Below are 144,179 nucleotides of genomic sequence, written 5' to 3' on the forward strand. Positions count from 1 at the left end.
CCCTGTGCCTATATGGGATACTGTCATCACAGGCAGCAGATTAGTCTGTGTGACACAACAATGCCAGCTCCAAGGGGGTTTATTACTTAAAATGAAAACACAATAATAGATATAATTCAGCATCAGAGAATATACATGAACAAGGTAAAATTGGCATACTTACAAGACATTAGAGCTGTCCAATTTGAGTACAATTTTTTTTTTTTCCTTTTTGACAGGCCGAGTTAGTGAGAGAGAGAGAGAGAGACAGAAAGGTCTTCCTTCCGTTGGCTCACCCCCTAAATGGCTGCCACAGCCAGCACTGCGCCGATCCGAAGCCAGGAGCCAGGTGCTTTCTCCTGGTCTCCCATGCAGGTACAGGGGCCCAAGCACCTGGGTCATCCTCCACTGCTTTCCCGGTTCACAGCAGAGAGCTGGACTGGAAGAGGAGCAACCAGGACTAGAACTCGGCACCCATATGGGATGCCGGCACTGCAGGCAGAGGATTAACCAAGTGAGCCGCGGTGCCAGCCTACAAATTGGTTTTTATTCTTTCTGATACCACATGAAAAAGATATATGTTATATGATTCAAATTGAAACTTAGACGAAAATAAGCTAAATTCTTGTAGAACATGAAGTCTGAAATGGAACTCTTATCAGTCATATTTATGATAGTACAGATACTTGCTTTCTACTTGTCTCATCTTTCTATCTCTTTTTTCTTTATTACCTTACTTTTGCCTCATCTAATATTTTTTAATTATTTAAATGTTTTAAATTTATTTCAAAGACAGAGAGTGCTTCCATCCACTCATTTACTCTGCAGATGCCTGCAATAGCTGGAACTGGGCTAGGCTGAAGTCAAGTGCTAGGAATTCAATTTAGGTCTCCCATATGCGTGTCTGGAACTCAATTACTCAAACCATCATTACTGCCTAGAATTTATTCATCCTGGAATCTGGAGTCAGAAGGCAGAACCAGATATCAAGCCCAGGGACCCCTGTGTAGTGTGAAGGCATTTGAACCGATCTCTTAGCCTAAGTCCTTCAAATAGGCAATTAAGGTTAACTGAAGACTATGGGTGGATCTTAATCCAATCCAACTTGTGACTTTGTAAGATACATGAGGGAAGAGAGCACACAGGAAAGACCAGATGAGGTTATAGTGAGAATTTGGTCACCTTCAAACCAAAGAGAAAGGCATCAGTAGGAAAGTAGAAACCAACCCTGGAGGCAGCTTGTTCTTTGAACTTGATCCTCCAGAACTATGACAAAATGATGTTATGTTGCTTATGCCACCAGTCTATAGTATGCATTGTGGCAGTGCTACCAAACACATACACTGCTTTGTTTCATTAACTTTCTGATTGTGCATGAATTTGCTGTTAATTGCTCCAAAGATTTAAACTATGAGGAACTTATCACAATATTCTTATAATTATACTGTACTGCTTCATATACAATATAGGAACTGTTGAATAGATAAGTTCCTTTTTTAAAAAAAAAAATTATTTATTTATTTGAAAGGCAAAGTTCCAGAGAGGCAGAGGCAGAGAGAGAGAGAAAGGTCTTCTACCCATGAGTTCACTCCCCAAATGGCCACAACAGCTGGAGCTGCACTGATCTGAAGCCAGGAGCCAAGAGCTTCTTCCAGGTTTGCCAGGTGGGTGCAGGTGCCTGAGAACTTGGGTCATCTTCCACTGCTTTCCCAGGCCACAGCAGAAAGCTGGATCAGCAGTGGAGCAGCTGGGACTTGAACTGATGCCTAGGTGAGATGACAAAACTGCAGGCAGCGGCTTTACCTGCTACTCCACAGCGTCAGCCCCTGTAAGTTCTATTTTTGACACCTGTACATTTTACTACTTTTTATACTTTTAGCTTTTCTTCAAATAATCATACCTGTTTTGACAAAATTAAGTAAACAAGTATATAGCTTTCTATCTTTCCCACACAATTTATTATTATTATTTTTATTTGAAAGAGTTACAGAGATAGGGAGGAAGAGGTAACAACAACCGGGGCTGGGCTTGGCATGGCCAAAGCCTGGAGCCTAGAATTTCATCCAGGTCTTCCCCATGGGTGGTAGTGGCCCAGGTACTCAGGACATCTTCTGTTGCTTTTCCCAGGTGCGTTAACACAGACCTGGATCAGACATAGAGCAGCCAGGACTTGAACCCGTACTCATAGGGGATGCTGGCATTTTAGGGGGTGGTTTATACTGGTGCAACACAATGCTTGCTCAACTCCCACATGTTTACCATTTTTAGTGATCTTGATTCTTTCCTGTAAATCCGTATTAGAACCTTGTACTTTTTCCTTTCATTCTGGAGAACTTCCATTAGCAGGTTTTGAAAGCCTTCTTCGGCCGGTGCCACGGCTCACTAGGCTAATCCTCCGCCTTGCGGCGCCGGCACACCGGGTTCTAGTCCCCTCTTCCAGGCCAGCTCTCTGCTGTAGCCCGGGAGTGCAGTGGAGGATGGCCCAAGTCCTTGGGCCCTGCACCCCATGGGAGACCAGAAGTACCTGGCTCCTGCCATCGGATCAGCGCGGTGTGCCGGCCGCAGCGCACCAGCTGCGGTGGCCATTGGAGGGTGAACCAACGGCAAAGGAAGACCTTTCTCTCTGTCTCTCTGTCTCACTGTCCACTCTGCCTGTCAAAAAAAAAAAAAAGAAAAGAAAAAGAAAAAAAGAAAAAAAGAAAGCCTTCTTCATTTTCCTTCTCTCTTTCACAGATGTTAGAAAATATTAGGGCCTGTGAGGCACAGTAGGTTTAACCATCAACTGCAATGCTGGCATTTCATATCAGAGTGCTGGCTTAAGTGCTGGTCTAAATCTGGATCCTCCTCTTCCCATCCATCTTCCTGCTGACGCACTTGGAAGCAGCAGATGAGTGCCCACATGCTTGGGCCCCTGTCATCCATGTTTGGAAGACCTAGGTGGAGTTTTAGGCTCCTAGTTTGCCTACATCAGCCCTGGCCATTGTGGCTGTTTAGGGAGTGAACCAATTGATGAAAGATCTCTCTCTATCACTCTGCCTTTTAAAATAAATAATTAACTCATTTTTTAAAATATTAGAAAAGGGGCTGGTGCTGTGGCATAGCACGTAAAGCTGCTGCCTGTGGTGCCAGCATCCCATATGGGTGCTGGTTCTAGTTCTGGCTCCTCCTCTTTTGATCCAGCTCTCTGCTGTGGCCCAGGAAAGCTTTGGTAGATGACCCAAGTGCTTGGGCCCCTGCACCCATGTGGGAGACATGGAAGAAGCTCCTGACTCCTGGCTTCAGATTGGCTCAGCTCTGGCCATTGGAGCCATTTGGGGAGTGAGCCAGTGGATGGAAGACCTTTTTCTCTGTCTTTCCCTCTCTCTATAATGCTACCTCTCCAATAAACAAATAAAATCTTCAAAAAATTAGAAAATATGTATTAATCTATTTTATTTATTTTATGTTGTTATAAAAATGTCATAAAATGGATAGGATATAAATAAAATTTTTTTAAAATTATCTCTTGCAGTCTGAAGGCTGGGAAGTTCAAGGCCAAGAATCCCCATCTGGAGAGGGCCATGTCCTGCATCCCAGCATGACAGAAGTCATTACATGGTGAGAGAGTAAGAGATAAATCTCATAGCCTCAGACCCTTTTAAAATTGGTGTTTTAGTTCCTAAGAACTGAAATTATTGTCTTGGGGATTTTAAGTTTCCAACACATGCTCTTGGGGGACACATCAAAGCCAGACCATATTTCAGATTCTATTGTGTGTGTGTGTGTGTTTCTTAAAGATTTATTTATTGTATTTGAAAACCACAGTTACAGAGAGAGAGAGAGAGAGAGAGAGAGAGATAGAGAGAGAGAGAGAGTTCTTTTATCACATCCACTGGTTCACTCCTCAACTGGCCGCAATGACCAGAGCTGGGCCAGGCTGAAACCAGGAGCCAGGAGCTTCTTCCAGGTCTCACATTTGAGTTCAGGGTCCCAATGAGTTGAACCGTCCTCCTCTACTTTCCCAGGTGCGTTATCAGGGAGCTGGACTGGAAGGGGAGCAGCTAAGACTTGAACTGGCGCCCATATGGGATGCCAGCACTGCAGTTGGTGGCTTAACCCACTGCACCACAGCACTGGCCCCTCCATTATGTTTTTTGTTCCTTTTCCAAACTGTTTAGCCTATAAGTAGATTTTTATTATTGTTACTCTATTTTATAGCTATAGAAATTAAATTGCAGTTTTTCCTAGTCTTCTCTTGGTAATCTTGTCTATCATCCTTTATATTATTTTTATATCCTCCTTTAAATACTGAAAGCTATTTAGAGATACTTCAGGTGTTTTGTTAGCTGCTTGCAATATCTGACTAAATCTGAGTTTCTTTCTAAAGACTTTTCTCTTGTGAGTATGAGTCACCACATGTGTAGTGATTCTGAATTTTATCCTCAATATTGTAAGTCATGTGATGCAGAATTTGCAGATACTATTAAGTCTTTAGGAGAATGATTTCTGTTCTCCAAAGCTGTTAACTAGCTTCATTCCAATCCCATGCTTTTTATTTTTGCAGTGATTAGTAACTATTTCTTTTAGCTTTCATTGGCTGCTTTTTATTGATTCCTCTGAAATTTTTACAAGTAGCATAGTAGTCAGCCAGTAATTTTGGTCAATTACGCTTACAAATTTAGACACTTAACTTCTTTAGCTTTCTTTACAGGACTTAATTTTCTCTTCTCCTATTTTTGATTGTCCGCTAAGCCCTGAAATTTTCTCTATTACATCCTGAGCAAGTAAAACGGCAGCTTTTACTTCCATAATTTGTATGTAAGCAGCAGAATGTCCTCTGGTCAAATACACAAAATGTATGAGTTTCCCCTTTATTGGTTCCCTCAATCTAATTTCTGCCTTTTATTTTGATTGCTCTCCAGTTCCCTTAACAGTTGTGCTACAATTTTTTTCCAAAGCTTTTCCAAAAGTGTGTGGGCCCCTGCTACCTACATGGGAGACCTGGAAGAAACTCTTGGTTTCTGGCTTTGGCCTGGGGCTGTTATGGCCATCTGGAGAATAAACGAGCAGAGGGAAGATCTCTCTCTAAGCCTACCTTTCAAATAAATAAAAATCCAAAAAAAAAAAGTTGCCATCTGTGATGCTGTTTTCCCATATGGGCACTGGTTCATGTCCTGGCTGCTACACTTCTGATCCAGGTCTGTGTCAATGGCCTGGGCAAAGAGCAGTAGAAGGTGACTCTGAAGTGTTTGGGTCCCTGCCACCCATGTGGGAGTCTTGGATGAAGCTCTTGCCTTTGGCTTGGCTCATCCCTGACCATCGTGGCCATCTGGGGAGTGAAGCAGTAGATGCAAGATATTTCTCTCTGTCTCTTCCTCTCCATAACTCTTTCAAATACAAATAAATAAAATTTTTAAAAAATCTATTGATGGGGCTGGTATTATGGTACAGCTGGTTTACCCACCGCATGCACTGCTGGCGTTCCCATATCCGAGCACCAGCTCAAATGCCAGTTACTCTGCTTCTGATCTAGCTGCCTGTTGATGCACCTGGGAAAGCAGCAGAAGACAGCCTAAGTGGTTACACTCCTGCTACCCATGTGGGAGACTTGGATGGAGTTCTTGGCTCCTGACTGCAGCTTGACCCAGCCCTGGCCATTGTAGTCCTTTAGGGAGTGAAACAGTGTGTGGAAAATCTCTCTCTAACTGCCTTTCAAATAAGTAATCTTTAAAATGTTTGTTTATTTTCTTTTTTAGATATTAAAAGAAGACAGAAAGAGCTGCTATCAGCTGATTCACTCCCAAAATGCCTGCAGAGGTTGGGACTTTGCTGGAACAGCCTGGAGCTGGAAAGTTGGTCTGTAGCACCTCTGCTTGGCCATCACTGGCGTCATCAGCCCTGCCTGCATCAGCAGCAGGAAGCTGGGGTCAGGGCCCCTGTGTGGGAATAAAACCCTGGGCACTTTAATGTGCAGTATGGGCATTTTAGTTGCTGTGCTAAATGCCCACTCCTATCTGATCACTTTTATGTTATTTTTATATTCTATCAGTTTGCTAAATCATCATAATCAGAGTCGTTTTCAGTAGATCGTCTGGGTCATGTAGGTATAATTTATAAGCAAATCATACTCATTTTCATCTACTTTTCTCTTGAATTGACTAGCACCTCTTATCCAGTGTTGAATAATTGTGATGATGGAGCATCCTTATCTTCCAGTGTTTGCCCTTTAACTCTGTTTCTGCCTTTAGGCTAAAATGTATATAGTTTATAATGCTACGAAGAATGTATTAGGGGCAGTCATTGTGGTGCAATGGGTTAAACTGGTGCTTGGGATTCCCACATCTATTAGCAGACTGCCTGGCTTGAACCCTAGCTACTGTGCTTCTGATCCAGTGCCCTCCCAATGCATCCTGGGAAGTGTCAGACGATGGTTCAAATGTTTGGATTCCTGGCTTTCGCCTAGCATAGAACCTTGCTGTTGCAGCCATCTGGGGAGTGAACCAGTGTATGTAAAATCTCTTTCTTTCTTTCTCCCTGCTATTCTGACTTAGAAATAGTTAAAAATGAATTTAATTGTAAGAAGAATATACTGATATCTCTAACTGAGGATCTGTTTTATAATTGCAAATATTTTAAAATATACTTTTGCAACGTCTGTGGATTATCACAGAATTTTCTTTCCATTGTCCCGTGACTCTGATGAAATATACTAAAGTAATTTAAAAAAGGTTGTGGGGGATAGAATTAAAATATAAGTTCTTTTTGGTGCTGGAAATTTTGAACTCATAGATACTTATATTAATAGGTTTTGTAATTTTGAGCTTTTTCTTATTCCTGGAATACTTTGAAATTCATTCTGCTTTGTCTGGTTCTAGTAGGCTTTCCTTCCCTTCCTCTAGCAGTAAATGTTAGTGTTTCCTCGGATTCTGCACTCATTCCTTTCTGCCTTCTTCTCTTAGCTCTTCTTATTACATTCACTCTGTTGGCTTAAGGCTTAACGCAAGTTCTGCTACTTCCAAAATCTTTATCTGCAGTTTACAGCTCTCTCTGAGCTCTAGTTTATATGACTGGACATAGCCAGATATTTGAAATTTCAAACACATTGTGTCCACGATCAGTCTCGCTTCATCTCATCATACTCTTTTTCCTTTTTTTCAGTTACAGTTATGGTGCCTGTGTCTACCTACACCTCATGCACATAGTATCAAATTAAATTCCATTCTCTACCCTGCACACAACAAATTAGAAATGAATTTTGTTCTTGCTTTTTCTTTTTCTTTTACTTTTACTTTTTTCTTTTTCACAATGAATTTCTTCATCAGTATTATTGCTCTGTGTCCTGATGGTCAGTGGTCATGTCCTGCTCTAACTTCTTCCCCTCTGTCCCTCTGGTTCCTTCTCATGCTCCCTCTGGGGTGTAACTTAAAAATGCAAATTGCTAAATAGCTTCTAGTTTTTATTGATTTATCATACTTTATGCCTTGGGTTTTATGAAGCAGGCAGTCGTTTTCATGGGAACATTAGCAATTGTGTTGGTTTTGAAGGCAATATATGGGTGCTTAAGAACACTGTATAAGCAGTTTTCACAGTTACTTAGCAGAGCACATTTTATTGTTGGAATCAGGCCAACTCTATAAGTAAAGAATCACTAAGTTGTCAGCTCCTGGAGTGTGTTTCCTGCCTTCATCTCCTTACAGCCAGGAGCACTCACTAGAGGTGATGTTTGTAGTTCCATTTCACCTGGTCTCTGTTCTTGTGCTTTTGCAATGTGACTTCTGCATTTTCACATTCATGAGAACACACTGATAACCATCTTCAGCTTTTCAGTAAAGTGTGACCTGATGAAACACTTTGCGTTTAAATCTAGGATGAGTTTGTCTCAATAGATCCAATATGTGATTTCAGTTATGTGTGAATACTGATGTGTACAGACTACACTGTGATCTTACAGAATCGGAAGTCCATCCTTCCTAACCTTACCGGGAAGGGATGGTTGTGGATATATAAGGGAAACTGTCATGGTAGTTTTCTAAATGGCTAAAGAAGCAAGGAATTTTCCTTGTAATTCTTTGTTGTTGTTGACATATGGAGTACGAAATAAGCTTCATCTTCTGTAAGAGACATATGAGACACACAGAGATTGCACACCCTGTCCTCCTGTTTTGTGACCAGAGCTGATATGGTGAGGAGAAATGTGATGTTACACATGTTGGTGTCATTTGAAGACCTGGCTGCGGACTTCTCCCAGGAGGACTGATACGACTTGGACAGTGCTCAGAGGGTGCTATACAGGGATGTGATGCGGGAGACCTACCGCAGCCTACTGTCCTTAGGTGAGTGAAACTCCCCAGTGAAGCTTTCTTCCCATTTGTTAAACAAGTGGATACTTTATAAGGTATAATTCTGTTTAGGCATAGGATTTGAGTCCATGCAGAATGTGAGTAATCCACCCTCCAGCAAAGGGCTCACACTTGTTGTTTTGTTGCACAGTTCCTGAAGCCAAACTATTGTCTTTCTAGAACTGGACTTAGGGATTTGAAAAATACTACATTCTCTGTTTTTTAAAAAACTATTTTATCTGAAAACCAGCGTTACAGAGAGATCGAGATCTTCCATCCTCTGGTTCACTCCCTAAGTGGCTGCAATGACTGGGGCTGGGCCAAGTCAAAGCCAGGAGCCAGAAACTTCATTAGGGTCTCTCACACGGGTGCAGAAGCAGAAGGGCTTGGGCCATCCTCCACTGCTTTCAGGTGCATTGGCAAGAAGCTGTACTGGAAGTGGAGCAGCTGAGACTCGAGGTAGTGCCCATATGGGATGGCAGCATTGCAGATGCTAGCTTAACTCATTATGCTGCAATGCCAGCCCACACATTATTTCTTCTTAACAGGTTCCTGCATTACTAACCTTGAGGTAATCTTTAAGTTGGAGCAAGAAGCAGAGCTGTGGTTGGTAGAAGAATCCTAAACCAGAGACTCTGAGGTCAGTCAGCCCATTGTAAACAGTAAGGCTGGAACAAGGAGAGATCAGCAGATGTATTAAGCTCTTCTTACCATTTCTTTCTTTTTTTGAAAGTTTTTTTTTTTTAATTTATTTGAAAGTCAGAGTTACACAGAGAAAGGAGAGGCAGAGAGAGAAAGAGAGAGAGAGATCTTCCATCCACTGGTTCACTCTCCAATTGGACACAATGGGCGGAGCTTAGCCAATCCAAAGCCAGGAGCCAGAAGCTTCCTCCAGGTCTCCCGTGCAGGTTCAGGAGCCCAAGGACTTGGGCCATCTTGTACTGCTTTCCCAGGTATAGCAGAGAGGTGGATTGGAAGAGGAGCAGCTGGGACTTGAACCAGAACCCATATGGGATGCTGGCACTGCAGGTGGTGGTTTTACCCACTATGCCTACAGCGCTGGTCCCCCATTTATTTCTGAGGTCCCAGTCCTGAGAACATGCACCAGACACAGCTATTCTATAGTCTCCATGATAGGCTGTCATGTATACATCCAACTTTATTGTTTTTCTTAATTTATTCTATGTGTTTTTTTTTTCTTTCTTTTTTTTTTTTTTTTTAATACCTTCTGATTGCCTTGTGTACACTCTCTTGAGGTAGATTACTGCTGTCTGTCATTGAATCCTGACTTGATTGAATTCTTATGCTCTATGTCTGACCTATTTTTACTTTTGTTGCACTATTTGGAAACCCTTCTACATAAATATAATAGTGTCTAAAATTCTAATAGCTTCACATTACTTTTAATATTTTTGGCTTCATTCTCCCCCTTCATTTTGGTCATCAGGTTTGTTTAAAATCTCTTTGACATTCTATTTCCCATCCACAAAGCTCTTTTTAAATTCTGGTTGGATTTGAATTTAGCTCATATCTCAGCACATTCCCACTCATGATGGACAGGTCACCCAAGTGTCATGGCCTTTCCCTGGTGACCAGGCTACAGATGTGGTGAAAGACGCTCTAGCTGCAGTCATTCTTCCTACTTCCCATCCTGAGGACAGGCCTGGAAATCACCCCCCCACCTCTACTGCTACCCATCAGGGAAAGCCCATTAGCCTAGTCATGCACCCTGGAGATCTCTCAAATATTAATCATGAGATGCAGACCTCAAATACAACAAAGAACACAGATTATAGGGTAAATAAATGCTTATGTACATTTTACATAAAATTAAATAACAGGTAAAGTTGCTATTCTTTTTAAGAGCAAAAGTTTTAGAGAATGAGAAAAATCTGAAGCAGTAAAATATTTAATTACTCCAGTTGATCAAGCAGTTCTAAATTTCTATGTTTCTTCCAACTCAGCCTTAGCATATATAAAGTGAAAATTAATCACTGTAAGGGAGTAGACACATCATACTTGGAGACTTTGTCACCTCTCTCCATTGGGTTCAGAAGTGGAATATGGCAAGCAAATAGAGGAAAGGCACATAGGAAATAAAAGTGGAGATGGACTTGGAAATCTTAGTTATTAACTTACTAGCATTCAAGCCAGAATGTCCCAAATATTGCCTCTCATTGATGCGTTCCACCCAGCCAGGAAAATGTGATTCTAAAGCAGAACAAATGACAGAGTACAAACTTCTGAGCTGAAGTAGCACATGAGAGCTTTTCAGAGCCCAGGATCTGCAGGGCCCATCCATCCTGCAGACCTATTCCTGGTCTCATCCCAGAGCTCCTTTCCAACAGATAAGTGCCTTGCAAGCTACGGTAACTCTTCACTTCCCCTAGAGTTTCTTTCAGGCAGTTGGGAAAAGACCTGGGCTCCAAGGGGGACCAGCAGTGGGTTGGAGGGAGGTAGACATTTGGGCACAGCTGGAGCCAGGCTTACAGCTGAGGTGGTGACTGTGTAGCCTCCTCCCTGGGCCTGCAGGCCTCAAAAATTAGGTCAGGGAGATAGAGGGAGTGACATGATATGACCCACTCACTATACATGCAGTCTGGCTTACAGATTTGAGCTTAGATCAGGCTTCACACATCCTGTCCACGTTGCAGTCTTGCCTGTCTCCTGGCATGGAGCAGTTTCATTTCCTGGTTACCTGAGCATCCCAACAGACACAGGGACCACCACTGGTGGTTGGAAAAGACCTTACTTAGTGCTGCTGCTGCTTTCTGAGGTCATGGGATTAGACTGAGTTTCTGGGTTTCTTGTCTCCCTTGCCCACCACCTCATATAGTGTCCATCTAGCTACCCTGGGTCTCCAGAGAAGAGGTAGGGATCATTTGGTTGATGAAGAAATTGTGTGTTTAGCAGTGAACAGCATAGCCCTTTGTCTGATCTAGGTCTCATATATACTACTAGCATCCAGAGGATCCACACATACTCTCTGCTTACAAGTGCACTTGGTCTAAATGGTGTCCATTTCTTTATGCTGCAAGCCAAACAGGTCTGGCAAGAGGTGGGTAGACAAAAGCAAGCGGGTGAATCTGGTCTGGGCCTTCTTTGCATTTGGCATAAAGTTTGTATTCACAACACATAGTGTGGCTGTCTCAGAGAAATCAGAAAAATCTAGAAATGGGGCAGGAATGAATAGGAAAGACTCAAGTAAAGAGAGAACCTGTCAGGGGGCCAGCGCTGTGGCATAGTGGGTAAAGCCGCCACCTGCAGTGCCAACATCCCATATGCCAGTTCAAGTCTGGGCTGCTCCACTTCCAAGCTAGCTCTCTGCTATGGCCTGGGAAAGCAGCAGAAGATGGCCCAAGTCCTTGGACCCCTGCACCCATATGGGAGACCCAGAAGAAGCTCCTGGCACCTGGCATTGGATCAGCCTGCTCTGGCCATTGTGGCCATTTGGGGAGTGAACCAGCAGATAGAAGACCTGTCTCTCTGCCTCTGCTTCTCTATAACTCTGCTTTTCAAATAAATAAATAAATCTAAAAAAAAAAAAAGCCTGTGGGGTGTGGCTGGATTGAGAGACTTTAGGATCTTGGTGGTCATAGGGATCCCTTGACGTGAGCCATCATCTCCCCCATGCAAGTTGGGAGCCATACACCATTATTTCCTTTTCCTTTCTCACTCTATCTTTAATTTCTCTGATTTTTCTAGTTTCTTAAGGTGGAAAGGTAGCTTATTGATTTCATATATTGTTTTTAAAATTTAAACCTCTACTGCCATTCATTCTGCCTTAAACCCTATTTTAATTACATCCTGTGAGTTTATGTATGCTTTATTTTAATTTTCAATAATTTCATAATATTTTCTAAATTCCTGTTTTCTTCTATGGCTCATTAGACATTTGAGATTATGATGCTTAATTTCCACAGGTGTGTGATATTCAATACCCATCTGTATTTGGTTTCCAGATTTTATTTTTTTTCAAAGATTTACATATTTATTTGAAAGTCTGAATTAAAGAGAGAGAAATCTCCCATCCACTAGTACATTCCCTAGATGGCTGCAATGGCTAATCCCAGGTCAGGCTGAAACCAGGATGTAGGACCTTCATCCAAGCCTCCCACATGTATGGCCAAGGCCCAAACACTTGGGCCATCTTCTGCTACATTTCCCAGGCCATTAGCAGGGAGCTGGATGGGAAATGGAGCAGCTGAGACATGAACCAGTGCTCATAGAGGATGGCAGCATTGCAGGCAGTGGCTTTATCCTCTAAGTATCAATGTTGGCCCCAGTTTCCAGGTTTAAAAAAAATATTTTTTTTTCATTTGAGAATGTGAGAGATACATAAGCAGAGAAATCTCCCATTCATTGGCTTACTCCCCATTGCACACAACTATCAGGGCTGGATCAGGGTGAGGCCTAGAGCCTAGAACTGCATCCAGGTTTTTTAGGTATTTGTGGAATTGCTTGTTGATCTTTTTCCTCTGGTGGCTTTTACCTTTGAACTAACCTCTGTGGCTTAGTGGAATGTCTGCACTTTCAGTGAATACCAAGAAGTGTGTGCTTTGTGTGGCCAGGTTGCTCTGGTCAGTGCTCCGTCATTGGGCAAGTATCCAGGGTAATACCCATGTTGGGCCTGATAGATCTCTTGTTAACAGAAGAAGAGGAATGTTCACTTCTGTTGGTGTGATCACCCCCTCACCTCCTCTCATCCAAGCTGAGCAATGCCTGGTGTTAACCCCCAGTGGGTTTAGCACTCATCCATGTCACCGTATGAACCGCACAAATGATCTGCACAGTGGTCACCCTGAGTACGGTTCCAGCTGCAATACCCACCCCAGGCAACCAAGGAGCTCTGAGTGTGTGGAACCACATCCAGTGATTGCCCAAAGACCCAGCTACACTCTGCACCATCTCATGAAGCCACCAAGTCCCCATGATCTCATCACACAAGGCTCCCACAGTTGCTGGGTGTAGAGGCTCGGCTCTCCAGTCAACAGAGGCAGATGTTCCCTGAGCCAGCTCCGCCTAGGTAGCTTGAGCCTGTGGTGTGTGGGAATAATGGGGGCTCCTCGCAGTCCTACATGGGTGCCCAGCCACACATCCTGCCAGCCAGGCTCAGTCAGTGGGGTCTGTGGATTTTTCCCTCTGCTGGAATCTCTGGGAACATGCTCAGACAAGAGCCCCTGGCCGAATGTTTCCCTCTCCCCACACTGCCACTCGTGCTGCTGAGAAGACGGCATCCTGTTTCAGCCAGGGGCAGTGCGTATGGCTTCTGCAGCTGCCGCCCCAGCCCAGGATGTTGCCCGCCGGTCTCAGCCTTGCCGCGGGCACCGTTATGGGGAGGATTGGATGAGATAAACGTGCCCCTTTTACTCCTACTGGGTCCACAGGTAACGGTTAGTAACTGGTTGCCCCTAGGGCTCCAGTCTGGACTCATGCCACGTGCTCCCGCTAGCTGTGTCACCACTGGTTGCTGTAGTCTGGCCTCACGTCCATGCTCCAGCTCTGGGCTGCTGCAGATGTGTGTGTGTCTGTATTTGTGCTGCATGTCCACCTTCCACACAGGTCCATGGTGTTCCTTTTCCTTTTGTAGAATTTCCAGTGTGGTTTTCTCTTTAATTCTCCCCTGAGAGAGCACTTCCTACCATTTTTTTTTTTAGTATTTATCCCTAGCCGAGTGCAGTACATTGTTCCCTAATCTGCCATCTTGCATCTCCCAAATTAAATTCTCATAGATTCAATTCTAAGAAGTTAACCACACTCCCTTCCCTCCTTCTCCCCTCCCCCTCCAATTGACTTGGTTTCCTCATGTGCACAGTTTATTGTGTGATGTTACTTTTTACTGTAATCTGACAATCTTTGCACTCTTTATAATTTCATTTTAAACTGAAAAATACTTGTATATATTTGTGGGGCACAATGTAATGATTTGATAAATGTGCACAATCTAAAATTACCAAATAAGGCAAAAAACACATATCTGTAACCTCATGTAGTTGTTTCTTTGAGTACATTTAAGGGCCAATCCTAGCAATTTTGAAATATAAAATGAAATATTAAAGTTTCTATTCTGAGAAATACAGCAATTAATTTATCTCTTCTGTGTATTAGCGAATTTTGTAACCTGTGGCCAATGCCTCCCCTTTCTTCTGACACCCCACCTTCTATTGCTTATAACCTGGTAACCACTGTTCTACCATCCTGTTATTATTATTACTATTATTATTATTATCATTATTATTTTGGCATGCAGAGTTAGACAGTGAGAGAGAGAGAGAGAGACAGAGAGAAAGGTCTTCCTTCTGTTGGTTTACCCGCCCCCATGAGGCTGCTATGGCCAGCGTGCTCCACCGATCCGAAGCCAGGAGCCAGGTGCTTCTCCTGGTCTCCCATGCGGGTGCAGGGCCCAAGGACCTGGGCCATCCTCCATTGCCTTCCTGGGCCATAGCAGAGAGCTAGACTGGAAGAGGAGCAACCGGGACAGAATCTGGCGCCCCAACCAGGACTAGAACCCAGGGTACCGGCACCACAGGCAGAGGATTAGCCGCAGTGCCAGCCAATCATTCTATTATTTTAAAAGCAGATGAGTTCATCAGAAAGACCAGAAACATCACATAATGATTTAATCTCAATTTCTGCTATACTTACAAATGCACTGAGAGAGTCATTGGGGCATAGACTCCCAGGAGTACTTCCCCATCTGGCCTTGTGCTGGGCATCCACTCTGCCATCTCTTTCCCATACATGTCTGCTCCTCCTGACCCTCTCCCCAAAACTTACAGTAGCTTCATTAGGATGCACCATGTGAATACTGGAGTAAATGTCCCTTATCTTTATACTGTTGCAGGAAAATTGGTGAGTCTGGGTTTGTGTCCTGAGACCAAACACAATGGTAAGAGTAGAAGTTTTATTTAAGTGAGAAGAAAGTCTCCTAACAAACGGAAAGGCTGGTAGCAAGAAAGACCAAGTCACTGAGGTCTCACAGTCTAGGAGTATTTGTGTGTCTTTAACCTGTCATCTCCAAAGAGCAAATACAGTGGTTATACATTAGCTACTGTGAAAGCAGGGGCAGTTTTAATGGAACCTTTTCTAACTGTTTCTGTTGAAACTTAAATCTTGTCCTTTGGCAAGTGTTTGTTACAACGGGCTTCCATCTTGTTCTGTTTAATTTGTACATGCCGGGAAGGAGCTGCAGGATGCATTTCCACAGTGAGAGGGAAGGACCAAAGAGACTGCCCCACAGTAAAGCACTTTAGGCTGATCACTGATAGATAACGTGGGTGAGTGCAGTGCTGGCAGAAGCTTCCCACGGGGTGAATGGGAAGACGTTAGTTAAGAGGCATCCAGAGTTCTAGAGGGAGGAGATACTTCGGATCTTTCCATAGTGCTAAGACCAAGGTGCCTGGGACCACCCGGCAGTCTAGGGTGCTGCTCAAATAATTGGCTCACTGCTACCAATGTGGGAGACCTGGGTTCGTTTCCCAGCACAGGACTCTTGCCACATACAGCTCTGACTACTGCAGGCATTTGGCAAGTGTACCAGTGAGCTCTCAGGATCTATTTTCATTCCTTCTCTGTCTCCCTCTCCCTCTCTTCTCTTTGCCTATCTAAAATGCCTTTATAAACTCAGTGTAATCAAAGAAATTCCTCTGAAAAAATGTTTAAATATATTGATTTGTAAAACTTAAAAATTTGCTTATATAAATGATCACATGCCAGCACCGCGGCTCAATAGGCTAATCCTCCACCTAGTGGCGCCGGCACACCGGGTTCTAGTCCTGGTCGGGGCGCCAGATTCTGTCCCGGTTGCCCCTCTTCCAGGCCAGCTCTCTGCTGTGGCCCGGGAAGGCAGTGGAGGATGGCCCAAGTGCTTGGGCCCTGCACCCCATGGGAGACCAGAAGAAACACCTGGCTCGTGCCTTCGGATCAGCGTGGTGCGCTGGCCGCAGCGCGCCAGCCGTGGTGGCCATTGGAGGGTGAACCAACGGAAAAAGGAAGACCTTTCTCTCTGTCTCTCTCTCACTATCCACTCTGCCTGTCAAAAAAAAAAAAAAAAAAAAAAAAGATCACATATGATATTTCATCCTGTAAGTATTTTCCCTGCAGTCTCATTGTAGTTTTGTATCATTCAAAATCATTTTACCACAATGATTGCTTATTTTCAGTGTGACGCCAGCCTGAAAATATCCCAAATCATTCCTGAGCCTTCCACTCACCTCTTTTCAATTGAACCCTGTGATTTATCTCATTCTTCTTATTTTTTTATTTTTTTAATTTTTATTTTTTTGGCAGGCAGAGTGGACAGTGAGAGAGAGAGAGAGAGACAGAGAGAAAGGTCTTCCTTTTGCTGTTGGTTCACCCTCCAATGGCTGCCGCGCCCGGTGCGCTGCGGCCGTCGCATCGCGCTGATCCGAAGCCAGGAGCCAGGTGCTTTTCCTGGTCTCCCATGGGGTGCAGGGCCCAAGGACTTGGGCCATCCTCCACTGCACTCCCTGGCCACAGCAGAGAGATGGCCTGGAAGAGGGGCAACCGGGACAGAATCCGGCGCCCTGACCGGGACTAGAACCTGGTGTGCCGGCGCCGCAAGGCGGAGCATTAGCCTATTGAGCCACGGCACCGGCATTCTCATTCTTCTTAAAGGCAGCAATCCGGATTTAGGTATTGAGAAGTAAAGATGGTTTTAAAAGTTTATTTTATTTGAAATATAAAATGACAAAGACAGAGGGAGAGAGAGATAGAGGCCTTCATGAGCTTGTTCACTCCCCAAATGAGTGCAGCAGCCAGGGCTTGGCCCAAGTGGAAAGTAGGAGCCAGAATCTTTATCTGGGGCTCCCATGTGGATGACAGAGTCTCAAGATCTTGGGCCATCAACAGCTGCATTCCTAGGCACATTAGCAGGAAGCTGAATCAGAAACAAAGCAGTCAGGGCTTGAATCAGCACCCTGATATGGTCCGCCGGCATAACCAGTGGCTGCTTAACCTGTCACACCACAGTGTCGGCTATCCCAAAGTCAAGTCTGGAAATGAATCACTCATAGTTATGTTACATTTGCATGATGTTGTTTGTGATTCTAAGAGAAAAGTTCCATGACAGAGACTTGTATATATTAATCAAAATTGATAATGCTTAAAATATAAAGAAAACAAGGTCCCTCATCATGTCCGAGCCAGTTATCTGCTGCTTGTGACAGGCATCCTACATCAGGACAGTGGTTCAAGTTATGGCTGCTGTACTTCTGATCCAGCTCTCTGCTAACGCATCTGGGAAAGCAGTAGAAGATGGCCCACATGCTTGGGCCCCTGCACCCATGTGGGAGACCCAGATGGAGTTCTAGGCTCTTGGCTTTGAACTGACCCTGCCCCAGCTATTGGGATCATTTGGGGAGTGAGCTAGCAGATGAAAGATCTCTTGCTTGGTCTCTGTCATTCTGTCTTTCAGAAACAACATTAAAGAAGGAACTGTTTTAAATCAAAGTCATAGTACAATAAATGTTTAACATTTATTCATATCCTAAGTGATATTGTATCTGGTTTATGATTCCTGGTGTGGTCAAAAGACTACAAGGATTTAGAAAAAATCATGAGGAGTTTAGTAATTTGAGCTTTATATAATTACTGAACATGAGGTTAAATACAATATTTCTGATTTTACCAGGTGTCAACATTATCTAATTGCATTTTGTTTATATTTCCAAAAAGATACAAAGACAACATTCTTAAATAACCTATTTTATAGCATTAGTCTTCTCTTTCATAAAATTATTAATTTTAAGTGTTTAAAAATTAAGCATTTGAGGGAACAGTAGCATGGTGTAGCAGGTAAAGCTGCCGCTTGCAGTGCTGGCATCCCCTATGGGCACTGGTTTGAGTCTTTGCTACTCCACTTCCAATCCAGTTCTCTGGTATAGCCTGTGAAAGCAGCAGAAGATAGCCCAAGTCCTTGAGCCCCTACACCCTTGTGGGAGACCTGGGTAAAGCTGGCTTCTGGCTTTGGATTGGCCCAGGTCCGGCCATTGCAGCCATTTGGGGAGTGAACCAGCAGATGGAGACTTCTCTCTCTCTGCCTCTCTCTAATTCTGCCTTTGAAATAAATAAATTAAATTTTTTTAAAAAAAAAATTAAGCATTTGAGAAGAAATTACAGTAGGTCTGTGATCCCAGATGTAAAAATAGCAGCTCAACTCAGCACATCTTACTTGTTAATATTCTCACATAATATCTCAATAAATTAGAAGTTCATATCAGGAAAACTTTGCAAAGATGTTTCTTTGCCAAGAGACCTAATTCATTTTAGGGCATTTATAATAAATCACAAATTAACATTATTTAAGAGAAAATGATTTTTAAAGTTACTCATCTTAGCAGTATTCAGTGTCAGAGTTAGTATTGTACTGAATAAAGGACATCTGTCACCTATTGTCTATTGAGCCAAAATTAGAGACAGCAACTTTTGCAAAAAGAATTTATTTGTGTGGCCAGCATAGGAGGTAGGGGCTAGTGTTCCAAATCACCTCTCTCCCTCCAGCTCACAAAGGGCTTACCATAGGTACATAAACAGAAGCTGGGATAAATTCAGGCGAGAGCTTGGGCTTTGGGGAATGGCCTTGGTGCACCTCTGTTCTTGCTGTGCCTCTGCCTCTGCCAGTTCTCAGGTGATCTGGTCTTGTGATCTTCAGTATCACATATCTTTCCATTGGCAGGTCTTGCATGCATCTGTCCTGAGGAATTACCTTTTGAAAGAAACAGCAACTTTCTTCTCAATAAACAATTTGCAAGTGGTTACTGATTACAACAGGGTTGAAGAAATTAGTTCCTTTTTCAGCAAGGGAAGGGTCCCTTAATGGGAGAACTGTACTTCTGTATTTTGGAGGACCCTCTTATAAGAATTCTTTGAAAAGCATTATTTAGAAGGCTGGCAATGTGGTGTAGTAGGCTAAGCAGCACCAGCATCCATATGGGCACTGGTTCATGTCCTGGCTGTTCCTCTTTCCAGCTAGCTCTTTGCCATTACTTGAGAAAGCCGTGGAAGATCGCCCAAGTGCTTGGGGCCCTGTACCTGGGTGGGAAACATGGAAAAAGCTCCTGGCTCCTGGCTCCTGGCTCTGGCTCAGCCCAGCTCCAGCCATTGTGACCATCTGGGGAGTGAACCACTAAATGGAAGACCTTTCTCTCTCTTTCTCTCCCTGTCTCTGTAACTCTACCTCTCAAATAAATAAAATAAATCTTAAAAAGGAAAGCATTATTTATTTGTAAGTTCATTGATTCAATAGTTTTTTTTAAAGAATTATTTATTTGAAAGGCAAAGTTACAGAAAGAGGGAGAGGGAGAGAGAGAGAGAGAGTCTTCCATCCTCTGATTCATTCCCCAAATGGCCACAACAGCCAGAGCTGAGCCAAGCCAAAGCCAGGAGCCAGGAGCCTCCGCTTGGTCTCTCATGCGTGTGCAGGGGCCCAAGCACTTAGCCATCTTCCATGGCTTTCCCATGCCATCAGCAAGGAGCTGGATCAGAAGTGGAGCAGCTGGGAATCAAACTGGCGCCTGTATAGGATGCAGGTGGGACAAATGGAGGCTTAATCTACTACACCACAGCACCAGCCCCAAAGCATCTGTCTAGTGTTTTTTCCTGTGCTGAAGCCTTCTGAGGCCTGTACAGGTGAACAAGACAGATTCTCTCATCAACCTGAGAGAGCCCTTTCATACAGAGTGGTAAATAAAGAGGACTGTTTCTGGCAACAAGCACTTCAGGTTCTTGAATGAGGGTAAAGTAACTGAATAACTGGATGACTACTTTACAGTAACTGTAGATAGCACTGGCTACGGAAATGATTTTGAGCAGCCACTTCTGCAAACCGAACTTAAGTGTTGCCATTTATGCAGAGTGGTTGAAAAATAAGCCAGGAGTTTTTAAAAGACATCTGGGCTTTGGTTATTGGAGTCGCATAACAGTCGGCATTTGGAGCAGCACTTGCCACTGCTCATCTCCAACAGAAGTTTAAAGGAAGTGGTGGGAAGGTGTTGTACCGTGGACCTCATTGCTCTGCAGGTCACAACAATATTTAACAATCAAAAATAACAGCAAAATAAGTGGATGGCTGTCGCTCCCCCTCTTCGTGGAGGAACGACACTAAACCCTGCCTAGGCTTCATATCCGAGTCACAGCACCATTATGTCGCTCCCCCTCTTCGTGGAGGAGCAACACAGGACCCTGCGCTGTTCTTTCGTCTGCTCGGCCCTCCCCGGGTTTGCTGCTGGTTCTTCCCGGGTTGGCTACTATCCCTTCCACCTCCGTGGAAGGGCAGTTCCCCCTGGCCACATTCCCCACTTCCGCAGGGGAGCGGCACACCGCCGGCCGGCTCTCTGGGGGCTGCACAGGTGTTCCTTCAGCTAGATGCTCCCCTTAGATGTTCCTGGTGCATGCCGTCTCTCTCCTCCTTTATAGTCCTCCTCCGCCAATCCCAACTCGGCTGCCCACACGCCGAGTACGCTGCTCTCCAATCAGGAGCAAGTCCTACAGTTTATTGGTTGAACTGGAGGCAGCTGTGCGGGAGCTGTTTACTTCTCTCCCAGCGCCATATTGTGGGAGAGCAGATGCATAGAATAAGTCTTAATTCCAGTAACTCAGTCCAGTCCGGATTGCTCCCCACAGATGGCTATCGGTCCAGTGACTGATGAGGCCCAGTTTCTCTGGGTTCACTCCACAGACATGCGTGCTTAGGATTTACATTGCATTTCAAGATTAACTGTTTGGAGTAACGTAGGCTGTGAAACAGGTTATTTTGAAGAAGCTGGATGGAATCCCAGGCTGTGAGATCAGCCCAGTCCAGATTGGTAAATGTACAGAGTGCTAAAGAGATAGCCTGGCACAGAGATAAAATAAGAAGAGTCTATTAGAAACCAGGCCTGGCGATGACGGTTCCCATTGGAATCTGGGAGACTGCCATGCTGCTGAGAGGAGGGGAAGGGTTTTTAAGCTCTCAAATCACATGCTGCACGGCTTATTTCCATGGCCCATGTCCTGGACCTGCTAGCCAATCAGGTTCCAAATCCTACCCTCCCTTTCCCCATCCAATGCAGCTGTAAGCATTTTACAGAAATGAGAAATAAAGGTTGCTTAAGGTCCAGAACTGTATCCTGTTTAATACAATGTCTTCAGCTGTTATCTTCAGCAAGTGGCAGGCAGGTTTGCTGAAGACATGTCCTGGAACAGACCCAAACAAAAACACTTTCTGGAGCCTAAGCCAAAGCTCACAACGTGGGGCTTGGCCCACAACTGGAGGAACTTTGGTGAAGCCCAGGTTACGTTGCAGTAATGGGGTGATTTGATTTTTCTGAGCCTTATCACAAGAGAAGTATCTTTGCTACATGAAAAGACATTTTGATAACCTTTTTTGCAAAACGGAGCAGCTGTTTTTGCAGCTGATTTTGTGTATTCCCTAAACATCTTACTGCCTGAAGATAAGTTTCAGGAGATGCATCCTTTTAGTGAGAAAGAAATCCAGCTTCTAGGGGCCAGGGCTGTGGCATAGTGGGTAAAGCCACCGCCTGTGGTGCTGCGGCATCCCATATGGGTGCCAGTTGGAGTCCTGGCTGCAGCACTTCTGACCCAGCTCTCTGCTGTGGCCTGGGAAAGCAGTGGAAGATGGTCCAAGTGCTTGGGCCCCTGCACCCGCGTGGGAGACCCAGAGGAAGCTCCTGGCTCCTGGCTTCAGAGTGGCCCAGCTCCAGCCGTTGTGGCTAACTCGGGAAATGAACCAGTGGATGGAAGACCTCTCTCTTTCTCTCTGCCTCTCCTCTCTCTGTGTAACTCTGACTTTCAAATAAGTAAAAAAAATCCAGCTTCTCCAACAAGAAACTGAAAAGTTACAGGAAAAGTATAAGAATGAGTTATGTACTAAGGAGGCCCTTCTCGCAGAATTAGAAGAGCAAAACATTGTTCAGGCCAAACTCAGACATTGACTCTGATGAACTTGAAAATGTTGGCAGAGATGGAACTATGATTTTAGGGAGGCTTTGGTATTCCTGGTCCAGAATGCCAGAAAGGTACGGAACGTTACAGATAGTGTGGAAAAGGAAAGCAGAAGAGTGAAGCTAGCTTAAGTTCTCGTGCTGATTAGTTAAAAACCAAGAACCTGTCAAAAAGTGTGGTAAAGAACTTACCCCAATGATTGTTCAAACCAATCATATATCTTATTAGATTTTGCTCACCTAATTATATTCCACATCTTTTTTGATGCAGTCTCCTGAGAGATCTCTGTACTACCTTGAAGATCTTTTCCTTAGAGGCCTCTTACAGGTGGGAAGGGATTCTTGGTTCAATAATAGCACATAAATGAGTATGTGAACTTATGACCAGTCAAAAACACTTGTGAAGTTGTATGTTGGTCATGAGTTCTTTTTTGTGACCTTGATCCTTTTGGCCTATTCTGTAGCTGAGACAGGGTTGTTAAGCAGGTGACTCCTTTGCTAACCACTTGCTACACTGTGCGTCAGCCATCAGCGCTTCCTCTTGCCTGGTGAGGAAATTGATAACTTTTGAAAAAGCAGATAGTGGGGCTGGTCTGTGGTGTAGTGGGGAAAGCACTGCCTACAGGTGAGCGCCGGCTACACCAGGATTTGGTGTAATTAACCATTTATTGGTCCCTGGGAAATGACTGTATGACAGATGTTTTCCAAGATTAAATTTATGTAGGCAACTTTATAAGTAACTCTTCTCCAATTCAAGCTAGTAGAAAAAACAAGCTATTTTAAATTTTTATACCCCTTGAGATTTTCCTTTCTTTTTTAAGATTTATTTTATGTTTTTACTTTGAGAGAGTTACACAGAGAAAGGAGAGGCAGAGAGAGAGAGAGGTCTTCCATCCCATGGTTTACTTCCCAATTGGCTGCAACAGCTGGAACTGTGCCGATCCAAAGCCAGGAGCCAGGAGCTTCTTCTGGGTCTCCCACGCTGGTGCTGGGACTCAAGAGCTAGGGCCATCTTCTGCAATCCCAGGCCATAGCAGAGAGCTGGATCAGAAGTGGAGCAGCCGAGACTCGAACCATTGTCCCTGTGGGATGCTGGTGCTTCAGGCCAGGGCGTTAACCTGCTGCACCAAAGCACCAGCCCCTCCTCTCTTTCTTCACTTCCCCAATTAACTGTTAACTGTCTCCTGTTTCAAGACCTCGGGCCCAGGTTCTCTGTCTCATGCTGTTTCCTACCTGCACATTCAGTTAGTGTAGTACCACAATAACAAATGCAAATAAGGAAACCAAAACTTTCAGATAACTAGAACGACCAACCAGCAGGGCCAAACAAGCCCCAAAGTGTTACTGTTTGTTGATTGCTTCTTTGGCAGTGTTCAGAAGTGATTATCCTGTCTCACTGTCATTCTCTGTCAAAGCTTTATAGAGCTCTTTAAAGTCTCACTATTTGCAAAACCATACAAATCACATGAACATAACATTAGGTTTAAGATACTGCTCTGAAGAAGGCTTGGAGATTTCCCGTTAAGGCAGTAAAGACTTTTATTTTAGAAAATAGCGTCCTGAGGTCTGAAGTAACACTTCAGTCAGCCTGGACAGTGGAGCAGGGCAATTTTAAGCTGATGGCCTGTTTGGATGCACCCATACAACGAAATTGGAAAGCCCTATCTGTAACTGTTGACCCAGATTAGGGGAAATTGCTCATTAAACTACTCACTTAAAATACATTGTTCTGATGGTTTGGAATGTCCCAGGTGGGGTGCTTGTAAAGATTATTGCCAGGGCAATAAAAATTATGCCAGTTTTGTGGTTAGCCATTTGCTTAAAGGATCCTGACACGTAAGTTAACATATAATTATACTATGCAAATACATTAACATAAGTTCACTTTCCATAAAAAAATTTATGGAAATATGCATTTTTGAAAAACTTTTGAAGGCCCTATTTATATTGTATCACTTGATAGGTTTAAAGATATTATGCAATTTTTTTTTAAGATTTATTTATTTGAAAGGCAGAGTTAGAAGGAGACACAAAGACTTTTTTTTTTTTTTTTGACAGGCAGAGTGGACAGTGAGAGAGAGAGAGACAGAGAGAAAGGTCTTCCTTTTTCCGTTGGTTCACCCTCCAACGGCCGCTGTGGCTGGCGCGCTGCGGCCAGCACACCACGCTGATCCGAAGCCAGGAGCCAGGTGCTTCTCCTGGTCTCCCATGCAGGTGCAGGGCCCAAGCACTTGGGCCATCGTCCACTGCACTCCTGGGCCATAGTAGAGAGCTGGACTGGAAGAGGAGCAACCAGGACAGAATCCAGCACCCCGATCGGGACTAGAACCTGGTGTGCCGGCGCCGCAGGTGGAGGATTAGCCTATTGAGACGTGGAGCCAGCCAATTTTTTTCAATTAAAAAAAAAAAATTCAGCCGGCGCCGTGGCTCAATAGGCTAATCCTCCACCTTGCGGCGCCGGCACACCGGGTTCTAGTCCCGGTTGGGGCGCCGGATTCTGTCCCGGTTGCCCCTCTTCCAGGCCAGCTCTCTGCTGTGGCCAGGGAGTGCAGTGGAGGATGGCCCAGGTGCTTGGGCCCTGCACCCCATGGGAGACCAGGAAAAGCACCTGGCTCCTGGCTCCTGCCAGGATCAGCGCGGTGCGCCGGCTGCAGCGGCGGCCATTGGAGGGTGAACCAACGGCAAAGGAAGACCTTTCTCTCTGTCTCTCTCTCTCACTGTCCACTCTGCCTGTCAAAAAAAAAAAAAAAAAAAAATATTACTTATGTATTTGAAAGGCATTTGGGCCGGGGGAGACAGAAATCTTCCATCCTCTGGTTTACACTCCAAATGACCAAAATAGCCAAGGCTGGGCCAAGCTGAAGCTAGGAGCCAGGAACTTCATCTTGGTCTCTCACATGGGTTCAGGGGACCAAGAACTTGGGCCGCCCTCTGCTGCTTTCCCAGGTACATCAGCAGGAGCTGGATTGAAAGTGAAACAGCCAGGATTTGAACAGGTACCCATATGGGATCCCAGCTCTGCAGCACAGCTTAACCCCCCTATTCCACAACACCGGCCCCTCATATCTGAAAATTAAGAATTGCCAGCCGGCGCCATGGCTCACTTGGCTAATCCTCCACCTGTGGCACCGGTACCCCAGGTTCTAGTCCCGGTGGGGCACCAGATTCTGTCCCAGCTGCTCCTCTTCCAGTCCAGCTCTCTGCTGTGGCCTGGGAAGGCAGTGGAGGATGGTCCTAATGCTTGGGCCCTGCACCTGCATGGGAGACCAGGAGGAAGCACCTGGCTCCTGGCTTTGGATCGGTGCAGCGCGTCAGCCGTGGCGGCCATTTGGGGGGTGAACCAACGGAAGGAAGACCTTTCTCTCTGTCTCTCTCACTGTCTCTGTCAAATAAAAAATTTAAAAAAAAGAATTACCACACTATTGAGCTGTTAATTATGAAGTTAAACATGGTGAATTTATTTTTAGATAATCTTAAATTGGTATTTATATTTCCTTTGTAAAATAGTTTATTTATTTTCATCTCCTTGAAAGGCAGAGTGAGCGAAAAGAAATTTTCCAACTACGTGTTCAGTCTCCAAAGCCTGCAACTGCTGTGGCTGAGTCAGGCCATAGCTGGGACCTTGGAATTCCATCTGTGTTTCACATGGCTGAGAAGGGAACAAGAACTTCAGCCAGCATCTGTCATCTCTAAAGTGCATCAGCAGAAATCTGGATCAGAAGCGGAGAAGCTGAGACTGGGGCCACCACACCAGTGTGGGAGACAGGTGTCCCATGTGGTGGTTTAACCTGCTGTACCACTTTTTCTATTTATTTACAATGAAAAATATATCTCACCCTGTTTTGTCCTGCATTAAATTCCCTTCTAATGATAAGTTATGAATGGATGCCCTGGTAAAGAAACTGGTTTTGTTGGGACTGGCGCTGTGGCATAGCAGGTTAAGCCACCGCCTGCAGCGCCATATCCCATATGGGCTCTGGTTTGATCCCCAGCTGTTCTCCTTCCGATTCTGCTTCCTACTAATCTGCCTGGGAAAGCAGCAGAGGATGACCCAAGTGCTTGGGCTCCTGCACCCACATTCAAGACCTGGAGGAGGCTCCTGGTTCCTGGCTTTGATCTAGCTCAGCTCTGGCCATTGCTGTCATTTGGAGAGTAAACCAGTGATGGAAGATCTCTCTGACTCTTCCTCTCTATCTGTAACTCTGACTTTTAATAAAATAAATAATTTTTTAAAAAAGAAATTGATACTATTGAGAAAGTTAGAAATAAAATTGCTTGCCCTACAGTTTTCATTAAAAAGATGTAAATTATATCATGTGAAATTATTATTATTTAGATTCACTTATTTGAGAGGCAGAATTACAGACAGAGAGAGGGAGACAGAGATCTTCTATCCACTGGTTCACTCCCTAAATGGCCACAATGGCCAGAGATGGGCTGATCTAAAGCCAGGAGCCTGGAGCTTCTTCCAAGTCTCCCATGTGGGTGCAGGGGCCCAAGCACCTGGGCCATCCTCCACTGCTTTCCCAGGCAATTAGCAGGGAGTTGGGTCAATAGTGGAGCAGCCAGGACTCAAATCCGCACCCATATGGGATGCCAATGCTACACATGGAGGTTTAACCTACTATGCCACAGTGCCCGGCCCCATGTGAAATTATTTTGACTTGCAATTTTATTTGTGATTTAAATAAATAAATAAGGCCTGCAAATGTATCAAAGGTGCTTTTTAAAAAGATTTATTTATTTAACAGGCAGAATTACAAAGAGAGAAAGATCTTCTATCCATTGGTTTACTATAAGTGGCCACAACAGCTGGGCCTGGCCAGGCAGAAATTAGCAGCCTGGAGCTCCATCTGATCTCCCATGTGGGTGGCAGGGGTCAAAGTAGGTGGGCATCTGTTGCTTTCCCAAGCACATTACCAGGGAGGTGGGTTGAATGTGGAGCACCTGAGGCTTGAACTAGTGCTCGTTGGATGTTGGTTTTACAGGTGAGAGCTGAACCCAGTGTGCCACGACACCGGTCCCTCAAAGATGCTTTTTAATGAGAGTCAAAATACTTTAATTTCTTTCTTAAAGTCTGATGACTTAATTTTCAGTTTTCTGACAAGTCACTGTTCATGAATGTTGAGTCTCAGCTGGGGTTGGTGTTGTACCACCTTGAGGGCACTGCAAATCTGAAGGGCCTTGTCAGTTACGGCTGTAACTGGGGTGCACGCCTGGCACTAGTGCTCATTACAAATAGTGCTCAGGAGAGTCCTGCCTTGCATGAGTTTCTTATTGCTGCTGTCGCCAATTACTGCAAACTGAGTACCTCAAAACAACATATTTATTTCCTATGGTTATATAGGAGCCCAATAGATCTAGATACCATGTGTTTAAAATCAGGATGTGAGCCGGCGCCGCGGCTCACTAGGCTAATCCTCCGCCTAGCGGCGCCGGCACACCGGGTTCTAGTCCCGGTCGGGGCGCCGGATTCTGTCCCGGTTGCCCCTCTTCCAGGCCAGCCCTCTGCTGTGGCCAGGGAGTGCAGTGGAGGATGGCCCAGGTGCTTGGGCCCTGCACCCCATGGGAGACCAGGAAAAGCACCTGGCTCCTGGCTCCTGCCATCGGATCAGCGCGGTGCGCCGGCCACAGCGCGCCGGCCGCGGCGGCCATTGGAGGGTGAACCAACGGCAAAAGGAAGACCTTTCTCTCTGTCTCTCTCTCTCACTGTCCACTCTGCCTGTCAAAAAAATATATATATATATATATAAAAAATAAATCAGGATGTGAGCATGGCCACATTTCATCCTAGAGATTCTACAGGGGAATCTATTCCCTTCCTTAGCCAGCTTCAAAAAGATAGTGAACTTTTTCTTCCTGCCAAGGACCCTTTGTGTGTGTGTGTGTGACAGGCAGAGTTAGACAGTGAGAGTGAGAGAGTGAGACAGAGAGAAAGGTCTTCCTTTTTCCGTTGGTTCATCCCCCAAATGGCTGCCACGGCCAATGCGCTGCGCCGATCCAAAGCCAGGAGCCAGGTGCTTCCTCCTGGTCTCCCATGCGGGTGCAGGGCCCAAGCATTTGAGCCATCCTCCACTGCCTTCCCAGGCCACAGCAGAGAGCTGCACTGGAAGAGGCGCAACCAGGACAGAATCCGGCGCCCCGACCAGGACTAGAACCCGGGTTGCCGGTGCTGCAGGCGGAGGATTAGCCTAGTGAGCTGCGGCGCCACCCCCTTTGGTTATTTTTATTTATTTATTATTTTTTTATTTTTATTTTTTTGACAGGCAGAGTGGACAGTGAGACAGAGAGACAGAGAGAAATGTCTTCCTTTGCCTTTGGTTCACCCTCCAATGGCCGCCGCGGCTGGTGTGCTGCGGCCGGTGCACCGCGCTGATCCGAAGGCAGGAGCCAGGTACTCATCCTGGTCTCCCATGAGGTGCAGGGCCCAAGGACTTGGGCCATCCTCCACTGCACTCCCTAGCCACAGCAGAGAGCTGGCCTGGAAGAGGGGCAACCCGGACAGAATCTGGCGCCCCGACCGGGACTAGAACCTGGTGTGCCGGCGCCGCAAGGCGGAGGATTAGCCTAGTGAGCTGTGGCACCGGCTCCTTTGGTTATTTATAGCATCATTTTTGGACCATACAAAGTTATCAACTTAAAAATTAGCTTGCTACAGATGTATTGAACTTGAAGTCCTGCTCTGTATTTGGGGAGTGAGCCAGCAGATGCAAGATCTGTCTCTCTCCCTCTCTCCCCTTTCAGATAAACAAATTATTTTTTTTTTAAAAAAGATTTGTTTATTTGAAAGGCAGAGTTACAGAGAGAGAGAGACAGACAGATAGATCTTTGATCTGCTGGCTTACTCCCCAAATGGCCCCATTGGCCAGAGCTGGACCAATCCAAAGAGCTTCTCCTGGGTGTCTCACATCGGTGCAGGGGCCCAAGCACTTGGACCATCTTCTGCTACTTTCCCAGGTGCAATAGCAGGGAGCTGGATCAGAGGAGGAGCAGTTGGGCTTCGACCTGCTGCTCATATGGGATGCCAGTGCTGCAGGCGGCAGCTATGCCACAGCACTAGCCCCAGTTCAGTTTTTAACTCAATGTCATTTTTTATCATACTCAGGATTACCTCACTTCATCCACCTATTTTTTAGTTTCTTCCTCAAAGAAAATAAAGTGGCAACATTAAATAGTGAATCAGCTTGACACTGGAGATGCAAACAAGTCAGAGTTACACAGAAAGAGAAGAGGCAGAGGGAGAGATAGAGAGAGGTCTTCCATCCGATGGTTCACTCCCCAATTGGCCACAACTGCTGGAGGTGTGCCAATCCGAAACCAGGAGCCAGGAGCTTCCTCCAGGTCTCCCACGTGGGTGCAGGGGCCAAAGGACTTGGGCCATCTTCCACTGCTTTCCCAGGCCACAACAGAGAGCTGGATTGGAAGTGGAGCAGCCAGGACTCGAACTGGCACACATATGGGATGCCGGCGCTTCAGACCAGGGCATTAACTAGCTGCACCACAGCTCCCTCAAGTATCAGCTATTCTTGTTTCTGATCCAGCTTTGAAAGATGGCCCAAGTGTGTGGGAGAGCTGGATGGAGTTCCTGGTTCCTGGCTTTGGCCCAGCCCTGACCATGCTGTTGTTGCCATTTCTTGTCCATTTTAAATTTCTTCACTGCTGCTGATTAGAAGCCTCTATGTTTCCCAAAGGCGCCATGAGAAGGGATGACAGATATCATACTTAGACACTGTATATATTGTTTTTGTTTTTCCTCTTTCCTATTCTTAAGCTCCACTTAATGCAGTTTTTCTGCTTTTTGAGATAGGGTGCGTTTTGTGAATCCCTTGGCCTCTATAGTAGAATGCAGGATACTACTGCCTAATGTGCTCTTCAGTGTCCAGTATACCATCCCAAAACATATTCTTGGCATTGTGTAACAGTAAACTCAAGATGTTCCTGTACCTTTGGTCAATCACCTCTTGGAACACATAAGTAATGCACCCATTGAATTCAGGCAGGACTCCCCTGGGAGGAGTCTATCAGCATGGCCGGCCTTTGTAATCCTCATGCTGGAATAGTCATCAATAATCTGTTAATCTCTAGTGGACTGGAAATGTGGTGGAGGATCGTTATCTTCTTAAATTGCCCATAGTCAGCTTCTCTGCTATAAGATATAAGTGACAAACATGAAGGCCATGCATTTGCCCTGTAGTCTTGACTGCTTTAGGAAGGAGGACACCACTCTTTTTAGAGGCCCCAACATTTGCTTTAATACCCGTGCAGCCATTTCTTTGTTTCTCACACATGTAAAAATCAAACAGTTTATTGAACTCCAGTAATGCTAATACAAGTGCTCCAAAAACAGGCTTTTAAGAATATCAAGGGACCAGCATTGTTGCATAGCAGTTTAAGTCACTGCTTGCAATGATGGCATCCACATGGGTGCCCATTCGAGTCCCAGCTGATCCAGCTCCTTGCTAAAGCACCTGGGAAAGCAGCAGAAGATCACCCAAGTTCTTGTGCCCCTATATCCACATGAGAAACCTGGATGAAGCTCCTGGCTTCGGATCGGCCCAGCTCCGGCCATTGCAGCCATTTGGGGATGGAAGAATCTCTCTCTCTCTCTCTCTCTCTCTCTCACTCTGCCTTTCAAATAAATAAAATGAATCTTAAAAAATACAGAATATTGAAGAACCACCATTGTGTTCCAGTCCTGCAGCACGGGCCTCCACCTGGGCACCAGTTCTAGTCCCAAATGCTCCACTTCTGATCCAGCTCTCTGCTAATGTGCCCGGGATGGCAACAGAGGAAAGTCCAAGTGCTTGGGGCCCTGTACCTATGTGTGAAACCTGGATGAAGCGCCTAGCTCCTGGCTTTGGCCTGGCTCAGCCCCAGCCATGCAGCCATTTGGGTAATAAATCAGCAGATGGAAGACCTCTCTCTATCTCTCCCTCTCTCTCCTTGTAACACTGCCTTTCAAATAAATAAAATAAATCTAAAAAAAAAATAGAAGACTGAATGCTTGATCATTCAGCCTATTCAATTGAAAAGCATCCATTTTTCGGCACTGTAGTTTACCATACTCAGGTTTAACAAGACCAGATTAGGGATCTAAATTTAGCAAAAGACAGCCATCCTCAAGAATCCTCAGTTCAGGAGCCAGGTGCCTCCTCCGGGTCTCTGTCACAGGTTCAGGAGCTCATGGACTTGGGCTATCTTCTACTGCTTTCCCAGGCCACAACAGAGAGCTAGATTGGAAATGGAGCAGCCGGGACTTGAACCAGCGCCCATATGGGATGCCAACACTGCAGACCAGGGCTTTAACCCTCTGCACTATAGCAGAGGCCCTTCTAGTGGATTTTTGAAATAGCAACTTAGCATTTTTTTCCTAGTAAAAAAGGCTGTATTGTCCACAAAAAAATAAATCCTGGGACTGGCATTGTGGAACAGTGGGTTAAGCTACTACTGCCTGTGACACTGAGATCCTATATGAGTGCTTTTTGAGTCCCAGCTACTCCATTTCTGACCCAGCTCCCTGCTAATGCACCAGGGAAAGCAGCAGAAGGTGACTGAGTACTTGTGCCCCTGCATCCATGTGTGTGACCCAGACGAAGCGCCTGGCTTCTCTTCAGCCTGGCCCAGCCCCGGCACTTTGCCCATTTGAAAAGTGAACCAGCACAAGAATCTCTTTGTCTTTCTCTTTATATACATAACTCTGCTTTTTAAATGAATGAATAAGTCTTTGAAATGTTTTAAAATAAACTCAATACATTATAGTTTCTCTAGATATGTGTGCCATTTCTTTAGACAATTTATATTCTTACTGGCTCTGAAGTTGCACATGACTATAGTGTTCCCATCAGGGATTTCCTCAGTAGGTGCAGCGATCAGGGTATTATCTGCATACTGCAATATGGTTCTGTACACTTCAATTCCTTTGAATACCAACCCTGGGTTTCCTTGAAGATAGGAGAATTTTCAAACCAGCAATCCAGCAGTATTATTACTTCTGGTGAGAGAATGGTTCCTCCCATTCAAAAGCAAGTGTCTTGGGATTCAGAAAGAAAAAGGAAGCAGAGAAGTTATCTTAAATCCAGCACTGTATAAAACTTGCTGTCCATGGGTGGGCTAGCCAGTAGGGTGTAAGGATTAGATATGTTAGGGTGTATGTAGGATGTATGCCTGGACTGTATTACTGAAAGTACCAAGATCATGAACACATCTACAGTCTTTCATTTTTGAATGACTTTTAAAAACAGGTTTTACTTATTTTTCTTTGAAAGGCATACAAAGAGACAGAGTTAGTTCTTCCATTTGCTGGCTCACTCCCCAAATGTCCACAGCAGCTGGGCCTAGGAACTAGAAATTCAGTCTTCATCTCCCATGTGAGTGGCAGGTACCTACTTGAAACATGGTGCCTCCCAGGGTGCACAGGAGTAGGAATCTGGAGTCAGAGGCAGAACTGGAACACGAACCAAGGCACTCCCATGTGGAATGCAGGCTTCCAAACTGCATCATTTTTCTTTAAAGATTTTATATATTTATTTGAGAGGTAGAGTTACAGACAGAGAGAGGGAGAGACAGAGAGAAAGGTCTTCCATCCATTGGTTCACTCCCCGGACGGCCGCAATGGCCAGAGCTGAGCTGATCCAAAGCCAGGAGCTTCTTCCAGCTCTCCCACATGGGTGCAGGGTGTAAGCACTTGGGCAATTTTTCACTGCTGTCCCAGGCCGTAGCAGAGAGCTGGATCAGAAGAGAGCAGCCGGGACACGAACCAGCGCCCATATGGGATTCTGGAGACTCAAAGGCTTAGGTCCCTGTGCCACAGCGCCTGCCCACCCCAAGCAGCATCTTAGTCACTATGCCAAAGGCCCATCTGTTGTCTTGGCTTTTTAACAGGTAGAATGGGAGTATTGCATGGGAATATTGATTACAGCAAGGATTCCTTTTATAGATTCTGCTGTCAAGGGACACTGGTTTACCCAGGACCAGTGATTCACCTCTTTAATTCTACTCTTACTGGACTGGCAGTGGTCACTGATCCCCCTGAGTCTTGTGCCCACTTGTACAGATTAATTCAGCTTAGAACCTTTGCAGGAATTTGTTCTTGTTCAGGCACTGGTGTATTTGCAGTAAGTTTGAGCAGAAACCCTCAACTTTCAGGAACTTGGATCTAAATGTTCACTTATTCCCAGTTTATGAGGCTCCTAATTTAGATAGTGTCTCTTCCTAAAGGGGAACAGGACATTCTGATATAGGTATAAGGGAGTGCATTAACAGTTTTTACCCCTACTTCATAGACCGAGGGCTCTAGAAATCTTAGTCTTTTTCCTGATATTCTTTTATTGCTATATATTTTAAGAAAAATATTTATTTGAAAGTCAGCATTACACACACACACACACACACACACACACACTCAGATCTTCTATCTGCTGGTTCATTCCCTAAGTAGCCACAATGGCCAGGGCTGGGCCAGGCTGAAGCCAGGAGCCAGTAGCTTCATCCAAGTCTCACACATGGGTGTCAAGGGCCCAAGCACTTAGGCCATATTCTATTGATTTCTCAGGCACATTAGCAAGGAACTGTATCAGAACTGGAGCAGCCAGGACACAAACCAGTGTCTATATGGAATGCTGGCATTGTAGGAAGCAGCTTAAGCTGCTGTATCACAACATCAACCCCTATATTACATCTTTTATCAGATGCCGAGCATCCGTGACAACTTTCCAAACCAGAGGTGATAAGTGATGATAAGATGACAACTTTCCAAACCAGAGATAATAAGATGATAAGTATCTTGGTGACTTTGTTTTGTTTTCTGTTAAGATTTTTTTAAAATTTATTTGAGGAGCACAGTTACAGAGAGGGAGAGAGACCTTCCATTTGCTGATGCACTTCCCAAATGGCCGCAATGACTAGGGCCCAGTTACTGGGCCAAGCTGAAGCCAGGAGCCAGGAACTGTTCTGGTTCCCCATGTAGGTGCAGGGGCCCAAGGATTTGAGCCATCTTTGGCTGCTTTCCCAGGCACATTAGTAGGGAGCTAGATTGGAAGTGGAGTAGTCAGGACTCAAATTGGTGCCCATATGGGATGCCAGCGTCACAGGCAGCAGCTTTACCCTCTGTGCTACAACACCAGCCCCTGGCGTATCTTGGTGACTTTGGAGCTATTCAAACCCTTGCTTTGTCACTGGTTAAATGTGTTAAAGGGACTCTAACCTGCTCTATGAGGGCACCCCTTTACCTAGTTTGTGGGATCTTCAGGGTTCAGAAGCCAGGGGTTACACAGATAATGCTAGACTACTCAAAGATATAACCCTTATCACCATACAATGGGAGTCTGCTGAGACTTCCTCCAAGCAAAAATGCTCAGTGCAGCCCATGGGCATCCTGAGGGGCACTGATGCTGGAGCACACGCACAAGCTCTGTGGAGAGAACCAACACATGGGGCCTGATCCCCAAGTTCCAATAGCATGAACAAGCTAGCCTCGTGCTCTGCCCTGTCTTCTGCTCTGTTCATTAGAAACTGGGGAGTTAGAAGGCCAACAGCACTGAGGGGTGGGGTCCCATCTGGGCCACTCAAAATTTGGTCCTATTTCCTAGTGAGTTCTTAGCAGTGCACTGGGAGTTGTCATGCAAAGTAACTTGTTGCAAATAAGACCATGGTAAGTAATTTCTGAAGTCATGATTCCATGAGCCAGGAAAATTGGTATCATTAATTCTTGGGGGCAGGGGATGAATATATTAGTGGGGAAGCTTTGGCATCGCACAGGTGTGTACAAGAACATGCAGATGCAGCTCAGCAGCATGTCCCAGCGTATATGGTGTGTTAGAGCAGGAAGGCATAGTTTTTCTGGAATGGAGACCTTAGCATTAACATGAAGCAAAAGGTGACCTTTGGATACTTTGTGACTGTCTGCAGTCTTTTCTTTTGCAGTAGGATCTGATCCATTCCCAGGCGCTGTGGATTTCGTATCTTCCTGCAATGTGACTGAAAAGTTGAAGACAGCTTTGGAGAGCATCAGGTGCTTTTAGGAGCCACGGTCAAATCTTGGTCCAGCTGGGGCATCAGCCAGTGAAAGCACCCTGGTGCCATCTGCCCTTCTGTGTATCTACAACTTTTTCAGGGGGTTCTAAGAACTCAGAATTGGCCGGAGTTTTCTTCAGGGTAGAGTCTTAGCTCCAGCCAAATTGGCACTTTCAGACGAAATCCCCAATTCTATTGGTTGTTCAGAAGATATATTCTTGTGCTGATGTAAATAAACCTCAGGGAAGCCATCATCTCACTGAGAATGTTGTACCTCTGGCTGGGCAGAGGTACAGGAGGCCAAGCTGTAGCGTTTCCTTGCAGATGGGAGCCAGCTAGAACTCCAAGTGAATGGTCTCCCTGGGTATTTTCCCCTGCTGGCTGCCAGGAAAGATCAAGAGAGCCCCACTGGTCCATCTCTTTAATGAATGAACGTGTGTGTGTGTGTGTTTCCTATGTTGTGAGTCCCTTTGGGCAATGCTTCTGTTGTATATTTATGGTGTATGGATTTAATATGGTAAAACATTTACGTCTCATATATGTAACTAAATGCTTGTACTCCTAAGGATTAAAATTCATGGGACTTCACCATAGGGAATATAGAAAGGCCATAAATATATATGTGTATGTTAGTTTATACCTGCATAAACACATACATTATATGGATATAAAGAAACTGTAACTCAGGATTTCAGTGTTGGTGAAGGATCTTTATGGGTTTCTCCCTCAAAAATTTCCTCTCGGGTAAATGAACTCACACACAAGCAACTTTAAATTAATAAGTAACAGCAATTCTTTCTAAGCATAAGAATAGAAAGAAAATAGACGTCAAATCTACAGAATGGACAATCAGTATACAAAGAAAAAGAAACCTAGTACAAAGAAACAAACAAAATTTGAATCAAACATGTTTTTTATTTCAGAGAGGCCAGGGAGCCCTCTTTTCCTCTATTGGTAAAATCTTCTTTTTTTAAAGATTTATTTATTTCTTTAAAAGTCATAGTTACACAGAGAGAGGAAAAGCAGAGAGAGAGAGAGAGGTCTTCCATCCGCTGGTTCATTCCCCAGTTGGCCGCAACGGCCGGAGCTGAGCCACTCCGAAGCCAGGAGCCAGGAGCTTCTTCTGGGTCTCCCACGTGGGTACAGGGGTCCAAGGACTTGGGCCATCTTCTACTGCTTTCCCAGGCCATAGCAGAGAGCTAGATCAGAAGAGGAGAAGCCAAGTTTTGAACCGACGCTCATATGGGATGCCAGCGCTTCAGGCCAGGGCTTTAACACACTGTACCACAGTGCCAGCTCCTGTTGGTAAAATCTTTGTCAAAGAACATTCCAGGAGAATTTGTTGATCATTCCAGCTGACCTCTGGCTGACATAAACACTTGGGGCCCGGCCCTTCAACCAGACCTAGCTAAAATTAAAACATTCCCAATATGATGCTGGCTTCCTTCACACATAGCTGCACGAGGATAAGAAGCCATATTTTGAACAGGTGATAGGATTTGCAGTGTAGCCTCACAATGCTGAGGATGGAGCTCAGGGTCTACCTTGAGGAGAACTTGCTGTGAGGCACTGGGAATACATAGGAAGGAAGAGGGCTTCAAGTAAGCGCACAAGCTTTCCAGGGTTTCAGATATCTATGGAACTTTGGAAATATCCCAGAGCCAGGGTAAGAGTTGCTATCTCTGGAGACTTAACATTGTCCAGTAATTTCTTTCCATGTCCACATGGATGCAGACATGGTCCCCCACAGTCCCCACTACCCCAGGTGGGAGGTTGCCTGCTCATTATCTAGACTGGACAAAGCTGGGAATCAAGGTGCCTTGAGGACTCCTTTTCCAGGTACCCTACAGACCCAAGGATAGATCAGATGTCTGTTTAGAGAGACTTGGGAGGGAGCAACATCAATGGGTTTAAATCAGAATATTAGGCCTCCCCATTCAAAAGTAGATGGATGAGGAGTATAGGTAACAGGGGTTTCCATTTCAGGCCAAGAGGTTCAGGCCCAGGTATTTACAGGTGTGGTGCTGGGATGATGATGTGCGTCCTAAAGGCAAAGAGTTGGGCATAGAGGACTCAGGCCGTTCAGAGAACCTTTGGGCTCTCAGCCCTAGGAAGCTTTCAGATAACACTCAGGGCTTCAGTGTTGGTGAAGGATCTTAACGGGTTTCTCCCTCAAAAATTTCCTCTTGGGTAAATAAACTCACACACAAGCAACTGTAAATTAATAAGTAACAACAACACAAATATGTATGTGTTCACATGTTAGTATGTATAAATGAAGGTAACATGTAAACATTACAATGAAAATATATGGAGGATCTATGAAATGCATACAGTTTATTCAAAAACATGTTTCTCAATCTGTGGGTGATTTGTTGTACCATGTAGGATACCACAGTGCAGATTATTTTATATAGGTACACTTACATGTGTAGAGCTATACCTTACAACTAAATTATATGGATAAATACAGCTTTTAAATCTCCCAAACAGGAGTATATAAATGAATGTATAATAAGTGTGCAACAGATGTGTAAAAGCATTACCCAAGGAAGCGCTACAAACACAAACACTCTGGTTCGTTTAAACAAGAATGAGGGCCAGCATTATGTCATAGAGTTAAGCCCCTACCTGCAGCATTGGCATCCGTATGAGCACCAGTTCAAATCCCAGCTGTTTCACTTGCAATCCAACTCCTAATGGCCTGGGAAAGTAATGGAAGATGGCCAAGTCCTTGGGCCCCTGCACCCATATGAGAGACCTTCAGCTTGGCCCAGCTTCAGCCATTGCAGTCGTCTGGGGAGTGAACAAGTGAACAAGTGGATAGAAGACCTCTCTCTCTCTCTCTCATGCTTCCTTTCAAATAAATAAAATAAGTCTTAAAAAAAGTAAACAGGGGCCATTAAGGTGCTAATGGAAACCTTGTCTTCTGAAAACTGAATTGAAAGACATCCAGAATCTTTTAGTGCCTATTCCAGCTGCTGTAAACGAACAAGGAGCTCTGGACCAGGCACAAAGTAAGCTCTCCAGAATAAGAAAAATCTGAAAAGCATAGTTTTAGTTTTTAGTGTTTATTTGCTTATTTTCATCTATTTGAAAGGCAGAAAGAGAGGGCTAGATCCTCCATCTGCTAGTTCACTCTACAGATGATTGCAACAGCCATAGCTGGGCCAGGTTCAAGCCAGAAGCCAGGGATGCCTTGTGGGTCTCCCACGTGTATAGCAAGTACCAAGCACTTGGGCCTTTACCTGGTGCCCTACCAGGCGTATTAGCAGGAAGCTGGCTCTCAAACTGGCACTCCAATATGGGATGGTGGCATCCCAAGTATTGTCTACTTTTGTTAAGATGGTAGAGGATAACGAAGCAGTGTCCAGCGTTCTGCAGGTTGAGCAGTGTAAATATAGAACACAGGGAGCAGCCGATCCAGCTCCCTTCATTTCTACACCACCCAGGTAATACTAAACAAGGTACATTTCAGAAGAGAGACCTGGACCCCAGAGACTGGTTTAGAAATGCTGAGGCCTCCCATTCTTATCCATCCCTGTGGTTCCAAATATGTTATCTTTATTCCCCTTATACCTTAATCTATCTGCTAAATGGGTTATAGAGAGCTGTCGATGTCACCTCACTAATCATTCAACTATTGTCATGTAACCCCAGTTTTTGTTCCATTACTTCTTAAATGCCCATCCACAACTAAGAAACACTATTTTCCATAAACTGCATGCTTTTTTTTTTAATGATTTATTTTAGCAGCAGAGTTACAGAGAGAGGAGAGACAGAGTGAGATCTTCCATCTGCTAGTTCACTCCCCAAATGGCCACAACAGCTGGAGCTGGAGCAGTCCAAAGTCAGGAGCAAGGAGCCTTTCTGGGTCTCCCGTGTGGGTACAGGAGCCCAAGCACTGGGGCCTTCTTCCGCTGCCCTCCCAGGTGCATCAGCAGAGAGCAGGATCGGAAGTGGAATGGCCAGAACCTGAACTAGCACCAGCCCCCTTGCATGTATTTTAAAAAAATTGCATAACGCGGGGCAAACATTTGATCTAGTAGTCAAGATTCCTTAATCCTTTACCAGAGTGCCTGGAGTTGATACCTGCCTACAGCCCCTGACTTCAGCTTCCTGCTAATGCATATTCCAGCAGGCAGACATTATGGCTCCAATAACTGGGATCTTGCCGCCCATGTGAGTTCCTGGCTCCCAGTTTCAGTATTGGCTCAGTCTTGGTGATTACAGACATCTGGGGAGTGAACTAGTGAATTATGGGAGCTCCTTCTCTCTGCCTCTCAAATGAGTAAAATGAATTAAAATTGTAACAAACGTTAATTAGTAAGAGGGTATTTGGTTTGTTGAGTACAAGGGAGATAATGTAAATTTGTTTTTCTAAGAATTTAAAAAAATGTTCCATTATATCCCTTACAAAGTGTTTACAATTTTAAAATCAGTGGACATAAATATGTGATTTCTTGTTCCTTAGTTTAACCCTCTCATTTCTCTGTATTCAGTTCTGCCCAGCCTTCTCCCCACACCTCCAACACTGGGTTGATTTAACTCACTGAAGAGCACCCACCTCCCCACTGCATAATGAACTGCTCTCACTCAGCTCTCTCTGTGCTGTTCACCATATACTACACCCACTGAAGTCACTGCCATGGTCACTGAGGGGATTATTTCCTTACCAATGCCATGAGATAGAGGGAAAGAATCATAGTCTCTCATGTTCCTTCTCTGCAAGAACATCCTTAATGGAGAATGAAATGTTAGTATAAATGTGGGGAAATATATCAATTTTTTAAAGATTGATTTTATTTATTTGAAAGAACTACACAGAGAGAGGTAGAGACAGAAAGAGAGAGGGCTTCCATCCAGTGGTTCACTCCACAAGTGGCTGCAATGGCCAGAGTGGGACCGATCTGAAACCAGGAGCCAGGAGCCAGGAGCTTCTTTCGGGTTTCCATCATAGGTGAAGCGGCCCAAGAACTTGGGCCATCCTCAGCTGCTTTCCCAGGAGCATTAGCAAGGAGGTGGATTGGAAGTAGAGCAGCCGGGACTTCAACTGGTGCCCATATGGGATGCCAGCTCTGCAGGGCTTTAACCTGCTGCACCACAGTTTCAGATCCAGTATATTACTTTTTAAAAAAAACACTTAATTATTTATTTGAAAAGCACAGTATTAGAGAGAGGGAAAGACAGAGAGGTCTTCCATCCTGTGATTCATTCTCCAAAAGCCAACAGCCTGGAACTTGCCATTATTCACTGCATACCCAGGCTGTGGGAGCTGGATTAGAAGTGGGACCGCCAACCTGAGCTCATATAGGATGCTAGCATCACAGGCAGAGGCTTAACCCACTGATCGGCCACACTGGCCAGGATATCATTTCTTGATTATTCCCTGGCCTGCTCTATATCTACCAGAGCCTTAGTGACATAGAACCAGAACTAGTACTCCTGGGTGCACTTAGAAGTTCTAGTTAAGGAAATTTCCCTTCCTTCTTTCCTTCCTTCCTTCCTTCCTTCCTTCCTTCCTTCCTTCCTTCCTTCCTCCCTCCCTCCCTTCCTTCCTTCCTTCCTTCCATCCTTCCAGATTTTATTTGTTTACTTGAAACTCAGAGTTACAGAGAAGCAGAGGCAGAGAGGTCTTCCATCCACTGGTCATTTCCCAGATGGTCGCAACGGCCGGAGCTGCACTGATCCAAAGCCAGGGGCCAGGAGCCTCCTCCAGGTCACCCACGTGGGTGCAGCCATCTTGTGCTGCTTTCCCAGGACATAGCGGAGAGCTGGATTAGAAGTGGTGCAACTGGGACTCGAACTGGCACCCATATGTGATGCCGGCACTGCAGTTGGCAGCTTTACCGGTTACACCACAGCGCCGGCCCCTCCCATTTACTTTCAATGGGTCCCGTTTGTTAAAGCAAGTCCTACTCCACTGCTGCTGCTTTGCTAAGAACTCAGCAGACACCACTCTGTCTTCCTGGATCCTCACCAAAGGAGAATTTGATAAATAAATAGAGGAAAGCTGGGAAATCAACAGGAGAAATGGAATCAGAGTCTTTCCCAGTATTCCTACATAAACCAGTGATGAATCTGCAAGTATTCACCTGGGAGTGACCTGTGGCCAGCCATACCTACGTGTACTTGTAGAGTAACTTAAGAGCACAAGGGGAGTCATTTCTTCTAGGGTCAGGTAGAAGAGAACGCAGATACTGCATCTCACAAGGAAAACCATGCCTTTATTATGGAAAAAGCACATGGTATTAACTTTACATCCATAACATCTACATGTACAGTTCAGGAGTTATAAACACACAGATAAACACTGCAGTGCAACGGATCCCTAGAGCCTCTTCATCCCCTCCTGCCATCAGTAACCACCTTTCTATTTCTGGGTGTCAATTTCTTAAAAAAAAATATATATATATATATATATACATATATATATATATATAACAGAGAGGGAGAGACAGCTTTCATCCACTAGTTCACTCCCCAGATGGCTGCAATGGCCAGGACTGGGCCAGGCCAAAGCCAGGAGCCAGGAGATTCATCTGGATCTGCCATATGGGTGGCAGAAGCCCAAGAATGTGGACCATTCTCCACTACTTTGCCCAGGCCATGAGCAGGGAGCTGGATCAGAAGTGGAGAAGCTGGTGCCAACCAGTGCCCACATGGGATGCTAGTGTCACAGATAGCAGTTTTACCTGCTATACCACAATGCTGTTCCCTACTTTCTAGGATTTTGACTGCTTTAAATACTTTATATTGGTGGAATATTATAGAATTTTTGTTTGATTGGCTTATTTGCATATCATGATGTCCTCAAAGTTTGTGTCACAGGAATTCCCTATTTTCTGTGGCTATATAACATCCCACTATGTGTACAGACTTCATTTTCTTTCTTTCTTTCTTTCTTTTTTTTTTTTTTTTTTTTTTTTTTTTTGACAGGCAGAGTAGACAGTGAGAGAGAAAAAGAGAGAAAGGTCTTCCTTTGCCGTTAGTTCACCCTCCAATGGCCGCCGCGGCCGGCGCACTGCGCTGATCAGAAGGCACGAGCCAGGTGCTTCTCCTGGTCTCCCATGGTGTGCAGGGCCCAAGCACTTGGGCCATCTTCCACTGCACTTCCGGGCCATAGCAGAGAGCTGGCCTGGAAGAGGGGCAACCGGGACAGAATCTGGCGCCCCTACCGGGACTAGAACCCGGTGTGCCAGCACCGCTAGGTGGAGGATCAGCCTATTGAGCCACGGCGCTGGCCCAGACTTCATTTTCTATACAAATTCATCTTTAGAGACATTCCTTCTGAACCTCAGCTATAGTGAACTAGGCCGTTTGAAAAATACTCGATGAGAATATTCACACACAAGAAAGGCAATCAGACAGCAGTGGATTAAGTAGCAGGAACTGTCAAAAACTCACCTCCCAGAAAAGAGAATATTCAATGGGGCTGGTGCTGTGGAGAAGTGGATAAAGCCTCCTCATGCAGTAATGGCATCCTATATGGGCACCGGTTCAGGTCCTGGCTGCTCTACTTCTGATCCAGCTCTCTGCTATGATCTGGGAAAGCAGTGGAAGATGGCCCAAGTCCTTGGGCCCCTGCATCCACGTGGATGACCCAGAAGAAGATCTTGGCTCCTGGCTTTGTATCATCCCAGCTCTGGCCATTGCAGCCACTTTGGGAGTGAACCAGCCAATGGAAAACTTCTCTCTCTCTCTCTCTCTCTCTCTCTCTCTCTCTCTTTCTCTCTCTGCCTCTGTATAACTCCACCTTTCATATAAGTAAATAAATCTTAACAAAAAAGAAAAGAGACTATCCATACAAAAAATCAGTAAGATAGCAGATTTGACACATTAGGTCATTCAGAGAGCATTCCACATAACAGCAGCACAATACTCTTCCTTGCTATTCTCCAGTGGGATCACCTGTTCAGAAATTAAATGTTCACAAATTTAAGAAAATTAGACTCATACAGAGTATCTTTCCTAAATGTAATGAAATAGAAATAGAAATCAATACCTTGAGAAAAAAATCACATATGTAGATGTTAATCTACCCATTGTCAAATTTTTGCTTAAGGAAGAAAGCAAAAAGAAAACTCGAGCATAACCCAGTACAACCGTTTTGATTTTTGAGCTGGAAACTATATCCCTCAGGTCCAGGGATGGATACAGGATAAAACAGGTGTAGTGGAAGGCCACTAACAGAGAATCTGTGAGCGCTGAGAACAGTAGGGTTCTTTAAACAGGGCAGAAAGAACTCTTATTATTCTTCACAGCACAGAAAGGAACTCTGGCTGCTGATGCTCATGTACAATTGAAAGGCAGACTGTAGGATCGTCAGTGTTTCACTGTAATGTAAGTGCTTCCCAGGTGGTTGAACTTTATTTTGAAAACTGAGCAATTAAGCTCCACAAAAGTATTTGCTGAACAACTTGTTTTATTCATTCAACAAATGTTCATTGCCCATCAAGCTCTGTTCTTAGTGTAAGGGGTAAGTCACCAGGAGTCACAAGGTCATGATCCAGAGGCTGCATCTTAATGGGTCTCACACCAGAAATGAGAGAGATCTGCTGGTTCATTCCTCAATGGCCACAACAGAAAGGGCTGGGCCAGGCCAAAGCCAGGAGCCAGGAGCTTCAACTGGGTCTCCTACATGGGTGCAGGGGCCCAAGTACTTGAGCCAATCCTTTACTGCTTTCCTTGACACATTAGCAGAGAGCTAGATCAGAAGTGGAGTAGCTGGGACTTGAACCAGCACCCATATGGGATGCTGTCACTGCAGGTGGTGGCTTCACTCATTATGCCACAGCGCCAGCTCCAGACATGAGTGCCTGAATGAAAACTCACAGGGAGGCAGTTGTAAGTGCTATAAAAATACGAATCTGGACAGAGAATGAACTGGATATAGACAGGCTGCTTTGGGTACTATTCAGACAAATCAATCCGTGTTAACAAGCTCACCCACCAACACAAAGATGACTGATGATGTCCCGCATCACAGTAGTGTGCACACATTACCCTGGGATGCGAATTGTAAGGCCCATTCTTCTTAGGTGAAGTCTATGGCCATATACATAAAGGTCATTGATTTCTGAAACATCAGACATTCTGCTTTGAACAGAACCTTACCTACCAATACACAGAAGATTTCAGTAGACCTGCCAGCACTGGAGATGGTAGAGTTTGTGTTGAAATCTGCCCCTGTGTCTGAGATTCCAGACAACTGTTTGTCTCTTGCCTTAGACACTGCCTTTCATACATGTTAACACTCTTGCACATACTCTGAACACAAAGTAGCTCCAGTTACAGAGGAAATCTCATGAGGGATGGTTTGATTTTACCTGGTCCTAATCTATTAAAATATCTGATTTCCTGAGAGGTGGTTTTAAAATTTTTTACTTGGGATTTATTTCATAACTAAAATCTCCCATGAATTTCCAAAAACTCATCAATAGGCAAACAAAATCAATAGGCAAACAATAACCATTACCTGCTTTTTAGCAAGTGTGACAATTAATAAATATTAATTTGCCTCAACTTCACTTTTCTCATTTGTAAAATAATTTTTTAATTTTGTAGAATATTATAGGATTCAATAAATACAAGTGATAGATGTAGTCGTCATCAAATGTCATCACCTTGAAGCACTGTTCACCACTATCCAGGCCTGAACAGCTTCCTCCACATTTGGGATCATAAGTGAGGCTTCTCATCTCCAAAGAACTTGGATGTGGTAACAGCACAAGCCAGTGGCTCCAGAACTGCTATAGAGAGGGGAGGTGATCGCCACACTGTTCTTATACTATTGGACTGCCTTTTCCTCTTGTTTTCTGTGGGACCTCACAATATCATTTCTTGTCATCTCTTCAGGATCTTTATCCTATGTCTCTGTTAACACTTTAACTGAAAGCTCTTGATGGGTTCAGATTTTCTAGTGTTTCAAAAATGACCTCTGTACCCTACAGTTCACATGTGTAGACACATTCTCCAGAAGGCATTCTCAAATTTTTCTGGTGTCTAATTAGAATAAATTTTAGTACAAGACTTTGTTCATGACATTAGTGCAAAGGCTAATTTATCATTATGGTGTTTTTAGAAAATCAAAACTTACTATATTTAAAATGGGAAAAATAATTGGACATACAGAAGTATAGGTGTCCATCTTTGATCCTCTGAATCCTGCAGAGTCACATTCTTCAGCCTATTACAGTCACTAACTAGATCATTTGTTTAGGTATCCTCCCCCTCTAAAATGGATCTAGAGGAGAAAAAGACAAATGCTATATTCTGTGTTCAAGAAAATTTATATTACTTAGGATGAATCAGTGTCAATGTTGAGATTTTGAGTGTGACTCCGTCTGTGACTCACTAAGTATCACAGATTCCTGAGAAAATGAACGGGAACTCGTATCTTTGAACATGTCTTGAGTGCACTACAAGCTTCCTGCCAAGATTAGAAACATGCCGTCTTTCAGCAAACGTAGGAAATGAACAGGTCTCTAATTTCTGATGTTTCATAGCCAAGAACTCAGCGACCTCCTCTTCCTCACTCTCTCTCAGAGACAGCCTGAGCATTCAGCAGGCAGAGCTGAGCAAGGAGGTAAATGACCTGAGGCCCTGTCTTTCCATGGTTCCCATGCGTACCAGGCATGAATCCCCAAACTGTCTCTTAAGTGGGGCCCCCAACCCAATCCGCATGCACGTGCAGAGTGCTCCAAGGAATAAACGGAGGAAACCCTCAACCTCCTCTATGTCAAAACTCAGAAGGGCTTTTTTTTTTACTACTACTTATAAAGAATACATTCATATCCCCAGTTTACATAATAAAAACTATAATTTTCTATGTAAATTATCTTACTTTTCAAAGATATTATTAACCACATCCCTTTAACCCCAACCTAGAACAATCTGAAAAATGTCACATGTGGACAGTGATCCAAGAAATTACTCTGTTTTTAGATTTCATTATTCTTGGGTTCGTGTACTGTCATTTTCCCTCCATCATCCATCTTAGAACTGCAGCCTTAGATCTATCACACACTGATTTGTGTTCTTACCTTTTGAAGAATGTTGATCTCAGTAACCCTGGTTTTCCATACTGGGGGTTTGGATGTTAGTTCCTCAATCTGACCCCAACCTTCTTCCCACCACCTTGTATTTGAATTTCTGCCTGGGCAACTATGGAATCTGGTTTGTATTTAGGTAGAATATGTTGGAAGATTCACAGATTCATTTTTTAAGATTTACTGATTTATTTCAAGGACAGAGTGTTAGAGAGACAGAGAAAGAGGTTTTCTAACTGATAGTTCACTTCCCAGATGGATGCAACAGCTGGGGCCAGGCTAAAACCAGGAGCCTGGAATCCCGTCCAGGTGTTCCACTTGGGTGACAGTGGTCCAAGCACTTGGGCCATCTTCTGCATTTACAGGTAGCTGAATAAGAAGCAAAACAGCTGGGACTCAAGCCAGTGCTCAAAATGGCACTCTAATATGGAATGCCAGCATCTCAAGGGGCAGCATAACCCACTGCATCACAACCCAAATATCAATTCAGAGATCTTATCAAGCAAGTCTAACCTCTAAATTCTCTGGCACATGAAAATGGAGGGTACATCCAGGTCTCAAAGCTTATATTTTGTCTTACTGCCCTTGCATGGCAGCAAATATAAAATGCAATGTGAAGAAGTCTAGGGAAATGTGTTTGGCTCTATAAGCTGTTCCAGAGAAGTCGCAGCTGAAACTGCCCTTTATCAGTATTCAGTGTGAGCAGCAATATTTTGCATTTCACGTCAGTGTGTCTGAAGCATTGTTAACTAAAGTTCTGCCAAACACATTGCTACTAATTATGTGTGCTCATGACCAATGATGGCCATGTGTCAAAATAAGGAGTAAGATGATCTTTACCCTTTGATGCTGACATACCACAAAGAAAAAGCAAACTATGCTCAGGGACTTCACATACATGGGCTTACTCAATCCTTAAAGTAAACCTGCTATTTAAGGATTAGTTACCCATTTCAAATGATAACAGCAGTTAACAAAATGATTTTGTACTCTAACAAAGCTACATACCTACAATATGAAATGGCAAGAATCGGAATTTAGGTCTCCTTTCAAAACTGATTACAGTTCAGTTTGAAAGATGTGTAGCAGACCTGAGTCTTATATGGAATGTCACTTAGTAGATTGTTCACCCAATTCTTCCTCATGACTCATTTTTCTCATCACCAACATGCACCCATACCCCTATCTATGTCAATTTTCCTTCCATCAGCCCTAACTTTCCTAATTTTATTTGCCATTTTAATCCAGTCACTTATTTTAACCATATGTTTACCAACATTGCATATTCTCATTCACCACATCTGATTATCAACCTGAGCTTCATGACTACAAATATATCTGCCTACCCCATGGCTGCACATGACAGAGTACCTTATTAGTTATCAATCTTGATCTAATTTGATTTAATATTCTCTAAGTGATATTAATAAATATTATATTTAGATAGCCACAACAATTATATATGCTACATAAATATTTCAAACCTTTCCCTACATATTTTGGTTTCATCATATTGCTTCCCTTTTACTAAACAGAAAGAATGAAGCCAGGAACTTCCTCTGGATCTCTCATGAGGGTGGCAGGGTCCCAAACACTTGGTTCATTCTCTTCTGCCTTTCCAGGCATGTTAGCAGGGAGCTGGATCAGAAATGGACCAGTCAGTACCCAAACCCATGCCCAATATGGGATGCTGGCTTCGCAGGCAGTGGCTTAATCTGCTACACCAAAATGCTGGCACCCCATCTCAGTTCTTTAATTAATCTAGCCACCACTTCCTAGTGTCTTTGGTAAGGTCCCCTCAATCAATATTACTGCCATAGGACAAGAGTCATCCCAGCTCTGGTTCTCTTTGATTGTATGTCATCTTGGCATTCTCAGGTACTGACTCAATTGCTTCAGTTTTGTCTCTTAGTATCTCTATGGTGCCAATGCCTAAAAATTCATTTGAGATTTCCACTATAAGGTCTAATCTCAACTTGTGTATATCAGAGGCCCCCAAAATGACGTATGATGGCACTTTGAAAAGTTAATGCAAAATGGAAATAAACGACAATTTTAGGGTAGGCCGTTGGCCTAGCAGTTAAGACACCATTTTGGAAAGCTGCATCCAGTATCAGAATACCTGGTCCAAATCTTGGCTCTGCTCTCCATTTTAGCTTCTGGATGGGAGCCTAGGAGGTAATAGGTGGTAGCTCAAGTTCTACTTTGCTCAGACTTAACCCCAGATACTGTGTTTTTTTGTGAAGTGAACAAGCAATTGAGAGATCTTTTTCTCTTTCAAAAAATAAATATTTCAAAGACATGTAAGCTTATGTGGGGGTAAAAAATTTTAAAATCCACGAATAGTTGTGTCTTAATGTGCAATTTTTCATGGACTTTTTGAACACTTATGTTAGACCACAATAAAACTATTATTTTGGTTATTTGAAAAACAGAGAGGAATAGGAAGAAATCTCTCACCCACTAGCTCAATTTCCAAATACCCAAATATATTCAGGGCTGTGAAAGATCAAGTAAGGTTCCTAGAATCCCATCTAATCCACATTTGTTACATGGGTAGCAGGAGCCCAAGCAGCCATCAATTACTGCCTTTCAGGACGCATTAGCAGGAAATGAATCAGAAGCAGAGTAGCTGGAGTTGAATTGTCACTCTGACATGGGATGCAAGCATTTCAAGTGATGTTTAAACCTGCTGCATCACAATGCCACCTCCCACCCCACACATGTTTTGAAGAACTTGGACATTTTGTCAAAATATATACCTCATGTCACAAGAAGGCATATGAAAATGCTTTTCTGTATATCTCTAAACAGACTTCATGAGCTCAATCTCAATAATACAATCTAACACATTCACATTGTCAAGTCCATGTATTCAAAATCCCGTTAACTGCTTCTCTAAAAACACGCTCTTTGGATCCAACAATAAATCTGATCCTTTCCAATAATCCCTCTACACTCCAGTGTCCAGAAAACATACATTCATAATCCTGTTTCATGAATCCATGCAGTCACCCTGCATGCCTTAACTACAAACACCTATGACGAAAAATAGCTTTTAAAGTATTCACTACCAAATACAATCACCACTAACCCACAGCATCAGGGTACACCTAGCCTATTATTATGTCTTCATCATGTGCATGAGCCTGTGAGTACGTTTGTTAAAGTGAGCATGTGTGGCAGTATATGTGTGCATTATTTGTGCCACGATTCTCTTAGATTTGATTTCCCTTTATTGAGAAGACAATTTTCCACAAAGCAACCTTCTAGAAATTTCCCTATATAATTGTCAGTATTTGCATAGTGGCAAAAAGAAAAAAAAAAGAAAGATGACAGTCTTGAAATCTTTCTTCTACCATTCTTGACCCTCTATTTTATTCTTCAACAATATGTATATGAAGATCATGATAAGTTAATTTACATACCTAGGTGTATGTGTAAAACTTAACTACAAAAATCCCATGTTCGTCAGTAAACTCTTCCAACATAAATCACACCATAATGTGATTTTTAAACTCAAGTATTCTAATTTGTTGTATTACAAATACTTGTTCTGCACAGTTGTGCCACTCAATAACTACAGATTTAGGTTTCTATATTTTAGGGAATGTATTCTTCATTTTTGTACAATATTAAGTTTTATTTTGGAAATCTGAAAGGAGACTGCATCTACATTTAAACTGGAATTCTGAGTGGCTTTTACAGATCAGTGTCCGCCAACCAAGTATCAGACTGGATTGTCACTCTCAAAATGTTTGCATGTAGGAGATAATTATTGCAAACAAGGTGCAATCTTTAGTCCACTTTACAGGAATTCAGCAGCAACTAGGTGAGTGATCAAAACCAAATTCATATAGACCTGCCATACTAGGCGGAAAAACAGACAAGCACACCCTCTGCTAGATAGGAGGCACAGTATTAGACAATAAGAGGCTTAGTTTAAGTGGTAGTCATGGCTTCTCATTCCATGCCATCTCACTAAATCACTAAAATTAAAATAATTCAATGTCATTTTTGAGATTCAAGCAGAATTAGAGCCCATAGTCCTAATCGTGATAAGACATGACGGAAATCATAGGAAACTGAGTAAAATGCTTACTATTGTAAATGGTAGACATAAACAATTGTAATTTGAAAGAACAGAGTATCATTAGTAATACAAAAACAGAGAAAGTTGTGATAGATATATAGAGATATAGATATTGTGAGAGAGAAACAAGATGATGGTGAAGAATTAAATAAGATATAATTAAGTAGAACTCTTAAAAATGTATAAACATATTTAAGGCAAAAATTATGAAAAACTATCAAAAGGAAGAAAATCTAACTTAGTGGAATATATGCCTTGTTAATGATTGAAAGACACAATATTATTAAGATATCCATTCTCCCCATCTGGACCAATAAGTTCAGTACAATCCAATAAAAATGAGCAAGGTGTTCTGCAGACAATGATAAATACCTCTCCAAACTTTAGAAGTCTAGGAAATAATGAATAAGGGCAACATGAGAAATCTATAATTCCTGATATCAAGTTTTATTATAAACCTACAATAATCAAGCAACCATGATGTTGGACAAGGAATAGAGATATGCGGGTAAGTAGAATGGCATAAATAGACTTAGGTAACTATTTATACTTAAACTTATCTTGGTCAAAAGATCAGAGGCAGTCCCTTCAAAATATGGAGTCTTTCCAATAAATTATGATGGTGCCAATGTATGATCATGTAGAAAATGGCATAAAGACAAATGCTTTGTACCTAACCTATAAACTCAATCAACATAGTGAAAATATTTTGGGGACTGGTGCTGTGGTGCAGTGTGTTAAAGCCCTGGCCTGCAGGGCTTTAACCTGTAACCATGTGGGAGGCCCAGGGAAAGCTCCTGGCTCCTGGCTTCAGATCAGCGCAGCTCTGGCCATTGCCTCCAATTGGGGAGTGAACCATTGGATGCAAGACCTCTCTCTCTGCCTCTGTGTAACTCTGACTTTCAAATAAAATAAATACATCTTGTTTTAAAGAAAAGATGGGCTGGCACCACACCTCACTAGGCTAATCCTCTGCCTGCGACGCCGGCACTCTGGGTTCTAGTCTCGGTTGGGGCACTGGTCCTGTCCCGGTTGCTCCTCTTCCAGTCCAGCTCTCTGCTTGGGCCAGTGGAGGATGGCCCAAGTGCTTGGACCCTGTATCCGCATAGGACACCAGGAGGAAGCACCTGGCTCCTGGCTTGGGATCGGCACATCGTGCCGGCCGCAGCAGCCATTTGGGGGGTGAACCAATGGAGGGAAGACCTTTCTCTCTCTCTCTCTCTCTCTCTCTCTCTCTCTCTCTAACTCTGCCTGTTTAAAAAAAAAAAAAAGATGTGTAGTTGTCTAACTGTTATTTCTAACTTTCTAACTTGCATTCTCTTAATAAAAAATTTGTTCCATTATCTCATAATTGTTTAAAGTTCAGCATATTATGTTCTTGTTTCTAACATGTATATATTACATGTAAAGATAACTCTTCATTCATTTGCTCAATTTGATAGGAGAATTATCATCATATTGTTGAGTTTTTTTTTTTTTTTGACTGTCCTAAATGGTTTATTAGGTATGAATTTTACAAACATTACTTGAGTTAGCGGTAACGGTGCAGCTGGAGGGTATTGCGCCTTCTCCAGGCTGCACGGCGAGAACCACCAATAGTGTGGTGGAACTTGTGACCCTTTCCAAGGCCACGACTCTTGCGGCCTGCAGATGTCAGCCCACGCATTTCCCTGTGCTTGTGGACTGGCTTGGTGATCCACTGGGTGTCAGGATTTCTTCTGATGGCTTTATGGAATGGATTAATGAGGATAACCTCAAAGAATTTGTACGTGGAATCTTCACCAACCCAGTAAGAATTCAGGACTCTCAGAGCTCCACAGTGGCGCCCAGCTCGTTCCTCGGCAACAGACTGAAGGCTTCGTGCAAACTTGAGCTGGTTAACGCCATGATGGACAGGCTTGCCGTAGGTTGCACCCTTGGGAACCGGGCGCTTGCGGCCACCACGGCGCACACGAATCCTATAGATGACATAACCTTGTTTGGCCTTGTAGCCCAGCCTGTGCGCCTTGTCGGGCCGCGTGGGGCGCGGCGCCCTGTGCAGCGCCGAGAGCTGGCGGTACTGCCAGCAGCGGACCCGCAGGAGAAAGCGCATCATGTCCGACTGCTTCTTTCTCCACAGCTCCTGGATGTACTTGTACGCGCCCATCCTGGCTTACCTGATGGCTGCCGGCAGACCATATTGTTGAGTTTTAAAAGTTCTTTATGCATTGTGCTTTCAATCCTTAAAGATATACATTTTGCAAATATTATCTTCCAGCATATGATGTATCTTCCATTGTTTGAACAGGGTCTTTTGAACAGAAGGCATTTTTAATTTACCGCAGTCCACATTATTTTTTTTTTATGGTTCAGCATTTATTGTTGTAGGTAAAGCTAATCACTAAACTGAATTCTTAGTAATTTTCTCCTATGGTTTCTATTGGAATTCATTATTTTTTCATTGAACATAAAATTTTTTTTAAAAAGATTTATTTTGTTTAGTTGAAAGAGTTACAGAGAGAGGTAGAAACAGAGAGAGAGGTCTTCCATCCACTGGTTCACTCCTCAGATTGCTGCATTGTTGGAGCTGTGATGATCCAAAGCCAGGAGCCAGGAACTTCTTCCTGGTCTCCCACGTGGGTGCAGGGGCCCAAGGACTTGGGCCATCTTCTACTGCTTTCCCAGGCCATAGCAGAGATTGGATTGGAAGTGGAGCAGCCGGGTCTTGAACCAGCGCCCATATGGGATGCCGGCACTGCAGGCAGCGGCTTTATCCACTACACCACAGTCTAGCCCCGACAACTACACATCTTTAGGATGGTATAATAAACAGATAAACATGGCAGTGTCAAAAATTGGCAAGGATACAGAATAGCCAAAAATCTCATTCACTATTGGTCAGAGTGCATAGTGGTACTTACAAGGCATGTGGAGATGTTATTGCAAACACTACAACAGTATCACCATAAAATGCAGAAAAGATGTCTATATCTATTTACATAGCTGATGTGAAAACATATACCTACACACCATTCAGCATGAAGATATATATGTGCAGCAATTTTATTCATAATGGCTTTCACTTGTTTGAAACCAAGATGTCCTTGGTGAACAGAAAACCAAACTGTCACAAAGTGGGGACGCTTAGGCTCAACAGGGATAACACATAAGCCCCTTAGGGTGTAGACTGTGGACATCAGGATACAAGAGAAAAGGGAGGGGCTGGATCATACAGTTTCCAGAGACAAAGGAAGACACTGCCTATAGGTAAATGGCTTAGAGGCACCTGAAGGAAGCCACAGCTTTAGGCAAAGGGCACAGTGGCACTCAAAGGCTTCCAAAAGCTAGAAACCGGTTATTAAGTTAATCCAGGGTAGGACCAAAGTCACTCTGTAAACAGAAGGATTGGTAACACAGAAGTCCTGACATATACTGTATGGACCAGGGAGGCAGACACTCAGCAAAGATCACGGCTACATGCAGAGGGTCTGGAGATACATGAGGATTGGCATGGGATGTAGGCACCTGAGAAAGAGGCAATTTATTTGTTATTTATTTATTTATTTATTTTTTTTGACAGGCAGAGTGGACAGTGGGAGAGACAGAGAGAAAGGTCTTCCTTTGCCGTTGGTTCACCCTCCCAATGGCCACTGCAGCCGGCGCGCTGCGGCCGGCGCACCACACTGATCTGATGGCAGGAGCCAGGTACTTATCCTGGTCTCCCATGGGGTGCAGGGCCCAAGCACTTGGGCCATCCTCCACTGTACTCCCTGGCCACATCAGAGAGCTGGCCTGGAAGAGGGGCAACCGGGACAGAATCCGGCGCCCCGACCTGGACTAGAACCCGGTGTGCCGGCGCCGCAAGGCGGAGGATTAGCCTAGTGAGCCGAGGCGCTGGCCGAAAAAGGCCCTTTAGGAAAGAAGTGCTGCAGATAAAATGGATGGAGACTCATGCAGCTGGTACAAGCTGCTGGAACAAGGAATAGTGGCTTTTAAGTGTTAGCCTGATGAAAAAGACTTTTAACATGAAAATCATACAAACATGGGTCCCAGCCTCATGAGACGTTGAAACTACAGATAACATGAGTTCCAAGAACAAGATTAGAAACACGCAAAGCCACGCATAGCTACTGGAATGTGGGACTGTGGACACTGGGAATCAGACAAGGCCTGCAGGTACAGGATTTGGAAATAGGAGATGTTATATAAATCAATTCTTAGAGGAAATTCATAGTCTTAAGGGAATATGTTAGAAGACTGAAAAACAATCATTCTGGCTCCCTCCTTAAGAACGAAAATGTGCTATCCAGTAAAACATTCAATAATGGCAAGGAAAAATAGAGACAGGCATTAAGAAAATATCTGTCGTAAGGTTGTAGTAGTAAAATCTTCAACAGAAATAAATAAGGAAAAAAGTTATTTAAAAATTTAATAAAAAAATAAAAAAATCCTTTAAAGAAAAATGTAACACCAATTACCATTTCAGAAGTCAAAAATAATTACTTTTTCACAGATAGTAAGATTTTCTGGGGCCGGTGCTATAGTGTGGCACGTTAATGCCCTGGCCTGAAGTGTCGGCATCCCATATGGGCACTGGTTTGAGACTTGGCTGCTCCACTTCCGATACAGCTCTCTGCTATGGCCTGGGAAACCAGTAGAAGATGGCCCAAGTCCTTGGGCCCCTGCACCCACGTGGGAGACCTGGAAGAAGCTCCTGGCTCTTGGCTTCAAATCGGTGCTGCTCCAGCCATTGTGGCCAGTTGGGAAGTGAACCATTGGATGGAAGACCTCTCTCTCTCTCTCTCTCTCTCTCCCCTTCTCCTCGCTCTGTGTAACTCTGACTTTCAAATAAATAATCTTTTTTTTTTAAATAAGATTTTCTGAAATACCTAAGGGTAAGATTTCAAAAAAAGAGACCAAAAGCCACCAAATTTTGGAAATCCATTTTTGAAACCCACATACTGCATGATAGGAAACTTCTATATGAACTAAATAAGCTGAATCAATGTTTTTTTAAAAGATAATTCACTGTATACATTTTATTTATAGTTTTGTATACTGTCTTAACATGAATGGAACGACTTTTATACTTGAGCCATTTTTTTCCTAGCAAAATAATCTAAGTACTACAAAGTGTTAAAATACAGCATAAAGATATAAAAACAGACATACTAATTCTAGTTAGGAATGTAATTATGATGCTACTTTTTAAATAATCCACAGTTATGTTCAGGAAATCATATATAGATCATTGATTTGAATGAAATTCATAAATTTATAGCAAAGCTTTATAGTTACAAAAGCCAAAAAAACCAGAAATAACACACAAAATTAATGTTTAATCCGCCTTTGTGTCATATTCCTGAATCCTTCACTAATGTTACATGAGGAAAAAACAAAAGCAAAACAAATGAAAAGCTGAAATCAGAATCACTAATGTTATCAAATAGGAAGCAAATAAATTAAAATCTAGCAGTCATCAGCAAAAGTACAGCAAAGATGATGCTGTAAAAAGAAACAAGAAAAACTGCTAGAAAACTGTGTACATCATACTACTTCAAACCAGAAAAATATGCTCCCTCATATAATGGAACATAAACATTTTTTCTATAAGGTATAGAAATGCAAGCTCTTTTTTTGAATATTGTGGATGGGTAAAATGTGTTTGTATAATTCTACTAAACCATTATAAAGTGTGCAAATAATAAGTCAATGTTTGCATTAAAATAAGAAATAAGCAGTGAAATTCCACAAGCAAAATTTCAGGTCCAGACTTATAGAACCTTCCAAACTTTCGGGAAAAAAAATCTTTCTCAATTCCCCAGATTTACTCACAGTGACAATAAGCAGGAAATATGTTGACTTTAATTTCTGAATTCAGCATTCCATAGATGACATGGTCAGATCAGGACATGGAATACAAAGGAACATAAAAAAATCTCTTTTTATATAGACACAAATATTTTAAGCAAAATAGTTTTGTTTAGCCATATATATATAATCTACATATACAACAAGCAGCATATACTAAAAGATGCAAAAATTACTTAAATCATGTAAATCATTCATGTGGGTGAAAACCACAAGAAAATCACATGATAATGTTTGATTAAGTGTTACAATACATTTAATAAAATTCGGCATTTAGCATCAATTTAGTTTTTTTGCAGAATAATAAAAAAGAGAAATTTCATTATTATGATTAAAGTCACCTGCAATAAACTCATAACAGCATAATAAACACAGAACATTTAAATACATATTTCCCTGGGAATAGACCTGGACAAGGTTCCCTCTTCTCACTCTCTCTTCAAAATCGTTCTGGAGGTGTAGTCAGGAAAACTAAACAGGAAATAGGTAATATCAGGGAGAAGGCTCAATTTTTAAGCCAGAAAACTGCCGATATATGTGGATGACACTGTCATATGTGATTGTATATAAACATAAAAACAAATACAGACTCACAGGAGGATTAAGCAAGATTACTGGGTACAAGAGTAATCTATATAATTAAGGGTGTTAGTGTGTAGTACCAAGAAATGGAATAATTTTAAAGCATAAAATATCAACTAAGAAATGAATATCAATGAGAGAAATGAGACAAAGAAACGTTAATGAACTCCTGAAATCAGTATTAAAAAAACTCAGATAACCCAAGAGAAAAATAATCCACGCGGGTAAAGAAAAGGCGTGGACTCCAGGAAACTCTGGGAAACTCTAACTCGGGTGCGTGCGCTGGAATGAGAGGGCCTTGCCAAGACAGCCACTGGCAAGCAAGTCAGTTACTCAGAATGGCTTCCGAAACCCCCTGGGAAACCACCAGGCAACGGAGCCTCAGGAATGGCTTCGGAAACCACCTGGCAAGGGAGCCTGCCTGGCAACAGGCGGTGATTGGTTACGGCGTAAACCGCCCCTTGACTGGATTGGCTGCCTCGGCTCTAGTAGCTGTTGTACCAACTGAAATAAAGGAGTCTGTGGGCTGCTCGCCTCTGGCGCGCTTTCACCGGACTCCCGGGGTCTATGTGGTGACTCCGTGCCTCTTGCCCCCACCGTGCTCCTCCTTTAAGAACGAAACCACAGCAACAGGTGAGGACGTGATCCCAGCAGGATGAGTGGCAGGGAAGCAGGACGTCATCAGAGAGGGTCCTCACCCGGGGTGGGGGGTGGGGGGTCCCAGGAAGATGACGCAGCTGCAGCGCTGAGCCCCAGCCCAGCCCTCCTCCCGGCCGTTCTGATTGGCTGAGTCTCCGCCACCTCGCGTGCTCACTGGCTGTGTGCAGGCTCCTGGCAACTCCGCGCCAACGGCTCTTCTCTCCGTGGCAGCCATTCTCTGCTTCCCACCCCCTACCCGGGAGCGGCCCGGGAGCCTCAGTCCTTGCTGCTCTGTGGACTTCCCTCTCTTCACGATCCTCAGGAGGACGCCCGCAGGCCTCAGAAACGGAGAATGGTGAGTGTGGGCCCCGTGCCTGAGGCCGCCAGGGTGTGGGCGGGGCCGGCGGCGGGACGCTGGCGTCTTGTCGGTTCCTGCCGCAGCGAGCTGGGCTCCGTGCCCGAGCCTCGGGTCTTCCCGAATTGTGCGGTGAGCCCGGGAGGGCCCTCAGCCAGATTCTGGGGTTGCTGTGTGGGATTCGTGCGGGGAGAAGCTGGGAGCGGTGGAGGCCTCCGTCCCACCTCTCCCAGGAGTGACGCGATCCCCGGGTTGGGAAACAGGATCTGATGTCTGCAACACAGTACTCTCAGAGTGCTCTCCCTAGGGTCTTTCTGTCTTTATTACAAATGTAACAGACTGGGTGAGACATACAAAAATCGGTGTGATTTGGCTCAATATTTTTGTCCCAGGTGAGGCAGCATCTGGTGATGGCTTTCTTGTTGGCAGAGGCCCAGGATGGCTCAGAGATCACGTGGCCAAAGACAGGGCGTGCTGGAGACTGATGCAGAGTGGGTTCTACACAGACCCCCTGGAGATTACCACATTAATCCTATGAATGGACTAATATGGACGATTCCTTGCAAAATCTCACTTCTTAATTTAATTGGCATTAAATATCCCCATGAGTTTCAGAGGGGGATAGACCATGTAATAAAGCACGGTAAGTCTGGAAAAAGCTCTCTCAATGTTCAGATCTCCTCCCCCATTGCCGAATACCACTGCCCCCTGAAGTTCATAACACTATCAGCTGTTTGCTCCGGGACACATTTTTTTTAGTTGGTTAAAATGCTGTTTTTAAAACAATATTGTCTTTTTTTTCCACAGAAAAATCAGTAACCCTTCAAAGTGTTTCTCTATGAACATTTCACATAAGAGAAACAAAGAATGCCTACCTGACACTCCAGTGTAAACAATCTTTGTTCCAAACTGGGTGTTTGCAGCAGTGACTAAATTGCTACCTGGGACTCCCATATCCCTATCAGAATTTCCTGATTTGATTCCCTGTGCTTCCAATCCAATTTGTAGCTAATGCACACTTTAAGAGGAAGCAGAGTATGGCTCAAGTACTTGGGTCCTAGCCACCCACGTGAGAGAAAGGGATTAATTCCAGCCTCCTGGCTTCAGCCTTGTCCAGCCCTGGGTGTTGCAGGCTTGTGGGAGTGAGCCATTGGATGGAAGATCTCTCTCTATAACTCTACATTTTAAATAAATAGAACTAGATTAACTTTTAAAAATCTTTATACATCTTTCATGTGTGTAAAGTGTAGATATCTTGAGATTTCCCCTTGGAAACTCCCTTTTCTCTTTCCTTGTCTTGTGTTGTGGATGATGACTAAAGATGGCCCAGTGGGCAGGTACCTAGCAGTGTGATGTGTCAGCCCCTGATTCTTCCTAAAAGAAGCAGTAGGAAGGGGAGCATTCAAGGGCCCTCAGCCCAAGTGGCCTGGGGATCTGGTTAACCTGAGTGTGGGGTCCCTTGTGAGCTGTGGGGTAGGGAGGCTCTTTCCCAGAGCTGGTTCTCCTTCACGACCTTTGTGGAAACTTGCTGCCTTTTATGTACACTTTGTCCACTTAGGTAGAAAGTATGTGCCATGACTTGAGTGTTGGATTTTTATTTTGTTATATTGAACCTCTGTTTATTAAATAATATCTGAAAAAAGAAATTGAATTCTTTACATATGAATGCAAACATCCACAGTGATTACTCAGGTGAAGAAGGAGTGGGCCTTGGTCAGTTCCGATGTCTTCCTAATCTATTCTTCCTCTGTCCACGGAGGTGACCAAGTCCTGATTCTTTTTGGTATTTATTTCTTAAAACTTCTATATCCCCCCACAGAGTTTTGCAAATTCAGAATGTTCAAGAGATTGCTATTGGGTATTGTATTATGCTTAAATCATTTTTTCCATCCTTTTCCCTGGTCTTGTATATACATGCTTCTATCTGAGGCTGTGATTCAGCTAATATACTCACTGCTTCTACCACTTATGGGACTTTTCTTCATGTTTATTTTTTGATGTTGGAGATACTATGCTTCTTGTTTTTTCTTCCTCATGTGCTAATTCAGAGTAGATTTTTTGCATAATGAGAAAATATGGTTAAGTTGTAGGGTTGTGGATAAATTCAAATTTATCAGAAAGTGTTGGCACAGCAGATGAATTAACTGTGTACCATTTATTCATGTGTATTTATTTATTTTGTGATTTACCAACACTTGGAATGGCCTTGTTTATTTTTCCCAGGTAGCATTCATATGATTATATATTGTTAACTACTAATTACCATTGTTTGAGTATTTTTCTCTTGTATTTATTTTTACTGATTACCACTGGTAGATCTGTACTTTTCCTTATGGTTCTATATATTTTTTTTCCTTACATAGGAAATGTTTAGGAATACTGGTAGGAAGCATTGTTTTCTTGGAGAACAGCCTGCAGCCTTACTATATAACCTTTGTTACTTCAATCCTGATTAATCTGAAATGAATATTACTTTTCCAGGCTTCACAGGATTGATGTTATAATGGACTATTTTTCTGCATAGTCTATCTATGTTTGTCTTTTAAATATATAAATATATATCTGTATCTTACATTGACAGAAATTGAATGTATTTAACTCATAAAATGGTTTTTGGAAATATTTATATAGTGTTGATATATAAATCAAGCCAGTTACCCTATATATTACATCATACAATTGTTATTCATAATGAGAATATTTAAAATCTCTTTTCTTAGTTATTTTCCATAGTAGAATCTGTTTTTTAAAGGTACTTAATTCTTGTGCTTTTTTCTCTTTTTAAAGATTTTATTTATTTATTTGAGAGGTGGAGTTAAAGACAAAGAGGTAAATACAGAGAGAAAGGTCTTGCATCCTCTGTTTCACTCCCCAAATGGCTGCAATGGCCAGAGCTGGGCCTTTCTGAAGCCAGGAGCTTCTTCTGGGTTTCCTTCATGGGTGCGGGGAGCTTCTTCTGAGTTTCCTTCATGGATGCAGGGGCCCAAGCACTGGACAATCTTCTACAGCTTTCCCAGGCCATAAGCAGAGAGCTGGATCAGAAGTGGAGCATCTGTTCTCCGAACTGGTGCCCATATGGGATATTGGTGTCATAGGCAGAGGTTTGGCCTACTATGCCACAGCACTGGCCCTAGTAGAACCCATTTTTTTTTTTTATCTTTTATTTAATGAATATAAATTTCCAAAGTACGACTCATGGGTTACAATGGCTTCCCCCCCCATACCGTCCCTCCCACCCACAACCCTCCCCTTTCCCACTCCCTCTCCCCTTCCATTCACATCAAGATTCATTTTCGATTATCTTAATATACAGAAGATCAGCTTAGTATACCTTAAGTAAGGATTTCAACAGTTTGCTGCCGCACAGAAACATAAAGTGAAAAATAATAGATGATTTTTTTTAAATGATGATGAAATCAGATCAGACCTATTGTCATGTTTAATCCCAGTGAGAGTCCAGTTGGGAATTGATAATTTCTTTTTTTTTTTTTTTTTTTTTTTTTTTTACAGAAGATCAGTTTAGTGTACATTAAGTAAAGATTTCAATCGTTTGCACCCCCATAGAAACACAAAGTGAAGGCCGGCGCCGCGGCTCACTAGGCTAATCCTCCGCCTAGCGGCGCCAGCACACCAGGTTCTAGTCCCGGTCGGGGCGCCGGATTCTGTCCCGGTTGCCCCTCTTCCAGGCCAGCCCTCTGCTGTGGCCAAGGAGTGCAGTGGAGGATGGCCCAAGTGCTTGGGCCCTGCACCCCATGGGAGACCAGGAAAAGCACGTGGCTCCTGGCTCCTGCCATAGGATCAGCGCGGTGCGCCGGCCGCAGCGCGCTGGCCGCGGTGGCCATTGGAGGGTGAACCAACGGCAAAGGAAGACCTTTCTCTCTGTCTCTCTCTCTCACTGTTCACTCTGCCTGTAAAAAAAAAAAAAAAAAAAAAAAAAACACAAAGTGAAATATATTGTTTGAGTACTCGTTATAGCATTAAGCCTCAGTGTACAGCACATTAAGGACAGAGATCCTACATGAGGAGTAAGTGCACAGTGACTCCTGTTGTTGACTTTACAAATTGACACTCCTGTTTATGGCATCAGTAATCTCCCTATGCACCAGTCATGAGTTTCCAAGGCTATGGAAGCCCCTTGGGTTCTCCGACTCTTATCTTGTTTAGACAAGGTCATAGTCAAAGTGGAGGTTCTCTCCTCCCTTCAGAGAAAGGCACCTCCCTCTTTGAAGACCTGTTCTTTCCACTGGGATCTCACTCACAGAGATCTTTTTGCCAGAGTGTCTTGGCTTTCCATGCCTGAAATACTCTCATGGGCTTTTCAGCCAGATCCGGATGCCTTTAGGGCTGATTCTGAGGCCAGAGTGCTATTTAGGACATCCGCCATTCTATGAGTCTGCTGAGTATCTCACTTCCCATGTTGGATCACTCTCCCCTTTATTTATTCTATCAGTTAGTGTTAGCAGATACTAGACTTGTTTATGTGCTCCCTTTGACTCTTAGTCCTTTCATTATGATCAATTGTGAACTGAAATTGATCACTTGGACTAGTGAGATGGCATTGGCACATGCCACCTTGATGGGATTGGATTGGAATCCCCTGGTATGTTTCCAACTCTACCAATTGGGGCAAGTCAGCCCGAGCATGCCCCAAATTATACATCTCTTCCCTCTCTTATTCCCACTCTTATGTTTAACAGGGATCACATTTCAGTTAATTTTCAACACTTAAGAATAACTGTGTGATAATTACAGAATTAAACCAGTCATATTAAGTAGAACAGACAAAAAAAATACTATGAGGGATAATGTATTAAGTTGTCCATTAGCAGTCAGGGCTATGCTGATCAAGACACCATTTCTCATAGTGTCCATTTCACTTCAGGAGGTTTCCTTTTTGGTGTTCAGTCAGTTGTCACCGATCAGGGAGAACATATGGTATTTGTCCCTTTGGGACTGGCTTACTTCACTCAGCATGATGTGTTCCAGATTCCTCCATTTTGTTGCAAATGACTGGATTTCGTTGTTTCTTACTGCGGTATAGTATTCTAAAGAATACATATCCCATAATTTCTTTATCCAGTCTACCATTGATGGGCATTTAGGTTGGTTCCAGGTCTTGGCTATTGTGAATTGTGCTGCAATAAACATTAGGGTGCAGACCGCTTTTTTGTTTATCAATTTAAACTCCTTTGGGTAAATTCCAAGGAGTGGGATGGCTGGGTCAAACGGTAGGGTTATATTCAGGTTTCTGAGGAATCTCCAGACTGATTTCCATAGTGGCTTGACCAGTTTGCATTCCCACCAACAGTGGGTTAGTGTCCCTTTTTCCATTTTTCCCCACATCCTCGCCAGCATCTGTTGTTGGTAGATTTCTGTATGTGAGCCATTCTAACCGGGGTGAGGTGAAACCTCATTGTGCTTTTGATTTGCATTTCCCTGATTGCTAGTGACCTTGAACATTTTTTCATGTGCCTGTTGGCCATTTGGATTTCCTCTTTTGAAAAATGTCTATTGAAGTCCTTGGCCCATCTCTTAAGTGGGTTGTTGGTTTTGTTTTTGTGGAGTTTCTTGATCTCTTTGTAGAGTAGAACCCATTTTTATTAACTATCATTACCATGTTGTTCAACAGACCTCTTGTGCTTATTCCTCCTATGCAAATGAAATGAGTTTTTCTTTGACCAAAATGGCCTCAGATCCCCTCTATATGTCTTTATATTTAAATGGTTTTCCATTAGATAACACAAAGTTGGGACTTGGCTTTAATCTTCCTCTGTCAGTTTCTACTTTTCAATTGTTGCACTTAGTACACATTTAAAACTGATACATGGATCCAAGGTTGAACACCTTGCCTGTAATTGGTCAGCAGTATTAACAATGAATAAAACACTATAACTATGTGGTGTATGTGGTGTGGTGCAGTGTGTTAAGCCACCACTTGGAATATCCACATCTCATATCGCTGTGCCTCAGTCAAGTCCTGGCTACTCCACACTTCCAATCCAGTTTGATGTTAGTGCATCTGGGAGGAGGTAGGCGATAGTCCAAGTACTTGGGTACATTCCACCCACATGGGAGATCCAGAAAGTGTCCCTGGCTCCTGGCTTCAGCCTGGCCTAGACCCATCTCTTGCAGGCATTTGGGGAACAAACCAGTGGACAGAAGATTTCTTTTTGTCTCTCCTTCTCTGCCACTCTGCCTTTCAACTGAACAAAGAAATCTTAACAAAAACAGTATAACTAGCCTTCCATCTAGGTTCAAGTTTTTTTTTTTTTTTTAAAGATTTATTTGTTGGCCGGTGCCACGGCTCACTGGGCTAATCCTCCGCCTTGCGGCACTGGCACACCGGGTTCTAGTCCTGGTCGGGGCGCCGGATTCTTTCCCGGTTGCCCCTCTTCCAGGCCAGCTCTCTTCTGTGGCCAGGGAGTGCAGTGGAGGATGGCCCTGGTGTTTGGGCCCTGCACCTGCATGGGAGTCCAGGATAAGTACCTGGCTCCTGCCATCGGATCAGCGCGGTGTGCTGGCTGCAGCGCGCTGGCCGCGGCGGCCATTGGAGGGTGAACCAATGGCAAAGGAAGACCTTTCTCTTGGTCTCTCTCTCTCTCACTGTCCACTCTGCCTGTCAAAAAATTAAAAAAAAAAAAAAAGATTTATTTGTTTATTTATTTGAAAGGTAAAGGTACAGAGCGGCAGAGAGAGAGAGGTCTTCCACCTGCTGGTTCATTCCCCAACTGGCCACAATGTCCGGAGCTGCGCCAACCTGAAGCCAGGAGCCAGGAGCTTCTTCCATGTCTCCCACGTGGGTGCAAGGGCCCAAGGACTTGGGGCATCTTCTGCTGTATTCCCAGGCCATAGCAGAGAGCTGGATCAGAAGTGCAGCAACTGGAACTTGAGCTGGCGCCCATACGGAATGCCAGCACTATAGACGGCAGCTTTGTCCTCTAAGCCACAGCGCTGGCCCCTCAAGTTTGGTTTTCTAATATTGGCATTTAAAGGATACCAGGTAAACTGATTATAAGTCATGTAAGGGCTGAGCCGAAAGTTCAATGGAGAGGCGATCTTGACTTCTTAATTATAATTAAGGACAATATAATATAGGATATGCGTCCTATAAAATATTGGCTCCTAATTAGTTTTTGTGCTTTGTAAATGGGGGTTTTCTCTTAATTTCTTTTTCAGATAACTCATTGTTAGTATATAGAGATGTTTCTGATATTTTAAAAATTTATTTAAATAATTTTTGTTAACTTGTACTACAGGCAACTAGCCTTTCTATTTTTTTGTGCCTGTTTCTGTCATAGCAGTTCATCTCTTCCAGTTCTTTATACAGTATATCATATTGTGACCTATAGTTACCATTGCTGTGTTGTGGAACACTCAAACTTGCTATTTCTGCCTAACTGTATTTTAGTACCTGTTAGCTGATCTCCCTCTCTCTAGATCCCTCATTTTTCCCAGTCTAGTAGTTAGAATTTTAAGTTCAGACACACTATTTTTAAAACTTCCACATATGAGGCCGGCGCCGCGGCTCACTAGGCTAATCCTCTGCCTAGCGGCGCCGGCATACCGGGTTCTAGTCCAGGTCGGGGCGCCGGATTCTGTCCCGGTTGCCCCTCTTCCAGGCCAGCTCTCTGCTGTGGCTTGGGAGTGCAGTGGAGTATGGCCCAGGTGCTTGGGCCCTGCACCCCATGGGAGACCAGGAAAAGCACCTGGCTCCTGGCTCCTGCCATCGGATCAGCGCGGTGCGCTGGCCGCGGCGGCCATTGGAGGGTGAACCAACGGCAAAAAGGAAGACCTTTCTCTCTGTCTCTCTCTCTCACTGTCCACTCTGCCTGTCAAAAAAAAAAACAAAAAAACAAAAAAACAAAAACAAAACAAACAAAAAACTTCCACATATGAGAGGATACACACGACATTTATTTTTCTATGTTTGGTTTATTTCACTTAATGACTCCAGTTCCATCCATTTTGCAGCAATTTTTTTTTTTTTTAAATGGCTGTCCATTCATTTATTGATGGACACTTAGATTGGTTCCATATGTTGGGTACTGTGACTACTGCTGTAGTGAACATGGTGGGGTAGATATCTTTTTGGTATGCTGATTTCAATTCCTTCTGATAACTATCTAGGAGTGGGATAGCTCTGCCATAGGGTAGATTGATTCTATTTTTGAGGAATGACCATAGTGTTTTCCATGATGTCCATACTAATTTGCTGTCTCATCACCAGTGTATAAAGGTTTCTTTTCTTTCCTTTTTTCCCCCTTAATTTTATTTATTTATTTATTTGAAGGAGTTAGACACACCCAGAGAAAGAGAGAGAGAGAATCTTCAATCTGCTGATCTGCTGGTTCATTCCCCAAATTGTGACAATGGTTAGGGCTGGGCTAGGCCAAAGCTAGGAGCCAGGAGCTTCTTCCAGTTCTCTCTCATGGGTGCAGGTGCCCAAGTACTTGGGCCATCATCCACATCTTTCCCAGGCACATCAACAGGGAACTGGATTGGAAGCGAAGCAGCGGGGACTCAAACTGGTACCCATATATCCCACAGCTTAACTGCTGTGCAACAGTGCCTCCCCTCAAGGGTTTTCTTCAACACCCCACCAGCATTTCTTATTTTTGTCTTTTTGCAGTGAGGAGACACCTCAGTGTGTTTTGATCTGCATTTTTCTAATGACTAGTGATATTAAACATTGTTTCACATATTTGTTGACTATTTGTATTTGTTCTGAGCAATGCACATTCAGGTCCTTTCTCAATTCTTAAATATATTATTTGCTGTTGTTGCTGTTATTGTGTAGTTTTTCCAGTTCCATGTATATTCTGGGTATCGGTCCTTTGTCAGGTGAATAGTTTGCAAATGTTTTATCCCATTCTATTAATTATATCTTCACTTGGGATTGTTTCCATTGTTTTGAGGAATCTTTTTTTTTTTAAATTTATTTGACAGGTAGAGTTACAGACAGTGAGAGAGAGAGAGAGAGAGCAAGTGAGCTCTTCCTTCCGTTGGATCACTCCCCAAATGACCGCAATGGCTGGAGCTGAGCCGATCCAAAGCCAGGAGCCAGGTGCTTCTTCCCTATCTCCCACGTGGGTGCAGGGGCCCAAGCACTTGGGCCATCTTCCACTGCTTTCCCAAGCCACAACAGAGAGCTGGACTGGAAGAGGAGCAGCCGGGATGCTGGCGCCACAGGCGGAGGATTAACCTAGTGCTCCATGGTGCTGGCCCTTGAGGAATCTTCTTAGTTGATATCAAATTTGTCTATTTGGGCTTTCTTACCTAAACTTGTGGGATCTTATCTAAAAGCATTGTGTTTGTCAGTGTCTTACAGTTTCCTGTCAGTTTTGTTATATTTAGGTCTTACATTTACATGTTTGGCTTACTTTGATTTGATTTTTGTGTAGGGTAAGGTGTGTGGAGGAAGTCTAGTTTTAGTCTTCTGCATATGGATGTCCAGTTTCCTTAGGAACATTTAGTGAAGAGATTGTCCTTTCTGTGTTGTATTTTTGAAGGCATTGTAAAGATCAGTTTTCCTGTAGATGTGTGCATTCCTTTATGGAACCTCTGTTCTGTTTCATTAGTCCGTGTCTGGTTTTATGCCAGTAGTTACAATACCTCTGTACTATGTCTTGAATTCAGATACTGTGACTTGTTCTGTTCCTGAAGGTTGGGGACTTTACAATTCCATATAAATTTTAGGTTTATTTTTTCTAGTTCTGTGAAGAATTTCATTTGTGTTTTGATGCTAGTTGTGTTGAATGTAAAAATTATTTTGTGTGGCATGGAAACTTTATAAATTCTCCCAATTCATGAACATGGGGGTCTCTCTGTCTTTTTTGTCTTCAATTCCTTTCATTAATGTTTTGTGATTTTTCTTCTAGAGGTTTTCATATCATGGGTTAAATTTATTTTAATGCTTTTATTTTCTTGTAGCTATTGTGATTTGATTACTCTTATAATTTCTCAGTGAATACAAAATTGACATATAAAAGTGCTCCTGATTCTTTTGTGTTCATTTTGTATCTGCAGTATTGCTGAATTTGTCAGTTCTAGCAGTCTCTTGATTGAATCATTAGGTTTCTCCATGTGGAAACAAATAATTTTAATTATTTTTTCCCTATTTGTATGCCTATTTTCTTCACTTGACTATTTTTTTGGTGAAACTTTACAGTGTGATATTAATGACAACATTGACACTGAGCATCCTTGTCTGATTCCATATCTTAAAGGAAATGCTTTAAGCTTCTTATTGCCATTCAGTAGAATGGGTATTTGTCATTTATATGCTTTACTGAATTTAGATATACCCCTTCTATACATATGCTGCTCACAGTTTTGCTCATAAATCAATTTTAATTTCATTGAATACTTTTCTACATCCATTGAGATGATTATAATGGTTTTGATCCTTCATCCTATTGATATGAACATTTGGTTTGTTGTTTTGTATATTTGACTTATTCCCTACATTCCCCAGGATATAAAGAACTTGATCATGGTATGTAAGCTTTTTAGTGTGTTACTGAATTTTGTCTGCTACTGTTATGAGAAATTTTATATCTGTATTGATCAGGTATGCTGGTATATCACTTTTTTTTATTTGAAAGAGTCAAAGATAGGTCTTCTATCTGCTGATTTCCTCTGGTTTTGGAGTCGAGGCAGTGCTGGCTTCATAGGATGAGTTTTACTTGAGATACTTAACAGTTTTTCACATTTATCATCATATTTGTTGTCAACACATGTGCTGAAATTTCCAGTTTATCAAATATGGGGTCACCATTACAGGATTTTTTAAAAAGATTTATTTATTTATTTGACAGTTACAGAGAGGCAGAGGCAGAGAGAAAAGAGAAGTCTTCTGTATGGTGGTTCACTCCCAAAATGGCTGCAACATGCAGGAGCCAAGAACTTCTGGATCTCCCACTCAGGTGCAGGGGCGCAAGGAATTGGGCCGTCTTCTACTGCTTTCCTAGGCCATAGCAGAGAGCTGGGTTGGAAGTGGAGCAGCTGGGACTCAAACCAGCACCCATATGGGATGCCAGTACTGCAGCTGGTGGCTTTACCTGCTACACCACAGTGTCAGCCCTGATTATAGGATTTAAAATAAAAAACTATACAATATAATGACACAGGTCATCTTAACATTTGCAGTGCCTCCAAGACACATAAGTAATAGTGTAATTCATTTGTAAGAGATTGTTACTGATTTTTTTAGCTAATGTCATTACTACATGGTAATTATGAACATAATTAATAATTCACTGAACATGCAAGTATTAAAGTTTATTTCCGAGAGGGAATTCTGACGTGACAGTGTGAGCATGTATATGCTCTTTGCAGTAGAATTGATTAGAAATATTTTAAAACAGAATTCTTGTAAAGTTTCTAGAAATGGCCCTAAGTACATAAGTACATATGGCAGATAAAAAAATATTAACTGTATGGGGCCAGCGCTGTGGTATAGCAGGTAAAGCCACAGCCTACAGTGCTGGCATCCCATATGGGCGCCAGTTTGAAACCCAGATGCTCTACTTCTAATCCAACTCTCTGCTATGGTCTGGGAAAGCAGTACAAATGGTCCAAGTCCTTGGTCCCCTGCACCCACCTGGGAGACCCAGAAGAAGCTCCTGGCTCCTGGCTTTGGATTGGCGCAACCCCAGCCGTTGCGGCCATCTGGAGAGTGAACCATCGGATGGAAGACTTTCTCTCTCTCTCTGCCTCTCCTCTCTCTATGTAACTGTGAATTTCAAGTAAAAATAAATGAATCTTTAAAAAATTAACTGTAGGTAATCTAAGACTTTGGAAGAGCAGGGAGACTCAGTTCTATTTGAATCCACATATGATTCTTCCTCCCCTGTGCAACTGAGAAAACAGGGCTCCCCTTGCTGCCTGCTGCATTTGGCTGGAAAGACATCCTCGTTTCTTGTCTCTCTAGTTATCTGGTACCAGAAATATGTTCTGGTGAATACTACTAAGAGACCCAGATTACACTTGAGTGACAGAAGCTTTATACTGGGCGTGAGAACACTTGGACCCTATCTTGCATTACATGTATCATCCATGGTTGGATGGATAAGCTGTTGATTGTGGTGCCCACATCCCCTGTCAGAGGGTCAGTTTAGGTCCTTGCTACTGTGCTTCTAATTCAGCTTTCTGTTAATATGCATGAAAGGCCACAGATGATATTCCATACTTGGCTTTCTGCTGTGCATATGGGAGACCTGGATGGAATTCCTTAATCATGATTTTGGCCTGACCCAGTTCTAAATGTTATGCACATTCGGGGAGTGAACCAGAAGATGAATTCTCTTATCTCTGCAGTTCAAATTAATTAATCAGTTTTTAAAAACTTACAAAGTGGGAGCTGGGAACTCACCTAGGTCTCCAATATGTCTCACATTTTCTGATTCACTGGAGACCCTGCCTTTTGGATGGTATGGTCCCAGGGTGGGCGTTAGCAGGAAAGTGGAATCAAATCTGGTGTGTAGCTGGGACTCCAACTCGAGCAGTCTTGGATGTCTTAATCCCAAGCAGCATCTTAACTTCTATGGCTGCCTCACCCTTTTTCTTTGAGATAATAAAAAGTGCTCTGAAATTGACTGGTGATGATCGTGTATAACTGAAAAAACAATGAATTCTATGTGTACTTTTCTTTAAAAAAAGATGTATGTATTTGAAAGGCAAGGTTGCAGAGAGATAGGGAAGAAACAGACTGAGGTTTTCCATTTGCTGCTTCACTCGCCCAAATGCCTGCAGTAGTCAGGAGCTGCAACTCCATCTGCATTTCCCAAGTGGCAGGGGCCCAACCACTTGAACCATCTTCTGCTGCTTTCCCAGGCATCTTAGCAGGGAGCTGGTTAAGAAGTGGAGCAGCCAGACTCACAACTGTGCCCATATGGGAAGCCAGCATTGTGGGGGATGGCTTAACCCACTGCACCACAACACCATTCCCTGTATGTGTACTCTTAATGAATGAATTGCATAATACATGATTTATATTAATATCAGTTCTGCTTATTCATTGAATTCATGAATTCATACCTATTCAATGAACACATGCATTCATTCATGTCAGTTGTGCTACTTAAGAAAATATGATTTCTGACAAATTATAAATATGCTACATTGAATTTTTCACACTTATATGCGGTAGTTCATGTTGTAATATTAAAAGTCAAATCCTTATCTGAGATCTGCTCATACCAAGGTGGATCAATGATGAAAATAGCCAAATCTAGCATCAGAAGACCTTCTAGTCTTACCTGATGCATGATCTCCATTGTTCTGAGAAGCAAAACTATCATTATTTAAAACAGTATGGGCGTTACATCTGGGGTTTGTGTGTGTGTGTGTGTGTATGTATGTATGTATGCATGTGTCTATAAAGATGGCAGTGGATAACGGAAGACTAGATGGATGAAATGTGTGTGTGTGTAAGTGTGAGAGAGACGGAGAGAGAGGCTAATCTTTTCTTAGCAATGATGAAAAGGTTTTACAAGTGACTTTTATAACTATGAGGTTTTCTACACTTGACCTGAGCTCAGAAAAAAAAAGTCAAATCCACATAAATATGATTTTCCTCTGCAGTCTGCATTGCATATTTATATATTGATATTTATATAAATGCAAGAATAAGTGGTCTAGCAATTAAACTGGGTGTATGACAATGATTATTAATTCAGGATCATGGTATTGTGAGGAAAGATATTAATCTTATCTGTATGTCTTTTTAAAAATATGATGTAAATTAATACAAAACAAAATATGGTCAGGCACTGGAGTTTCCTGACTAAATATTTTTACTTGGGATGAATCAGAAATGATCAAACTTAGGTGCTACCATTGTTGTAGAGTAGTTTAAGGCACTGCTTGTAATTGCTGGCATTTCATATTGGAGGGCTGGTTGGAGGCCTGGCTACTCTGCTCCTGAACCAGATTCCAGCTAATGTGCCTGGGAAGGCAGTGGAAGATGGCACAAATACCTGAGTCCCTGACACCTAAGTAAAAGAACCCAGATAGGGATCCTCACTACTGGCTTTGTCCTGGATACACACCTGGCTGTTGCCTCTATTTGGCGATTAGACAAGCAGAAGAAAAATATCTCTGTCTCTCTCTCACTCTCTCTCTTGCTTCCAAATAAATAAGTCAGTCTTAGGAAAAAATAAAAGACTAACCTCATGTCATAATCCTTGTGGGAGTCTTTTTCCATTCTCTGGCCATCACCTCCTTTATCTTTACCACAGGGACTATTCCTCAGCATTCAGTACAAATTAATCACTAGAACTCCTGTCACTGATTGAACACTCAAAATTTTGGGCTCCAATCATTACATGGAAGTTACACCTAAGAGACAGAAAAATGGGTTGCTTACTACTCCTCAATTATCAGTGAGTATGGGCTTGTTACTTTTTCTCTTGTCAGGACTCCTCTTTGATCCCATATCTCTAGTCCCTGTAGGAACAGCTTCTGCTAGTAGAGGTACATGTTAACAAGAGGGGACAATTCCTGAGAAAGGACATGAGGACCTACTACTTCATGGTGCCAAGTTAGGTCATCGATCCCTGTAAGTTCATTTTTCATTTCTAGTAATAAGGCATTGATACTTAACATTTCAGGCACGATTACCTCAAGGGTACCTAGCCTTGGAAGCTCAAGACTGAGGTTCCTGCATTATAAGACTTTGGAAGTTTTGTATTTGCACAATGATGTACCCATCTTAAAATCCATAATTTTATTTCAGTATATGCACTAGAAGAGTTCTCCCAGTTGTCCCTGGATACATTACCAAGCATTTTAACAGATGAGAGCAAGCATCTTTTTAGAGGGATAGGCCTGAGTTGCAGTAGCAATATTAACTTCTTATTCAAATATCTTTAGTAGAATCATTTTTACTTTCTTCATGGTTTAAGCAAGCATCTGTAACACATAGATACATGTTCTTAATTATCAGCTAAAATTGAAAATAAATGTGATAGTTATCCAACACTGTGCCCACATTGAAATTTCTCTAATAGCACATCTCATAGATGTGAGTTTGTCAAACCAAGAATTAATCTTAGTATTCCACATGAATGGAGATGAAGTCAGACGCACCATGTCTGACAGCAAGGCTGAACACCTGAGAATTACACAGGTCATTCTTATTTCCTAATGGAGGGGTGCAGAGGCTTGTGTGAAATATCATCTTCCTGTGCCATGACCACCACCACAGAGCCAAGGAAAGGTTTTTCAGGTTTCTTCTGAGCATGGTGAGTGAGCATCCTGCCCACTCCTGCCTTCTCAGGAATTCCAGGCCCTGCAGCTATCCTGTTGCTCCATGGGTTCCATTCTGCATTCCTGAAGGATAGTTCCTGGGGGAAAGGTGGGGCCTCACAGGCAGCAGTGACTCCTTGGGAGTGGGTGGGATGTATGTTCTCCACTTGTTGAGAACAGAAACATCGTGGTTCTCGGGTGGGTGAGTCCTGACATTCAGGTGTAAGCCGCAGGCCCTGGTCTGTTGGGGAGGACACACTGGCAAAGAATTCTCAGATCTGGAATCAGGGAAGGTCCACCATGGCTTGTGTTTCAGGTGATTATATTGTCAGAAGCCAAGGGTGGTCTTTCAGATGTGCAGGCACTGAGTCCAGAAGCTTCACAAATGAAGTGGTTAGTCCAAGATTACAATGAGGCAAGGGGAGTCTGTGTATTTCATGAGCAAGGAGGTGTGTGGTATGAGTCTAGTTTGAACTCAGCCACTGTAGGTCCTGTTACTGACCTGTATGACATGGGTTTATCCATCTGTAGCATAGAGGCATCCACAGTACCCAGTTAATGCCCCAAATTCCAGCAAAAATAAGTTGAAGTGTATGCATCCTCTCTTACTATGGAATAGTTGTACTTTGGGGTTTTATGGTGCCTCCTTAGAACTGAGCCTTTTGTTGCTTCCTGTGTGTAGCCTGCCCACTCTCCTTCTTTGAGTTTGTAGAAGTTTGTACGCAATCTAGTTTTCAAAGAAAATGGGTTCTAAGAGGGAGATTAGTGTACTGGACAATGGTTCTGTCTTCCTAACAAAGCAGTTTATGCTGAATGAAGACTTGGACTGCATGAATAGGAATCCATCAGAAGGAACAGCCCCTCTGGCCCAAACTCTGTCTAGTGCTTTACAGTAAAGGCAAAGGAGTCCCAGAAAGGTGAACACCCTAGCTTTGCATGGCCCAGCAATTACTGATTCTACTGCACAGAAGGATCAAGATTTGAGTAACGCTACCTCACTTCATCTATAATCTATCAAAGAATGGATGGTGTGGGAAGTTTTCTGTGAACTTTAAGAAGGGAGATGTGAGTTGAGAGGGATAGGCAAGGGCCTGGGAAATGTTACCTTTTAGATTGTTCTTATAGGTAAGTCCTATATATGCCACAGTGCTGGCCCCACCACCAAGTATTTTTAAGTGCTGATTTTAGTGATAGCAAAATGTTTCTTCCCATGGTATATTGCAGTTTAACAATCAATTTTTTTTTTTGCAATAACATTATGGAATCAGTAGCAAATAAATGTTTTCAATATCTTAGTGATAATGTGTGTGTAGTTTCTGCCAATTAGTAGAATTGGGAGTGCTCTTTCAAGGAGGTCTTTACTGCCCCTTTTCATTCATTAAGTGCTATTCCTGCACAGAGAGGCTGATAATTTTTGTTTCCCCACCTAATGTGTCTGTTAGTCTGCATTTATCTCTGTCATGATCTGGCTTAGCACAGTAGGATCTGGGAGCAAGCCAGACCAGGTCTCTTACAACTCTTTGCATTCATCTTCTGTTCCAGGGATAATTCTACGGACTGCTTCGTGTTTCCAAAAGCAAAGAAAATGAATACACCTTCAGTAAGTTGTTTACTTACTTATTCCTCAGCTTATTTTACATTGTATTTTACAAGGTGTATGGGGGTTTGTTAATTAAAACAGAAGAGTAAAAGTAATTATAATTCAGAGAATATAGTAGTTTTCATGGTTATAAGACATTAGAGCCATTGAAGCTGATTGAATTTGGTCTCTGATCTTTCTGATGCCATAATGAAAAGACATACATGTTTCAAATTGAGACTTAGACTTTGATAAATTCCTGTAGGATATGGAGTCTGAAATATCATTTATTGGTCATATAGATGATATAGAAAACGTGGTTTAGTACCAACCTGGAAACAAACATTCGGCATTCTATCATGGTAAGAGTTACCCAGAACTAAAACGCAAATCGGCAAATAAAATTTCTCTGGAATTGCTGAAGTAGTGTGATCTTCAGTACCTGCTAGGAGGTGGTGCTAGATTCATAGATTGGACCAGGGATGTGAAGAGGACAAAATCTACTGCATGTTCTTAAACAGTTCTCTGTACTTTTCTCTCAGCCAGTCTGTACATTCAGATTGTGCTTCGGATTTTTCAGAGTTATATTCTCAGGCAAATAACTCCGTTCTTCATTTGGAATTTTCAGTAATCTTATTCAATTCTTTATTTACCAATAATATTTAGTCAAAGAAGACTGTTCTCTAGTGTTTGCCTTACTTGAATTTTTTGCCATTAAAAAATATATATCTTATATATTTTATATATATTATAAAATACATATATTAAATTCTTAAATATATTAATATATAAATTATAACCAATATATTATAATTAATGCATAAATTAATATATAACATATTTTATATATATTTATATATATTTTAGAAGTAGAAAAAGAAGAGGTAGGCTAAGAGACAAAAGGTACAGCACTCTTATGCATTGATTCACTCCCCAAGTACCTACAGCAGTCAACACTGATGCCAAGAGCCAGTAACTGAATCTTGGCCTCCCACATGGGTGACAAAAGTCCAATTACTAGAGTCATTGTGACCACCTACCAGCAGCTGCAATAGAAAGAAGCTGGAATCGGGAGCCAGAGCTGAGTACCAAGTCCAGGTATTCTGGCGTAGTTAAGTTATCGTAAATGGCATTCTGAATACTAGGCCAAATGTCTGCCTCCCTTTTAATTTTTTTTCTCTGCCATATTTCAAAATAGTATACATGGTCTTCTCTTGGAAATTTTTTTAAAAATATTTATTCATTCAATTATTTATTTATTTAAAAGACAGATTTACCGAGAGAAAAGGACAGACAGAGAGTGAGAGAGATCTTCTGTCTGCTGGTTCACTCCCCAAATGGCCACCTTGGCCAGGACTGGGCCTGGTGGAAGCCAGGAGCTTCATCTAGGTCTCCAACATGGGTGCAAGGGCCTAAGTACTTTCCCAGGCACAACAGCAGGGAGCTGGATTGGAAATGGAGTAACCAGGAATTAAACTGGCACTTATATGGGATACCAGTGTCACAGGCTGCAGTTTAGTATAGTGTGGCACAAAGCCAGCCCCATCTCCTGAAAATTCATACTCTTTTCCTCTCCTGAGCTCACTGATAGTTTCTTGTCTTTTTCTTTAAATTCCACTTTATCATCTTTATTATCACTCATCTAATATTCCATGTGCTCTCCAAATCATCTCACCTTGAAATTCTCCTTGACAGATTTATCTCTCTGTGGTCTGACACTCCTGTTTTCCTCCAGCTTTGGCCTTTTCTAAGGTCTTCAGATCACATTTTCTACTCTCTTGAATACTTCTTTGTAGCTTTCCAAATGGCATCTCAAGCTCAAGAAGCCTAAAATGAAAATCAAAGCATTTTTTTTTTTTTTAAGATTTATTTATTTGAAAGTCAGAGTTACACAGAGAGAGAAGGAGAGACAGAAAGAGAGGTCTTCCATCCTCTGGTTCACTCCCCGGTAGGCCTCAATGGTTGGAGCTGGCCAGATCCAAAGCCAGGAGCCAGGAGCTTCTTCCAGGTCTCCCATGCAGATACAGGAGCCCAAGGACTTGGGCCATCTTCTGCTGCTTTCCCAGGCCATAGCAGAGAGCTGGATTGGAAGTGGAGCAGCCAGGTCTTGAACTGGCGCCCATATGGGATGCTGGCACACGTAGCTCAACAATAGCAAGTGTGACATATGCCTTATCAGTCACGGGGAAGAAAGAAACACACGGACACAAGACTGTCTTTTCCAATTTTATTGTTCACACACCGGGGACACACCAGGGGTTTTATATCACACTACTCATCAGTATGCTCATTGGGGTCAATACACTTATCAGTATAAATTATGCTTATCAATCTATACTATTTAATACACTTATCAATAAACTTAACACCACTATTTAATGTGACTTAACTATTTAACTACTTAACTACTTAACCACTTAACTACTTAACCACTTAACCACTTAACTATTTAACTTAGCTACTTAACTACTTAACCACTTAGCTTAATACATCTACCCAATCTTAACAATATCACTTATCTGCCAGGAAATCAATATTATTATACCACAAGTCACAACAAACACTTTCAAAATAATCTTAAGTACTATCACAATGAACAATACAAGGACAGCAAAAGATTCAATACACAACATTGGCTTGTTATGCATCTAGGCTTGCATCACTGTCAAGAATGTGTTTCTCCTGCGGGGAGTGTCCAGTGTCCAGAGTTCAATGTCCCAGCAGGGACGGAACTCAGACCAGTCACTTACAGGCAGGAAGTCGTGGGAAGGTTATCACTCTGGGCAGTAGGCTCAAAGTTCCCAGGCGGACGGCAAGGCGAAAAGTTGGAGAGATCTCCTGCTGAGAGGCCTAGTCCGGCTCTGCGGTCAACTCTGGCAGCAGGCTGATAAGGACTCCAGGCGAGGTGGTGAGGCGGCAGCTCCGCTGGTCAGACATGGCGGCAGCAACACAGCAGCTCCACTGGCCTCTTGATCCTGTCATCGCCTTGTGCCGCATAGCAAAAGCTAGCAGGCTGGCTCTTCAACTCCAAGTTCGAGGAGATCCAGAGGTTCGCTCGCACTGGACCACACACACACACACACACACACTCACACAGACAGTGGGATATTACAGCTCAGGGACAGATCTGCAGGTCAGCTTGTGCCGCTACCTGCTCCACACAGAGTAGCGGGCTGCCTCTTTAGCTCCGGATGTGTGAAGATCCAGAGGTTCACACACGCCAGTCCCTTTACTCAGATGCAAGGCTGAAAGTGTTACAGCAACTTTTATTAGACAGGAACAAGACCGGAACGGGGCAGCTCACGCAGCTAAAGCCGCTCAGGAACAGCAGCTAAGGCCGCTCAGGAACAGGTGCAGCTCCGAGAGCTGTGGCTGGAACAGGTCAGGAATGGGTCAGGATCTCTTCAGTGACAGCTCAGTGACAGCTCGGCTCAGCTCCGCTTTTCTTTCTTCCACTCCCGGTGGTTTACATGCATCAGGCCATGATCCCCGAAAGGATGGAGAGCAGTGCCAGGGCTCCCCTTTTATCCTCATATTTTGGCAGTCCTCCAATTTGCCATTATACAACTTGTCTAATTTTTATTGGTTCTTACTTATGTTTGAACGGTCCAGTCAGCATAGATTGGAGGGTATTGTCCGTAGCGCACTGTTATCTGACTGACCAGAGATGTCTGCTTGGTATGATTAGGAGCGTCTCCCTAACAGCTGTTAGGCATTGCCTCAGCTCCTGACTTACAACTCCACTTTACTTTTATTTTTGTGGCTAGTGGTACTTATTAACTCAATGTTTTACTGTGTTTCCACAGTTCATCTCCTTTTCAGGTAAGCGGTGATCTGTGACTCTTTTTGAGATTCCTGTAGAATTCTCCACAGTCAACCCCCTAGGCTCTCGATGTCTCTCCCGAGTGAGAGGCATCGTGAGGCTCAAGAGGGAGCAATCCCCAGTCATTCCGGTGGCCTCTGAGGTCCACACCGCTTCACCTTTATTTACTAGGAGAGACAATTCTTGAGCTATAGTGATCCCCTTGCTGGGAATCTAAACCACATTTCCACAATTTCAGTAAAATGGAAGATAAACATATCCTTTATTCTTTAGACATCTCCATGAGTTCATCTTAATCACGTCCTTACTGCCCATTTCTGATATATTGTAAAAGGTCCAATCCTCCTTCCGGACTGCGGAGTTCTTTTAGTCATAACAGTCTGTAACTTTACACTTAACAGTCTATAGCTTAACGATCTATGTTCTAACCTTTCCATTATACCTACTATGACAACACAAGCTTAACACCTTTATACCTGTGTAACGTGTTACTACCAGTTAACCTTGACCCACATTACCAAAATGGGTTTTTTCCCTGGACATCTCCCTTTCTCTCATGTCTAGTTTCATCATACATGAAAACCTGTTAAATCTATTTCCTTATTTTTAAATCCTTATTCTAATGCCTACATGCAGCGTGTAAAAATAAGAATAGCTGCTATTCATTAAAAACAAAAAATTCTTTTTTTATATTGAAAATGTTATTCTTGTCAATAATTGGAAATAATGTATTGGCTCAGTGATAAACTTTGATCCCTCCCGAGGTATGATGGCACAAAGGATTTGGTGGGAGAAAACATTCAGGAGTTAGAGAGTTACATGTGAACCAGTGTCAAGACAAACATAAAGAACTGAAAGGGAACACATCTTTATTTAATAATTTTTACCCTGTGAGCCTCTTCAGGGGTTGGCCTTTGGCACAAAAGATTAAGTTGCCACTTGGGATGCTCACATCCCATATTGTCTGATTTGGGTTCCTAATACTCTGCTTCTCATTCATCTTCCTGTTAATGTGCTTCCTGGAAAGCAACAAATGATGGCCAAAGTGCTTTAATTTCTGCTAGCCACATAGGAGACCTAATCAAAATCCAGTCTCCTGGTTTTGGCCTGACTCAGCTCTGGCTAAAAGTGAGCATTTGTGGAGTAAACCAGATGGAAGATCTTTGTGTCTCCCTCTTTCTCTCTCTCTCTCTCTCCCCCTCTCTGTAGCCTCTCTGTTTCTCTGTTTTCCAAATAAAATGAAAATAACTGAAAAATACACCTCCAGCTTCTTCTGAATCCATTTGGAGCGTGTGGGTTTAAGTCCTAAATCTGTTTCGAATTCCTGCTTCCTGCTAATGTAGACTCTAGAAGACTACAGGTGATTCTTCAAGTACTTGGTCCCTACTACCAACAAGGGATACCAGATTGAATTCCAGACACTTGTCTTCAGACTAAGCCTGCCCTGGCCTTTGTGGGCATTTGGGGAATAAACCAATACAAGTTCTGTCTGTCTCTGTGACTATCTTTGTACCTCTGTCACCCTCTCTGTCTCCCTCCTGTGCCTTTAAATACGTAAATAAATGATTTTAAATATAACTTGTACATTTTGCTCATATATATGTATATTCTTTTTTCTACAGTTTACACTAATACCAAATTGTATGTTTCTAGCTCAAAGATGACTTGTGCAGTTTTTTTTTTTTTTTTTTTTTTAAAGATTGATTTGGCCGGTGCCATGGCTCACTAGGCTAATCCTCCGCCTGTGGCGCCAGCACACCAGGTTCTATTCCTGGTTGGGGGCCTGATTCTGTCCCAGTTGTTCCTCTTTCAGTCCAGCTCTCTGCTGTGGCCCGGGAAGGCAGTGGAGGATGGCCCAAGTGCTTGGGCCCTGCACCCACATGGGAGACCAGGAGGAAGCACCTGGTTCTTGGCTTTGGATTGGCGCAGCATGCCGGCCATAGCAGCCATTTGGGGGGTGAACCAGAAGAAGGAAGACCTTTCTCTCTCTCTCACTGTCTAACTCTGCCTGTCAAAAAAAAAAAAAAAAAAAAAAAAAAGATTGATTTATTTGAGAGGCAGAGTTGGAGAGAGAAGGAAAGACACAGAGAGAAATCTTCCATCTGCTGGTTCACTCCCCAAGTGGCCACGATAGCTGTGGCTGGGCCCAGCCAAAACCAGGAGCCTGGAGCTTCCTTCTGGTCTCCCATGTGGGTGCAGGGGCCCAAGCACTTGGTCCATCCTTCACTGCTTTCCCAGGCACATTAGCAGGGAGCTGGATCTGAGGTGGAGCAGTCAGGACTCGAGCTGGCGCCCATATGAATGCCGGTGCTGCATTCCGCTGAGCCACAGCACTGGCCCTGATTTATGCAGTTTTAGTTGTTGTGTTGCATTATTTCATATATTAACTTCAAAATGAGTAATGGAAAACAGATAAGTGCATCAGTCGTAGCAATGATTATGGATGAGGACTCTGCAAAAAGGTTTAAAAACAAGCATTTTATTGTGATAAAAAGCATAACTTAATTAATACTGGACAGTTTTTAAAAATTTCTTAAGTTTTTTTTATTTGAAAGGCAGAGTTACAGAGAAACAGGAGAGAGAGAAAGAGAGAGAGAGAATGAGAATATCTTCTATTTGCTGGTTCACTCCCCAAATCGCCACAATTGCTGGTCCTGGGCCAGGCTGAAACTAGGAGCCCAGAGCTTCTTCTGCGTCTCCCAAGTGGGTTCAGGGGCCCTAGCCCTTCAGATTTCTTCTGCTGTTTTCTGAGGTGCATTAGCAGGGAGCTGGATCAGAAGTGGAACAGCTGGGTCTTGAATTGGAGCCCATATGGGATGTTGGCATCGCAGGTGGAGGCTTAATGTGCTACACTACAATGCTGGCCCCAACACAGGACATTTTAAAGCGTACATTTCAGTGGTATTAAGCATATTCATATTCATTTGCAAGCATTACCACCATCCATATATAGAACTTTGTGTGCATCAAATACTAAATCCTATTCCCCTCTACCACAGACCCTGGCAGTCACTACTCTGCTTTATCTCCATGAATTTCTCTCTTCTAGCAACCTCATTTATATGGGATAATGAAATATTTGTAAACCACATGTTGTAGAAATTGTGGTTACTTGTTCTTTTGAAGAAAAATGAGTTCTGTTTTACAAGGCAGTTAATTGAGTGGATTCAGATTGCAAACTATTCTATGCAGTGGTCAGCAACTGACTTTTTTTTCTTTTAGCTTGTAGCTATTTTCTAGGTGGTCCTTCTGAGGTCTCTCACAGATGTTTAGTGTATTAGTCAGCCAATGATTTTGTTGAGTTCTGTGTGCAAAATTAGGGGTTTAAGTTCTTTTGCTTTGTCTCTTTCAGGACTTCTCTTCCTCTTTCTCCATTTTTGGGTTGTCTTGTAACCCCTGAACTTTCCAATAGAGTATTCTGAGTCATAAAACCTGCAGCTTTTACTTCCTTCATCTTCCTTGATTTCTGGTAAAATGCCTGAAACATGAGTTTTTACTCTGCAGTTTCCCTCTAAGTTCTGTCTTTTGTTCTGATTGATCTCTAATTCCCACATAGTTATGCTACAAATTTCATTCACATTTTGTAATTCTTTCTTTCAAATGTTCATCTTTTCAAATGCTGTGTCCTCATCGTGATACTTTTTGAGTTATTTATAGTATAAAATCTGTACTTTATCTCACCTGTGTGTATTCATAATTTTATTTTCTCTTCCATGGACTGTTGCTTCAGATAGTCTTCAATCTTGTTTTCACTCTATAAGTCAGATCTTTCCTGCATAAGAATAATTTATACAAAATAGGAATGAGCCTGCTTGTCAGATTTGGCCTCACTTCCTATTTCGTATGGCCTGTGAACTCCTTTGTTGACTTATTGTAAATTTCAAAATAGATGTTTTGTGATTCTCAATAATCATCTTTGGTACCTGTGTTGTGGCACAGTGGGTGAAGCTGCCACCTACAACACCAGCATTGCAAAATGGGTACCAGTTTGAGTCCCAGTAGCTTCACTTCCAATCCGGTTTCCTGCTAATGTGCCTGGGAAAGTAGCAGAATATGGCCCAAGTTGTTTGGGCCCCTGTAACTGGTGTGAGAGACCTGGATGGAGACCCGGGCTCCTGGTCTCAACCTGCTCCAGCCATGGCTTTTGCAGCCATTTGGGGAGTGAACCAGAGGATGGAAGGTCTCTGTCTGAATGTAGCTCTGCCTTTCAAATAAGTAATCTTAAAAAAATAGTTATCTTTGATTTATGGTCTATATTTAAGTAACATAGATCTTTATGTAAAATATAACTTCATAGTACTGTAATTCTGGTTATTTCTTCCCACGTATTTTAAGGCTCTCAATACATTTTTACTGTATTGCTTCAAATGATTAATGAATTTATGAGAAAATATATTTGTATTCTCACATTTGCCATTTCCAGAATATTAACCTAAATTTTTGTCTTTTGAAAAACTGTGGATTTTTGGAAATTTGATCATAGCAAGCCTTTGAATGATCATTTTCAATTTTTGTTGTTATTTGATATTGGGATATCCCCATAGTCATGATTATTCTGATGTCAAAAATCCTCATATCCCTAACATGACTCTCATGTTCAGTGATTCCACAAAGTAATTAAGGAATTGAAAAAAGTCTTCATTTTCACATTCCAGTTCATTACTATAAAAGAATCCACTGGGGCCAGCACCGTGGCATAGTATATTAAGCCTCTGCCTGCAGTACTGGCGTCCCACAATGGGTACCAGTTCATGTCCTGCTGCTTCTCTTCTGATCCAGTTCTCTGTTATGACCTGAGAAAACAGTGGAAGATGGCTCAAGTGCTTGGGCCGCTGCACCTGCATGGGAGATCCAGAAGAAGCTCCTGGCTCCTGACTTCAGATCCGCCCAATTCTGGCCTTTGCAGCCATTTGGGAAATGAACTAGTGGATAGCAGACCATTCTCTTTGTAACTCTACCTTTCAAATAAATAAATACATCTTTAAAAAAAAATCTACTAAAATGAGCTATGAAACAATCTTCATAGGCAAGAATCTACATACGTAGGGTCCATGATCCATCCAGCATGCATTTCTAGTTTTTCTTCTTCAGTGGATTCTAATTTTTGTTACCTAATTCTTTCAATCATGATGTGCGACAATAAACATAGGGCATTGACAATCACATGATCTCATCTGAGCCTATGTTTAAAGTCCTTTTGGAGGTTTGGCTTTGGGGCCTACATTGTGGAGTAATGGATAAAGCCCCCACCTGTGATGCTGGCACCCCATATGGGCTCCAGTTCAAGTCCTTGCTGCTCCACTTCCAATCCAGATCCATGCTAATGCACCTGGGAAGGCAGCAGAAGGTGGCTTAAGTGCTTTGACCCCTGCAGCCCTGTGGGAGACCCAGAAAAAGTTCCTGGCTGCTTCAGTCTGGGCCAGCTCTGGTCATTGTGGCTATTTGGGGAATGAACCAGTAGATGGAATATGTCTCTCTCTTTCTATTCCTCTTTCTCTGTAACTCTGACTTTAATATAAATAAACTAAATCTTAAAACAAAAAAAGTTTGTTCACAAGGACATGATTGAGTAATCATATCCTGCTTGAGTTTCCAGTATACGTAGAGATTGAGTTGATGCCACATGACCAAAAACCTGTTTTGATAAATCATATTGTCAGTGTAGACTATGAGGCCCAAACCCTTAAAGTAAATGAAGACATTCATGCCAGGTGAGTTATTCTAAGTGTTTAGAGAAAAAAAATCTCAGGAACTGGGTAATGGCTAATCTTTCTTTAGGAAAATTTTTCTTTATTGGTGATTTGCAACCTAAACCTCTCTGATCAATGGGATTATATTTTAGTTTTGGAAAATGCTTCATTTCTATTTCTATGAATATTTTTCTGATCCCATCCTCAGTGAGGTCTGCAGTAACATTTGTGTCATACTACCTGATACCACCTCACACATCATATAATCTCCATTATGTCTTCTGAGATCTCATATAAATGGGGTCCCATGTCTGGAAAGATCTCTGGATATTCAGCAAGATGAGAATGAATGATTTTTATACCCTTTTAATTATTTATTTAATTGAGAGGTAGAGTTATAGACAGAGAGAGGGAAAACAGAGAGAAAGTTCTTCCATCTGTTGGTTCACTACCCAAATGGCTGCAACATCTGGAGCTAGGCTGATCTGAAGCCAGGAGCCAGGAGCTTCTTCAAGGTCTCCCAAGCACTTGGGCCATTTTCTACTACTTTCCCAGGCCATAACAGAGAACTGAATCAAAAGAGGAGCAGCCTGGACTAGACCCGGCACTCATATGGGATGCCAGTGCCACAGGCAGAGGCTTAGCCCAATATGCCACCGTGCTGGCCCAATTTTTACCCTTTTTTGACTTTGGATTTTATCTCCTATCCTCCATATCTTTAGAATTTGGCAAATGTCATGACATGGACATTGCTCATGTGTTGAGGCTGCTCAACCTGCAAATCTTGTTCCATCTTATGACATACAAAAATTCTTCTGGATTTTCTATCCTCTGTGCCTCTCCCAGGGAATGTTCGTTAGCAGGGAATTTATTTAAGTTACTAGGTGGACACTTATTAAAGTGACTGTTGTGATTTATGAAAGAGTAGTTAAATGGTACTGTAAAGACAAGTCCAGTATGGGGTGTATTTTAAGAAAAGCTACCAAAACTATTGTGCTTACTTATGTAATCACAAACATTTAAATATATTAGGTAAAATAATGTATTACAATATAATTTTAATTTGTATTTCTCATTTTTGTCACAATTTATGCACCTTTTCATACTTTTAAATATTTTACTTTTGAGGAGAACAGAGTAACCTGTAATTCTTACCTGATTTTCCCTTTTTGTATCAATTCCTTTCTTATTTTTTATATGAAGTTCTGCCAGTTTTTATCATTAGGAAGGTAAATTTTCTGTTCTTTTTTTTTTTTTTTTTTTTTTTTTTAGATTTATTTATTTTTGAAAGGCAGAACCACAGAAAGAGGGAGAAACAGAGAGATCTTTCATCCTCTGGTTCACTCTCTAAATGGCCACAAAGTGCAGAGCTGGGCTGGTCTGAAGCCTGGAGCCAGGAGCTTCTTCTCTGTCTCCTACATGGGTGCAGGGGCCCAAGCACTTGGCTATCCTCTGCTGCTTTCCCAGGCACATTTGCTACTAGCTTGATTGAAAGTGGAGCAGCTGAGATTTGAACTGGTGTCTGCACAACAGGCGATGGCTTTGCCTGCTACACCACAGTGCCAGCCTCACTCTTTTCTTTTATCATGTTTTGTGTTTCTTTAATTTGATAATATGAGGTTTTAATATTCATATTTCTCAGCTTGGGCTTGTATAGCTTATGGATAATGAGTTTGAGTTAGAAAAGACTTCCTTAACCTAAGATTATAAATCAAGCACTTCATGTAGTTCCTAAATTTTTATGGCTTTGGTGTGCACTGTGGAGTCACTTTTCATTCTGTATGTTTTCCACACCATTTATTGAAAATCACAGGGTGACCACATAGACTTGCAGTGGCATCTGTCTTTGAGGATGAACTGCTGTCTTTGATGCTTTGTCTGAGTGAATATCAGAGGTCATGAGCTTGGTTATGATTAGGTAGTCTGTGACTCCTAGTCTCTGCAGGGCTTCCACCTTTAGGATGTGTATCAAATCTGATTTTCCTAGCTTGGTAGAATCCCCTTTACTGGAACTTTGCCTGTCTTTGTGACTGGGGAAAAAGAGTGGACACTGGGTCCAGTAGAGCTCTTCTCAATGTAATTTCTTTTGACTGATATTTCCTTTGTTAGAATCCTCTGGCCTTGTCTGAATTTTCCCAGATTAGGAAGAGGGAATGTGATCCTCCCACTAGAAGCAGTACTCAAGATGAATGGGCAGTGGTCCCCACATAATAGAATTCCTCTTCTTCCACATGTATATATAATTTTAAAGATTTATTTATTTATTTGAAAGGCAGAGAGAGAGAGAGAGAAGACTTCCATTCACTGGTTCACTACCCAAATGGCTGCAACAGCCAGAGCTGTGCTGATCTTATGTCAGGAACCAGAAGCTTCTTCCAGGTCTCCCATGAAGGTGCAGGGGCTCAAGGACTTGGCCATCTTCTCTTGCTTTACCAGGCCTTAACAGAGAGCTGGATCGGAATGGAGCAGCCAGGACTTGAACCAGCACCCATATGGGATGCCAGCACTGCAGGAGGTGGCTTTCCCCACTATGCCACAGAGCTAACCCCCTCCACCTGTATCTTTTTTTTTTTTTTTTTTGACAGGCAGAGTGGACAGTGAGAGAGAGAGACAGAGAGAAAGGTCTTCCTTTTGCCGTTGGTTCACCCTCCAATGGCTGCCGCGGCCGGCGCGCTGCGGCCGGCGCACCGCGCTGATCCGATGGCAGGAGCCAGGAGCCAGGTGCTTTTCCTGGTCTCCCATGGGGTGCAGGGCCCAAGCACCTGGGCCATCCTCCACTGCACTCCCTGGCCACAGCAGAGGGCTGGCCTGGAAGAGGGGCAACCGGGACAGAATCCGGCGCCCCGACCGGGACTAGAACCCGGTGTGCCGGCGCCGCTAGGCGGAGGATTAGCCTAGTGAGCCGCGGCGCCGGCCTCCACCTGTATCTTAATTTTATTCCATACCCACAGAGGCATACCTAAGGTCTCATCTATTCATCACTTTGCCTCAAATGCAAATTTTCTGAATGGTGCCATCAACTTATATCATGTTCGGATATGAATTATCTCAATGCTTAAACATGTGTCCTAAGTAGACAAGTTATTTTTCTTACTATACATAATGTACATGGGTCAAAAAGTGAGCAAAATAATCCCAGTAGGCTCCCCCTCCCCCCTTTTTTTTATAATTCCTTTTTGAAAAGGAGAAAGGAAAGTACCTGGAGTGAGAAGAATGGGAGCATCATTTCAATGCAGTCTTGTCATAATAGGGACAAATTATGTTGGAAGTGGTCACTAACCTATGGATGGAATACATTCTTTGCAGAGACCTTGATTCTGTACTTTGGTAGCTACTCAGTCTGTTCCTATCCAAAGAACCACTGCCTGCTTTCTGAAATGTCTTTTTCTATCATCCATGCTGCACTCATTAGCAAAGATCCCTAAGAATGTGCCTACTTAGACTTATCAGTCCTGTTGGAATGTTTCCTGTTATCTAAGATGGTCTTACAGCTTAAATCCCCAGTACGTTTTAAGTCAGTTTGGTTGTTTCTGAGCATATAATTGTAAATATTTATAAATTTTCATATTTATGATTCTGACTACATGTCAGGCTTTTGATGCATGGTTTTTTCCCTAAGTATATTATTTATGCATTATGTAAACAATGTTTTAAAAGATATAACTCATTCTCCAATTTTGGGCAATTTTGAAAAATTGAAATTACTATTTAGAGCCAATTTAATCGATTTACAAGTTTATAAAAATAGTTGCCATGTTCATTACCTTCATTTTAATATTTCCATGGAGTTGAATATGATTGCGTTTGATTCTCAAATGATTTCTTCTTGTATTATTTTTTGGTAAGAACTAGAGTAGGTAAACTTTTCAACCTTAATTGATAAAATGAGACTGCTTTTGAGAATTTTCCATTCTTGTGGTCCATAAAATTTCTTGTTTGTCTCTGTTCCCTTTTTTTCCTGCTTGTATGAACTGAGATTTTTTTCATAAGATAAACATTTTCCTCTATTCCTACCAAGCAGAGTGATACATTTCAGTTATTCTGTTTTCCAGTCTGTATTTCTAAACCATTAAGTCCATGAGGTAAACATTAATTGACTTACACTTAGGTTACATAGTAACAGATGTAATTAAGTACATATAAAAGGTGATGAAAAAGTCCATGGAAAATGTGCATTGTGAAAAAGTTATGCATCAATTTCAAAATTTTTGTTACAAAAGTAGCTTATTTTCTAATTGAAATTTTCATAACCTTTTTTAAGTACCTTCAAAAGTGGCCATAAGTAATACTTAATGCCTATATAGCCCTGGATAACATACATGGGCATTGCTGTACTCCCTTTTGTTACTGTTGCTGGTGGGTTTTTTGTTTTGCTGAATTATTTACTAGTTAAATAACCAGGCATTTCTTTCTGATTTATACTACCTATTCACCAAGTGTCAGATTTGCTTCTGTTTTTATGTTTTTTTTTTTTTTTTGCTTTATCCCTTAGAACCCCAAACTTTGTAACATTTCTTTCTTTCAAAATATATTTATATGAGAGGTAGAAGGAGAGATCCTATCTAATAGTTTACTCTCCAAATACCTGTAGTGATTGGAGCTGGGGTAGGATGAATCCTGCCAATAACAGCTTGTTCCAGGTCTACAATGTGGGTAGCAGGAACACAACCATTATTTTTTTATTTTATGTATTTAAAAGTCAGAGTTACACAGAGAGAAGGAGAGGCAGAGAGAGAGAAAGAGGTCTTCCATTCCACTGATTCACTCCCCAGGTGACCGCAAGGGCCAGAGCTGAGCTGATCCGAAGCCAGGAGCCAAGAGCTTCTTCAAGGTCTCCCACACGGGTGCAGGGGCCCAAGGACTCATGCCATCTTCTACTGCTTTCCCAGGCCACAGCAGAGAGCTGGATAGGAAGTGGAGCAGCCGAGTCGCAAAGCCGAGTGCTGCAGGCTGGGGCTTTAACCCGTTATGCCACAGCGTCAGTTCCAGGAACCCAACCATTTGGAAAATCATCGCTGTCTCTCTGTTGTCTGCAAAAATTCATTTGTTACCCTGACTGATATTGAATATGTGTCCCCTGTAGTTCATCAAACATGTTAACTCAGTCATGTGTGTAAACATATCTACAGATTACACTGTGACCCCTTTCATAATCAAGAGAAAGATAAGTCTAGATAAAGGAAATTTTATTGTAATGATTTTGGAATTCTTATTTTTAAATTTTAATTAAGTTATACAAGTTTAATATATTTTTAATGTTTATTTATTTATTTGAAAGTCAGAGTTACACAGAGAGAAGAGAGGCAGAGAGAGAAAGAGAGGTCTTCCATCTGATGGTTCACTTCCCAAGTGGCCACAACAGCTGAAGCTGTTCTGATCCAAAGCCAGGAGCTAGGAACTTCTTCTGGGTCTCCCACGTGGTTGCAGGGGCCCAAGGACTTGCATCATCTCCCACCGCTTTCCCAGGCTATAACAGAGAGCTGGATCAGAAATGGAGCAGCCGGATCCAAAACTGGTGCCCAGATGGGATGCTGGTGCTTCAAGCCAGGGCGTTAACCCACTGTGCCACTGCACCAGCCCCAGTTTAATATATTTCTTTTTTTTTTTTTTAATATATTTCTTATATATAGATTTAGGAACATAGTGAAACTTACCCTCCCTTCCACCCAGAGACTGTTCCACGGATTGACTTTAGCTCCTTTATCAAATATAAATAGACTGTAGATGCTTGGATTGATTTCTAACATTTCTGTTCTGTTCCATTGGTCTGTAAGTCTGTTTTTGTGGTATTTTTATTGGGATCACATTGGATCTGTAAATTGCTTTTGGTAGTAGGGACGTTTTGATGATGTTGATTCTTCCAGTCCATGAACATGGTGAACATGGAAGATTTTTCCAATTTTTAATGTCTCCTTCTATTTGTTTCATAAGTGTTTTATACTTTTCATAGTAGAGATCTTTGACATTCTTGGTTAAATTATTCCAAGGTATTTGATTCTTTTTTGAGCTATTATAAATGATACTGATCTGAAAAGTAATTTTCAGCCTGTGACATTGTCTGTGTATACAAATGCCATTGATTTTTTTGTGTTGATTTTATATCCTGCACTTTACCAAACTGTTTTATGAGTTCCAGTAGTCTCTCAGTGTAGCCTTTTTGTATCCGCTATATACGGGATCATGTCACCTGAAGGTAAGGATAGTTTGACTTCCTCTTTTTTAATTTGTACCCATTTGATTTCTTTTTCTTGGCTAATGGCTCCAGGTAAAACTTTTCTATTAAGATAATCATATGGTTTTTCTGCAGTTTGTTAATGTGGTGTGTCATATTTATTGATTTGTGAATGTTGAACCATCCCTTCATACTGGGGATAAATCCCACTTGGGTGTATTGTTGGATTCTATTAGCTAATATTTTGTTGAATATTTTTGCATCTTTGTTCATCAGGGATATTGGTTTAAAGTTCTCTTTCTCTGTTACATCTTTTCCAGGTTTAGGTATTAAGATGATACAGGCTTCATAGAAGGAGTTTGCGAGGATTCCCTCCTTTTCAGTTGTTTTGAATAGCTCGGGAAGAATTGGAGTTAGTTCTTCTTTAAATGTCTGTTAGAATTCAGCTGTGAAGCTGTCCGGTCTTGGGCTTTTCTTTGTTGGGAGGGTCTTTATTACTGATTCATTATCCATCTTGGTTATTGGTCCATTTAAGTTTTCTGTCTCCTCCTGACTCAATTTTGGTAGATTGTATGTTTCTAGGAATCTATCCACTTCTTTTAGGTTTCCTAATTTTGGCATACAGCTCTTTGTAATAAATTTCTGATGATTCTTTTATTTCTGTGGTATCTGTTGTTACATTTCCTTTTTCATCTCTGATTTTATTGATTTGGGTCCATTCCTTTTTTTTTTTTTTTTGGTTAGTTGCATTAATGGTGTATGAATTTTGTTTATTTTTTCAAAAAATCTACTTTTTGGCTGGTGCCGCGGCTCACTAGGCTTATCCTCTGTTGTGGCACCAGCACCCTGGGTTCTAGTCCCGGTTGGGGCACCAAATTCTGTCCCGGTTGCTCCTCTTCCAGTCCAGCTCTCTGCTGTGGCCTGGGAGGGCAGTGGAGGATGGCCCAGGTCCTTGGGCCCGCACTCGCATGGGATACCAGGAGGAAGCATCTGGCTCCTGGCTTTGGATCAGTGCAGTACGCTGGCTGTAGCTGCCAGTTAGTGGGGGTGAACCAACAGAAAAAGGAAGACCTTTCTCTCTGTCTCTCTCTCTGACTGTCTAACTCTGCCTGTCAAAAAATAAATAAATAAATAAATAAAATTAAAAAACACCTGCTTTTCATTTCACTGATTTTTTTATAATTTTTTGTTTCAATTTTGTTTATTCTCTAATTTTAATTACTTCCATTTTATTTATTCTCTTAATTTTAATTATTTCTTTCCTCCTACTAGTTTTGGGTTTGATTTGTTGAAAATATTCTAAGTCCTTGAGATGCATTGATACCTCATTTATTTGGTACCTTTCCAGTTTCTTTATATAGGCACCAACTGCTATAATCTTCTCTCAGCACTGCTTCTGCTGTATTCCATAGGTTTTGCTGTGATGTATTGTCATCTTTATTAGTTTACAGAAATTTTTTGATTTCTCTTTTAATTTCTTCTATGACCCACTGTTTGTTCAGGAGCATATTGTTCAGTCTCCATGTGTTTGCACATGATTTAAGAGATTCTTAGTTTGCTGATTCCCAGTTTCATTCCATTGTGGTCTGAGAAGATGCATGGAATGATTTCAATTTTTTGAATTTGCTGAGACTTGCTTTGTGGCCTAGCATATGGTCTATCCTAGAGAAAATTTCATGCACTTATGAGAAGAATATGTATTTGCCACTGTGGGGTGAAAGGTTCTGTAGAAATCCATTAGGTCCATTTGGTTTATAGTATCAATTAGCTGTTGTTTCTTGCTGATTTCTATCTGGTTGATCTGTCCATCACTGAAAGTGTGGTGTTGAAGTTTCCCATTACTATTGTGCTGTAGTCTATGTCTCTCTTTAGATCCATTAACATTTTTTTTAAGTAGCCAGGTGCCCTGTAATTAGATGCATATACATTTATTATATCACATCTTCCTGTTGGGTTCATCCCTTAATCATTACATAGTGCCCTTCTTCATCTAATTTTTAACAGTTATTATGTTAAAATCCATTTTGTCTGATACTATGATGGCAACACCTCTTTTTTGGTTTCTGTTAGCATATAATGTCTTTTTCTCCCTTTCACTTTCAGTCTGTATGTATCTTTGTTGGTGAGATGTGTTTATTATAAGCAGCAAATAGATGGGTCTTGTTTTTCAATCCATTCAGCCAATCTGTGTCTTTTAACACAGACTGATGAGCTCACAGTGTGGGAGGTCCAAGGGCACAGTACTGGCGTCAGATCAGCTCTGGTGAGGACCTCATGGCATTGGAAGCAGTGCCCTCTGTGCCACAGAGTTGAGGCTGTTTACATTCAAGGTGACTGTTGATAAGAAATGACGTGCCCTGCCTTTTTTCTATAAATATTTCTATTGTTTAGTTTGGATTTCTTTTGTGCTTCTATTGGTGGGCTTTCTGCCTCCTCATTCTTTCGTAATAATGGCTATCTTTCTGTGTTTCTCTGTGCAGCATATCCTTAAACTTTTTTTTTTTTTAAGGCTGGATGAGTGTTGACAAATTCTTTCAATTGCTCTTTGTTATTGAAGGTCTTTATTTCATATTATTTATAAATACAAACTTTGCAGGGTACAGTATTATGGATTGTGTTTTTTTATTTTAAGATTTGGACTATATCTCTCCATTCTCCTCTAGCCTATAGAGTTTCTGATGAGAAGTCGGCTATGAGTCTAATTGGAGATATTCTGAAAGTAATTTGGTGTTTCTCTCATGTACATTTTAGAACTCTGGAAAGTTTGACTACAATGTGTTGTGGTGAAGATCTTTTCTCGTCATGTCTGTTAGGAATTCTGTGTGCTTCCTCTACTTGACCATCCCTTTCTTTCTCCAAATTGGGGAAGTTTTCTGTAATTATTTTAGTGAGTAGGCTTTCTATTCCCTTCTCTTGCCATTCCTTTAGGCATTCCTAAGACCTGTATGTTGGGTTGTTTGATAGTATCCCATAGATCTTTGGTGTTTTTAAGTTTTCTATTTTCTTTTTTTTTTTTTTTTTTGTTTGTTTGTTTTGTCTAACTGTAAGATTTCCAAAGATTTGTCTTCTGGTTCATATATTCTTTCTTCTGCCTCATTAAGTCTGTTGTTAAGGCTTTCCACTGCATTTTTATTTGATCCTCTGAATACTTCATTTCTTTTTTTTTTAACTTTTATTTAGTAAATATAAATTTCCAAAGTACAGTTTATGGATTACAATGGCTTTCTACCCCCATAATTTCCCTCCCACTCGCAATCCTCCCATCTCCCGCTTCCTCTCCCATTCCATTCACATCAAGATTCATTTTCAATTATCTTTATATACAGAGATCGATTTAGTATATATTAAGTAAAGATTTCATCAGTTTGCACCCACACAGAAACACAAAGTGTAAAATACTGTTTCAGTACTAGTTATAGCATTACTTCACATTGGACAACACACTAAGGACAGATCCCACATGAAAAGTAAGTACACAGTGACTCCTGTTGTTGACTTAACAATTTGACACTCTTATTTATGGCATCAGTAATCTCCCTAGGCTCTAGTCATGAGTTGCCAAGGCTATGGAAGCCTTTTGAGTTCGCCAGCTTCAATCTTATTCCGACAGGGTCATAGTCAAAGTGGAAGTTCTCTCCTCCCTTCAGAGAAAGGTACCTCCTTCTTTGATGGCCCCGTTCTTTCCACTGTGATCTCACTCGCACAGATCTTTCATTTAGGTCTTCTTTTTTTTTTTTCCAGAGTGTCTTGGCTTTCCATGCCTAAAATACTCTCATGGGCTCTAAAGCCATATCTGAATGCCTTAAGGGCTGATTCTGAGACCAGAGTGCTGTTTAGGACATCTGTCATTCTGTGAGTCTGCTGTGTATCCCGCTTCCCATGTTGGATCATTCTCTCCCTTTTTGTTTCTATCAGTTAGTATTAGCAGACACTAGTCTTGTTTGTGTGATCCCTTTGACTCTTAGACCTATCAGTGTGATCAATTGTGAACTGAAATTGATCACTTGGACTAGTGAGATGGCATTGGTACATGCCACCTTGATGGGATTGTATTGGAATCCCCTGGCACGTTTCTAACTCCACCATTTGGTGCCAGTCCAATTGAGCATGTCCCAAATTATACATCTCCTCCTTCTCTTATTCCCACTCTTATATTTAACAGGGATCACTTTTCTGTTAAAATTTAAACACCTAAGAATAATTGTGTGCTAATCACAGAGTTCAACCAATAGTACTAGAACAACAAAAAAAAATACTAAAATGGGTAAAGTATTACATTGTACATCAACAGTCAGGACGAGGGCTGATCAAGTCACTGTTTCTCATAGTGTCCATTTCACTTCAACAGGTTTCCCCTTTGGTGCTCAGTTAGTTGTTGCCGATCAGGGAGAACATATGATATTTGTCCCTTTGGGACTGGCTTAATTCACTCAGCATAATGTTTTCCAGATTCCTCTATCTTGTTGCAAATGACCGGATTTCATTCTTGGAAAAGACCCCAGAAGCACAGGCAGTCAAAGCAAAAATTAAGATTTGGGATTGCATCAAATTGAGAAGTTTCTGTACTGCAAAAGAAACAGTCAGGAAAGTGAACAGGCAACCAACAGAATGGGAAAATATATTTGCAAACTATGCAACAGATAAAGGGTTGATAACCAGAATCTACAAAGAAATCAAGAAACTCCACAACATCAAAGCAAACAACCCACTTAAGAGATGGGCCAAGGACCTTAATAGACATTTTTCAAAAGAGGAAATCCAAATGGCCAATAGACACATGAAAAAATGTTCAAGATCACTAGGATTCAGGGAAATGCAACTCAAAACCACAATGAGGTTTCACCTCTCCCCGGTTAGAATGGCTCACATTCAGAAATCTACCAACAGTAGATGCTGGAGAGGATGTGGGGAAAAAGGGACACTAACCCACTGTTGGTGGGAATGCAAACTGGTTAAGCCACTATGGTAGTCAGTTTGGAGATCCCTCAGAAACCTGAATATAACCCTACCATTCAACCCAGCCATCCCACTCCTTGGAATTTACCCAAAGAAAATGAAATTGGGAAACAAACAAGCTGTCTGCACATTAATGTTTATTGCAGCTCAATTCACAATAACTAAGCCCTGGAATCAACCCAAATGCCCATCAATAGTAGACTGGATAAAGAAATTATGGGACATGTACTCTATAGAATACTATACAGCATTCAAAAACAATGAATACTTCATTTCTAATATTTCATTTTGATATCTGTTTAAATTTTCAATTTTCTGGAAAAAATTTTCATTCATATTGTGTATGATTTTCTTTAGTTCCTGGTTTTGCTTCTGACTTTTTAAAAAATATCTTATGATTAATTTTCTAAATCTATTTATGACAGTTTTTGATCTCTTCATCTTCGCATTCTAATATTGAAATGTTGTCTTCCTCTGAGGGGGAGGGGGTCATGGTGACTTTCTTATTCTTATTTCTTGAATTTTTGCTCTTATTTTTCACCTTTTGTGGTGTTGATTTTTAATTTTTTCTTCTGATGGCTTTTATCTTTGGGGTTATGCTTCTGTGGATTCTTGGAGTGTCTTTCCCCTTTGTGAATACCAGAAGGTGTGTGGTGGGTGCGGCCAGGGTGCTCTTGTCAGTGATGTAGGGTGGGGCAAGTTTCCAGGGTAACACCCAGGTGGCTCATGGAACTGAATACCCAGCTACACCCTACACCTTCGCATGTAGCTGTTGAGTCCCCACGTTCTCTGCACACAAGGCTCCCACAGTCACAGAGTCCAGAGGGCACTGCTGGTGCAGGTGCCCCTCTGTCTCTCATAGCTGCCAGCCAGGTCCCAACCAAGCTCTGAGTCATTGGGGGATGCAGGCCATTCCCTCCGCTCAAAGCTCTGGATCACACACTCACACTACACCCACTGTCCAAATGCCTGTCCCCCCCACCCCCACTGCTGCCAGCACTGTGTTCATGTGGCCCATCTCAGTGAGCTGTTATGTGCATGCTTGCAAGCTTCCATATTTTTTTGCCCTATTGTAAAATGGTGCCTGCCCTTTCTCAGTCATATCGTGGGTTCTGTTTTGGAGAGATTGACTTGAATCAAACGTCCCAACCCTCCACTTTCACTGGGATCACAGGCATCTACCAGCAACTGCCAGCCCCCAGGGCTTCAGTCTGGACCCATGCCACACTCTCTCTGGCTCTATCCCCATAGATTGCTGCAGTCTGGCTTCCCCTCTGTCTCTAACATGCTGCCAGCTCTGGCTCTTCACCACGGCATCTGCGTAGGCTGCACATCAGGACTCACCATGCAGATTCACATTGTTTTGCCCCCTCCCATGGGGCTTCCCTGGTGATTTTCTCTTCAATTCTCCACCCAGAGTGTACCTCCTACCCTTTTCTCCTCACTGCTTATCCGAGCCCTGCAAAGCATGCTGCTCCCTAATCTGCCATCTTTGATCCTCTGATTTTTCAATTCTAACATTAATACAGAGACAACACATTTTCAGTGTGATTTTGCTTTCTGTTACCATATAAATTACAAAAATAGCTACATCTTATGTAAGTAGCAAATACACACAGAGAATGCACTTTTAGTCTTTCTGTTTTGTAACAGAATTGAACAGAAATGTGCTGTTACAGGTGTTGGTGTCATTTGAAGACCTGGCTGTGGACTTCACCCAGGAGGAGTGGCAGGACCTAGACAATGCTCAGAAGACCCTATATAAGGATGTGATGCTGGAGACCTACAGCAGCTTGCTATCCTTGGGTGAGTGACACTACCCATTACTACCCTGTAATGCTCAAGTGGAACTCATTTTTCCTACTTAACAAATAAAAGGACATTTTATAAGGTATAATGCTGGATAGCAATAGCATTTGAGACCATTAAGAATGGCCCTTTGGTTACCCAGCTTCTGGAACCAGTTCTTTAAAAAATTTAATACAGTGATTTAATGAAGTCTGACATTCTTTCCCATTAACAGGGCACTGCATTATCAAACCAGACTTGATCTACAAATTGGAGCAAGGAGCAGAGCCATGGATAGTGGAAAAATCCCTAAAGCAGAGCCTCCCAGGTCAGTCAACACATATATGGGCAGGGAGACTGGGACAAAAAGACAGTTGTTGATCGGAGCTCTTCTCATTAATGTTTCTCAGATCTCAACCCTGAAGGACAGCTGGTTTCATGCACCCCACACATTCTACAGTCTCCAGAGAAGGCTCTTCTACATACACCAGTGTACCTCATTTTCTGTTTTTCTTTCTGCTCTTTTTTTTTTTAATCTATCACATGTGAATCCAACCCTTTTCTGGCTCTTCAAAGCCAGAAAAGATATTTTCTATGTTAGATACATTCCCTAAATTCTAACTTCTCTTTCTCTATTCTTTAATACTCAGGTTTTTTTTCAGGCATTTTTTTTTTTCATGTTCATTCCTTCAGTGTTTTCATTTGAGCTGTACTGATTTCTTACATGTTGTCCAGATTATATTCATACTCTTCGTTTTAGCAAAGCCCAGACCTTATTCTTGTATGTGGTTCAGGTCTGTGCTAGTGAATGGAAGCGCTCTCTTTTTGCCTCTCTCTTCTCTCTCTTTCTCTGTGTCTGCCTGTCAAATACATAAATGATAGCCTATTGCTATCATTTGAGGAATGAACCCCTGGATAGGAGCTCTCTTGGCTTTTTTTTCTCTTTCTCATTTTCTGTTTCTCAAGTAAATAAATAAGAAAATGATAGGGGTTGGCGTTGTGGCATGGTAGTTAAAGCCACTGCCTATGATGCTGGCATCCCATATGGGTACTGGTTCGAGTCCCAGCTGCTCCACTTCTGATCCTGCTCCCTTTGATGTGTCTGGGCATGTAGTGGAGGATGGCCCAAGTGCTTAGGTCCCTGCTCCCACAGGGAGACCCTGAAGAAGCTCCTGACTCCTGGCTTTGGCCAGGCCTAGCCCTGGCTGTTGTTGCTGTTAGGGGAGTGAACAAAGCAGCAGAAGATAAATTCATAGGATATTCAGGTTTCTGTGAAAATAGGAGACACCTGAATCTCCAACATAGAGATCAAAAGTCTTCAGAACTGCAAATTACCAAGCAGGAACATGTGTACCAAGAATTGAGAGGAGAATACCAGGAGTTTTGATCTCAGAATGAGCTAGAAGACACTTTTTAGAAAGTTGAACACAGCCGGCGCCGCAGCTCACTAGGCTAATCCTCCGCCTAGCGGCGCCGGCACACCGGGTTCTAGTTCCGGTCGGGGCACCGGATTCTGTCCCGGTTGCCCCTCTTCCAGGCCAGCCCTCTGCTGTGGCCAGGGAGTGCAGTGGAGGATGGCCCAGGTGCTTGGGCCCTGCACCCCATGGGAGACCAGGAAAAGCACCTGGCTCCTGGCTCCTGCCATCGGATCAGTGCGGTGCGCCGGCCGCAGCGCGCCGGCCGCGGCGGCCATTGGAGGGTGAACCAACGGCAAAGGAAGACCTTTCTCTCTGTCTCTCTCTCTCTCACTGTCCACTCTGCCTGTCAAAAAAAAAAAAAAAAAAAAAAATAAAATAAAAAATAAAAAAAAAAAGAAAGTTGAACACAACCTGGGCTGCAGAACCAATTCTCTTAAACTGGTAGGGGAAGCATGCCTGGGATACTTCTGTTAAGACTTTTTGTTTCTGTTATGGTTCTAATAAGCTGAAGAGATAATGTTTCCTTAATAATACAGGGAAAGCAATCATCGTAGAGTGCAGGAAAGAAAAGATTTTTCATCCAACAAAACCCATAAATGTCTATAGCCATTTGCCTGGGAAGACTGAATATGAGATTAACCATAGATGCAGACTCTGTTCTTAAGCTGTGACCCTGCTTAGGGGCAAGAGTCTTTCTACATCTGCAAGTAAATGTCAATAAGACTGTCCCATCTTCAGGACTGAAAATCCAGTAGAGAAATGCAGAAATATTTTTGCTAAGAATTTCCTTACTATCTAAAACACTGGGCTGGTGTTGTGGCATAGTGGGAAAATCCACTGCACCCAATGCTGTCATCCCATATGGGTGCTAGTTCATGTCCTTGCTGTCCCATTTCTGATCCAGTTCCCTGATAATGGCCTGGGAAAAACAGCAGAAGATGGCCCAAATGCTTTGGTCCCTGCAACCCGTGTGGGAGACCTACAAGAAGCTCTAGGCTGCTGGCTTCAGTGTGGCCCAGCCCTGACAATTTCAGCTATCTGGAGAGAGAACCAGCAGATAGAGGATTTTTCTTGCTGTCTCTTCCTCTTTCTGTAACCCTGACTTTCAAACAAAATAAATCTTAGAACTGTCTTATTTAGTTATTTTATCTATTTGCAAGACATGTTGATAGTGGAAGCAGAGAGATCTTCCATTCACTGGTTTATTCTTCAAATTTCTGCAGTAGTTAGAGCTGAGTTAGGCTGCAGCCAAAAGCCTGGATTTCCATCATGATCTCTAGTGTGTGTCAGGAATGCAAGTACCTGAATTATCCTGTGCTGCCTTCCAGCATACATTAGCAGGATATTGTTTTTGAGCAGAGTATTCAGGACTCAAACTTTAGTGGTTGTAGACATCCCAAGCAGTTGCTTTACCACCTTACCATATAACCCCCTCCACACACACACACAATGAAAAGAAACCATTTAAATAGTAAGAAAATTATGATTGAACATTGGGAAATCCATTGGTGTAATTTATTATAATAACATATCAAGGATAAATACCATAGTGATCATAAATGTGAACTTTTTTAAAAAGATGTATTTATTTTATTTGAAAGGTTGAGTTACAGAGAGGCAGAGGCAAAGAGAGACATCCTTCATCTGCTGGTTCACTCCCCAAAAGGCTGCGATAGCTGGAGCTGAGCCAATCCAAGGCCAGGAGCCAGGAGCTTCTTCTGGGTCTCCCATGCTGTTAAAATCTTATGCCACTAGCCTAGCAAGAAACTTCATTGCAGTTATGCAAGTGGCTAAGAAGAAACACTTAGATATGGTTGATGGATTTTTTTTTTATTTTTATATTTCAGTTGTCCAGAAAATGAGTGACCTGATTGAGTCCAACCAGGAAAGTCAAGACATAAATTTGGGACAAATTGCAATCAGAAAAAACACATCAACTCAAGAGAGACTTGAATTAAGAAAAACAGTTAATTTAAGCTCAAGCCATATTCCAAAACTAATTACAAAAATAAATTGTTCAGGAACGAAAGCTGAAGCAAGCAGTGCATTTCAGAATATGCATTTCACTAGTGGGCTGGATGAGATGCAAGTACAAGAGAAATCTGATGGCTGTAATACACCCACGACAGCCCTCTCACACTGGGAGCAACTGAGACAGCATCACAAGATTCAGACTGTGCAGCAGCCTTTTGAACAGAGTGGACAATGGAAAGCTTTCAATAGGAGGATGCTATTGTTTGCATGTGAAGAGGCTTATGGAGGAAAGACCTGTAGTAATTCAACTGTCATTGTAGGAAAGACCACACAGATAGAAAATAAAGCTATCCATGAAAATTCTAATGTCACTGAACAACAGCAATCACATATGGAAGAGAAACCATATGAATATGTTGAGGAAACTCTCACTTACATGTCAGATCTTACAATAAGTCAGAGACCACAAACAAGGAGAAGACCCTATGAATGTAAATGCCACCAGGAATCTTTCAATTGTAAATTATGCCTTACCATCCATCACAGAACTCATGTAGGGGAAAAGTCCTGTGGGTATTACGAATGTGGAAAAGTGAATTATCAAAAGTCAGACTTAGTTAGAAATCAAAGAATTCAGACAGATGAGAAATCTTATGAATGTGGAAAAACCTTTCATCAGAAGTTAGGCCTCATTAAGCTTCAGAAAATTCACACAAGGGAGAAAGCCTATGAATGTGATGAATGTGGAAAAGCCTTTCACCTGAAGTCACACCTCATTAGACATCAGAGAATACACACAGGGAGAAAACCTTATGAGTGTGATGAATGTGGAAAAGCCTTTCGCCAGCGGCCACACCTTATTACCCATCAGCGAATACACACAGGGGGGAAACCTTATGAATGTGATGAATGTGGAAAAGCCTTTCGCCAGACATCGAACCTTGTTACCCATCAAAGAATACACACAGGGTGGAAACCTTACGAATGTGATGAGTGTGGAAAAGCCTTTCGTCAGAAGTCAAGCCTCATCACACATCAGAGAATACACACAGGTGGGAAACCTTACAAATGTGATGAGTGTGGAGAAGCATTTCGTCAGAAGTCACATCTCATTACACATCAGAGAATGCACACAGGTGGAAAACGCTATGAATGTAATGACTGTGAAAAAACATTTTCCTGGAATTCAAGCCTCATTATACATCAGAGGATTCACACAGGGGAGAAACCTTATGAATGCAATGAATGTGAAAAAGCCTATCACTGGAAATCAGACCTGATTACACATCAGAGGATTCACACAGGGGAGAGGCCTTATGAATGTAATAAATGTGGAAAAACCTTTCATCATAAGTCCTCCTTCATTAAACATCAGAGGATTCATACAGGGGATAAACCTTATGAATGCAATAAATGTGGAAAAGCCTTTCACCAGAAGTCAGACCTCATTAAACATCAGCGTATTCACACAGGGGAGAAACCTTATGTATGTATTATATGTGGAAAAGCCTTTTCGCGGAAATCAGACCTTGTTAAACATCAAAGGATTCATACAGGGGAGAAGCCTTTTGAATGTAATACATGTGGAAAAGCCTTTTGCCATAAGTCATACCTCAGTTTGCATCAGAGAGTTCATACAGGGGAGAAACCTTATGCATGTAGTGAATGTGGAAGAACATTTTCCCAGAAGTCAAGCCTCAATAAGCATCATAGAATTCACACATAAGAGGAACCTATTTAATGCAGTGAATGTGAGAAAACCTTAGGGCATAAGTTAAATCTTAACAGACATTACAGGACTCATGCAGAGAAAAACAATACCTATCAGCATGATGAATGCGAAAGCTCATTTTGCTAGAACCCTGATTTCAGCACAAAGACCTCGCAGATGACAAAGCATATATATGTGGACAAACTTTCTACCATAAATCTCTCAATGTCTACCAAAGAACTCAGAAAGACCTTATAAATGTAATGGAAGTGGAATCACCTTTTACTATAAATTCAAACTTCAACAAGCATCAGCAAAATTTTACTGTATAAAAACTGATAGCATAGGGTATGTGGGAAAACCCTTTCTGGAAGTCACACATCAGCAGGGTTTAGGGAATTCACATGAGGGCGTAATCCTGTATGATAGAGATGGGCTCTGTGTTGTTTATTTTCTTCTCTTTGATACACAATCTGCATTTTTTTCCCTCACTTTTTGTAAGACAAATTCTGCTTTCACATGTGAATTTTGTTAACAAATATTCAGTCTATAACATTCAGTTATCTGAAATACCATCTGTATCACTTATAAAGTTATTGTTTGGTGTAGCTTTTTTTTTGTCTGTTTATGATTTCTGCACATTATTCCAACCAGGGGTGTGGCCAGACACATCTAGCTCATCTTCCATCCATAGGGCTGTACCCCCAGGCCTGGATGATTGTTTTATTCAGGTTAGAGATTTAATCTCAGGCGGCTCATGAGAATCACAGACTTGTCTGTGGTATGTTTGAATTTACCCGTACTGCTAGAGGAATAATTTATAGGGTGAAGAGGAATGTGAGCAAAGTGCTCTAGTGGCCTAAAATCCAAGTCGTCTTCCCGTGATTGAATCTCTGCCAGTGTTTACTTTTGCTTTGTTTCTTGTATTGCTTTTCTTCCACTTTGTTGTGAGTTATTCCTGACTTTTTTTGATTTACCTTGCACAGTTCTGACCCATTTTATTCCATTGAGCAATTTGGAGATAATATAGGCAGGTAGCTAGTAAGCACTAGGAATGGATAGTAAGCAGCATCTGGATCACACCCAATACACTACCCAAACCCTGCTCCTGTGTAGATGCTGCTGTTTTGTCAGCTACGAATATGTGTGGTTGCATGCTCAGTTCACCTAATACTCATAAGGCAACTAAGCCTCACCTCTTATGTACTGCATGCCATGACGCTTCCTAGATCTCTGCATGGGCACTCTAGGTACATGTGAAAATGATGCTATGAAGTTAACCATCTTTGTTGTTTCAGCTGAACATCTGGGAGTTCTCATATTTTTTAAAAAATATCATGGATTGGGTTGTAATCAAGTCAAATCCCACTCACAATATTTGAATATTTATTTAGGTACCAGTACAACCCCTTCCTAAAAAGAATAACTCCAAATCTTGTTCATTGCAGCACTTGTTTTCTCCTGAGATTTTTCACACAAGCCATCACAGTATGTACTGTCCCTTTAAATGAATCTTGCTTTTCTGTTCCCCTTTATCTACCTCTATATTGTATGACATTATTATAGCTTTACATTGATTTTATTTTATTTTATTTTTTTGACAGGCAGAGTGGACAGTGAGAGAGAGAGACAGAGAGAAAGGTCTTCCTTTGCCGTTGGTTCACCCTCCAATGGCCGCTGCGGCCAGCGCGCTGCGGCCGGCGCACCGCGCTGATCCGATGGCAGGAGCCAGGTACTTATCCTGGTCTCCCATGGGGTGCAGGGCCCAAGCACTTGGGCCATCCTCCACTGCACTCCCTGGCCACAGCAGAGAGCTGGCCTGGAAGAGGGGCAACTGGGACAGAATCCGGCGCCCCGACCGGGACTAGAACCCAGTGTGCCGGCGCCGCTAGGTGGAGGATTAGCCTAGTGAGCCACGGTGCCGGCTACATTGATTTTAGTATTTGTTTCTCTACCACCCTCCCAAGGGATCCCTCAGTTTTATAAGTTAAATAAAACAAGTTTAAGTGTTTACTTCTCTTACCCATCCACAATGTGCTTTTAGGATTCTGATTGGATTTATAGTCAGATCTTAGCTTGTATCCACTCTGGACAGAAAGTTCACTTGGGCAGCATGGCTATTTCTAGATGATTATGCTACAAATATAAAGCTGGATGCTCTAGCTACAATGATTGCTTTTCAAAATCCCTCCCTGAAAACAGTCCTGCTAGTCATTCTGTCTGTCCATTGCTACTCATTGACAAGTGCTTGTTGGCCTTGGACCTGCCACCTGGGGATCATATAAGTGCCATTCATAACATGCAAACCTCTAATCCAAAGATAAACATTTAAAGCCAGATAAAAGCTTATGTGCATTTTAGTGAAAAAATAGCCAAAAATAAGGACAAAATAGTTGTACTTGTTCAAGAAAGTGTTGACTTAAGGTCAAAGCACTGTTAGAGACAGAAGAAGTACAGTCTATCAGGGTGATGGAACAATGTGAAATGCCTGCACTCCTCCCAACTCAGCCTTACTATATATAATGTAAAAATTAAGCAATATAAAGGAGCAAATAAGAGATATAATAACCTCTTTTGGGTTTGGAATGTGAAGAAGGAATAGAAATAGAGGTCAGACAAAAATGAATAAGTGCACATGGAAGCCTCTGAATTATTATTTTAGTAGCCTTCAAAGGAAAATGCCCTAAATATTGATTTTCATTGATGTCTTCCACCAAGCCTGAAAAATAACCAAGTAACATTACCTGGTGCAAGAGAAATTGAATTTGGAGTTAAAGCATCCCATGGGAGTTTGCCAAACTCAGCTCCTGGACATCACAAAAGAGTTTCAGGACTGTCCAGTCTGCAGACTTCTTGCTGTTCCATCCCTGGAGCTGCTTTCCAACATGCTGTGGTAACTCCACTACTGGCCATGTCGCAAACTGCAAAGATATTATCAGTTGATGAAAGCATTTGGTTATAGCTGGGAACTTGTTCACAGAGATGGAGGTTACTGCGCATCCTTTTTCTGGTTCCAAGTTATTGAGGCTGCAAGTATCAGGAATGAGACCACAAAAATTGCATTTTTTCTGAAGGTATAAGGCAGGCCTCTTAGATCGTGTCCAGGTTGTAAGTCTGGTCTATGTCCTGATAGAGAGCAATTTCAATTCCTGGATGCCTGGGCAACCTAGCTGGTGCACAGAACACCAGTTGGTATGGGTATTTGCTACCTGCTGTGATGTGTACAGCTGCTTATGGGGCTGGACTGGAGTTCTGGGCTACGCATACAACTTTTGTGTGGACCATTTGTGATAGAAGATGGAAGGGATTTTGCTGGCATCAAAGTTGTGTGCTGGATGTGAGTAGCCTGGTCGTTTGTCCCTGACCTAGGTTTCAAACTTCCCAGTACCCATGAAACTCAGAGAGTCTCACTTTCCTCTTGCAAGTACAGCGTAGTCCGCATGCTCACATTTCCTCATCCAAAAGCCAATCTTGCTTGGCAAGAGATGTGTGAACAGCAGCAAATGGGTGATGATGGCTGGCCTCATCCAACCAGGCTCAATGCAGAGACCATGTAAACACTGAAGGCTGAATGGCTGTTACAGTAGCATTCAAGTGTCCAGAGAAGGGACAGAAGTGAGTAGCATGCTGTGGTCTCCATGAGAGAACCTGAGAATGGTTGAATTCAGAGTCTGAAGCATACTGATGCACAGAAGGATCACTTTCTCCTTGCCACCATCCCAGCCCCAGGTCTCCCAAGCAGGCAGTAAAGAACACCATTTCTCTATCCTTTTGCACTCAATTCTATTTTTTCATGCTGTTTATTTTGGCTGTCTTTTTCTAGTTTTCTAAGCAGAAAACATAGCTTATTGATATTTATTTTGAAAATATAGGTATTGAAGGGCCAGCAATCTGGCACAGAGACTTAATCAACCACTTGTGTCACCAGAATCCCATATTGGAGCACTGGTTCAAGTTATTGCTTCTCTGTTTCATGTCCAATTCCCTGCTAATGCACCCAAGAAAGCAGTTGGTGATGGCCCAAGTATTTGGGCCCCTCCACCTATGTGGGAGACCTGGATAGAGTTCCAGGTCCCTGACTTCAACCTGGCCCAGCCTAATTGCTTCCAGTTGGAGAGTGAATAATGGAATGGAAGATCTCTATGTCTCTTGCTCTTTGGCACTCTGATTTTGAAATATTTTATTTTTTAAAGAATTTTTTTTTTTTGAAAATAGGAGTTACAGAGAGGGAGAGAGGCAGAAGAGAAGTTCTCTATCTGCTACATCACTCCCCAGATGGCTGCAATAGAGGACTGGGCAGACTGAAACCAGGAGCCAAGTTTTGGTGACATTTTAGCTTGGAGTCCTGTCTTCCCCTGTTCTCAAAGGGTTTCTGGTTTTCTGGATGAGTTTCATACCTATGACTTGATCTGAGTGGCAAGTTTAACTTGCTTAGGTTGCTTCATCTTGGGTTTGTTTTTCCCCCCAAATAGAGCTGAGACAGGAGTATGCATGAAAAGTTACATAAAATGCAGGACAGTGTGTCAGGAGGATAGGCAAGACCAGTGAAGGAAGTATTGCTAAGCAGGTGATTACAATGATTTGGTTGGGCTCTATCTCAGTGGAAACACTCTTTGGAAACATGTAGTCACCTGTAAACTGATCCTTTGGAACTTGGAATCTGAGGACATTGTCTATCACTAGTTATCTCTCAAACCTTTTTTCAACCCTGTTACTTTGGGTGAACGTTATGAGACTAGCATATTTAGATCAAATGAGCAAGCACAGAAAGAGCTTTTCAATTTGTTGTACTCACAAGTACCTGGTAATGAAGAGCAGGTCATGCAGGACCACTCAGTGGAAGCATGGTTGGTCATAAGACTGAAAATGGGGAAGCTGTAAACAAGCATTTTATTATGGATTCAAGTTTAAGATTGATTGCTTTGAGAATAAGTCTTTGGTAGAGTGGTTAATAAGCCACTTTGGATGTCCATATCTAAGTACCTATATTTGACTCTTTTTTTTAAAAAAAGATTTACTTATTATTTATGTGACAGAGTTACACAGAAAAAGGAGAGGCAGAGAAAGAGAAGTCTTCCATCCAATGGTTCACTCCCCAAATGGCTGCAGTGGCCGGAGCTGTGCCAATCCAAAGCCAGGAGCTAGGAGCTTCCTCCGGGTCTCCTGTGTGGGTGCAGGGGCCCAAGCACTTGGGCCATCTTCTACTGCTTTCCCAGGCCATAGCAGAGAGCTGGATGGAAAGTAGAGCAGCTGGGACTAGACCGGTGCCCATATGGGATGCTGGTGCTTCAGGCCAGGGCATTAACCCACTGTGCCACAGTGCCAGCCCCCTATATTTGACTCTTAATTTCACTTTGTTTCCAGCTTCTTGCTAATGCATACCCTGAAAGGCAGCAGGGGATGATTCAAGTACTTATGTCTATTCCATTCATGTGGGAGGCCCATATTTCTAGCCTCCTGGGATCAACATGGCCAATCACCAGCTGTTACGAGCATTTTGGCTGGAAGATTCTCTTTCTATGTTTGTCTCTCTTTACTACAATTTACCCCTTACAGTTTTTCACATCAGATTTGGACTTGATTATTTGGGATACTTGAATGGCCTGAAAACTAGGAGAGACTTTGAGAGAGTAGGGCATAGTTTGACCCTACATAGTTCATAAAATATTTTATTCTAACAATAAAGGGAATACCACTAAAAGTCTTTATATTGCCAGTTTATAGCTAACTTTTCTTTCTTCATTTTCATGTTATTTGGCAAAACAAGCCTGAGTATTTTGGGGGCCATAACAATATCATGGCAAAGAAAAAATGTGACTGGTGTGTATATGTTAGAATGGTAGGCCCAGTAGTTATGTTGTTGGAGCATATGGCCTAACAGATAAGTAAAAAGATTAATAGTATTTATCCACAGCCATGGTGTCTTACTGTTCTCATGGTTGCCATAATGAAACATCAGGGCCTAAGAGATTTAAGTAACAGAAACTCATTTCTGATTTTCTGGAGGCTAGGAACATTAAGATCAAGGTACTAGCTTATTTGGTTCCTGATGAGGTCTCCCGGCTTCTCCTGCAGGTGGTCACCTTCTTACTGTATTCTAACAGGTTTTCCTAAGTACATGTAGTGCAATAGTCTTACTCTTATAATCACATATTAGGACCCTACTCTCATGATGTAATCTGAACCTAATTATCTATGACACTCTCCATCTCCAAATGGCATCACACTGATGATAAATGTTTCAATCTGATTTGTGGAGGAGATAAAAATATTCAAGCTATGGGTCAGTGTTGTGGCACAGCAGGTTAAGCCTCTGCCTGTGATGCCAATTCATGTCTTGGGCCACCCCCTACTGCTTTCCCAGGCAATAGAAGAGAGTTGGATTGGAGGAGGAGCAGTCATGACATGAACTGGCTCCAATATAGGATGCTGACATGACAAGCAGAGGTTTAGCTTACTATGTCACAGCACCAGCCCCAAAATGAATGTTTTCTAAAATTTGGACTAAGATAAGGATGCCCACTTTTTCCCTTTTGAACATAGTCCTGGAAGTCTTAGAACAATTAGCAGGAGAAAGAAAAAAAAAAAGTACAATCAAATTGGAAGGGAGGAAGTCAATTGTCACAGTTTACATGACATGATCTTATATAGAGAAAATTCCAAATACTGAAATGAAAAGGCTGTTTTAACTAATACAGCAATGTTTCAGGGTAGATAATCAATGTACAAAAAAGAGAATCCTTGCTATATAATAATACTGAAATTTTGAAAAAAATGAACAAGGGGCCAGCACTGTGGTGGAGTACATAAAGCCATTTTCTACAGTGCCAGCATCCCATATAGGCACCAGTTTGAGTCCCAGCTGCTGCATTTCTAATCCAGCTCTTCTATAGCCTGGGAGGGCAGTGAAAGATGGACCAAGTGCTTAGGCCTCTGTACCCATGTGGGAGGCCCAGAGGAGGTTCCTGGCTCCTGCCTTCAGATGGGCTCAGCCCTAGCCATTGCAGCCATTTGAGTCTGCTGTGTGGACTGCTTCCCATGTTGTAACATTCTCTCCTTTTTAATTCTATTATAACTACCTGACCCTTGATCATATTTATATGGTCACTTTGACACTTTATCCTATCTATATGTTCACTTTAACACTTAATATGATCACTTAACACTTAAGATGACATTTTTATCATTCAGTTTAATGAGATTTGGGATCCCATGACAATTTTTTTTTTTTTTTGACAGAGTGGACAGAGAGAGAGACAGAGAGAAAGGTCTTCCTTTTGCCGTTGGTTCACCCTCCAATGGCCGCCGTGGCCAGTGCGCTGTGGCCGGCTCACTGCGCTGATCCAATGGCAGGAGCCAGGTACTTATCCTGGTCTCCCATGGGGTGCAGGGCCCAAGCACTTGGGCCATCCTCCACTGCACTCCCTGGCCACATCAGAGAGCTGGCCTGGAAGAGGGGCAACCAGGACAGAATCTGGCGCCCCGACTGGGACTAGAACCCGGTGTGCTGGCGCCGCAAGGCGGAGGATTAGCCTAGTGAGCTGCGGTGCCAGCCCACCACGACAAGTTTTTAAACTGTACCCTAGAAGTTAGTCCTTAGGAATGTATGCAGAACTACGCAGCTTTACAGTTACAATCTTCCTCCTCCCTCTCTTATTCCCACCCTTATTTCTTACTGAGATCCATCCTCAATTGACTTTACACACATATGATTAACTCTATGTTAAGAGTTCAACAAGTAGTGTGAAGAGAAAAAAATGAAAAATCAAAAAATATATAAAACCCTGTTTCTCAACAGTCATTCTTTTTTTGCCTTTGATAATAGCCACTGTAACTCCAAGGATATTGGGTACATTTATACCTTTAGTTGGCATTTCTCTGAATATTAATGGTGTTGAGCATTCCTTAATGTACCTGTTGGACATTTGTATATCTTTCTTTGACAAATATTTCTGTAAATCTATACATTTTAATTGGAACAACTTCCACATTTTAAGAGAGCCTGTATACATTTTACAGTGATTTCAGTACCCTCGCTGTTGCACTCATACCATACAACTATCAGCTCATGCAGCACACAGGTATCCATTGACCCACTCCATCCTGGATTGATCATCACATTTGTGGAGATTATGGAATCATCTGCATTTCTGGAAGCACACTTTGACCTCTAGCAGAACACCCAACTCTGACAAAGCGATCACTGGAAATATAGTTCATGGTATCTCTTCCCTGGCTTCTGACCTGAGGGTCCAGTGCCAGCCTCTGACTTACCTCTGACTCATCAGGATATGCCCACTTGAGATATATTGATTTTCTTGCTACTAAATCATGGAGAACACTTTGCTCACCAGGGCTTGATTGGGCCTGAAGGGCCCAACTTTTCCTCTGACACCAGCCTTCAGGGGTGCAGAATCCATTCAAAGTCTGGGAGCAGCATCAGGAGAGCTGCGAGCCCTGGAATTTCTGAACAGAGGGTAAGAGTGGCCATGATGACCCATGCCAATATGGAACCAAGAAAATCCCTACCCATTTTCTATGCTGGCAATGTCATAAGAAGGGAAGATGACATTTCCCTCCATCTTCTACATCTCTCCAGTGGAAACAAGAATTATTTGTATATTTCTTGGGTATTGAGCCCAGCTGCATGAAAGCCAGATGTGGTTCATTGGAATTGGTTTCTATCCCTGGGCCAACCATGTGGAATTCTGATTAATTCTTGGCTTGAAAAACTTTGAAGGAAATGTTATAAGAATGGAGAAATTTAAATGTGGACAGAATGTTGATGATAATTATCACTCTTTATTTTTACTTTTAATTCTGCTAATCATATTGTAGCCATAGAATTCATATCTACTTATGACACATGCTTACTGCGTGGTGAAAATCACAATGACTACATAAGAAAATTAAAAGAGAAACTAATGTTCCTATGTCCAGGCATGGCTAACCCTGTAAAAATATACTTACTCTCATCTATCAAAATAATTAATAAGTCATACATATATCATATTCTCCAGTTAGAGAAACTATTCTAGCACATATATTGGAATAAGATACCCAGTTCCTAGGGTAGGTACCTTCCAAAATCATTGTACAAATATAGAAGTTTCACTGTGTGGCAATTACTACCTAGACACTTGTGAAATTCATCTATCCATCTATCTATATGTCCATCTAACTATGTAACAATCTTCACTTACTGTTTTCAGAGCTATACCTTAACTTTCTCTTCAACTTTCTGTTTTCTACTACAAACTAGGCAAGAAGTTCAACATGAGGGTTTCATATAACTTCCACTGCTATTGCTGCTCCTCTCCAAATGGGGCTGGGTATGACTTCTGTCACAGTTAATGTGGGCTTAGGTGGGTGTATGATGGCTATAATGGCTCTTGGCTCAGATCTATCATTTTTTCTTTGTGCCTAAGATATGATTTGCCCCATTCAAATTCCTGTGTCTTCTCTGATCTTGCCATTGTTCTTTAGTGACTTTATTCTGTAAATCAGGAAATTCAGTCTTCATCTTCCAAGCCCAGTACATCCACCTCAGACCTCAGATCTCAGACCAGTTGTATACCTAAAACATAAGTCTTTTATTTGATGTAGAAAATAAACTTGTAGGAATCAAAGAGCAACCATGATACTATGGAGCTGTGGGTCCTCATGCTTTCCCAGGAATGACTTCTCTTGCACCGATGGTCACACACCTCTTGCAACAGGAACTATTCCTACTGGGATTGGAGAAGTGGATTCCATGGGAGCTCTTAGAAGAGAAATACAAGCTGGCGCCGCGGCTCACTAGGCTAATCCTCCGCCTTGCGGCACCGGCACACCGGGTTCTAGTCCTGGTCGGGGCGCCGGATTCTGTCCTGGTTGCCCCTCTTCCAGGCCAGCTCTCTGATGTGGCCAGGGAGTGCAGTGGAGGATGGCCCAAGTGCTTGGGCCCTGCACCCCATGGGAGACCAGGATAAGTACCTGGCTCCTGCCATTGGATCAGCGCGGTGCGCCAACCGCAGCACACCAGCCGCAGTGGCAATTGGAGGGTGAACCAACGGCAAAAGGAAGACCTTTCTCTCTGTCTCTCTCACTGTCCACTCTGCCTGTAAAAAATAAATAAAGAAAGAAAGAGAAATGCAGAAATTGGAGGGTGAACTAACGGCAAAAGAAGACCTTTCTCTCTGTCTCTCTCTCTCACTGTCCACTCTGCCTGTGAAAATAAATAAATAAAGAAGAGAAATACAGAGAAGACCACATAGGCTTACTTACTGTTGGATGATCTATATCAACTCACTTCCTTTCCCTGAATATTAGCAAAACCTTACATGAAAAACTGTAGTTATCTTGAGCACTGAGTTAGTGACAATTTCTAATATTTAATTTGTATTTAATGCAGATGAACAATCCTGGTGGTAAATACAAAGGGAGTGAAAGCCAAGGAATGAGACTGATCAGTTCCAAATTTCACAAGAATTAAGACCTGAAGTCTGTATTTTTTGATTCATAACTAATAAACATATTTTGTCATGTACATGTGGTACTTGGTCATGTTTTATTTTTTAAATATTTTAAATATTTTAAATACATTATACAATTTTCATGTATTTCATGTATACAGAACTAGGAGCATAGTGATACTTCAAACCTCCCACTGATGCTCCAACTATTCTTTCTCCTCCTACTCCCATTCCCACTCTTAATTTTCACAAAGATCTACTTTCAGTTTGCTTTATGAACATAAGATTAACCCTACATGAAGTAGTAGAGTGCAACAAATATCATGAAAACAAAACACTGTTCCTCAACCGAAGATGCAAGGGCTGTAAAGAATCCTCTAATCTCATAATGTCCATTTCACAATACACTACATTTTAAGTATTCTGTTAATTACCCTTGAACAGGGAAAACATATATCTGTCTTTTTGAGACTGGCTTATTTCTTTTTTAAAATTTTTTAATTACTTATTTGAGAGGTAGAGTACAGAGAGAAGGAGAGACAGAAAGTTCTTCTATACACTGGTCCACTCCCCAAACAGACACAATGGCTGGAATTGGGCCCATCTGAAGCCTGGAGTGAGGCACTTCTGGGTCTCCCACATGTGTGGAGGGGCTCAAGCACTTGGAATATTTTCCACTGCTTTCCCAGGCCATAAGCAGAGAGCTGGATCAGAAGAGGAGCACTCAGATCAGGAACCAGGGCCCATATGGGATGCCGGCTCCACATGCGGAGTCTTAGTCTACTGAGCCACAGTGCCAGGCCCAGGACTGGCTTATTTCACTAAGTATAATTCCCAGTTGCATCCATTTTGTTGCAAATGATAGAATTTCATTTTTTTTACAGCTGAGTAGGACTCCAAAGTGTATCTGTAGCATAATTTCTTTATCCAATCTTCAATTGATGGACATTGGGTTGATTGATATCTTAGCTATTGTGACTTGAGCTGCAATGAACATGGGGGTACAGATAACTCTTTCATATGCTGGTTTCCTTTGGTTTGGGTAAATTCCCAGGTGTGGGATGGATGGATCATATGGTAGATCTATATTCAGATTCCTGAAGTATCTCCATATTATCTTCCACAGTTGCTGCACCAGCTTACATTCCCATCAACAATGGATTCCTTTGGGTACCTTTTTCCCACATCCTCACTATTATTTGTTGTTTGTTGATTTCTGAATGACAGAAATTCTAACTGGGGTGAGGTGAAACTTCCTTGTGTTTTTGATTTGCATTTTCCTGATGGCTAGTGATCCTAAGCATTTTTTCAGGTGTCTGTAGGCCATTTGAATTTCCTCTGTTAAAAAATGCCTTTGCCCATTTCTTATCTGGATTGTTTATTTTGTTGTTGTTGAATTTCTTGAGCTCTTTATAGATTCTGGATATTAACCCTTTATCAGTTGCATAGTTTGCAAATATTTTCTCATTCTCTCTCTTTTTAAAGATTATTTGAAAGTCAGAGTTACACAGAGAGAGGCAGAGAGAGAGAGAGAGGTCTTCCATCTGATGGTTCACTCCCCAGATGGCCGCAACAGCCGGAGCTGTGCCGATCTGAAGCCAGGAGCCAGGAGTTTCTTGCGGATCTCCCACATGGGTGCAGGGGCCCAAGGACTTGGGCCATCTTGTACTGCTTTATCAGGCCATAGCAGAGAGCTGGATTGGATGAGGAGCAGCTGGGACTAGAACCAGCACTCATATGGGATGTCAGTGCTTCAGGCCAGGGTGTTAACCTGCTGTGCCACAGTGCCGGCCCCAATATTTTCTCTCCATTGGTTGTCTTTTCAATATACTCAGTATTCTTTTGCAGTGAAGAAGCTTTTCTGCTTGATGTAACCCCATTTGTCAATTTGTTTATGTCCATGTCTTGCAGATCATCTTCAATGTTCTCCTTTAATTTGATGGTGTCGGGTCATTGACATAGATCTTTGACCCATTTTGAGTGGGTTTTTGTCTAAGGTGTAAGGTAAGAAACTAGTTTCATATTTCTGCATGCAGAGATCCAGTTTTCCCAGTACCATTTGTTGAAGAGACTGTCCTTGCTCAAGGGAGTGATTTTAGTTACTTTGTCAAAAAAAAAAAAATTAGTCATAGATGTGGATTGATTTATGAGTTTCTGTTCTGTTCCGTTGGCTTTGATTGCCTTTGTTTCTAGGGTCTTTTTCCAAGAAGTCTTTGCCTATGCCAGTGTCTTTACAGAGTTATTTATTTACTGGAAAATCAGAGTGACACAGAGTGAGGAAGAGAGAGAGAGCGAGAGAGATATCTTCCATCTGCTGTTAACTCTTTAAATGGTCACAATGGCTGGGGCTGTGCTAGTTTTGAGCCAGGATTAAGGAACTTCTGAATATCCCACTTGGGTGCAGGGGACCAAGCACTTGGGTCAACTTCTGCTGTCTTCCTATGCACATTAGCAGGGAGCTGGATTGGAAGTATAGCGACCACATCTTGAACTGGCCCCCATATGGGATCACAGATGAGCCTGTAGCCACTTTACCACAATGCCTGTCCCAAACCCATCTCATTTTTAACTTACAATACTCCTCAGTGATTTTCCCCTTTACATGGCTGATCTGTATATTAATAATCTTTGATAAGAAAAGTTATTTCTAAAGAAGTTTATTGAGTGTTTCTGTATTACCTCAATTGGAACAAAAGAAAGAGAATTGTGAGCACCTTTGGGGATCATTATTTTTCCAAAGTTTCTCTTACATAGCAAGTTCCTTGGCAGCCTTTAACGTAATCTAATCAAAGAGTCTGTGGCAAGATCCCATTCAATCAATATTATTGCTGTGGCAAAAGAGTCAATCCTATCTCCATATGCAGAAATATGAATCAAGATCCTTACCTTACACTCTATACAAAAATCAATTCAAAATAGAAAGGATTTAAATCTAGCACCGTATACTGTCAAATTAGTAGATGGAAACATTGGGGAAACTGTAAGACATTAGCATAGGCAAAGACTTGAAATAGCACTTTGGCGTGGGTTGCTGGTTGGCATGATTAATTTTAGTAGGGGAAAATAACATGTATTTATTGTGTAAGAGAGCTAGCATAATAAATAGCAGGATAGATAAATGGTTGAAGTGAGCTGATGTATCTACTTTGGTAGAGGAAGGGGTGCAGGGAGTGTTGCACTGGAAGAACAAAAGTTTGCTAAGAAAGGCATATGGCTTTTCAGGAGAACAAATGAGACGTGAGCCAGTTTTTGAGAATGTTCTTTTATAGAGATGACTGCTCCTTTCTTCACAGTCTCTCCCTGTGGAGAGGGTATTTCTGATAGCTTTATTCTTGGTCTTCTTCCCAGTAGTAGCCATCATGAAGCTAGAATGTACGCCTACCTTATTTCCTGGAAGTTCCTGCCTTTTGTCTGATTAGGGAAGCTCCCAGAAGGTTTCTTTGTGCAACTATTGAATCGCATATATCCTTAGATTAAAGTATTTTTGACACCAGCTCTGATGTTCTGAGTGGGTTCTCGATGAACTGTGGTCCCTGGCAGTTTGCTCCATAGAGGACCTTCCATCCACATTCCCAGGATTCCTTAATAACCCTAAGTATGGTTTTCAAGGTGTTTAACAGTGCAAGCAATGTCCTCATTGAACAGAGTGCTCATTTCTGGTGTTAATGATAACAAAAATAAGAAAACATCACTATAGAAATTATGTTGTTCAGATTTTACTGGGCAGTTATTAAAGGCTTCTGAGTGCAAAAATAACTTGCAAAGTAGTGTTTATCTGAGAGCAGTTAAAGTGTGGATTAGAAGACTCAGATATTTGATGATGAGAATTTATAACAATAAAACTGAATATGAAGGTACTTCGAAAAACTTTGTGGAAAATATAATTAAAATAAGTTTATTTTGGTGGAAAACCATTTTGAAATCCATGAATTATTTTCTCATGATACACATTTTCCAAGAATTTTCTGAAGACCCAACTATGCATGGATTTCACAATACTTTTGTACCAAAATAAACTTATCTTTTGATTACATATTTTTTAGTTAGAAACCTTTGATTTAAGGTATATACACATCATGCATTTCATATATTCAAATTTAGGAACAGAGTGATTCTTCCCATCCTGCCCTTCCTCCACCCACATTCCTACTCTTCTTTCTCTTCCCTGTACTATTCCCATTCTTATTTTGTACTAACATCTGTTATTTATTAACTTTATGCACATAGTATTAACCTTACACTAAGTAGAGTTTAACAAATAGTATGAAAAAAAGAAAAAAAAAACTGTTCCTCAACAGTTGAAACAAGGACTGCTCAAAGTCATTGCATCTCAAAATGTGAATTTCAGCCAGTGCTGCAGCTCAAATAGGCTAATCCTCCGCCTGCGACGCTGGCACCCCGGGTTCTAGTCCTGGTCGGGGCACTGGATTCTGTCCCAGTTGCTCCTCTTCCAGTCTAGCTTTCTGCTGTGGCCCGGGAGTGCAGTGGAGGATGGCCCAGGTCCTTGGGCCCTGCACCCGCATGGGAGACCAGGAGAAGCACCTGTCTCCTGGCTTCGGATCAGCAGCCGCAGCATGCCAGCCGCAGCCATTGGAGGGTGAACCAATGGAAAAAGGAAGACCTTTCTGTATCTCTCTTTCACTATCCACTCTGCCTGTCCAAAAAAAAAAAAAAAAAAAAGTGAATCTCACTTCTAAAGCTGTGATTAATTTTTTTTAACTTTTATTTAATGAATATAAATTTCCAAAGTACAGCTATGGATTACAATGGCTTCCCCCCCATATCGTCTCTCCCACCCGCATCCCTCCCCTTTCCCACTCCCTCTCCCCTTCCATTCACATGAGGATTCATTTTCGATTCTCTTTATATACAGAAGATAAATTTAGCATACATTAAGTAAAGATTTCAACAGTTTGCTCCCACAGAAAACATAAAGTGAAAAATAATAGATGATTTTTTAAATGATGATGAAATCAGATCAGACCTATTGTCATGTTTAATCCCAGTGAAGGTCAAGTTGGGAATTGATAATTTCTTCTTCTTCTTTTTTTTTTTTTTTACAGAAGATCAGTTTAGTATACATTAAGTAAAGATTTCAACAGTTTGCACCCACATAGAAACACAAAGTGAAATATACTGTTTGAGTACTCATTATAGCATTAAGTCTCAATGTACAGCACATTAAGGATAGAGATCCTACATGAGGAGTAAGTGCACAGTGACTCCTGTTGTTGACTTTACCAATTGACACTCCTGTCTATGGCATCAGTAATCTCCCTATGCTCCAGTCATGAGTTTCCAAGGCTATGGAAGCCTTTTGAGTTCACCGACTCTTATCTTGTTTAGACAAGGTCATATTCAAAGTGGAGGTTCTCTCCTCCAGAGAAAGGTACCTCCTTCTTTGGAGACCTGTTCTTTCCACTGGGATCTCACTCACAGAGATCTTTCATTTAGGTGTTTTTTTTTTTTTTTTTTTTTTTTTTTTTTTTTTTTTGCCAGAGTGTCTTGGCTTTCCATGCCTGAAATACTCTCATGGGCTTTTCAGCCAGATCCGAGTGCCTTTAGGGCTGATTCTGAGGCCAGAGTGCTGTTTAGGACATCCGCCACTCTATGAGTCTGCTGAGTATCTCGCTTCCCATGTTGGATCACTCTCCCCTTTATTTATTCTATCAGTTAGTATTAGCAGGTACTAGACTTGTTTATGTGCTTCCTTTGACTCTTAGTCCTTTCATTATGATCAATTGTGAACTGAAATTGATCACTTGGACTAGTGAGATGGCATTGGTACATGCCACCTTGATGGGATTAAATTGGAGTCCTCTGGTATGTTTCTAACTCTACCATTTGGGGCAAGTCAGCTTGAGCATGTCCCAAATTGTACATCTCTTCCCTCTCTTATTCCCACTCTTATGTTTAACAGGGATCACATTTCAGTTAATTTTCAACACTTAAGAATAACTGTGTATTAATTACAGAATTAAACCAGTCATATTAAGTAGAACAGACAAAAAAACTACTAAGAGGGATAATGTATTAAGTTGTTCATTAACAGTCAGGGCTATGCTGATCAAGTCACCGTTTCCCATAGTGTCCATTTCACTTCAGGAGGTTTCCTTTTTGGTGTTCAGTCAGTTGTCACCGATCAGGGAGAACATATGGTATTTGTCCCTTTGGGACTGGCTTATTTCACTCAGCATGATGTGTTCCAGATTCCTCCATTTTGTTGCAAATGACTGGATTTCATTGTTTCTTACTGCGGTATAGTATTCTAAAGAGTACATATCCCATAATTTCTTTATCCAGTCTACCGTTGATGGGCATTTAGGTTGGTTCCAGGTCTTAGCTATTGTGAATTGAGCTGCAATAAACATTAGGGTGCAGACCGCTTTTTTGTTTGCCAATTTAAATTCCTTTGGGTAAATTCCAAGGAGTGGGATGGCTGGCTTGAGCTGTGATTAATTTTTAAAAGGACATTTCTGCTCCAGAAGCTGAGAAGAAGCAAATATCTATGTTCACATTACAGAAGTCAAGCTGATTTAGTGTATAAGATTAATAGCTCTGGGTATGATGTTGTGGGTACTGGTCTCTAACATTGCTTTTCAAATAAATGAGTAAATCAATAAATCTCAAAAAAAATTAATAAATTTTTAAAATTATTCTTAAATTTTTATTTAATGAATATAAATTTCCAAAGTACAACTTTTGGATTATAGCAGATTTTTACCCCCATGACCTCCCTCCCACCTGCAACCATCCCTCCCACTCCCTCTCCCATCCCAGTCTTCATCAAGATTCATTTTCAATTATCTTTATATACAGAAATTGTACTTAGTATTTACTAAGTAAAGATTTCAACAGATTGCACCCACTCAGACACACAAAGTATAGAGTACTGTTTTAGCAATTTTACTGTTAATTCACATAGTACAACAAATTAAGGACAGAGATCCTACATGAGGAATAAGTGCACAGTGACTCCCATTGTTGATTTAACAGTTGACACTCCTATTTATGACGTCAGTAATCACCCGAGGCTCTTGTCATGAGCTTCCAAGGCTATGGAAGCTTCTTGAGTTCATGAACTCTGATCTTACTTAGGCAAGGCCATAATCAAAGTGGAAGTTCTCTCTTCCCTTCAGAGAAAAGTACTTTTTTCTTTGATGTCCCGTTCTTTCCACTGGGATCTCACTCACAGAGATCTTTCATTTAGGTCATTTTTTTTTTTTTTGCCACAGTGTCTTGGCTTTCCATGCCTGAAATACTCTCATGGGCTTTTTAACCAGATCCAAATGCTTTAAGAGCTGATTCTGAGGCCAGAGTGCTGTTTAGGACATCTGCCATTCTATGAGTCTGCTGTGTATCCCACTCCCATGTTGAATCATTCTCTCCTTTTAATTCTATCAGTAAGTATTAGCAGACACTAGTCTTGTTATTGTGATCCCTTTGATGCTGCTTAATCCTATCATTATGATAAATTATATACTGAAACCAATCACTTTGACTAGTGAGATGGCATTGGTACATGCCACCTTGATGGGATTGAATCCCCTGGCCCATTTCTAACTCTAATATTAGGAGTATGTCCGAGTGAGCTGAACTATACATCTCCTTCCTCTCTTATTCCCACTCTTATATTTAACAGGGATCACTTTTCAGTTATATTTAAACACCTAAGAATAATTGTGTGTTAATTAAAGAGTTCAACCAATGGTATTAAGTAGAACAAAAAGTACTAAAAGGAATAAAATAGTAAATTGTTCTTCGACAGTCAGAACAAGGGCTGATCAAGTCATTGTTTCTCATAGTGTCCATTACATTTCTACAGGTTTCATTTTAGGTGCCCTGTTAGTTGTCGCTGATCAGGGAGAACATATGATATTTGTCCTTTTGGGACTGGCTTATTTCACTCAGCATGATGTGTTCCAGATTCCTCCATTTTGTTACAAATGACCAGATTTCATTATTTTTACTGTTGTATAGTATTCTAAAGAGTACATATTCCATAATTTCTTCATCCATTCTTCTGTTGATAGGAATTTAGGTTTATTCCGGGTCTTAGCTATTGTGAATTGAGCTGCAATAAACATTAAGGTGCAGACAACTTTTTATTTGCCAATTTAATTTTCTTCGGGTAAATTCCAAGGAGTGGAATGACAGGGTAATATAGTAGAGTTATATTCATGTTTCTGAGCAATCTCCAAACTGACTTTCATGGTGGCTTTAGCAGTTTGCATTCCCACCAACAGTGGGTTAGTGTCCCTTTTTCCCCACATCCTCACCAGCATCTGTTGTTGGTAGAGTTCTGAAAGTGAGCCATTCTAACCGGGGTGAGGTGAAACCTCATTGTGGTTTGGATTTGCATTTCCCTGATTGCTTGTGATCTTGAATATTTTTCAGGTATCTGTTGGCCATTTGGATTTCCTCTTTAGAAAAATGTCTATTGGGGTCCTTGGCCCATCTCTTAAGTGGGTTGTTTTGTTGTGGTGGAGTTTCTTGATCTCTTTGTAGATTCTGGTTATTAATCCTTTATCTGTTGCATAGTTTGCAAATATTTTTTCCCATTCTGTCAGTTGCCTCTGTACTTTCCTGTTTCTTTTGCTGTATAGAAACTTCTCAAATTGATGCAATCCCAAATGCTAATTTTGTCTTTGAATGCCTGTGCCTCTGGGATCTTTTCCAAGAAGTCTTTGCCTGTGCTTATATCTTGCAGGGTTTTTCTGATGTTTTCTAATAATTTGATGGTTTCGGGTCTTAGATTTAGATCTTTTTGTTTTGTTTTGTTTTTCTTTTTCTTTTTTAAACTTTTATTTAGTAAATATAAATTTCCAAAGTACAGTTTATGGATTACAATGGCTTTCCACACCTCCATAACTTCCCTCCCACCTGCAACTCTCCCATCTCCTGCTCCCTCTCCCATTTCATTCACATCAAGATTCATTTTCAATTATCTTTATATACAGATCAATTTAGTATATATTAAGTAAAGATTTCATCAGTTTGCACCCACATGAAACATAAAGTATAAAATGCTGTTTGAGTACTAGTTATAGCATTAATTCACATTGAACAACTATACATTAAGGACAGAGATCCTACATGAGGAGTAGGTGCACAGTGACTCCTGTTGTTGACTTAACAAATTGACACTCTTGTTTATGGAAGCCTTTTGAGTTCCCTGACTTCGATCTTATTTAGACAAGGTCATAGTCAAAGTGGAAGTTCTCTCCTCCCTTCAGAGAAAGGTACCTCCTTCTTTGATGTCCCGTTCTTTCTACTGGTATCTCACTCAGATATCTTTCATTTTAGGTTTTTGTATTTGTTTTGTATTTTTTTTGCCAAAGTGTCTTGGCTTTCCATGCCTAAAATACTGTCATGGGCTCTTCAGCCAGATCCGAATGCCTTAATTGCTGATTCTGAGGCCAAGTGCTGTTTAGGACATCTGCCATTCTATGAGTCTGCTGTGTATCCCACTACGCATGTTGGATTGTTCTCTCCCTTTTTAATTCTATCAGTTAGTATTAGCAGACACTAGTCTTGTTTATGTGATCCTTTTTAGTGTTTTTTTTGTTTGTTCTACTTAATACTATTGGTTGAACTCTGTAATTAACACACAATTATTCTTAGGTGTTTAAATTTAATTGAAAAGTGATCTCTGTTAAATATAAGAGTGGGAATAAGAGAGGGAGAAGATGTACAATTTGTGACATTCTCAAGCTGACTTGTCCCAAATGGTGGAGTTAGAAATGTGCTAGGGGATTCCAATACAACCCCATTAAGGTGGCAGTACCAATGCCATCTCACTAGTCCAAGTGATCAATTTCAGTTCACAATTGATCATACTGATAGGTCTAAGAAATTTAGATCTTTAATCCATGTTGAGTGTATTTTTGTGTATGGTGTAAGGTAGGGGTCTTGCTTCTGCATGTGGAAATCGTTTTCCCAGCACCATTTGTTGAATATATTGTCCTTGCTCCAGGAATTGGTTTTAGATCCTTGGTCAAATATAAGATGGCTGTAGATGTTTAGACTGATTTCTGTTTTTTTCTATTCTGTTCCATTTGTCTATCCATGTGTTTCTGTACTAGAACCATGCTGTTGTGATTATAACTGCCCTGTAGTCTTGAAATCTGGTATTGTGATGCTTCTGGCTTTGTTTTTGTTGTCCAAGATTGCTTTAGCTATTTGAGGTTTCCTGTGCCTCCATATGAATTTCAGCATCATTTTTCCAGATCTGAGAAGAATTTCTTTGGTATTTTGATTGGTATCACATTGAGTCTATAAATTGCTTTTGGGAGACATTTTGATGATATTGATTCTTCCAATCCATGAGCATGGAAGATTTTTCCATTTTTTGGTATCCTCTTCTATTTCTTTCTTTAAGATTTTGTATTCTGATTGTAGAGATCTTTAATGTCCTTGGTTAAGTTTATTCCAAGGTATTTGATTGTTTTTGTGGCTATTGTGAGTGGGATTGATCTTAGAAGTTCTTTCTCAGTTGTGGCATTGCCTGTGTATACAAAGGCTATTGATTTTTGTGCATTGATTTTATATGCTGCTAGTTTGCCAAAATCTTCTATGAGTTCCAATAGTCTCTTAGTAGAGTTCTTTGGATCCCCTAAATAAAGAATCATATCATCTGCAAAGAGGGATAGTTTGAGTTCTTCCTTCCCAATTTGTATCCCTTTAATTTCTTTTTCTTTCCTAATAGCTCTGGCTGAAACTTCCAGAACTATATTGAACAGCAATGGTGAGAGTGGGCATCCCTGCCTGGTACCAGATCTGTGGAAATGCTTCCATCTTTTCCCCATTCAATAGGATGTTGGCCATGAGTTTTCTGTAAATTGCTTTGATTGTATTGAGGAATGTTCCTTCTACACCCAATTTGCTTAGAGTTTTCATCATGAAAGGGCGTTATATTTTATCAAATGCTTTGTCTGCATCTATTGAGATAATCACATGGTTTTTCTTCTGCAGTCTGTTAATGTGGTGTATTACATTGATTGATTTGCAAACGTTGAACCATCCCTGCATACCAGGGATAAATCCCACTTGGTCTGGGTGGATGATCTTTCTGATGTGTTGTTGTATTCTATTGGTGAGAATTTTATTGAGGATTTTTGCGTCTATGTTCATCAGGGATATTGGTCTGTAATTCTCTTTCAATGCTGCATCTTTTTCAAGTTAGGAATTAAGGTGATGCTGGCTTCTTAGAAAGAATTTGGGAGGATTCCTTTGTTTTCAATTGTCCTGAATAGTTTGAGAAGAATTGGAGTTAGTTCTTTTTTAAATGTCTGGTAGAATTCAGCAGTGAATCCATTGGTCTTGGACTTTTCTTTGTTGGGAGGGCCTTTATTAATGATTCAATTTCTGATTCGGTTATGGGTCTGTTTAGGTTCTCTATATCTTCATGGTTCAATTTAGGTAGGTTGTATGTGTCCATGAATCTATCCATTTCTGATAGATTACCCTGTTTGTTGGCATACAACTCTGTAGTAATTTCTGATGATTCTTTTTATTTCTGTGGTGTCTATTGTTACAGTAACTTTTTCATCTCTGATTTTATTGATTTAGGTCTTTTCTTTTTTTAGTTGGTTGGGCCAGTGGGGTGTCAATTTTGTCTAATTTTCAAAAAACCATCTCTTCATTTTGCTGATATTTTTAATGTTTTTATTCAATTCTGGTTTTTTCTTCTCTAATTTTAATTATTTCTCTTCTACTATTTTTTGCTATGGTTTTTGCAGTTTTTCTAGATCCTTGAGAGTCATTGAAAGCTCATTTATTCAGTACCTTTCCAATTTCTTGATGTACACACCCATTGCTATAAACTTTCCTCTTAATACTGCTTTTGCTTCGTCCCATAAGTTTTGATATGTTGTGTTGTTATCCTCATTTCCTGCCAGAAAGTTTTTGACTTCTCTTTTGATTTCTTCTATGACCCATTGTTGATTCAGGAGCATGTTGTTCAGTCTCTACGCTTTTGCATATGTTCTAGGGATTCCTGAGTTGCTAATTTCCAGCTTCATTCCACTGTGGTCTGAGAAGATGCATGATATGATTTTGATTCTTTTGAGTTTGCTGAGTCTTGCTTTATGCAAGTGACCAAGTATGTGGTCAGTCCCAGAGCAGGTTCCATGCACTGCTGAGAAGAACATGTATTCTTTAAGTGTAGGATGAAAAGTTCTGTAGATATCTGTTAGATCCATTTGGGCTATGGTGTTGATTAAAGCTGCTGTTTCCTTGTTGATCTTCTGTATGGTTGATCTGTCTATTGCTGAAAATGGAGTATTGAAGTCCCCCAATACTATTGTATTGGAGTCCAAGTCTCCCTTTAAGTTCTTTAACATATCTTTTAAATAACCTGGTGTCCTGTAATTAGGTGAATATATGTTTATGATAGTTACATCTTCCTGTTGAATTGATCCCTTAATCATTATATAGTGACTCTCTTTGTCTCTCTTAACAGTTCTTGTTTTAAAGTTTATTTTTTTACTTTTCTTTTATTTAATGAATATAAATTTCCAATGTACAGCTTATGGATTACAATGGCTTCCCCCCCATAACTTCCCTCCCACCTGCAACCCTCTCATCTCCTGCTCCCTCTCCCCTTCCATTCACATCAAGATTCATTTTCAATTATATTTATATACAAAAGATCAATTTAGTACATATTAAGTAAAGATTCCAACAGTTTGCACCCACACAGAAACACAAAATGAAAAATACTGTGTGAGTACTAGTTATAGCATTAAATCACAACGTACAGCACATTAAGGACAGAGATCCTACATGAGGATTAAGTGCACAGTGACTCCTGTTGTTGACTTAACAAATTGATACTCTTGTTTATGGTGTCAGTAATCACCCTAAGCTCTTGTCATGAGCTGCCAAGGCTATGGAAGCCTTTTGAGTTCGCCAACTCTGATCATATTTAAACAAGGTCATAGTTAAAGTGGAAGTTCTCTCCTTTCTTCAGAGAAAGGTACCTCCTTTTTTAATGACCTGTTCTTAAAGTCCATTTTTTCTGATATTCAGAAGGCTACACAAGCTCTTTTTCGGTTTCTGTTGGTATGGAATATCTTTTTCCAACCTTTCACTTTCAGTCTGCATGCATCTTTGTTGCAAAGATGTGTTTCTTGTAAGCAGCAGATAGATGGGTTTTGTTTTTTAAACCATTCAGCCAATCTGTGCCTTTTAAATGGGGAGTTGAGGCCATTTATATTCAATGTGACTATTGATAAGTAGTGACTTTGCCCTGCCATTTTTCAAAAGATATTTCCAATGTAAGCTTTGAACTTCCTGTGATCTTTTACTGTGAGGTTTTCTTCCTTTACCTTCTTTCATATTGATGGGCATGTTTCTGTGTTTTTGTGTGTAACATATCTTTAAGCATCTTTTGCAGGGCTAGGCGAGTGGTGACAAACTCTTTCAGTTTCTCTTTGCTATGAAAGGTCCTTACTTCACCTTGATTCACAAATGTGAGCTTTTCAGGATATAATATTCTGGGATGGCAGTTTTTTCTCTTAGTACTTGGGCTATATCTCGCCAGTCCCTCCTAGCCTGTAGGGTTTCTGATGAGAAGTCTGCTGTGAGTCTCATTGGATATCCTCTGAGAGTAATCTGGCATTTCTTTCTTGCACATTTTATTTTATTTTATTTATTTTATTTTTTTTTTAAAACTTTTATTTAATGCATATAATTTTCCAAAGTACGACTTATGGATTACAATGGCTTCCCCCCCATACCGTCCCTCCCACCCACAACCCTCCCCTTCCCCACTCCCTCTCCCCTTCCATTCACATCAAGATTCATTTTCGATTATCTTATTATACAGAAGATCAGCTTAGTATACATTAAGTATGGATTTCAACAGTTTGCTCCCACACAGAAACATAAAGTGAAAAATAATAGATGATTTTTTAAATGATGATGAAATCAGATCAGACCTATTGTCATGTTTAATCCCAGTGAGAGTCAAGTTGGGAATTGATAATTTCTTTTTTTTTCTTTTTTCTTTTTTTTTTTTTTTACAGAGGATCAGTTTAGTATGCATTAAGTAAGGATTTCAACAGTTTGCACCCACATAGAAACACAAGGTGAAATATATTGTTTGAGTACTCGTTATAGCATTAAATCTCAATGTACAGCACATTAAGGATAGAGATCCTACATGAGGAGTAAGTGCACAGTGACTCCTGTTGTTGACTTTACCAATTGACACTCCTGTCTATGGCATCAGTAATCTCCCTATGCTCCAGTCATGAGTTTCCAAGGCTATGGAAGCCCTCTGAGTTCTCCGACTCTTATCTTGTTTAGACAAGGTCATAGTCAAAGTGGAGGTTCTCTCCTCCCTTCAGAGAAAGGTACCTCCTTCTTTGATGACCTGTTCTTTCCACTGGGATCTCACTCACAGAGATCTTTTGCCAGAGTGTCTTGGCTTTCCATGCCTGAAATACTCTCATGGGCTTTTCAGCCAGCTCCGAATGCCTTTAGGGCTGATTCTGAGGCCAGAGTGCTATTTAGGACATCTGCCATTCTATGAGTCTGCTGAGTATCTCACTTCCCATGTTGGATCACTCTCCCCTTTATTTACTCCATCAGTTAGCGTTAGCAGGTACTAGACTTGTCTATGTGCTCCCTTTGACTCCCAGTCCCTCCACCATGACCAACTGTGAACTGAAACTGATCACCTCGAACAGTGAGATGGCATTGGTACATGCCACCTCGATGGGATTGAACTGGAATCCCCTGGTATGCTTCCAACTCCACCACTTGGGGCAAGTCAGCCTGAGCATGTCCCAAATTATACATCTCTTCCCTCTCCCATTCCCACCACCATGTTCAACAGGGATCACATTTCAGTTAATTGTCAACACTTAAGAATAACTGTGCATCAATTACAGATCTAAACCAGTCATATTAAGTAGAACAGATAAAAAAACTACTAAGAGGGATAATGTATTAAGTTGTTCATTAACAGTCAGGGCTATGCTGATCAAGCCACCGTTTCCCATAGTGTCCACCTCACTCCAACAGGTTTCCCTCTTGGTGTTCAGTCAGTCCTCACCAATCAGGGAGAACATATGGTATTTGTCCCTTTGGGACTGGCTTATTTCACTCAGCATGATGTGTTCCAGATTCCTCCATTTTGTTGCAAATGACTGGATTTCGTTGTTTCTTACTGCGGTATAGTATTCTAAAGAGTACATATCCCATAATTTCTTTATCCAGTCTATCGTAGATGGGCATTTAGGTTGGTTCCAGGTCTTAGCTATTGTGAATTGAGCTGCAATAAACATTAGGGTGCAGACCTCTTTTTTATTTGCCAATTTAAATTCCTTTGGGTAAATTCCAAGGAGTGGGATGGCTGGGTCGAACGGTAGGGTTATCTTCAGGTTTCTGAGGAATCTCCAGACTGACTTCCATAGTGGCTTGACCAGTTTGCATTCCCACCAACAGTGGGTTAGTGTCCCTTTTTCCCCACATCCTCGCCAGCATCTGTTGTTGGTAGATTTCTGCATGTGAGCCATTCTAACCGGGGTGAGGTGAAACCTCATTGTGGTTTTGATTTGCATTTCCCTGATTGCTAGTGACCTTGAACATTTTTTCATGTGCCTGTTGGCCATTTGGATTTCCTCTTTTGAAAAATGTCTATTGAGGTCCTTGGCCCATCTCTTAAGTGGGTTGTTGGTTTTGTTTTTGTGGAGTTTCTTGATCTCTTTGTAGATTCTGGTTATTAACCCTTTATCTGTTGCATAGTTTGCAAATATTTTTTCCCATTCTGTCGGTTGTCTTTTCACTCTCCTGACTGTTTCTTTTGCAGTACAGAAACTTCTCAATTTGATGCAATCCCAATAGTTGATTTTGGCTTTGACTGCCTGTGCCTCCCGGGTCTTTCCCAGAAATTCTTTGCCTGTGCCAATATCTTGAAGGGTTTCTCCAATGTTCTCTAGTAACTTGATGGTGTCAGGTCGTAGATTTAGGTCTTTAATCCATGTTGAGTGGATTTTTGTGTAAGGTGAAAGGTAGGGGTCTTGCTTCATGATTCTGCACGTGGAAATCCAGTTTTCCCAGCACCATTTATTGAATAGACTGTCCTTGCTCCAGGAATTAGTTTTAGATCCTTGATCAAATATAAGTTGGCTGTAGATGTTTGGGTTGATTTCTGGTGTTTCAATTCTGTTCCATTGGTCTATCCATCTGTTTCTGTACCAGTACCATGCTGTTTTGATTACAACTGCCCTGTAGTATGTCCTGAAATCTGGTATTGTGATGCCTCCGGCTTTGTTTTTGTTGTACAAGATTGCTTTAGCTATTCGAGGTCTCTTGTGCCTCCATATAAATTTCAGCACCATTTTTTCCAGATCTGAGAAGAAGGTCTTCGGTATCTTGATTGGTATTGCATTGAATCTGTAAATTGCTTTTGGGAGAATGGACATTTTGATGATATTGATTCTTCCAATCCATGAGCATGGAAGATTTTTCCATTTTTTGGTATCCTCTTCTATTTCTTTCTTTAAGGTTTTGTAATTTTCATCGTAGAGATCTTTAACGTCTTTGGTTAAGTTTATTCCAAGGTATTTGATTGTTTTTGTAGCTATTGTGAATGGGATTGATCTTAGAAGTTCTTTCTCAGCCATGGCATTGTCTGTGTATACAAACGCTGTTGATTTTTGTGCATTGATTTTATACCCTGCTACTTTGCCAAACTCTTCTATGAGTTCCAATAGTCTCTTAGTAGAGTTCTTTGGGTCCCCTAAATAAAGAATCATGTCATCTGCAAAGAGGGATAGTTTGAGTTCTTCCTTCCCAATTTGTATCCCTTTAATTTCTTTTTCTTGCCTAATAGCTCTGGCTAGAACCTCCAGAACTATATTGAATAGCAGTGGTGAGAGTGGGCATCCCTGTCTGGTACCAGATCTCAGTGGAAATGCTTCCAACTTTTCCCCATTCAATAGGATGTTGGCTGTGGGTTTTTCATAGATTGCTTTGATTGTATTGAGGAATGTTCCTTCTAGACCCAATTTGCTTAGAATTTTCATCATGAACGGGTGTTGTATTTTATCAAATACTTTCTCGGCATCTATTGAGATAATCATATGGTTTTTCTTCTGCAGTCTGTTAATGTGGTGTATCACATTGATTGTCTTGCGCACATTAAACCATCCCTGCATACCAGGGATAAATCCCACTTGGTCTGGGTGGATGATCTTTCTGATGTGTTGTTGCATTCTATTGGCGAGAATTTTATTGAGGATTTTTGCATCTATGTTCATCAGGGATATTGGTCTGTAATTCTCTTTCAGTGCTGCATCTTTCTCTGGCTTAGGAATTAAGGTGATGCTGGCTTCATAGAAAGAATTTGGGAGGACTCCCTCTTCTTCGATTGTTCTGAATAGTTTGAGAAGAATTGGAGTTAGTTCTTCTTTAAACGTCTGGTAGAATTCAGCAGTGAATCCATCTGGTCCTGGGCTTTTCTTTGTTGGGAGGGCCTTTATTACTGTGTCAATTTCTGTCTCAGTTATGGGTCTGTTTATGTTTTCTGTGTCTTCCTGGTTCAAGTTAGGTAGGTTGCATGTGTCCAGGAATCTATCCATTTCTGATAGGTTTCCCTGTTTGCTGGCATACAAGTCCTTGTAGTAATTTCTGATGATTCTTTTTATTTCTGTGGTGTCTGTTGTTACATTTCCTTTTTCATCTCTGATTTTATTGATTTGGGTCTTTTCTCTTCTTTTTTTAGTTAGTTGGGCCAATGGGGTGTCAATTTTGTTTATTTTTTCAAAAAACCAGCTCTTCGCTTGGCTGATTTTTTGTAATGTTTTTCTTGATTCAATCCTGTTGATTTCTTCTCTGATTTTAATTATTTCTCTTCTCCTACTAGATTTGGGTCTGATTTGCTGTAGGTTTTCTAGATCCTTGAGGTGAATAGAAAGCTCATCTATTTGGTGTCTTTCCAATTTCTTGATGTAGGCACCTATTGATATAAACTTTCCTCTTAACACTGCTTTTGCTGTGTCCCATAAGTTTTGGTATGTTGTGCTGTTATCCTCATTTACTTCCAGAAAGTTTTTGATTTCTCTTTTGATTTCTTCTATGACCCATTGTTCATTCAGGAGCATGTTGTTCAATCTCCATGTGTTTGCGTATGCTCTAGGGATTCCTGAGTTGCTAATTTCCAACTTCATTCCTTTATGGTCTGAGAAGCTGCATGGTATGATTCTAATTCTTTTGAATTTGCTGAGGCTTGCTTTATGGCCTAGTATGTGGTCAATCCTAGAGAAGCTTCCATGTACTGCTGAGAAGAATGTAAAATCTTTAGCTGTAGGATTGAAAGTTCTGTATACATCGGTGAGATCCATTTGGGCTATAGTGTCGTTTAAATCTACTGTATCCTTGTTGATCTTCTGACCGGATGATCTGTCTATTTCTGAGAGTGGAGTATTGAAGTCCCCCAGTACTACTGTATTGGGGTCTAAGTCTCCCTTTAAGTCCGTTAACAAATCTTTTAGATAAACTGGTGCCCTGTAGTTAGGTGCATATACATTGATAATTGTTATATCTTCCTGTTGAATTGATCCCTTAATCATGATATAGTGTCCCTCTTTGTCTCTCTTAACAGTTTTTGTGGTAAAGTTCATGTTGTCCGATATTAAGATCGCTACGCCCACTCTTTTTTCATTTCTGTTGGCATGGTATATCTTTTTCCAGCCTTTCACTTTCAGTCTGTATGGATCTTTGTTGGAAAGATGTGTTTCTTGTAAGCAGCAAATAGATGGGTTTTGTTCCTTAACCCAATCAGCCAATCTGTGTCTTTTAACTGGACAGTTCAGGCCATTCACGTTCAAAGTGACTAATGATAAGTGGTAACTTTGCCCTGCCATTTGCCAAAGATAAGTTCTAATATATGCTTTGAATTCCCTGTGATCTTTTGCTGTGAGGTTTCCTTCCTTGGTTTCCTTCCTTTACCTTCTTTCATATTGATGACCGTGTTTCTGTGTTTCTGTGTGTAACACATCTTTAAGCATCTTTTGCAGGGCTGGACGAGTGGCAACAAATTCTTTCAATTTCTGTTTGCAATGAAAAGTCTTTATTTCACCTTCATTCACAAATGATAGCTTTGCAGGATATAATATTCTGGGCTGGCAGTTGTTCTCTCTTAGTACCTGGGCTATATCTCGCCATTCCCTCCTAGCTTTTAGAGTTTCTGATGAGAAGTCAGCTGTGAGTCTGATTGGAGATCCTCTGAGAGTAATCTGACGTTTCTCTCTTGCACATTTTAGGATCTTTTCTTTATGTTTCACTGTGGAGAGTTTAATTACAACGTGTCGTGGTGAGGATCTCTTTTGGTCGTGTTTATTAGGGGTTCTGTGGGCTTCCTGTACTAGGATTTCTCTGTCCTTCTCCAAACCTGGGAAATTTTCTGCTAATATCTCACTAAAAAGGCCTTCTAATCCTTTCTCCCTCTCCATGCCTTCAGGAACTCCTAGAACCCGAATGTTGGTTTTTTTAATAGTATCCTGAAGATTCCCGACAATATGTTTCAGATTTCTAATTTCCTCTTCTTTTCTTTGGTCTGACTGTATCCTTTCCTGTTCTCTGTCTTCTAAGTCTGATATTCTCTCTTCTGCTTCACCCATTCTGTTTGTAAGGCTCTCTGTTGTGTTTTTCATTTGATCTATTGAATTCTTCACTTCAGTCACTATCACAGTTTCCTGTTGTACTAGTTGTTTCGTTTCATTTTGATTCCTCCTTAATATTTCATTTTCACGAGAGAGATTTTCTATCTTGTCCATTAAGGATTTGTGTAGTTCCAGAATTTGTTTTTGAGAACTTCTTAATGTTCTTATCAATTTTTTGAGATCTGCTTCTTGCATTTCTTCTATGTCATCATCTTCATAGTCTTGAATTGGGGTGTCTTTTTCATTTGGGGGTGTCGTGGTGACTACCTTGTTTATATTACCTCGGTTTTTGCGTTTGTTATTTGGCATATTGGAGATATTTGGTTTCTTCACTGTGGTGCTTTTTCTCGTTATACTATGACTCTAGATTAAGTGGACTATCTGTTTTTGATGGAGCCTTAGGGCTTGAGATGGGTGTGGCCTGAGAGCTCTGTTTGGTGTGCCAAAAGTGACACTCCCAGGTTAGGCGTGGTAAATCTCTCTCTCTCTCTTTCTTTTTTTTTTTTTTTGATTCAAAAGGGAAGTAATTCCGCACAGCTGAACGAAGTTGGAGGTAGTTAGCAGGCAAATGGTATACCCACAGGAGCCAGAGATCGGAAGCTCTTTCCCAAGATCCCCACAGGGAAGCTGTTCGGCCCTCAGAGTGGGCTCAAATTCTCCTTCAGTCTCCCACTGGGTTGCCAAAGTTACGGAATTGTAGCGTCTCTGGAGAGTGCTCACGTGAATTCCGTGAGTTCTCTCCCCCACCGTCTCTTTTTTCACAGTCTCAGTTCAGTAGCACCACCAATTTACTAGGTCCTAATCTCCTGTTAATTTGCCCCACCCAGAGTCAGGTTTTTCTGCTAGGCTCAGGGCCGGTGCAGACCTGAGGTCGCTCTGCTTATGACGTATGTCCAAGATGGCGCCTGCTCTTTGTCTTGCTCGCCCTTGAGAGGTGAGCGGAGAGAGAGAAACCCATGTCCGTACTAGTCACCCTTTTTTTTTTTTCTCTCTCTCTCTCTCTCTTCCAGTTAGCCTTGTGAACTTCCCCCCCCGGGGGTCGTTCCCTCTAGTCTCCTCTCTCTGCTTGCCTGCCGGTGTCTCGGGCTATTGAGGTTCGGCTCACCTCGCGTTCCAGCGCTGGTGTGTTGAGTCTGCCGCTGATGTCCCGAACTGTGGGCTCCCACGCTCTCCACGCAGGTCCGCTGTGAGTCACGCGTTCCGGAAGAGTTTCTTCTGCTGTTTCCTCCCCTACTCTTCCTTGAACCTGCAGTATCTCTACTTTTATTAAACTATCTCTCCCCAGACTATCAGTGTGCTCCCTTCCTATTCCGCCATCTTGTCGGAACTCTCTCTCTTGCACATTTTAGAATCTTTTCTTTATGTTTCACTGTGGTGAGTTTGATTACAATGTGTCGTGTTGAGGATCTCTTTTGTTCATGTTTATTGGGGGTTCATGTGCTTCCTGTACTTGGATGTCTCTTTCCTTCTCCAAATCCAGGAACTTTTCTGCTAGTAACTCACTAAAAAGGCCTTCTAATCCTTTCTCTCTCTCCATGCTTTCAGGAACTCCTAGAACCCGAATATTGTTTTTTTTAACAGTATCCTTTATATTCGCAACAATATTTTTTAGATTTTTAATTTCCTCTTCTTTTCTTTGGCTTGATTGTATGCTTTCCTGTGCTCTGACTTCTAAGTCGGATGTTCTCTCTTCTGTCTCACTCATTCTTTTTTTAAGGCTCTCAAATGTGTTTTTCATTTGTTCTATTGCATTCTTCATTTCATTTTGATTTCTCTTCAAAATCTCAATTTCATGTTCTACTAAATTCCTCATTTCATTTTGATTTCTCCTTAAGATTTCATTTTCATTAGAGAGGTTTTCTGTCCTGTCCTGTATGGACTTCTGTAGTTAATGCATTTGTTTTTGATAACTTCTAAATGTTCTCATCATAGATTTTTTGAATTCCATATCTTGCATTTCTTCTATCTCATCATCTTCATAATCTTGTTTTGGAATGTCATGTTCATTTGGGAGCATCATTATATCTTCCTTGTTCTTGTTTGCTTGGTTTTTGCATTTGTTGTTTGGCATTGTGTATTCTTTGGTTTCTTCTTTTTTTTTTTTCTGTTGTGGTGGCTTTTCTCATTATACTATGACTCTAGATTAAGTCGACTGTCTGCTTTTGTTGAATCTCTAGAGGCTTGTGGTGGGTGTGACCAGAGATCTCTGTTCAGTTTTTCAGGGTTAAGGGTGTTCCAAAGGTGACGCACCCAGGTGTTGCATGATAAATCTTCTCTCTCTTTTTTTTATTCAGAAGGGAAATAATTCCGCTCAGCTGAGCTCTTCCCCTTGATGGCAATCAGTGCTTGAGTGCTAGTCCCAGGGGGTATAAGATTCATCTGCTCTGTCCCAAGGACCACACAAAGGATCTGTGCAGTACTCAGTATAAGCTCAGATTCCCCTGCAATGTCTCTCACCAGGTAATCAAGGTAGCCCGAGTTTGTGGTGTCTCCCACCTAGACTACTCACATCTCAGCCACACTGTGAATTCTACACACCCTCAGTTTTTTCACAGTCCCGGTTGATAAGTTCCACACATTCACTAGGTCTTAATCTCCTGTTATAACTCCCAACCAGAGTCAGGTTTTTCTGTTTGGCTGAGGGTGGGTACAGCCCCAAGCTGGTGCAGCTGTTATGTATGTCCAAAATGGCACCTGCTCTATTGTCTTGCCTGCCTTTGTAAGGTTTGTGGAGAGAGAATCGTGTCCGTACTGTCCTTTTTATTTTTTTCTCTCCTCTAGTTAGGCTGGTGTACTTCCCCCCATGGGACTTCAAGCCTCATTCCCTCTAGGCTCTTCCTGCCACTTTTCCGCCAGTGTCTTGGGCTACTGCAGTTTCACCTCACCTCTCTTTCCAGCTCTGGTGTGGGGAAGACTCCCGGCAGCTGGTTCCTGAGCCATGGGTGCCTGTGTCCTCCACACAGATCCACCGTGTCCCTCTAATTTGGAGGAGATTCCTCTGTAGTTTTTCCCCTAACTCTTCCCTGAGAATTTGCTGTCTCCACTTTTATTAAACTATCCTTTCCTGGACCATCAGTGAGCTCCCTCCCTATTCCGCCATCTTCAAATTAATAAATCTTAAGTAATAACCTGTCAGCATTTATCAAAATGAGAAGTGTTCTGCTTCTTCTTAAGAGAAACATTCAGGGACCAGTGCTGTGGCACAGCAGGTTAACACCCTGGCCTGAAGCGCCAGCATCCCATATGGGCACCGGTTTGAGACCTGGCTGCTCTACTTCTGATCCAGCTCTCTGTTATGGTCTGGGAAAGTGGTAGAGGATGGCCCAAGTCCTTGGGCCCCTGCACCCATGTGGGAGACCCAGAAGAGTCTCCTGGCTTCTGGCTTCAGATCGGCACAGCTCCAGCCATTGCAGCCAACGGGGGAGTGAGGCATCAGATAGAGGACCTCTTTCTCTCTGTCTCTGCCTCTGCTTTCTCTGTATAACTCTGACTTTCAAAATAAATAAATATCTAAAAAAAAGAGAGAGAAACATCCAGGACAGATCATGGATGCCCCTATACTCAGCCATTAGAAAGCAGACATATCCCCAAGTTACCTTTATGCTGTGGAAGTGTATCCTCAGTTTGGTCCTGAGAGAAGCAGGCTTTTGTCAACATGAATGCAGAGGCACTGTCATTGGCCTGAACATGGTTCACGTTCCTCCAAAGGCTACCTCATTATTTAGTGGTTCCTGGACTTTTGATGGAATCACTGGAAATTGGTTATTCATAAAAGGCCATGATTTTGAAGGTGAAAGGGAGATGGAGCACAGTGGACACCGTGTGTATGTGTGTGTGTGTATGTTTTAAGATTCATTTATTTGAAAGGCAGAATTATAGAGAGGCAGAGAGAGAGAGAGAGAGAGAGAGAGAGAGGTCTTCCATCTGCTGGTTCACTCTGCAGATGGCCACAATAGCTGGAGCTACGCCGATCTGGAGCCAGGAGCCAGGAGCTTCTTCCAGGTCTCCCACTCAGGTGCAGGGGCCCAAGGACTTGGGCCATCTTCTACTGCCTTCCCAGGGCTGAAGACTATTAGTATAAAAATTGAGTAAAACTCTCAAACTTTCTCAAGTCCATACATGTTCACACGCACAAAAATTCATGTTTCAAAATGAGTAAACTATTAAAGAACTGTTGTTTCTTTATTTTTCCCACATATTCTTCCAATTATGACATCATGATTTATTGAATATTATTTTTAATCCATTGCATCTGTGCTTCTTCAAAAAATGTAAGTTAACTTCTTGTGTGTCTGTCTATTTGTGGGTACCATATTCTATTCTACTGATTGATGGATCTATTTGCTCAAGATCACTCTGCATTCCTATAACAAAATGTAAGGATTTATCTGTTTGGAAGGAAGAGCATCAGAAAGAGAAAAACAGTCAGAAAGAGGTCTTTCATCATCTTGTACACTTCTCAACCACTTTATTGTACATTTATGAACCATTTGTAAGGTCTGTAGATTAATAAGAATTTAATTGGAATTTTCCTATTGATAAACTTGAAAGAATGGACAGTAAATGTTCAGCATGCAAGTCATAAAATTTACATCAATCCATTTATTTAGATTGTATTTCTTTTCATATTGTTTTATAACTTTCTACATTTTATTTTTATGCATTTGCTAGGTTGATAACATATTTTGGAAGGATATTGTAAATGACATCTAACTTGAAATTATAATTGCTCACTCTATGCATAAAAGAAATCCATAGACACTGCACATTTTTTGTTTCCTCCATCTACTATCATCAAGACATGAGATACTGATTGTGCTGCACCTCACTTTTGCCTCCAATCATGACATTTTATATCTGAACACAAACTTTCTTTAATTCTAACATCTAACAACAGACAGCCAGAACCATTAAACAGTGAACTCTCAACCTCCAGTGTTGTGGGTAGGCAGCCAATAGAGGAGCGTAAACCTTGTTCAGACCAATGCCATTGCTACTGCATCCAAATTAAAGAGCTTTCTTTCACTCAGGACTGACCTGTTGAGATTCCTCTTTGGCTTTGAGACAACTTGGGTCTACTACTGCTGCACTGATGACTGAGGGTGCATATATATGGCTTGTCTTGGATGTTTCTATAAGTAGCAGAAAAGGACCCATTTTCTGGAATGTTCTAGATGATTTATTTATTACATCTTCACATACTCTTTCAAGCAACACTAATTTTATAAAAGAATCCAACACTAGGGGCTGGTGCTGTGGTATAGTAAGTTAAGCCTCCACCTGTGGTGCCAGCATCCATATGGGCACCAGTTCATTTCCCAGGTGCTCCTCTTCCAATCCAGCTCTCTGCTATGGCCTTCAGAAAGCAGTATAAAATGGCCTGAGTGCTTGGGCCCCTGGACCCATGTGGCGAGCTCCTGGCTCCTGGCTTAGAATAGGCCCAGTTCCAGCCTTTGCAGCCACTTGGGGAGTGAACCAGTGAATGAAGACCTTTCTCTCTGTCTCTCCCTCTCTCTGTCTATAACTCTACTTTTCAAATAAAGCTCTTTAAAAATTTTTAAAAAGAATCATGATATTTAAAAAAGTATCCAACACTGAAGAGTTTAATGAATATAAACCAGATTCAGATGTAGTGTTTTATAAAGTTCAATAGTTGTTTAGGGAGAGATCCCAACAGATTCAGAAAAGGGGCAAACATACAGCAAGACAGACTATACAGAATATCAGAACTTTGTAGTTCTGAGTGAAGAGTAGACCAAACCAGCTGGGCATCACTGGAGCCTGAGAGGAAGTGAAAGTGTGACCTCTTGTATACATGTTATCATTCATTTTAAATTATTCCCCTCAAAACCTACAAAGCATTCCAGAGAGACATCTCTTGGGACCTGCCTGAGGTGTGTCCAGGCAGAGTACTTGCTCTTATACACCAGGTGAATTTGACTTGTGTGCTCTGTACATAGGGGCTTTCTCTTCTCATCCATATACAGCCTTGTGCAACACTTTGTTCATTATATAGTCCTTATTTGTTCCCAGAAATGTCCTTACAATTAATCAGTAGTCGTTGTCTTCTATTTTTTTTGACAGGCAGAGTTAGACAGTGAGAGAGAGAGAGAGAGAGAGAGAGAAAGGTCTTCCTTTTTCCATTGGTTCACCCCCCCCCCCAAGTGGCTGCTATGGCTGCCGCATTGAGGCCAGTGCACTGTGCTGATCCAAAGCCAAGAGCCAGGTGCTTCCTCCTGGTCTCCCATGCAGGTGCAGGGCCCAAGGACTTGGGCCATCCTTCACTGCCCTCCCGGGCCACAGCAGAGAGCTGGACTGGAAGAGGAGCAACTGGGACAGAATCCGGCGCCCCAATCGGGACTAGAACCTGGAGTGCTGGCGCTGCAGGTGGAGGATTAGCCTAGTGAGCTGCAGCGCCAGCAGTAGTCTTCTTTTTAGTAATCTCATTTCTGAGAAAATACTCTGTCTTTGAAGATGTTTGTAAGCTATGATATTAAAAAAAAAGACTCTCCCATCTGTGAGAAATTTTACCCCACTTACATAATCCCAACTTATTGGGCCATACTAACAGATGTTCAAGTGTAATGATAAATGCAAATTTACTGTCAAAAAATAAATCCTGACTAGATCACTTTGAACATTTCCTAAAACTGAATAAAAGACACTGGTGTTGTGTCCCTGTGAGCTATGTCACTCATACTCTTTCCTAAATAAAGTTGATACCAGCTTTATCACACCTTCAGAAAGTCCAAAATATATATTTAAAAAACACAGACTTCAAGTATTTTGTACTAACACTAGCTTATACATCTTTAAAATATTCATTTTTGGAAGTGCAGCTAGGCAGTTGATACAGTACTAGGATTTCCTGCATCCATGTCAGAGTTCCTGGGTTTCAGTACTGACTCTCCTTCTGATTCCAGCTTCCTGATAATGTGCACCCTAGAAACAGCAGGTGATGGATGAAGTAGCTGAATCCTTGCTACCTTGTCAGAGCCCAGGATTGACTACATGGCTCCTTTGACTTCACCCAGCTCGGCCTGTTGTGGGTTTGTGGTGAGTGAATCAGTGGATAGGAGATCTCTGTCTCTGAACCAGTCTCTCTCAGTGTCTCTTGGGCTTTCAAATAATAAAATGAATGTCTTTATTTTGGTACAGCAAAATGTTGAAATCCATGAATATATGGGATCTTAAAATATTCCATGAAATATGCAAATTATACAAAATAGTCATGTATTTAAAATATTTCATTATTAATATAACATTTTTATTTAAAATATTTTCTGTAAATCAGAGAGATAGAGATATTCCACTAGCTTGTTTACATCCCAAACGTCACGAAAGCTGGGGCTGAGTCAGGCCAAAGCAGAAGCTTAAAAGTCAGTCTGAGCTCAGAACGTCTACCCACGCTCTCGCTTGCACCATGTACCGAGCACTCCGGGTCTTCGCGCGGTCAGGCCGCCTTGCGCGAGCTCCAGCCTCCGCCTCGGCTCCGGGCTTGAGTGGCGCTGCCGTCCTCCCAGTCTGGCTTCCGAACGCCGCTCAAATGGCAAGCCAAAATTCCTTCAGGACAGAATATGATACCTTTGGGGAACTCAAGGTCCCAAATGATAAGTATTATGGTGCCCAGACTGTGAGATCTACAGTGAACTTCAAGATTGGAGGTGTGACGGAACGCATGCCAATTCCAGTTATTAAAGCTTTTGGCATCTTGAAGCGAGCAGCTGCTGAAGTAAACCAGGATTATGGTCTTGATCCAAAGATCGCCAATGCAATAATGAAGGCAGCAGATGAGGTAGCTGAAGGTAAATTAAATGATCATTTTCCTCTCGTGATATGGCAGACTGGATCGGGAACTCAGACAAATATGAATGTAAATGAAGTCAGTAGCAACAGAGCAATTGAGATGTTGGGAGGTGAACTTGGCAGTAAGAAACCTGTGCATCCCAATGATCATGTTAATAAAAGCCAGAGTTCAAATGATACTTTCCCCACAGCAATGCACATTGCTGCTGCAATAGAAGTTCATGAAGTACTCTTACCAGGACTCCAGAAGTTACATGATGCTCTGGAAGCAAAATCCAAAGAGTTTGCTCAGATCATCAAAATTGGACGAACTCATACTCAGGATGCTGTTCCGCTTACTCTTGGTCAGGAATTCAGTGGTTATGTTCAACAAGTGAAATATGCAATGGCGAGAATAAAAGCCGCCATGCCAAGAATCTATGAGCTCGCAGCTGGAGGCACTGCTGTTGGTACTGGCTTAAATACTAGAATTGGCTTTGCAGAAAAGGTTGCTGCGAAGGTGGCTGCCCTCACAGGCTTGCCTTTTGTCACTGCTCCAAATAAATCTGAAGCTCTGGCTGCTCATGATGCTCTGGTTGAGCTCAGTGGAGCCATGAACACGACTGCTTGCAGTCTGATGAAGATAGCAAATGATGTTCGTTTTCTGGGTTCTGGCCCTCGGTCAGGCCTGGGAGAATTGATCTTGCCTGAAAATGAACCGGGAAGCAGTATCATGCCAGGCAAGGTGAACCCTACTCAGTGTGAAGCAATGACCATGGTTGCAGCCCAGGTCATGGGGAATCATGTTGCTGTTACAGTTGGAGGCAGCAATGGACATTTTGAGCTGAATGTTTTCAAGCCAATGATGATTAAAAATGTGTTGCACTCAGCCAGACTGCTAGGGGATGCTTCAGTTTCCTTCACAGAAAACTGTGTCCTGGGGATCCAGGCTAACACAGAAAGGATCAATAAGCTAATGAATGAGTCTCTAATGTTGGTGACAGCTCTCAATCCACATATAGGATATGACAAGGCAGCAAAGATTGCTAAGACAGCACACAAAAATGGATCAACCTTGAAAGAAACTGCTATTGAACTTGGGTATCTCACAGCAGAGCAGTTTGATGAGTGGATGAAACCTAAAGACATGCTGGGTCCGAAGTGATTTAAGTAAATTTATAGTAAAAATAAACACAGTATAGAAAATTTAAAATCCAGACTCCTTATATTTCTTAAGCAAACATTGGCTAATGTGAAAGGAAACTGCTGTTTTATTTGAGCATCTCTAGAAGAGCAATTTGATCCGTGTATAAAACTTCAAGATGTGCTAGGTGCAAAGTGAATTTAATAAGTATAAAATAAAATATGATGATGTATAAAAAAAAAAGTCAGTCTGGCTCCCCCTAGTGGACTGCACGATCCAAGCACTACAGTCACACTAACTGTTGCTTCCTGGGGTGTATATTAACAGGAAACTAGAATTGAGAGCTAAGCAGGAAGAGAGCCTAGGTATTCTGATATTTGATGTAAGCTATCCCAAATGATGTTTTAAATACCAGGCAAATTGCTTGATCCTAAACCCACCATTTTATTTGCTTATTTTAAAAGATTTAGTTGTTACTGATTTGAAAGAGAGAAGGAAAGAGAGATCTATTTGCTGGTTCACTCCCCCAATAGCCACCACTGCCAGGCCATGGCCAGGCCAAATTCAGAAGCCCAGAGTATCTTGATGATGTCCTACATTGGTGGCAGCAGCCTAAGTACTTGGGCCATCTTCCACTGCAATCTCAGACATATTAGCAGGGAGCTTTTTGGAAGCTGGGCAGCTGGAAGTCAAACTGGCACTCTGATATGGGATTTCAGCATCACAATAGGAGGCCACCACACCAGTCCCTAAATGTGCCTTTTTATAACATTTTAAATCAACCTTTTTTTTTCCTACCAGTATGTCATGCTTTTTTAAAAACTTTTATTTAATAAGTATAATTTAAAGTACAGGTTATGGATTACAATGGCTTTTTCACCCCATAACTTCCCTCCCGCCTGCAACCCTCCCATCTGCCATTCCAATCACATCAAGATTTATTTTCAATTATCTTTATATACAAAAGATCAATTTAGTATATATTAAGTAAAGATTTCATCAGTTTGCACCCACATGAAACATAAAGTATAAAATGCTGTTTGAGTACTAGTTATAGCATTAATTCACATTGTACAACACATTAAGGACAGAGATCCTACATGAGGAGTAAGTGCACAGTGACTCCTGTTGTTGACTTAACAATTTGACACCCTTGTTTATGGCGTCAGTAATCACCCTAGGCTCTTGTCATGAGCTGCCAAGGCTATGGAAGCCTTTTGAGTTTGCCAACTCCAATCTTTTTTAGACAAGGTCATAGTTAAAGTGGAAGTTCTCTCCTTTCTTCAGAGAAAGGTACTTACTTCCTTCTTTGATGGTCCATTCTTTCCACTGGGATCTCACTAACAGAGATCTTTCATTTAGTTTTTTTTTTTTTTTTTGCCAGAGTGCCTTGGCTTTCCATGCCTGAAATACTCTCATGGGCTCTTCAGCCAGATCCGAAGACCTTAAGTGATGATTCTGAGGCCAGAGTGCTGTTTAGGACATCTGCCATTCTATGAGTCTGCTGATCAAGTCACTGTTTCTCATAGTGTCCATTTCACTTCAACAGTTTTCCTTTTTGGTGTTCGGTTAGTTGTCACCAATCAGGGAGAATATATGATATTTGTCCTTTCGGGACTGGCTTATTTCACTCAGCATGATGTTTTCCAAATTCCTCCATGTTGTTGCAAATGACCAGATTTCATTGATTTTACTGCTGTATAATATTCTATAGAGTACATGTCCCATAATTTCTTTATCCAGTCTACCGTTGATGGGCATTTAGGTTTATTCCAGGGCTTAGCTATTGTGAATTGAGCTGCAATAAACATTAAGGTGCAGACCACTTTTTGTTTGCCAATTTAATTTTCTTCGGGTAAATTCCAAAGAGTGGGATGGCTGGGTTGTATGGTAGGATTATATTCAGGTTTCTGAGGAATCTCCAGACTGACTTCTATAGTGGCTTGACCAGTTTGCATTCCCACCAACAGTGGATTAGTGTCCCTTTTCCCCCTCATCCTCGCCAGCATCTGTTCTTGGTAGATTTCTGTATGTGGTGAAACTTCTGTATGAGGTGAAACTTCATTGTGGTTTGGATTTGCATTTCCCTGATTGCTAGTGATCCTGAACATTTTTTTCATGTGTCTGTTGGCCATTTGGATTTCCTCTTTTGAAAAATATCTGTTGAGGTCCTTGGCCCATCTGTTAGGTGGGTTTTTTTTTTGTTGTTGTTGTGGAGTTTCTTGATCTCTTTGTAGATTCTGGTTATTAATCCTTTATCTGTTGCATAGTTTGCAAATATTTTTTCCCATTCTGTCGGTTCCTCTTTACTTTCCTGACTGTTTCTTTTGCTGTACAGAAACTTCTCAATTTGATGCAATCCCAATTGTTAATTTTGGTTTTGACTACCTGTGCTTCCAAGGTCTTTTCCTAGGAGTCTTTGCCTGTGCCTATATCTTGCAGCGTTTCTCCAATGTTCTCTAATAATTTGATGATGTCAGGTTGTAGACTTAGATCTTTAATCCATGTTGATGGAAATCTCTGAATCTTCCAATATGTTTTATCTAACCATGGAATAAACTCTGTAGTTGCCTGGGCATAAATCTAAATACATGGTGGTAGTGGGTGGAGACACTGGTTAAAATTCAGGAATCAATGTTATTTTAGTCAGCAGTGTGAAAAACCCAGGGTAACTGAAGTCATTTCTTCTCAGAGTATCAGAAAGCAATTTAGGGTATAGAGGGTTTGACAATGAAGAGCTCTGGAAAGATGGATGAGGGAGTGTGGAATGTTAATGTACCAAACCAAGAAAAATCAAATCTGAAACAACAGAGTAATTTTTTGAATGTAGAGACAAATGTCCACATGTGACATGTATCATGTCCTAGATTTGGAGTTAGAGGGAGGTAGTGAGTAATACCTTTGACATTAAGGACAATTAA

At 41.8% G+C, this 144,179-nt stretch overlaps 3 protein-coding genes, 2 long non-coding RNA genes, 2 other non-coding genes and 1 pseudogene across 18 annotated transcripts; 5 read left to right on the forward strand and 3 right to left on the reverse strand.

Annotated features, from left to right (window-relative positions):
• Positions 1-18,888: 18,888 nt before the first annotated feature.
• Positions 18,889-57,539, reverse strand: LOC138845435 (uncharacterized). 2 transcript variants are annotated; one of them, XR_011382690.1, is made up of 3 exons: positions 57,443-57,539; positions 56,228-56,263; positions 18,889-19,023 (listed from the first exon to the last, which is right to left on the reverse strand). It is a non-coding gene; the product is annotated as an uncharacterized lncRNA (long non-coding RNA). The 2 variants fall into 2 exon arrangements; XR_011382689.1 differs by lacking the exon at positions 18,889-19,023 and adding an exon at positions 32,781-36,468.
• Positions 19,000-22,523, forward strand: LOC100354212 (protein MIS12 homolog; annotated as a pseudogene).
• LOC100354461 (large ribosomal subunit protein eL15-like) lies at positions 51,880-52,588 on the reverse strand. The gene has a single exon (XM_051823138.2). The coding sequence runs from the start codon at positions 52,557-52,559 to the stop codon at positions 51,945-51,947; it is 615 nt and encodes a 204-aa protein (XP_051679098.1). The 5' UTR covers positions 52,560-52,588; the 3' UTR covers positions 51,880-51,944.
• LOC100338172 (zinc finger protein 717) lies at positions 55,274-102,807 on the forward strand. 11 transcript variants are annotated; one of them, XM_070058236.1, is made up of 7 exons: positions 57,343-57,478; positions 57,673-57,839; positions 58,232-58,482; positions 74,631-74,688; positions 96,988-97,114; positions 97,332-97,424; positions 100,362-102,807. In XM_070058236.1, the coding sequence occupies exons 4-7, from the start codon at positions 74,674-74,676 to the stop codon at positions 102,212-102,214; spliced, it is 2,088 nt and encodes a 695-aa protein (XP_069914337.1). In that variant the 5' UTR covers positions 57,343-57,478; positions 57,673-57,839; positions 58,232-58,482; positions 74,631-74,673; the 3' UTR covers positions 102,215-102,807. The 11 variants fall into 11 exon arrangements, with proteins under 11 accessions (XP_008268042.3, XP_069914334.1, XP_069914336.1 ...); XM_070058240.1 differs by lacking the exon at positions 58,232-58,482 and adding an exon at positions 66,786-66,903 and having other exon boundaries at positions 57,716-57,839; XM_070058241.1 differs by having other exon boundaries at positions 57,363-57,478; positions 57,716-57,839; positions 58,269-58,482.
• On the forward strand, positions 71,047-71,126 carry LOC127484284 (small nucleolar RNA U2-19). The gene has a single exon (XR_007911165.2). It is a non-coding gene; the product is annotated as a small nucleolar RNA U2-19 (small nucleolar RNA).
• Positions 71,310-71,379, forward strand: LOC127484283 (small nucleolar RNA U2-30). The gene has a single exon (XR_007911164.1). It is a non-coding gene; the product is annotated as a small nucleolar RNA U2-30 (small nucleolar RNA).
• On the reverse strand, positions 72,512-96,994 carry LOC138845434 (uncharacterized). The gene is made up of 4 exons (XR_011382688.1): positions 93,752-96,994; positions 87,102-93,573; positions 76,343-86,735; positions 72,512-72,752 (listed from the first exon to the last, which is right to left on the reverse strand). It is a non-coding gene; the product is annotated as an uncharacterized lncRNA (long non-coding RNA).
• A 36,906-nt stretch (positions 102,808-139,713) lies between the features above and the next one.
• On the forward strand, positions 139,714-141,501 carry LOC100354715 (fumarate hydratase, mitochondrial). Its single transcript, XM_002718319.5, has one exon. It carries the CDS (start codon positions 139,753-139,755, stop codon positions 141,277-141,279), a length of 1,527 nt encoding a protein of 508 aa, XP_002718365.2. The 5' UTR covers positions 139,714-139,752; the 3' UTR covers positions 141,280-141,501.
• Positions 141,502-144,179: the final 2,678 nt, after the last annotated feature.

This window comes from Oryctolagus cuniculus, chromosome 15 (assembly GCF_964237555.1).
Source record: "Oryctolagus cuniculus chromosome 15, mOryCun1.1, whole genome shotgun sequence".
Lineage (NCBI taxonomy): Eukaryota > Metazoa > Chordata > Mammalia > Lagomorpha > Leporidae > Oryctolagus > Oryctolagus cuniculus.

Coding starts and splice junctions, on each gene's coding strand:
- LOC100338172 (XM_008269820.4), top strand. CDS start 57,133: ATGAGAGGGCCTTGCCAAGACAGCCACTGGCAAGCAAGTCAGTTACTC. Junction 74,689..96,987: donor AGAAAATGAATACACCTTCA/GTAAGTTGTTTA, acceptor GTGCTGTTACAG/GTGTTGGTGTCATTTGAAGA. Junction 97,115..97,331: donor CAGCAGCTTGCTATCCTTGG/GTGAGTGACACT, acceptor TCCCATTAACAG/GGCACTGCATTATCAAACCA.
- LOC100354461 (XM_051823138.2), bottom strand. CDS start 52,559: ATGGGCGCGTACAAGTACATCCAGGAGCTGTGGAGAAAGAAGCAGTCG.
- LOC100354715 (XM_002718319.5), top strand. CDS start 139,753: ATGTACCGAGCACTCCGGGTCTTCGCGCGGTCAGGCCGCCTTGCGCGA.